General features: G+C 40.0%; 1 long non-coding RNA gene across 2 annotated transcripts; it reads left to right on the top strand.

Annotated features, from left to right (window-relative positions):
• Window positions 1–1,964: 1,964 nt before the first annotated feature.
• Window positions 1,965–66,124, top strand: LOC141570395 (uncharacterized). Of its 2 annotated transcripts, XR_012494396.1 has the most exons (5): window positions 1,965–2,438; window positions 2,946–3,107; window positions 61,792–61,868; window positions 65,345–65,508; window positions 65,761–66,124. It is a non-coding gene; the product is annotated as an uncharacterized LOC141570395 (long non-coding RNA). The 2 variants fall into 2 exon arrangements; XR_012494397.1 differs by lacking the exons at window positions 1,965–2,438; window positions 2,946–3,107 and adding an exon at window positions 39,826–39,910.
• Window positions 66,125–121,896: the final 55,772 nt, after the last annotated feature.

Below are 121,896 nucleotides of genomic sequence, written 5' to 3'. Positions count from 1 at the left end.
GATGTACCACTTCATTGGGGTGTGGGGGGGGGGTGTATCATTTTGGGCTGTGGATTCTGGCTGCTGTACAACACCTTGGGAGGCTCCCCACCACACACGAATGGAGGAATTTCTACTTGTTAAGTAAGCCTTCCAGTTTGCCAAGGTAGTTATTACCTTATTTCTGTGGTAATAGATGTTTATTCAATCATGAGTCTTATGGTTGAGCCTTTGATCTCATCTCCCCAAGTTAGTTGTAAAACTTTTGTATAATTGCCTGTATTCCTGGATTACAAAACAGCATCATCAGGCAATTCTTATTGTCATGGATAATTGCCATAGAGAGGGGAAATAGGATAGAGGGCTAGAATTAAAGAATGAAAGTAAACACTTATGGGGAACATTATGCCTTAGAAGAAGGCACTGCAATGTGATAGCATAATGATTCCAATCCCAGATTTATAGTGATTTAATGAAATAAGCAGCATGCATTGGCTCGAAACATATGTTGACAGAGGCAGATTGAATACCAGATATTTCTATTGTAAAGTAGTGATTTTTGTGTCCAAAATGTCATTATCTTTAAAAGATATACAGTCCTTTGAGGTCTGAAAATACCCATAGTTTCCTTTTAATGCTTTTTGAGCTTAGTACTTATTGTTTTATCTTGGAAAACACTTGCTATTTTCATGTGCAGGCATCGTAATAGGATTTACATTTCAGCAGTCAGCAGTCCCCAGACTGTTGGAAAGGCTGGGGCAGCATGAGAAGACTTCTTACTCTGGCTGTCATAGATGATGATTGGGTGTACAAAGGACTTCAGATATAATGACAGGGAGAATTCATAACCCCTAGCTTTCAAGTCAATTTCATGTTCTGCTTTTAATTAGAACTAGCCCCCTTCTCTCTTTTTCATTTGCCAAGTACCATACCTTTCTTTAATTTCTGGGGGGAGAAAACTCTGCCAAAACTGGATGAAAAACTGTTGAAGTGGAATCATGTCATAAAATAGAAGCAAAGAAAAGAGTTGAATTGGCTGCGTCAGCCTGAAACAGCTCGCCAGCATTTGTCCCATTGATTGTATTGTGGATGGCAGAGAAAGGCAAAGCAAACACAAAATCGTGTCAATATGCTAACTAACGTAGCCTACCTGTGAATATCTGCCAAAGCTGGGATTCTTTTTTTAAATTAATATTCTTAAATATGTATCCACCTAATTTTTTCCCCCTCTGACACATTTTTAAATTTAGGGCCATTTCCACACTGGACTAGGAATCTTTTGGTTTGGTTTTCAATATAATGATCATCGTATATCAATCTACTGCTTCCTTTTACCCCTCATCTTTGGTCCATAGCCTTCCTTTGCAGGGCCTTGCATTATGGGGTATTTAGTGTTTTTAAATTTTACCCGTAGTTCTTACATGTCTTTGAGAGTGTAGACCCAGGAAATTGTTACCGAATGAACAGATTCAGCAGCTCCAATTTAATATTTTCCTGTCCATAGGTTTTGAATTCTGCTTACTCCAGTCTTCATTTTCCCTGGCACCAGGATGCAAGGTTTCAGACGCCACGTTTTCCGATGAAATTCTCCCTGTTTTTTGACTTAAAGAAAAACTCTTCATTTTTCATTAAAGAATCCATCCAAATTTGAAGAAGGGGATTAGAAAGTTCAGATGTGATTCCAAAAGGATGTTAAAAAAAAAAAATGGCACACTGTCAGAAATGAAAGTAAATGTAGAACAGAATAAGAAGAAACATGCTTCCAATTTGAATAAACAAAATTCGCTAGATTTTGTTTTCCCTTGGATATCAGCCTTTTCAGGATTTAGAGTGCCTAGTTATTGAAAAGCTTTGCTCATATTCTATCATGGTAACATATATAGATATTGTGGTAGCTAATTGCAGTTATTCACCCAAACAAAGACCGAAAAAAAAGTCTTTCTTTTTCCAATTTCTTAGTTTGTGTGCAAAGTTGCTTTTCCAGATGGGGCCCATTATGTGATGTTGTATTTCAAAAGGAAACATTTCTTAAAGTTGCGGAAAAAAATGTCTATTAAGGAAATAAGAGCTGCTAAAGGAAAGGCGTGTGTTATCTATTTCTTCAATTAGTGGCAAAATCCTGGTAGTATTCCTAAAGAGCTGTGGGGGTTCTAACTGAAATATTTGAATGTCTCTCCTCCCCAACCCACCCAGTGCTATTGCAAAAAGAGAGAAAGAATCATAGGATTCAATTCTGGGGAAAAACAATTTCTGATTTTGTAGTTATGAGAACAGAGTTGCACTATTTTGCTTAATGTATTGTTTATTAAAAGTTTTTCTCAGTAGGACAGCAAGCAATTATTTGAAACAGTTGGGTTACAAGAAGGACTGATCACGTTATTACACGCAGAGGAATTATGGATGATGCAAAGATGAACAATGTAATTATGCTCACGGAGTGTCACTTATTAATTTTTCAGGTGAGACTTGTAATAATACCGTAATAACTATAAAAATAAGAGCAAATGTCTGGATTTCTCAATGTCTCCAAGGCTTAAAATTGGTACGTGGCTTTAATTTTGTTAAAATGTGGTACAATGCCTGACAGTTTTCAATGTTTCAAGGGGAATGAAATTGTACAAATGCTGAAGACAAAAATCTAAAAGGTTGAACCTAAAATTCTCATTTCATCAACTTTCATTTATCACAACCCCATTCCCTTCCTGGGTTACCATAGAGATGGACTCAGAATATGGTAGCCCGCAACTATCTTGCATTTCCTCTGAGTAATTACACAAAAGTGAAAAGATGCCAACATCTTGGAAATAATTGACTTCCGTGTTAATTAACACCTTTTCTGGCTCCACCACAGTAATTATCTGAGAAGCATCACCTTTGAGAAGCCCCACAATCACTCAAAAATCAGAGCCATCTTTACCTTTCTAGAGGCTCTTCCCTAAACTGTTTTAAATAATTTCTGTCTACAGGCATACCTCATTTTATTGCGCTTGGCTTTATGGCGCTTCACAGATGTGGTGTTTTTGACAAATTGGAGACAAGACTCGCCACCAGCAAAAAGATTACAACTCACTTCTAGTGCGATACTTGCTTCATTTGTGGTGGCCTGGAACGGAACACACATCTCTGAGGTATGCCTGCACTTTTGTTTCCATTGCCTCTTCCACTGTCTTTCTTCTAGTGTCTTGTTAACATTATGACTAATTAGGCGGCTGTTTTAAACAGGGTGAGGACAGTCTCTTTTGCAGGGTAAGTCAGTGAGTGGTATTTGCAGGAAGCAATCAAAATGCGCTTCAGTGAATTAAAAAAGAAAAGACTAATAATAATAATAATAGTAAAACAACAACAACAAATGAGGGTGAAAAACTGAAGTGACCTAGAAATTAAGCTGTGAAGTGGCCCGAAAATCGTGCAGGTGTAGGTAAGCTAGTGGCCTGCTCAGTGGCTCTGACCAGCTCATGTAAAATGAAAAATAGAAGAATACAGATCATCATCATCCTAAGTCTGATATATTTTAAAAATTCCCAGTTGCTATACAGTCATAGAGCTATAATTTTTACCTTTTGAGTATTTTTTTCCCAAATGATGAAACCTTTATATTTTTTTAAGCCTCTAAATGCAATGGATGCTCACTGTTAAAAATTCAAGTAGAGTAAAAATCCCCAGTGAAAAACTCTGCTAATATTTAGTGTCTATCCTCCCAGCAGTTTTTATATGACGCTAAATATAAATAAAAGACACGAATATATGTAAATACATTTTAAATAAAAACTCCTTTATTCAACATTATTTATTGAGCACCTATTATGTTTGAGGCAATGGGATACCAGGGTGAGAAAAATAGACACGGTCCCTCCCCTTGTGGAGTATAACAGTCTACTGCAGAAGAGAGAGATTAATTAAAGAATCATATAACTGAATATAATATTTATTACAAATGTGGCAAGTGCAGTAAAGAAGAGGCACATAAATTAAGACCTTATATTAGGGGACAAGGGCTCAATCCAGGATATCAAGGAAGATTTTCCTGAGGGAGAGATAGCACCGAGTTTAGATTTCAAGGAAAAGGCAGGGTATAGATGGTACCTAGAAAAAGATGGGGGAGAAGGGAAAGGAGGGATCCAGAGCAGTTGAGTTTTCAAGGTGGCTTGTTTCAAGGTTTTGCAATAGGAAGGAGAAAATAAGCAAGGCTAATCCAGAGAATAAGTTTGTCACAGTGGGAAACAAGCCCAGCATGGTGCATAGGGAGCCAAACTTTGTGGGGTCTTGTAGACCCTTGAAGGATTGGGGGCTTTGTTCTCAGCCCTAAGAATAATGAAAACAGCGATTGAGCCATGGAGGTGACATGTGTTTCGTCAAGCTCAGCGTGGCTTCAGTGTGGCGGACTGGTTAAGAGGGGCAAATTAGGTGCAAGGAGATGAAATGGGAGGCTCTCCTGGGAGAAGGGAGAGAAACGGTGGTAGCGTGAACTAGAGTAGTAGTGGGGGAACTGCAGAGGAAAGAACTTGGTGATGAACTGTGTGTGAGGCTGAGTAAGAGCGGAGTCAAGGGAGATGCCTAGTTTCATCTGTGGTTGCCTTTCAAACCCTTTGTCCATTTGACTATCATGCTCTCTCTTCAAGTTGATTTGTAGGATCTTTTTATATGTTGTGGAGATTATTTCTTTTTCTGTTACATATTCCAGATCTTTTCTTCTGGTCTATTTCTTGTGTTCTAATTTTGTTTTCTAGTATTTTTGACAATCAAGAGTTTGTTTTGCATAGTTATATTTGTCAGCCTGTTCTTCTTTTCCATCTAGGTTTTGTGTATCTGGTTCTAATGCTTTAAGGATAATGTTTAGTTACTTTTTTATTCATTTAGAATTTATTTGGGATATGTTATAAGGTAGAGATTGACCTTTTATGTTTTTGATGGATAAAAATTATGTAGATACCATTTATTCTCCTTTCCCCACTAATTTGAAATTAATTCTCATACACACATACGCAAAATGTATATACATACATACATACATACATACATGTGTACATACATAAATTTATGGCAGATATGTAGTATATTATTCTAGTCTGTTGTTCTAGTTGAGTTTTCTGGTGCTAATCATGCAGTTTCAATTAGTATAGCTTCATTTAATTGATCAATTAATTTTTTAAAATATTGTTTATTCTTTTGGTACATGTTCTTTTCCACAGACAACTAGAGAATCATCTTGTCAGTTCCATGAGAGGAACTGTTGGGATTTTACTCGAGATTGCTTGTATTTATAGAATAATTTGGAAAGACTTGACATTTCTAAAATATTTGAGTCTTCCTGTCTAGCAGTGTGGTGTGTCTCTCCATTTATTCAAGTTTTATGTCCTACCGTAAAGTTTTGTGATTTTATTCATATAGATATCAGGGCAAAATTATTGTGTTTAACTTGAGTTATCTTATAGTTTCCTACTTCTTGACTTCAGTTAAGTGTGTATTGACAGACCCATCTTCTCTGTTGAAAACATCTAGCCTGCTACTAGTATGAAGTTTGTATGCATCAGATAATGTGTCCACTCTCTCTAAAGGGTTTGACATTTGTTCCACGCAGGAGGCTGTGTGGAAGGTAAATTGTCCTTTTCTTGGAATAAGTATCTTTATGAAGAATTTCAAATCAATCTATCTCTGCAAGTGTTGGCCTGCCTTCTCTAGTGCAAGTTTTGATGTGGGCAGAATATCTGTATCTATGGCTGTATATCTACATCTTTAGAAATACACTCTATAATAATTTGGAAATATTCCAGTTACCCTGTCGGTACATGTTCAGGACCCAGCTGAAGAATCACTTACCCTTATCCCTGTATGTTTATCTGCTTGCTGATCTTATCTTGCCTGCTACGTCTTAGATTCATTAAAGGGTCGAGGGAATCTAGCCATAAGCCCTAAAGACTGACCCTGAAGTTCATCTTCTATGTTTTTGAAAGACATTCTCTTCTTGGCCCCCCTGTTCAGGCAAAGGAAGAGTTATGATTAGATGTTGTGGTTGATAACGCACACAGGGGCATGCACAGAAAGAGATCAAAGACGCTACACATATTTATCTGTTTGATCTATCCAGCATCCTTTGTTCATTCAGCTTTGTTCAGAACTGTTCTTTCAGTGTCCAAGCAAAGCTTGTGTCTGGTAGCACAGACTTGGTGTCACTCCACGGGAGAGCCCGCAAGGACAAAACTGCGTTTCCTCAACCTCTCCATCTCTTCTCTTTTGCCCTTAGCCTCTCCCAATTTGCTCGCTTGTGAAACTCCATCAATGATACTTGTGTATTCATTTTGTAGCCATAGCCTGGGCTCTGCAGTGATAATGCCTTGCACTTACTATCGGTTTCATTTCGATCTAACACTTTCCTATTATACCCGTTGTCTGGCCCTCACTCTCCTGCCTGGTACTGTAATGTACTGCTTTCAATATTCGCATGAGATCGCATGGGGTTGCCATCACTAGCTTGATTTTTAACAGGAAGCTAGAACAATAAAGGCCTTGAGAAAGCAAATGTGAGAGATGCATGATTCTGTCTAGGGACATTAGTGCAAACTGAAAACAGTACTGTCTTTTTTGCTTGCTTTTGCCACCCCATTTTCACCAGTGAAGAACTATAGCCCTTCTCCGCACCACAGGCATGAACAAAGAAAAATGGCGTTAGCACTTTGAGATATAAGATACCAGTTTCCTTGTAAACATGCAATTGGCACCTGTTGTCTACTTTCTTTCCTTCCACTTAATACTCAACTCTAGGCAAATTCTTTCTGGGTTCAAAGAGCATACCTTGATTAACAGTAAAAATAACAATAATACATGGCATTTTAATGGAAAAATTCAGAAAGCCTAGTGGCAGGTAACTATTAATATTTCCTTCATGTGTTAATTGAACCTAGGAGATAACAGTACAACTTCGTGGGGACCAGCTCCATGAAGAGGTAGCCTTTGAAAAAGGGACCGCTGGTTCTTTCCAGACCCCGTTAAGAATGCTCTCTTGAATCATGACAAGTTGGGGTGGCTGGTTAGCTCAGCTGGTTAGAGCATGGTGCTGATAACACCAAAGTTGCTGGTTCGATCCCCGCGTGGGCTGGTTCAATCCCTGCATGGGCCTCTGTGAACTGTGCCCTCCTTAAAAAAACGAAACAAAACAAAAATACAAAAAAAAGTATCATGACAATTTAATGAGATGTTAAACAGGATTTGGGGACTCCTAGGGAAGAACATTCAAAAAAGGATCATAAATTTTCACTATTTTAAAGAGAAAATACTGAGAGTCAGAAATTGTCTCTATTTTAGCTGTTTGACAATGTCAGAGGTCTAGTTTCTAGCTTTCTTCACAGGGTCCTTCTTGTGCACCTTCTCTGCAGTTACCAGTTGTTCTTGCTAACTCTCCTTCTTCTGGGTCTGCCTTCATATTCCTTCTCTCCCCATTTTGTACTAGAAGGGAGAGGCATTTAGTTGTTTCCGATATCTCATTCTCTTCTTTCATAATAATGGGGTTTGGGCTTAACATGTGGTTGCCTACGTAGAAACTCATTTCCCAGGCTCCCTTGAAGCTAAGAATCTGGCTATAACTTAGTTTGCACCAATAGAAGCTCTCACAGGAGATTTAGAAGAAGAGAGACTGGGCCTTCTTTTAGATTCTGGCTGTCTTCATTCACTAGCAAGATTGTAGGTTTCCTGCCTTGGCTTCCAGTCTTCTCTAGTTTCCTGGTTGTCAAGAAGCAGTGGTGGTAGTGGCCACCTCTTGGTCTGGTCTCTAATCTCTGAGCACAACTTCTCACGTCCATGCAGCAGCAGGGGCCTCACACTAGTGCCTCTGAATTAGCAGCTCCTCTACTGGGCTGATTCTGGGTTGTTCCAGGAGTCATTCCAAGAAGCTCATCACTCACCCTTTCCAGTGATTTTTGTAAGCCCCTCAATCCCTGAATTAAATCCATTTTACTTAAAATACCTGTGGTAAATTCCGACTCCTGTACTGTTCCCTACTTCCAATGACATTAATTATGTCCAGTGCCATGGGATTTGAGGGCAGGGACTGTCCTCATACAGTAGGCCCTCACAGTTCCATGTGCAAGGCTTCATGGGAGCTACTATATACACATTCTTTCACTAATTCATGCCAACCACCCTGCAAGGTAGGTTTCACTGCCATGTTATTGAGTTCCCTACCTAGAAAGTGAAGGTTAAGGAGATCAGTAGCTTGTCTAAGGCCGCAGAGCTGGGAATTAAAATCCCATTCTTCCTTTAAGCCTTCTCTGTCACCCCAGCTGTGAGCAAAACATGGTTGGCATGTCAGAAATAAATATTGCCTGCTAAGATTTCAAGATAATTTTCTTCATTTTCAAATGGGAAAACTGAGACTGATAGAGAGATATGACCTCATTTCTGTGACTCTTCATCTTGTGAATTATATGCTCCTGCAATGCTGAATTAGACTAGTCTCCTGAATACACTGTGGAATTTTATGCCTCTGTGCAATGTGGGGAAGAAGAGACCCATTTGCTCATCACAGTCTCCCCCTCACCACCCTCCCTCTGCCCCAAGGAGGAGTAGGTGCTATGAATCAGTCCCTCATAAGGACTGCCAGTGGCTGAAGATTTCATTACACTCCATTTGAAAAACACATGAATAACAGCAGCAGGGCATGTGTTGTGAGAATTTCAAAGGATCCCACAGGCGGGAGTGGAAATGAGGACGGAGGCCTCTCCTCTCAAGCATCCTGATTCTCTCTTGTTCTTTGGCTTCCATTTATTTGGCTGTTGTTTAAGGCCTGAGGCGTCTTCCCTCAGGCGAGCCCTAGGCTCCTTCTTCATTGGCTGGCTCCCCGTCACTGCACCCTCACTCTCTAACTGGCCTCTTACCCTAGCACCATGCTCTGGATTAGCTTTTCCTCACATCAGAGTGGTGAGATGTAGACTTTAGGTTTGGGTTTTGGGTAAAATAGAGCATGCTTTCTATGCTGTTGGGATTCTAGGGCATTTCAACCATCTTAGCTTAGAGAACGGCATTTTTCATGGGTCTAGCTTAGCTTCTCAGAATTCACTCTAGAGTTTTCTGGGGGGAGGCAGGGAACCTAAAAAGAAAATGGTAGCTGACCTTGCTTGGTCTTTTTTTGTGCACGTATACCCCTTACTAGCTCTCTACATAACCATCCCTTGGAAAGCTTTCTCCCATCCACTGTCCTCCTCTCCCAACTCCTGAGTGCAACCTGTCTTCTGCCAAGACTCAGCTCAGTGGTTACCACCTCTGTGAAGCCTCTTCAAACCTGGCTGGCAGAATTAATCCCTTTGTCTTTAGCAGCCCACGAGCTTTGTTGACACAATAGAAAAAGTACCAAAGCACTTAGCCCAGTGCACTGTAATGAGCTGTTTACTTACCTGTGTTTCCCACTACCTATTGACCTCCTTGAGGAGAGTGACTGCATCTTATTCATCTCTTAATCCTCCACAGCTAAATAAATATTTGTTAAATTGTATTGAATTCCCACCCCCAATTCAATGCAGTCTGTCAGGTACAGAGATACCATACAGGGTTTCTTGCTTTTTAAGGATCCCTTGATTGTAAGGTGCACCCTTGATTTCATAGCTGTTTGGGGTAGAATATACTGAATGTACATGCGTGCTTGTTGTCTTAAATGTACTGCCGATGAACGTGGGTTCTGGAACCCAGTTTTCTAGTGTGAATGCTGGTTCCCCACTGACAAATTCTTTGGCCCTAAGTAAGTGCCTTCACTACTCTGCCTCAGTTTCCTCATCTGTAAAAAATGGCTGATGATAGTACTTACCTCAAAGAGTTGTAGTGAAGATTAACTAAATTAACATTTGTAGAGCATTAAGAATGTATCCTGGCATACAGTAAGTGCTTTAAGTATTTGTTGTTGTTATTGTCCTGATACCCAATACACCTTAAACTTATAAAAAATTTAATATTCTTAAAAGCTGACTCGATCATCTCTTAGTTCAGACCATTTTCTGCAACACTAGCTGCCTCCAGAACTGGCTTTTCTTTCTCTGGACATTAAAGCATTACTTCTTGTCCCACCCAAAGGGACCGTGCCTACTTTTCCTGCATTTTCCTTTTTCTTCCTTTTCATCAATCTTGTTTTCGCCTGAAAGGCCAGCCCGACATCTTGTATGCTTTAACATCAGCTGGCAGGGAATCTAACAAATAATAAGTATCTCATAAAATAGTGTATGAAGAAATGAATCACCCACAGAACCCACACATAGCACCTGGAATCAATGAATAGATACTGTATATTCAGATACTTGGACTTAGAATCAACAAATTAACAACAACCCCCACCTTCCTTCTCTGATCTGACAAGCGCATGCTCATATTTGGGGGGCAGATCTAAATGGGCACATGGTTAGATATACATTTTGTGCCTGTTTCCTCTATTTACTTGCCTTTACCCTTTCTGTCATCCAAGCTGGGGTGGAGACAATTTTCTCCATGTTTTTCTTGATTATTAGTCCAATGGCACTTCTTGCTCTCTGCCTGCCATCTCACTGCCCTAAAACCCACTCTCCTACATGAGCCCTTAGTCTGTACATGACAACTGTCTTATCTTTTATGTATCCAGAATTGTTCACTAAACTATTTATACTCGTGATGCTGTCTTTCTTACGCATGTGCAGTGCTCCGTGAAGGCATGAGTTTGCCTCCATTATTATCTTGCAGGACTCCTCCGGGTACTACAACTGGAAACCATTTAATAAATCTTTTGGTTTTTAAAGCTTTGGTACTGCTTTAGGTGACGTGTTATATTAGAGAAAAATAATATAGATGATATGGCCAGTATAATCATTCATTCTTTTATTTATTGAAAACCTATAAAGTCCATATGACAGGTATAGTGTCAGGTGTTGACAGTCTAACTCAGAGATAAGATTAAAAGATACCAAAATACATCATTACTTGCAAAACTATTTGACACAGCACTCTAGATATTCAATGAAGGGACCATCAACTGAGGAGGCCAGAGTGGTCACAGCCGATTTTCATGATGACAGTGGAACTTGACTGATTTTGAAGGACTGAAAAATTCAAGCTAGTGTTGGGAAGGTATCAAAAGTATTCAAGAAGAGGACCATGGCAGAGGGCCAGGAATGAGCCTGCCACTGTGTGGGAGCGAGACCTGTTTGACTGGAAGCTTTGAACGGTACGTCCAGTTATTTGATAGTTTCTGAGAGGGCACTGATGTGATGGATTCAGTTAGGAGAAGACGATCTCATTAAATTTTGAAAATAGTATTGAAAGACAGGGAGCGTAGCCTTGGGGGGGCCAATTCAGAGCCCCACTTGAATGACCCAAGATGGCAGCATGGGAAGGGAGAGAAAATGTGGACATGAAGACATTTGGAAAGAAAAGCAGAACCTGACAGGTCATCATTCTGGTTATGTGGTCAGGCTTCTAGCACATTTTTTTCTTCTGACTGTGGGAGTCCTGTATTTACTTTTAATTCACATTTCTCTAATTACTCTGCCCCTATCTCACATTACCCCTCCTTTTGAACTATCCACATAGAGTACAACTATCATAGTGTGATAGATGGTGTTATGGTTCATTTTACATATTGACTTGCCTGTGACATAGGATGCCCAGGTAGCAGGTTAAATATTATTTCCGGGTGTGTCTATCATGGTGATTCTGGATGAGATTCGCATGTAAGTCAACGGACTCAATAAAGAAGATTGCCCTCCCTAGTGTGGTTGGCTATCATCCAGTCTTTTGAGAAGCTGAATAGAACAAAAGGTGGAGGAAGGAGAAATTTGTCACTTTTTTTTTTTTTGCCTCACTGCTTGAGATCAGATGTCTCATTGTTTCTCAGGCCTTCCAACTCAGAGTGAATTATGCCACCTGCTTTCCTGGGTCTCTAGCTTACAGATGGCAGATCATGGGGACTTCTAAGCCTCTATGGTCATTTGAGCTAATTCCTTATAATAAGTCAATCTCTGTATCTAGCTATCACAGCAAAATTGATATGTCTGTATCTATCTATATCGATAGATGGATGGATGGATGGATGGATGGATGGATGGATGGATGGATGGATAGATAGATAGATGCAATCAATTTTTGGGTTTTTTTGGGGGGGGAGAACTCTGAGTACCACAATGGGTAAACATTCAATCAGGTTTCTGTTACTGAGTTTTGCGATCATGGTGATGGTGACTGGTGTTAGGGAAATGACCAGAAAGACTGCACAGCCGGCCAGCTGGCCCAGGACTGTAGTGAATAGTCCTTATTACAGCTGCAGTTTGGCATAATGAATGACAGCTGTCTGACACCCTTACCTTCTCTGCCACACGCCAACCTACTTTTAGCAAGAAAATAAGAACTGGGGCTAAATAGAGGATAGGAGCCAACCAATCATCAATCCTCTCTCCCCCCACCCCCAATCCCTTTACGCTCATTATTACTATATATCTTTGTGACATTGTTAATTCCCCAAAAGACAGCTTAATGAAGCTGCTCCGGTAAGGACTCAGCTTTCTCAGCTACATTTAGGAACTTGACGAACACCATCACTGTATTTTTCCCTATTTCTCTGAACTTTAGAAAGTATTTTAGCTTGCCATAATGGTTGGCCCTCATAGAAGCTTCTAGTATTCTCTGCTGTTCTTCCTGGTAATCAATTTTCTCTTGCCAATGAGGTTCAGCTTCCTTTGAGGACCTGCTATGTCTTGCGCTTTTCTTTATGCCTGGCAGAGGTGCTCATTAAACAATGGTTGAAAGACAGAAGAAATAAATGAATTCCCTGGAGTGCTAGTAGCAGTGAAGAACTCATAAAAGCAACATAACCTTTCTGATTTATTGTGATTTTTGAAGAACTGAAAATAAGTGTACCCATAAGTATGCAGATAAAGTAATTTGTAATGTGAGGTTAAGCATCAAGTATGGTTATACTGACTTCCAGTTACAATAAATGGAGGAAAGGCAAAGCTGGTCTGTGTCCTGGTCTCAGAACTGGAGACTGTAGGGATTGTCTATGCAAATCCTCCCACTTTTAAACTGAGGATTAGAGGGAAGAAGTGACTTGTCCAAGACACTATATATCATGGTAGTGCCTGAAATAAAATGCAGGATGGGCTATCCCTACGCCTGCCCTCGGGCTGCTGTGTTTGGAGCCACACCCATCAGAGAACTCTCTGGGAGAGGTACACATGCCACTAGAGCGTTCAAGGCCAACTCTACTCTTGCTCCAAAGTCTTTGACCAACACCTCTTCCAGAGTTCTTGCCGGTTGATGAAGCAGAGAAACAGAAGTGCAACACGAGAAGAAAGATCGGGGATGGAAGAAAGAGAGGGCCAGGAAATGTGGAACCTATAGAGCCCATATGACACTGGGACACTGGTGGTGGGGGGGAGGGGAGTGGGCCTGAGAACCAAGGCAGTGGTGATTCTAGTTGTTATGGACTGAATGTGTGTGTCCTCCTCAAATTCATACGTTGATATCCTAACCCCCAATGTGATGGTATTTGGAGTAGGGGATTTTGGGAGTGAGCCCCCATGATGGAATTAGTGCCCTTAAAAGAGAATAAAGAGACCATCGTTGTCTCCTCCATATGAAGACACATAAGAAGGCAACTGTTTATAAGCAAAAAGAGAGCAGTCACCAGGAAACAAATACACCGTCACCTTGATCTTGGACTTCCCAGCCTTAGAACTGTGAGAAATAAATGTCTGTTGTCTAAGCCACCCAGCCTACAGTGTTTTGTTATAGCAGCCTGAACTGCCTAAGACAGCCTATGCTCTGAGAGTTTGGGCAGCTCCTTTCTGCTGCTGGAGCAGAAAAGAGATATAAGTTTCCAGTGAACCCAATATTCCAAAGAATATTTGCCAGCCTGTTCAGAGATTGTTTTTTTTCAGGGATGTGTTTGAAGTGGGACAGTCTTGGCAGAGAAAACATTGAAAGGCAGAGATTATCTTCGGAGAGAAGAAAGAAGCAACCTCACAGAGCAGAGCAAAAGCAAGAAGTGAACCCTCAGAGCTAGAGGGTGGAATATCCGTTCCTGTCAGCTTTCCAGGCTAAGCCTCAGTCCCCACGCTTCACCTACTTTACTTACACTAATTTAAATGAGCTTTGTTTCTTGTGATCAGATAGTCCCCGGCTAAAATCTGGAGTCACGACTTCAATTCTTCACCTTCCTTCTTCCACAAATCCAAGCACCTAATCCAAGAATAAAGAGAAAAACAATTATGCAACAGCAATTAAGCACTTTTATGAAATTCTGGTTTCCATCCTCATCTGCAAACTAGTCCACACATCTGTCATTTATAATGTTATCTCGATATCAAAATGCACTTTGATTTCTTAACACCCAAGTTAATTTTTTAAACTTGTTTAAAAGTTAACTTCTGTGTATTTGTGTGAACTAACTTGGTCCATTTGTACATTAATGGTATAGTGCAAAGAGCATGGATGGGTTTTGGTCTCTGGTGTCCGAAATCACTAGTAGGTGTAGGACTCTGGACAAGTCATTTAAGTTCTTTGGACATCGGTTTCTTTCATCATTCCTAACATGGGGACAATAATACTCTCACCATTGGATGGTTGTGAGGAGTAAGTGGCTTAGTCTACACAAATGACTACTGTTTGACACATAATATGCTCTCAATGAATGGCACTATCTTCTCCTTTTTTGTTTTATTTTTTATGTTTAAAGCGTGGCCCGATGAGCTCTACCCATAGACGTAAATGACATCCTCTTGTTATGCAAGAGCTTCAAATACATCACTTACTCGGTTTATTTTTGCTGAGTTCAAAATAGAGGAAAGTTAACTTTTGCATTACTGATAACCCTCTTTTGAAGTATATTGTCTATATAATTGCAAAAAAAAAACCCTGGATTGTTTATTCCCTGACCTTAAAAAGAGAAGAAAGTTTTTTTCCCCCCAGTAAATAATTTCTGTATGTTATTGAATGATGACTGTAGCATGGAAGAGTAAGATCCTTAGGAAAGCAACAGGGATGGTACCCTGTTAGCTAAAGGGATGCTGATTTGATTTAGGTGCGATTTAATTTGTAATTGGATGAAATTTTGCACTCCATTAAAAACCAATCAGCTGACTGGCCCTAAAGGAAGAAGACTTTTGCTTTTATGAAGACTTCATTTCAGAGTCCTACTCTCCCCTCCCCCCACTCTTTTTTTTCTTCTGGATGAGGTTTTTTTTTTTTTTTTTTTCAGCTTACAGCTTTCCTGGGTTTCCCTTATTGGTGTCTGCATCTTTTAATTTGAATAAGGACATGAGTAAATTATAGAATCCCTGTTGGCTATGGTTTTGTTCGTTGGAGTGGAGATGAATTTCTCAAAGTTATTTTCATCACTTATCCTGTGAATTCTATCACCGAAGAAGTTGAGAATTACTATGCAGAGTGTAAGAGCCTGGGTTTAAGAAGAGATTGGAATATGTTTTAATAGCGGATGTAAAATAATCATCATGCAGAATATTAGGAGAAAGAGCTTAGTGACTCAAATGGGACATGATGGATTCTGAGGGTATCGAGCCATACCCTATTTCTTCTGTACCTATCATAGACCTTTACACATGGATGCTTTTTAATAACAAATATGCTTTTTAATAACATTACCTCTAAATGTGTGAACAATAGTCAAACTTTTAATTACATATGATTATGCCACTGGGCATTCATTCTAGCAAGTCAGATCTCATTGTTTTGCAATAATAATAATAATATCAATAACAGAAATGAGACTACGAAACGATGATAAAAATAATGAGGACCAACAAACACTTCCTGAGCATTTCCTGTGTGCCCGGCACTGTGGCAAGCATGTGATGTGCTCACCGCCTGTTTTTTAACACTCCGAGCCACCTTATGAAATAGGGTTTTTTATCTCCTCTTTACCATTGCTGAAATCAGATTAAATTACTTGCCCAGGGAGACGTAGCTAGCCTTGGTATAGTGAGGTTTAGACCCAGGCTGTTCATTCTCTTGGCTAATATGTACTTGGTCTCCAATTCGACAGAAGAGTATTAGTTTAGCAAAGTCAGATTGAACTTATTAGCGATGTGGGAACTATTTAGCAGATAGGGAATTTAGAGCAGTTGGAAATATCTCAGTTAGTGACAGATGTTGTTGAATACAAAAGTTCTCATAGACTGCTTGCTTCACTGGTCAAGCTCAATTTTATAAAGGTACTGATTCACCAGCACAGTTGTTTTGCATTATGGCCAGATGCTTATTGAATACTTGAGAATGTTTCCTCTTGATTCAGTGTAATGGGAAATTAACAAGAGACTTTTGGGGAAAGCAAAAAATATGAAAGGGCTGGGGTAGGGCACAGATAATAATCTTGTTCATAAAGGAACTGCCACCCTCCACCCCCACCCCCAGCTGCCCCATTCCTCTGCTGAAGGCGTCCCAGCCATCATCAGTTGCTTTGTCTGGGTTGACACAAAACTCTGTTGTTTGTCCAACTGTTGCCAAGTGATACTTTGACATTTGCATAGCCAGGAAGTGCTGGAAAATAGGACTCCAACATTTCCCTGTATTTTTTTTATAGTAATTAGGAGTAAAAGTTATTTTTAGATTTCTGGCAGTAATTATTTATTGCGGCTTCTATTTTAACTCTGTAAATAGAGTTCTATTTCCTGGTTGCCTGGAATGAGAGGTTTATGACATATACTATCTCATGGAAGACTAAGTAATTTCTTGGATTTTGTGAGGCAAATTCCAGGATTGAGTAGCAATTAATTCTTCATGGCAAAACATTTTCAGTGGGAACATATATGGAAAGAATTACTATTACCCATTATTAATACATACATACAAAAGTATAACACTTTTCTTGTTTTAATTGTTTAAAATGTATGAAGATTAGTCATTTCTATGGAATCAGAAAAATTACTACTTTGTTCTGGTGGATTAATCAAGTGAGAGAGAATATATGTTGCTTTGGCTCTAGAGCTTTCTTGGTTTCAAATTAGTTCTTGCTCTACTTTAGTATACTGAGTATATTTCATCTTTGAATCAAGCAAGAGTTCTTTAGGAGTGTGTGACAATGTGTGTATGTATTACTTTTGTGTTGGAATGTAACTAACTTTTTATTTCACTGTCTATAGTTCTGTTTCATAGGATCTCATTAGGTTTTGCCTGGGAAGAAAGGGCTTGGTGAAAATCAAACCATTTGATATGTCTAGTGGACACTTGCATTGTGATCAACACTGTGAGAGGGATTCAGAAATGAATTAGATGTAGTCTGTTCCCTCCAGAATATGGTAGCAGAAAAGTCACCAATGAGAGTCCTACATGGGAAAGAGAAGAAAGAATGAAAAAGAAAAGGGCAGCCTAAAATACGCATAGTCACTTGGAAATCCACTCTGCTTCTTTCCAAAGTTTGGGGTTAGAAATGACTTTTTGTTGATAGAATCAGCACCAGAAATATCAGTGAATTAGCAGCTATTGACCTCCACCTTGGGAACTTTCAGAATTGAATGTTTCATATTTTATTCCCTTGGTAGGTTAAAAGATGCTTTTCTTACTTGACATATTGCATAAGTTAACAGTTTCTGAAAACCACTAATAGACTTATCAGAAACAATCTCTAAATGCACAGCAAGTGCAAAGTCATATTCAAAGAAATCTACTGTAGAAAATTCAGTACAGTGTGATGTAAACATGCCTCTAAAATGTGGATCTTGAGTTTATAGATTTCTTCTGGGTTAGGAAGACATGATGAAGGTGAAGCTGAAATAGAATAGAAACATTGATAGTTTTGTTTATACTCTACCTCATTCTCATGGCCTCTAAGTGAACTTGTTGTATTTTGGTTGAACAAGGGAGATGATTATTTCTTCAGCATGTGACCCTCTCAGTTTCAAATATATACACAGGCTTTTCTCATATCTATGAGGTCATAGAGACATGCCCTCTACCAATAGGTTACTGAAATTTAGACTTGGTCTTGGGGGTAGGGAGGATCTACCAGTCAGCTCTCCGCCTCCTCAGGTGGATGTTGGCAGGTCCCCGTTCCTTACTGGCTGCTTTAGTGTTCCCACCACATGCACCTCTCCATAGGTCTACTCCCAACATGGCAGTTTGCTTCCCTTAGAGGACGCGAGGGGGCTGGGGAGGGGGTGGTGGAGGGAGGTGGGGAAAAGAGCGATTGAATGAACAAGAAAATGTGTAAAGAAGCCACAGCCTTTTATAACCTAATCTCAAAAGTAATATATCATCACTTCTACCATATTCTATTGGCCACACTAACCAAACCTGATCACCAAGGTAGAAGGAGACTAGACAGGTGTGAATCCCAGGAGGCAGGGATTGTTGGTGCTGTTGGCTGTTTGGGCAACTCTCTGGTAAAACTACCATTTATGTTGTGTTGGTAAAGGATAGGTTAGAATAGTATGTTCAGTGGTGTTCACATTTAGTGTTGTCTTTATTTGTGGATATTTGAAATAATGGAACTATGTTTTTAGAAACACTGAGCAGTTTCTAAAGCATCAGACCACAAGCATAAATTTATTGTGTTTGTGGTCTGATGCTTTTGAACACAAGATTAAATTTTACTCAAGGAATCGCTGACAACACATCTGAGAACATGGGTTTATAACTGGTTGCCGACATGTGTAACATCAATGGCATGAAGTACCCATATAATGCATGTACACTTAAAAGTATCATTGTATACCCGGAAACTTTTTGTCAGTTTTAATATGTGGGATTTAAACTTGCCTATTCTTCACTCTTTCAAAGTGATTAGAATTTTTTCTTTTGAATTGTCTCCAGTTTGCTATAAGTCTGTGTAAGAGTGATATGCAAATAGCCTGCCTATACTGAAAATACTTTACTTTAACCCATTTGATGGACTTAAACTGCTTGAGACCTCAGTGTCCAAACTATGCTTTGTACAGGGGAAGGAAATTATGTGATAATAGATCCTAATACCACACTGCATTCTATCAGCTATTTTCTTTTATTGATTCACAGCCTTGGGAGTATTGTTTATAGATGGACTGCAAAAGAAGTAGAGAGGTTGAGAAAGAATAAAATCATGTTAGGACACTAACCAAAGCCTTGTGTTTGTGCAAGAGAATACTCAAGAGCTTTAAGGAATGAAAGAATGTTCTAGTGAAGTAAATCATATGGAGCTTGGTTTTCATTTCATATTTTATCTTGGAATGTCTGAGGAGCTTGCCATCCTAGAAGAGCACAAACATGGATTTGAGGTGCTAAGGAGGGCTTCTAGATTTGACCCTCGATACCTTGAAGTTCAGTGATAGTAGGAGTTTAACCAAGTGTATGTGGTAGATTGTCACAGTTTCTTCAATGGACTGCTCTGTCCAGCCCTAGAAGGATGACAGCGGTGGGGGAAGGAACATGTGACATGTTTTCCGAACCTAGCAGGAAGTTAGCTCTTCTTTAAGGGTACTCTGTCCTTCCTTTGAAGAAGTGCTTAGGGGGAACAATCTTGTTTAGAATCCAGCGATGAGCTGATCAGGGAGGGGTGGTCGGAGCACGTGTCTCTGGAGGCTCCATCAGAATCTCTAGCAGTGTTTATCACATACCTCTTTCAGCTTCTGGAATCTCAGGTTCCAGGAAGTTTTAGTACACTAACCCTTTGCCTGTAATCTCTGAATCTATCTGGTTAACTTCTTAGATACCGCTGTGAATCATTGGCAGGGATGAATCCAGGCTTTTAGGGCTCTTTAGGAAAAACAGTACACAACTACAAATATAAGAATGAGAAAAGAAATCACAATAAATTATACATTTAAAAAAGCTATCAGATACCACAAATAATCACAAATCCATGGGGAAAAAAAGCCAGAATAACTTCTGATTCCAGGCATTGCAAAACTTTTTTCTCTTTTACCACCCACAAACTTTGGGACAAAGTGACCCGTTCAGGATCTGTGCAGAGTGAGGGGTCCTGAAGCTAAGTGTTAGCATCACTGGAAATCCACCTATGATGCTCAGACTTAAAAGCCTCATTCTGAAACGTGTTGACTGGCGCAGATGGACCGATCACGTTTTCCCTGACCTCGGGTCCTATCCCTTTGTGACCTGATTGACAACCTTAGAGCTGTGAGTACTTTAGCTGCCCTGTCCTTGGTCAGCTGACCCAAATTCAATGTACTTTTCTCTGTTGAATTCAGTCTTTAGGCCTTGTGTTTTGGAAAATGAAATGATGGTATTGAAAGAACACAGCTAGGATTGGCTATAACATCATTTTCTTTCTTTCTGCCTCTTCTCCAAGGGAACATTACCCCCTGAAAGGGGGTGAGGAATGCTAATTTAGGGGTTGCTGGCTATCATTTTACACCCAGGAAGATGACTTAATGGCATTTTCATTCTCTGGAGACAGGATTGAAACAACTGTCTTCTTTCTAATGTAGATAGGAACTAAGCATGATCAGAAAGTAAAATCATTAGCTCTCTAGACCTTGGGTAACACAAGCATTAACCTTATGAATTTTAAAAAGCAGGCTCGATTAATCTCTGCCTCCCATCATAAATATTTTCTACCCGGTCCGCATGTATTAAGCATGCATCTTGCAACGCAATGGATATCCCACATTAGATTTCCGTTTAATCCATCAAACAAGTCCATAAGCATAAGGAATTTTGTGTTGCACCCACTCTGGGGAAAATTGTGCAAGGATCAGCCAGTCATGACAGGACAAGTAGAGCTCTGGGAAGTCTGAATTTTCAGGCCGTCACATTCCTGTCTTGCTTTCCATTTTCCTAATTTTAACTAATTATCATCCTTACTAATGTAACACATAGCACAAAAGCTTAGCCATCCCTTCAGATCTGTGGTTCAGATTTCCTCCTGGTTTTTATTTCAGTTCCCTCCTCCTTTTTTTTATTAATCAATTTTGAGGTGAACAGAAATCTAATCTTTCTGGTCCAGTTCTGAATTTTCACTCTGTGTTGGCAAGATTTTCTTATCTATCCTGGTGGGAGACTTGGACAAAAGTCAAACCTCCCGCTGTATAAAACACCTGGCTGAACTTGGAAGGTAAAGTAGGTAACACGTGACCAATTTAACCAGTAGGCTAGGTGATGTTTTTGTTTTCCTTTCCTCTTATCTTCTTTCAAGCTCTCATGTACTATATAACCCAAAATAACATCATGCACAACTTATGTATGTGTTTAATTCAAAAGCATTCTGTGTAAAGATAAAACTGAAATTTCATTTAAATAGATCTATTCACTCAGTGCTTTGGAAGCCAGCCAGGAATGAACTCCAAATGTGAGACGCTGCAACAGCAACCAAAGGCACATGCTCCATGTGACTTAAACCTATATTTTCAAATGGCCAATGGAATAAGCTTCATATGCTCTCAAGCTGCAATGAGGCTCGTATGGAGAGATAAACAGGGGCCCCAAACTGTGCACTGAATATATGTCATCAAAGCGATTTTAAAATCAATTCAACCTTGACAAGGAGCCAGTACAGTTCCCTTGTGATTACAATGACATGCGCGGGCTACTACTACGGGTAAGAGTCGAACAGCAGTGTTTTGTACATGCTGGCACCTATGTAGGACCACCCCTCCTTTACTCCCCCCTCCAAGGAAAACCATAATGAAGCATAACAATGATGTCTCTGTGAGATCACGAACACATGGGTGCCATTTGACTGTGTGAGGGCATTGATGAAATTCTAGTGACCGGGCCGAAGAGCGCAAGACCCATGTGTATGATACGGCCCCAACCACATTTATAACAAGCGAAAGGAATGATCATGTCTGAATCTAGAGATAATTGAAAACAGGCGTCTTCAAGGATGGGGAATTTATTTTTTGTTTTGGGGGAGAGGGTCAGGACAGAGGGAGAATGGCAGTAACGAAAACACCATTGCAGGCCCTCGTATTTTTAATCTCTATAAGAGAAAACAGAACTTGCTAACCAGGGGACCATTTGCCATTGATATTTTTCCTCTTTATGTGAGTTCCACTTCTAAGTTTCTTTTGTCTTAAGCTAAAAAGTTCTCTTGGCTTTTCAAAGTATTGAGAAGACCTGGTGTGAAAATGGGGTGGAGGAAAATGGAGGGGTTCTCCTTACATCTAGCTTCTTTTCATAGGTTAAGGTCTTGCTTTGGTTACTTCACTTTTTGGAACTTCAAAACTAATGGCCTCCGTTTCTTCATGGGGAAACCAGAAAAGACAAGTGCCCCACATCTGTGATTTGGATGCTGAACTACTGTCTCATCCTAAGAGGCTCAAAGCTAAATTTTCTCCTCGGCCTTCATTTCCCCTTTCAACCTCAAACTCATCAATGGTTGCTTTTGCTCTCTTGCCACCATCTGACGTCGCCAGTGCACCAGCCGCCTTCTCTCCCCTTCCATCTCCAGACAGTGCTCCAGTCGTAACAAACCTGTTGGCTGTGTCCTGGGCCACCACCATGTGCCCTGTCCTCATGCCCCAAGGAGAGACAGGTAACAGAGGTAAAGGCTGAATACACAGCCCACACACAATAGAAACTTTGTTCCTTGTTGGTCCCAGCCTCTTCCCTAACTCCATGTGCCCGGTTGGACCCAGTGTTGTGCACATTCCTGTACTTGGATAAATAACACATACTATTGCTAAAGATGTTGGAGCCAAGCCCAGGTGAAATTTTACTCAATGAAGGTTACAAATGTGAATTGACTGGCTCCCGATGGATCTTTCCCAGGGAAGGCGCAGTCATGGAAAACTGCTCTGCTTTTCTCTAAGGATACGATGAACTGGCTTGTAACAACCTCTAAGGGGTTGGAAAATATATATATATCTTCATGCCACTATCCTGCTAAACATCCAAACTCTTTTTCAGGACCTCATGAATGTCCCACCTTTCTGAGCTCATCACCGGGCACTTTCTTCTCCTCCCTTTTAAGTCCCAGACACCCAAGCTATCAGTATTTTGTTCTTCCCTCTGCCTATAATACTCTTCTCACATATCTTTGCTGCCTTCTTGTCATCCAGTTTGTAGCTTAATTATTACTTCCTTGGTTGGTTGTTTTTACTTCTTACTCCATTTTTTCCCTTTGCAATTACACCTATGTGAATTGGCATTTTAATTGTATTGGTTTACTTATTTTTGTCCGCTTCTGATAGAATAAGCTCTGTGAAGGCAGGAAGCTTATTGCCTTGTTTGCCTCTCTATCCTCAACACCTAAAACAATGCCTGGCATGTGAGAGACACCTAGTAAATAGTAGTGGAATGAAAAATGGATGGGTGAACATGGAATGACCCAACTGTAGGCCTTTCTCAAAGTGATCTTACCATATTTGTATTCCTTTGGGGGGAAAAAAATGTGCCCTGTTTGACATTATCATAAATTAAACTTCCCTACCAAAAATTAGGTGTTTGGACAAGTTTAGCATAAGCTTATTTAGACCCTACTTGTGCAAGACACTATTGAAAGCAACACTGGAGGACCACGCTGTTGGAGAGACTGTACCTGTTTTCCGGGACTTCAAGTTTTGTTAAGGGCAGTGCTACCTTTTTGGAGGTATTTTGTACAAAACAAGACAAAGTAAAGTAAAACCTAATAGAGATCGAGCATTTATCCTTCTTTCTCTCTGTTCACATTCGAGTTCACTGACGCTCCTACTTTCTTAGTGTTTTTGAGTCTGTTCACCAATCTTTAGACCCACTGCATATCCATAGTTTTGCTGTAGCCTCATAACAAGTCTCCCAGTCTCTACGCCAAACTGGCTTTCATCTGTTCTCCTCACTACCACTGAAATGGTATTTCTAAGCTCACAATCGCAGCAGTTCACTTCCCTGCTTAAACTCTTCAAGGACTCCCCTCACTCCAAAGCACAGCCTTCAAGGTCTTGTCTGAACTGTCCTTGGCCTGTCTTTCAGCTTGGTCTCTGTCATGCCACATTCTCATGCTACAAAGCAGCCACAAAGTTACATATTTATTTCTCTAAATGGCCTATGATCTCACTTGTCATATGGCTTTTTCACAGATAATGGCCTCTGCCTAGAGCTCCCACTCACGTCAGGACTCGGTTTTAATGTCTTGGGCTCCATGAAATATTTCTTGACCCCAAAGTCTGTCTGTTTAGACACACCATCTCTCTTTGGAGCACTCATGATTCTGTTTGCTCTGCTTATTTATTTCTCTCATTAGATTGGAACCTCCTTGAATATAGGGCAGGGACCTTGTCTTGTTGAAAGGGGGAGAGAGAGAGAGAGAGAGAGAGAGAGAGAGAGAGAGAGAGAGAGAGATAAATGAATGATTCAATGATTCAACACGGAAATACAACTAATATGCCATAAGATTTCCAAGGGTGCCTTCATTGCCTTCGTGGAGAAAATACATTTATTCTGGGCTTAGAAGGATGATCAAAAAGCTTTTTATAACCAGGGAGGAAGTGTGAAATATTTGAGGCTGAGGGACATGACAGGGGGTCTGGCTTACTGGAAGGGTGTAGAGGACAATGGGGCCAAGAAAATAGCTTAAATCAGGATCACTGAGAGCTTCAGATTCTATAGCACGGAGTTAAGACTTATTCTGAAGGGAGTTGTGACTTGTTTCTGTATAAGGGTGTGATGTCAATTGATTTATGGAGTAGAAGGAATCATCTGGCGATGGGGTGAAAGATGGACTGCAGAGGTGAGAAGCTAGAGGTAGATAAACCATTGAAGACTATTTCAGTAATCCTAGGCTGAGGCAGGGGTGGGGCGGGGGCAGGTGGGGGAAGTTATGGCAGATGCTGCGGAGGGAGAACGGACAGTATTTACTGTGGGAGAAGAGGAGGGAGCGTTGGTCAGCTGGGAGAACGGTAAGGCAGACGTGCAATAGAGCTGCCAAGCTGTGTCTCCCAAACAATAGTCCAGTGTACTGCACACTGCTCAGTGCGTGTTGGGAGGAGGGGTGTTCCATGCTGTGCATTGCAATTTAAAAGGACATTAAAAAATGTAGCAGATTCCAGGCAGGACAAGGAAGGGGCCTGGAAACCTTGACTAATGAGAAGTAGACTGAAGAAACGAAAGTTATTGGTTTGGCGCGCACACACACACACACACACACACACACACACACACACACACAAGCAAGAGGAGATGTAAGGGCTGCTTTTGCGTATTTGAAGACTGGCCTGTAGAAGAGATATTATGCATGTCTACAGGGCAAAACTCTGGCCAAGAGTGAGCTGGAACTTAAAGCGAAAGCACATCTGGCTCCATACAGGGGGGAGATTTCTCACATGTAGACTTGTATGCTACCTTGTCACCTAAGGAGCTTACTTAGACAAATGGCCAAGCAGAGAGTAAAAGAGCCTGTTGGGAAATATAAGAAAAGTGTTTTGGGGGTTAGGTAAGAGATTGAACTAAGGTCCTTCAACCTCAGAGACTTTGTTTCCCTTCATTGATGTCCTAATTCACACTTTGTTTTTATCACATAATTTTGAGAACAGGTACTGTGACTAGGAAATCTTGACAGGGAAGAGGGAAACGTAATATGAGGACCCCTCTGCTGTCCAGGGACAAGAGGAGCTTGGGTTATACGTACTTGCAGACCCTCTGCTCTTCTTGCTCACTTCCTTCTTTCGCTTCTCCATATACGGAATTGTACTCTGAGCTAACGGGTCCAGAAGGGGCTCTGGTTGTTTTGGTCCCTATGTACCAGCGATATGGCAGTCAGGAAATGTCCCCACTTATTAAACCCTGAATTCATCCATTTTTCAGTGTTTTCAAACATAGAACAGGACAAATCCAATGTCTGGGCCTCTGTCTGCAGGGAATCCCTGTTTCCTTATGCTGGAGTTCTAGTTCCCATTTACACTTCATCTGTCCCGACTCAACTAACTAACTAACTAACTAACTAACTAACTCTCTCTCTCTCTCTCTCTCTCTCTCTCTCTCTCTCTCTTTCTGTCTCATGATAGCGCTTTGTCAGCCATTGAGAAATTAGAAATCATCCTTTTCAGGGATCTGAAGATGAGAGAATATGCCAAATTCTTAGTAAAAATGTCAGTGATAAATATTTCATAATTTGTACAATTATGGCTAATATTTCTCTATGCTTTTGAGGGCCAGACCTCAAAACAGCCCCATGAGATCAACAAACTGAAGCTTGGAGAAGTTAAGTAAATTGTCCAGACTCACGCTGCTAGTAAGGGGTAGAGCGGAGGTCTGACTTCACAGCCTTGACCTCTAATCACTAAAATACCACCTCTTTTTTTTTTTTCTGGAACAAGCCTTCAGATAACTCTAACTCACAGGCAGATGGTCTTCAGACTTCCACTGTCCCTTCAGACTGAAACAACTCCCTGGGAACAAGGAATCCTCTCTCCACCAGGCTAAGAGCTTCAATAACTGCATTGTCCGATACGTAATATGGACAAAATTAATGAATTTGAATATTGTGAATACATTGACATGATGCTATTTTGGATATATGGGATAAGATGTTACATTTAATTTCACCTCGTTCTTTTTACTGTTTAAAATTGGGTTATTAGAAAACTTAAAATTGCATTCTGTGGCTCTTATTGGTTTCTTTTGGGCAGCGCTGCTTTAGAAGATGGAGCCCCTGACTTTTCTCTGAGACCAACTCAAGGGTTGTGTGGAGGAGCTTAGAAAGGGAGGGAAACAGAGAGCAAACTAAATCCTTGTAAATTCTATGAATGACATTCCATATGACTGAAGCTGGCTCTCCACCTTCTCAGTCCCTTTCATCCCTAGACTCTTAAAATGTTTGTTTTAGAAAATGGCCTCATGCTGACAGGACAAGTCTCTCAGGCCTGCCCTCCTTACCAGAAGTCCTGCCCCGAGGCTGAGGCCACAGCTGTCCTCCCAGCCCTCTGCTCTGTCTTTCCACCTGGTTCCCATTCTGCACTATTTAGGGCTGCATTACTGTCTGGGGCATTGATGTAAAAAAAGGCACAAAAACATCCCTGGAAATGTAATGAGATGGGGAAATTCATATCGACCAGCATTCCTTTCTGGATGAGAATTGTTTTGGTTGAATCTGAATCGTTGGAATAGTTTGGTGTAGTGCTCTGAGTGGAGGAGGGGTATAGAACCTAAGGACCTTAAGTGGGTCCTCAAGTTACTAAATTGCCTCCTAAAGAGCTTATATTTGGTTAATTGCTGGGCTTTTGTTCTGCTGAGGTAGGTGTGCAAGTCTGAGGCAAGAGGTGAATTGCTGGGGCAGCAGAGAGGTGGAAAGCTGCCATGGGGATTCTGTTCCCCTATTAATTCATCCCGCAGGTGTTCTTTGGTCAATATTTTAATGAATATCCATTGGCTGAGAAAGCAAGTTATTAGTGTCTGGGGCCCCTACATATCTTAGCCTGGCCCTGGCATACTGTGATCAGAAGTATTTTCCTTGGAGCTGCTTTTACTGTCTCACCTGGTTTGGTTAGGATTCCATGTGTCTGCTCATGGTCAAAGAAATGACAGAGCTGTGTGTGTGTGCACGATGCAGCCCCACACGTTCAGAGACCATCTCCAGGAAAGCAAGGCAGAGGCCACATCTTCAGCTAGACTATTGATTTCTAGGATTTAGTAAATAGACCTGCTGCATTAGTGAGACACGCAAACAAATGCACCCTCAAATGAGGCTGTGAGGCCACAGTAACAATGCAAGAGGGAGGGGGAACACAAGTAAGTATTTGCTCAAACTGTAATCCATCCAGTCAATATGAAAGGAGGGGGGGAAAAAAGAACCTTTTATCAGTCTGCTCTCTCTATCCACTTCCACCCCAAGAACCATAAGCAGATCCTATCCATTTCTGTAACCCAAGAGCCACACCATCTTTAACTCCTTTCTAATAGTCCCTCCTCACCCTCCCCACACACTTCAGCTGGCATTCTGCATCTGGTAGATACCGGCTACAGAAAGATAAGGGACCGAAAAGAGACTTCTTGGCAGGGCCTTCACGGTGAGGGTGACTTCACAGTCATTCCTCGTCAGCCTGGACCCCCAGGACTGATTAGGAGATGCTCTCTGTCTAGAAGCCAAGGATGACAGTAACAGGCCTATGGCCATCTGCCATTTGCAGAGCCTACGACTGCAGCACCTGGTCTCCCATGTGACCCAGGCAGCAGCAGGGGGTCTGAGCAGTGGGGCCTGGCTCTTTGGGTTGTGCCTGAAGAGTGTGTGAGACACAGCAGCTCTGCCCCTGCGGGCCGCTGGATTCCCAAAGCAGATGTGGGCAGATGGGTTTGCAGAGCCACAGAGACTTGCTCTAGACTTTCTTAAGAGATCTGAAGGACACAGAGTCACACTTCTCCCGAGGGCACCTGGGCACCAGCCCTGTAGTCTGACAGTGACTCGTCATCTCCACACCCTTTGTGTGGTCTGCTCCGCAGAGTTGCCTTTCCCATAATCTCCATGTAGGAAGTGAGAAGAGTGCCAAGAGAGATGCACTCCTTCCAAAAAGAGGGTCGCAGATTGGTGTGTTCTTCTAAGCATGGTAGTGACAATTGCTAGTGATATTAGCAGATACTTATATGGGGCTTGTGTGTGCCAGGTACCATGCTAGACACTTTACAGATGCCAAGTTATTTAATCTCCATAATGATTCTCAGAATTAGGTACTATTGTTATCATCCCCCTTTTATAGATATGGAAACTGAGGTACAGAGAGGTGAAGTCATTTGGTTCAAATTACATATTCGATAAATAGAAGAATCTGAATTCAACCAGAGTCTGGGCTCTTAATCACTGTACTGGATTGTCGTTTACTATGCATTTACTCACAGATACATTCGTTTGTTTGCTCCTATCACCGTGGGAGAACTATGTGGCAGTATTTAGCAGTCACAGGCAAATTTATCTTGCAGAACAAAGAGAGGTTCAGCCCAAGGCACAAGCATCCATACCTCTGCACAGAGCTTGCTAATGCTCTGTAGACATTGTCTCTGAAAGGCTGACGATGTGAAGTGCGTACGCCCGCCTTGGTGGTATGTATGTGATGGTAAATTGAGCGGATTACATTTCCGCAGTCTGTTCGGCTTGGCCCTGGTGTGTACTTGTGGCCTCTGACACAGGGTCTGTGTAACTCCATCTAAATGCAAATTCCAAAGTTTGAATTTTGAGAAAAGAAAGGAGCCTTAAAACATACTGAACTTGAAATCCCATGATAGTCCTACGTAGACTGTACAGGCTCAACAGGGCCGGCCCGAAAAGGCCAGCGGAGGGAGAAGGAAAGAGGCAAAGAGGTGAACAGAAGTAACAAAGGGTTGCCCAAGCAAGAAGCAGCAGTTCCTTAGCAGGCAATCCCAATCTCCTTTCTAAAAGAGAGAGAAAATAAATTCAGGGAAGTGCTTTTTGGTAGAAAAATTATTAAGAAAGTTTGCCCATTCCAAGTATGTTACAGAAATAATGTGGTTTATCATTTGTGAGAGTGAGCAATGCAGACCTAATACTTTATTTAGATTTAGCATTAAAATACGGATGATGTGTGTGTGTGTATTTGTGTGTCTGTGAGTGTGGATGTATATGTGTGCGCGCGTGTGTGTGTGTGTGTGTGTGTGTGTGTGTGAGAGAGAGAGAGAGAGAGAGAGAGAGAGAGAGAGAGAGATTAAAAAAATGTTTGCAAGGTTGGGAATTAGGCCAAAGGGATGAATTCACTTCTTTCCTTCCCACCCTCTTTATCCCCTCAAGTCCTTAGAATGAACAAAACAGAATTTTAAATATACGTAAAGAGAAGGGATGAAGGGATGGCATGATTAGATCAGAATTTATGAGGAATCTCTGAAAATTAGAGTTTAGATGAGATTAGATTGCAGGAGGCATCCATAGCCCAAAGCAGATGCAGGAGGGGTTGAAGATGGCCCCAGGGAGTGCTGGGCTGAGAGGCCGTGGGGAGGGACAGGATGGGCCTGGATGGGAGCTGCTGTGAAAGCATCCTCGATGTGGGCTGCTTCCTTCCGTCTTCTAGGTAATGGCTGCAAGTTTAGGAGGCAGGGCAGTGTCCCGGTTGAGTGCTGAAGCCCGCAAGGAGTGAGGGGCCCTGGGCCCAGGACTCCACTTTAGTCATTGGAGTCAAGCTGTAGTCACAGACAGGCTGAAAGGAAAGGGCTAGTACGTGACGCCCTCACAACCCCAAATCAGGATGTTAGAGGACAACAGCCATCATGAAAGGCAGGCATTACATTTTACAAAAATAGAAATATCTGAAGATACATAATTAATAGAGCAACCAAGAATAGACTTCAGAATGTGTATAATTAGTATTTGCAGAAAGCCGTGAGACAATGGCATTCTGTCAACAATATCAACCTGTCGTTCAAGTATTAAGGTAAAATAGGAGATTTTAAACAACAAAAGTCTCAAAAGTATATTACTTGTGAACTTTACATGGGATAATTAATAGAGAACACACTTCAGGACTATTGAGTGAACTCAAAAGGAAGATAGGGAAGCAATACTGAGCAAAAAATATAAGCATAGTTTATAGTTGAGTATTAATTAAAGTATTTATTTTTTGATATATAAAATTTAGAACTAAAATCCCACATAATTTCAACATCGTGAGAGCTCAGGGAAATGGAGAGAGGTCAAGATGTTACAAGTATTGATTAAAGCTAGGCTTCAATAGATACACATACGTTTTATACAAATTTCACATATGTTTAAATCTATGTGTTAAAAATTTGAGTAAAACTGCTAGAGTAGCAGAACAGGAGGTAAGCTTCCAACGCATTAAAGGAAAAACAGAGAATAAAACAACATGTAAAACATATATAATCAATTCAATAAACGTATCAAAGAAAAAATAAAGCACAGTAGATATAATCCACACAAAACATGATGATTGGGATAAATACAAAGTATAAGAAATAAATGTAAATGGTCCAAAAACACAGAGCACTACAACTTGGAAAAATTATTATCTAGCTATGTTTTTTATGAGAGATATAAGATGAAATGACCCAGGAAAGATGAAAATATATGGCTGAGGGAAGATATTCTAAGCAAATGCTAATAACAACTATCCTGATAATAAAGACTGCTGTAACATACTAATATTAGACAAAACAGAATTCAAGACTAAAACTATTTAAAAGGAAAAAGCAATATATATATATCATGTTGATAAAAGGTTCAAACCAACAAGAAATTTACCCGTCAGGAGTTTTTATGACCACCAGTGTCAAATTACATAAGGCAGAAGTCACTAAAAATATGAGAAAAACGCACATTAACATTGTTTTAGAGACTGATAAAGTAAGCAGAATTTAAAATAACTATAGAGAATTTGACTGACAAGGATCAAACTTGATGGCGTTGAACTATCAGGATCATGAGTTGATTACTTGGGGCTATCCAAGTATACAGCATTAAATATATTTAATCCTGTATCATAATTTATACCATCACAGGGTCCCTTCCTTTCTCCCTTCTTCCTCCTGTTTCCTCTATCCCTTTTCCTCCCTTCCTTCTCTTCTTTCCTTCCTTCATTCCTCCCTCCCTCCCTCCTTCTTTCCATCCCTTCCTTTCTTCTTTGTTTCCTTCCTTCCTTCTTTCTTTCCTTCTTATCTATCCATCTGCCACCTTTCCCTATTTTAATTTACAGTAATTGATTCAGCAGTACAAAAGAGAGTAGAGGATAAAGTCTCTCTTCCCCCATCCCTCAGTCTTTCAGTTCACCAATCCAGATGCAACTTCTATTTTCAATTTATGTATCACATAGGATAACCTCTGCAAATACAAGTTTACACTCGTGTGTACGTATATCTCTATATTTAGGTATATATTTCTGCTTTTTAAAAATGCATGCATTTCCTTATGTTAATAAATATTTTTCCACAGCATCATTTTAAAGTTCTAAATAATTTTCTATTGTGCAAGTATGATTTATTGTAACTATTATGAATAATGTCACTATGATCATTCTTATATATATTTTGGTGACCAATTTCTAAAAGTGGAATCAAAAGGAGACCAATGAAAAGAAACATTCTTAAGACTTTTGAATATGTGTTGCCAAGTTGTTTTCTAGAATGTTTTTTTAATTTTTGTTATAATTCAATATAGGTTACCCAGTTATTAGTGCAAGTTTATATTTAACAAGTCAGTAAAATCTTAGCTAAGAAATTTGTTAGTGATGAACTGAGGGGTTGAGGGTTGCTAGACTGCTTTCAAGTTAAAGACCGAAGCCTGTTTCATCTATTCAAATCTATCAAACCAAATTTGGTCTGGCCCAGCTCAAACTTTATTCATGCGTATTTTTCACTCTGAACTTGAGGGTAGAAAGTAGGTGGGACATGAATGAAAGAAGCATACCTTGGCTTCTCTGAAGTTTAGCCTTCAATGTGTTCTGTAACTTTCTAATAGTATGAAGAAAGAGAAATATTCATTAGACGGAGTGACAACATGGCAAAGTTTTGTTTTAGAGCATTATACAACTCTCTTAAATGAATAAAGCAAGAAGCAACTAAACTTGTTTCATAGCATAAAGCACCAAATATAGATTTGAACACAGGGCTCTGTCAGTGGTTCCATAAGAACAGCTGTCCTTTAATATACCCTAATATATCACCACCAAACAGATTTCCTAGAAAAACAGATTTCCTTGGAAATACTACTTATTATATCAATATCTTGAAGATTCATAATTTACATTAGCATATTAATGGCTCTGAGAAGTCCAATTAAAAAACTTCCCTAACTTCATTTCCTCAACATTTTTGAAGCTTATTTAATCAATAACCTATACCTCTTTTAGAAACATGTGACACCTGTTAAATGCCCTCTGAATTAGTGTTCTGGAGAGCACATTTTTAATAATGCTGGTCCGCAATATGGTGGATTCATTGAGATAATACCAAAATTTTTGATACAATTTCCTAGTAGCTGTCTTAAAACTACTGAATGGCAAAACTGATATTTTGGGATCTGTCAGTCAGCTGAGTCATAGAAATGAATCATGTTGAATTAGATGGCTTTAATTTCTTATGTCTCTGCTGCCTACATCTTAATATAATTACCTAGTCCCTCCAATTATAACAGTTATTAAAGAAGTTTTATCCTTTTCTTCATACACCTGTGCACAGGTATAGGATACCTGTGGACTTGTCATGTCTACATCTACTCTGATCAAAGGTTTTCTGTATCCACTTATTCTCGGAAAGATAAGTTCAAGCAGGTGGGAAGATGAAGCCATTACAGAATAAAGCCCACCGCCTGCGGATGATGTATTAGTCTGACATCAGGTTTTATTACCTATCAATAATGGTTGACAGAGATCCCTGAATTCTGCCTGCCAGTAATTAACAGGCAATACCTTAGTATACACCACTATTTAAAAAATTATAAACAGCATAGCCTAATCTTCTTTTCACTTCACTTACTACTTATGTGTAGACGAAAAAGGGGCCACATACTGAACCTGACAAACTCAGGGGAGGCCCTCATGGTCGACCTGACAAACCCAGAGACCGAAGTGACCACACAGGGGGGTCTGAATGTCAAAATTCCTAACTAAAACCAGGTCATGGAGGGCACTCAGGTCCTAGGCTATATCTTCCTTGAAAAAGGTGAGTCGTTACCTTTGAAATTGTCTGTTGTCTTTGTGCATCTAAGATAACATGCCTTTAAATATCAGAGTGATTTTCCTTTCTAGACCCCTTGAAGGCACAACCGCAGGTACAAGAGAGTGTGAGACACGTTGTTATCTTGTTGCCCACATACCATCTCTATGTGCTGTAACTATTTACTACCCTGTACCCACCAATGTAAAAGAAGTATGTGCCTCTATGTTTTACTTTTTATCAGAGGTTTCCCCACTTTGCTTTCTCCCATCTCCCTAATCTGCCATGGGTGAATTTCATGTAACTCGCCTTACGTCTCCTTCTTTGGTTCTAAGGTATAAAATAAAGCTGCAAAACCGCCATTCTCTGGAGCATTTTCTCAATCCATTGAGATTTTGCTTCCTGACCATTGTTGTCAGTTTGGCTCAAATAAACTCTTACAAGACTTTTTCTAAGGCTGGACCTTCTTTTGCTGATATATTTGTTTCTTCAATTCTTTACCATGCTACAAATTACTTTTGTTATATAGATTTAAAGGTAAGCTTGTATTTTATTTTATGAATTTTACATTTTTATTGCTTGCCTTTGATTGCAAGTTGACAGATTTTATGACTGCTTAGTAATCCAGTATATGTATATATCAAATTTTATTTTACCAACCCCCCAATATATGGATAATTATATTATTGTACGTTTTTTCTTTACAAACAATGCAGAGTGAACATCATTTAACTTGCATCTTCTTATAAGTCAACATGCAAGGCAATCATTCCTAGAAATGAAATTAAGTTGTAAATTTATTAAATAACAGTACTAGGTTTACCATGTGTGATATTGGGATTTACAATAAATATAATATATATTTGGTCTTCATCCTGTTTCTGGCACAGCGCTTCTAAAACCCTTGGAATTTCATAAGTGAAGAGCGCAATAATTTTTTTTTTTTATGTGAATCAGATGACTTTTGGAAGCACCTATGGGTGGGGGCTGATTGCCAGGAGAACCAACCTTGTGCTAAGATGGTTGGAATTTTCCATCCTATCTCCCAACCTCCAGGGGTGGGACAGGAGCTGGAGACTGAGATCACTTACCGATAGGCAATGATTTAATCAGTTGTGCCTATGTAATGAAACCTCCATAAAAATGGGGGGGAAAAAGGAGAAGGTTCAGAGAGTTTTCAGGTTGGTAAACACGTGAAGATTTGAGGAGAGTGGTGTGCTGGGACAGAAGGTCCACACTCTTCTCCATCCTTTGCCCTATGCATTTCTGCCATTTGGCTGTTCCTGAATTAAATCCTTTTATAATGAATGGGTAATCTAGTAAGGAACACGTTTCTCTGAGTTCTGTGAACTGTTCTAGCAAATTAATTAAACTTGAGGAAGGGGTCATGGAAACTTCCAGGCCTTAACTGTTCAGTCAGAAGCACAGATGACAACCTGGGCTTGCGGCTGGTGTCTGAAGTTGCGGGGGAGGGGTGAGCAGTCTTGTAGGACTGAACCCTTCATCTGTGGAATCTGATGCTATCTCCAGGTAGATAGTGTCACAATTGAGTTGGACTCTTGGACATGCTGCTGGTGTCCACGAATTGCTTGTTGAAGGTGTGAGAGGAACACCCCCCAACAGTGGAATTGGGTACAGAATAGCTTTATTCTAGGTGTAGTACAAGCCTGCACAGCCATACACATGCAGAAATGTATAATACGTACAGAAATGTATAGTAGGTAATATATTCATATGCAATATATAATGTACAGTGTTTTAATTATATAAATAAGACAATGTGTGGTTGAATTCCTCCAAGTGTGGAGATTTTATCATACATGTGTCTTTGTATACCTGTACAAGAACTCAAGATTGCCTACACAATTTTCCAGTCAGAATAATTTTTATTAAGATGTAACTTTAATTATGTCACTTCCCTGCCTAAAACTCTTCGATGGCAAAAATGAACTTAGACAATATCCCCAATCTCTAACACGGTCCACATGGCTCTGCTGTATTCACCCCTGCAGACTTCTCCAGTCTCATCTGTGACACTCTCCCCATCACTGCCGCGTCTGGGGCCACCCTGTCACATTCAGTTTATTGAACGTGCCTAGCTTCTAAATATGCAGTTCTTCTTCACTTTGCCTGGAAGATTCTTCTTCCCACTGGTCCTTGGATACTCCTCCATGACTGCCAACCACTAATGTACAGTTGGTACTGTGCGGAGAGGATCAAACTTTCCTCCACCCTCAAGGTTCTCCTGGCTGGTCTAATAATCAAGTAGACACAAGACAGATTAGCAAGAGAAAATAACCACATTTAACATGTGCATGTGTATGGGAACTCTGTATACATGAGAGAGTCAGAGACCCCACATGCATGAGAGGTTCAGGGATAGAAAGGGAACATGGGCATATAAGACATTCTGAGCTAGGGGAGAAGTGAGGGCCTTGAGGGCTTCGAAAGGTCATTGCAGGATGAGAAGAGGGGCAGACCTTTAGTAAATAGACGTTTGTCCTGCCCTATAGACAGGTCAGAAGAAGTTATCTCTGATAATCCCTTATGGGCTAGGTCTCTAAATCATATTCTTCTTGGTAGTTAAGAGAAGAGGGGCAGCAATTTCTCTTGAGCCTGCATCTAAAGTTGCCCTTAGCTCAAAACAATCCCCAGACACAGTGGCACGTATTGGGGTAACTTGTTCAGGACCGCCAAAGTACCTCCTTTATTAGTTTTCATATCAACCACAGTTTTTCTATTAGGATATTTATCATAATTTTAAGAATGTATGTATTTGTTGATTTAATCAACCTATATAATTTCTTCCATTAGAATCTAAGATTCATGCAGTTTTCACCACTACATCCTCAGCCCCTAGCCCATAATCGGTGCTCAAAAGATAGTGATACTAATAATAAAACAAATTCTTGGAAAGCACTTCACAAGTATTGCTCTAAGTGTGCTACCTGTGAATACATTTCATCCTCACTACATTCCTAAATTGGTAATACTGACATCCCCCATTTTACAGATAAGAAAACTGAAGCATAGGAATGGTTAAGCTACCTGCCCAAAGTCATACAGCGGGTAAGTGGCAGAACTTGAACTTGAATATAAGTAATCTGGCTCCAGCATCTGTGCTCTTAACCACTACGAGCGATGTCTTAGTATTTTTAGTATGAGGGTTTTAATACACGTTAATAAAAAAACACCCCAGAACAAAACACAGCAACTGCCAATAAGTTACTTACTAGTGTAAGACGTGTTTGCTCTATTTAGGCTTATTTTTTAAAACGTTTTATCACTGATCATTAACTTCATGTTTGAAAATGTGTAACAGTAAAAATGTTAAAAAGTAATATGGGTCTATTTATTATGGGAAAAAGTTAGAGTTAAAAAAAATTAAAAGATCTAAGAAAATGATGATTATTTGTAGAATCAGTTTGGACTGCCAAATTTCCCTCCAAAGAGATTATATTGATTTTTTCATTCTTCATAGTGTATGAAAATGCCCTTTTCTATGCTCACCCAATCTGGTAAGTAACATGTGCATTTTTGTCTTTTGCATTTTTGCAAAATGCATTTCTGTGTTTTGCATTTTAATCACCCTGATGTGTGTTGCAAATGGAGATGATAGTCTGTGGTTAAATAAAAATTGAGCACATGTGTGCACTTGGTAAGTGCTCTTTTACTAAGAGCTTATTATTTCACAAACTTTGCATAAATCATCTCATTCAGCCTTTACAGTCTTTTGTGTGTATGTGTGGGTGGGTGAGTGGGTGGCATGTTGAGCAATTCTAGGATTCTCTTCACCCACTACTTACTATGTTCTTAGTTATGTGTTAGCTGCAGTGTTTGATATAAAAAAGTATACCACTTGGTTTCTGCCTTTAAGGAACATGTAATTCAGTTAAATATGCCAGAATAGCACTTATGACTTAAAGGTGAACAGTGTAAAACAACAAATAATTCAGTACGAAGTTGTACTACGGACCACAAATGACACTTCATCAACAATACGGCCATTATATGCAGGCCACTAAGAAAGGCCTTGAGGGGAACCTAGAGAGGAGAGGTAAGATGTATGTAATCAGGAAAGCCATAGGCAGATAGAGGGCAGTGATGGCTGCAGATGCAAAATCTGATTAGACTTTGCAGAATGATTAGAATTTAAGTAGATTGAGGTGTGGTTCTTCCAACAAGGGTCATAACAAGAGTGAAAGCATAAGGTTAAGAATGAATGGGACCTATTTTGAGACTGACATGTTCTTTCATTATGAAAAATGATCCCACAAATAAAATCACCTTGCTCTATCAGAAAATTTAATAGATAGATGGAAGTAATTAATGAAACACCTTGTAATCGCTATGTGGTAGAGCAATCAGGACTCATATAGCAATATTCACTAATAAGGTAATTTAAACTCATTTTCAAGGATGAGAAGAACTGAATGCTGAAGGTCTTCTTGTTATGATTCCACTTGGCCTTGACAACATCCTGAGTGTTCTGCTACCCCAAGGCACGTGGTGTGTACTTATACAGCTCCGTACGAGTGCTTACATAAATTAAGCCTATACATTTGCCTTTAAGAAAGTAAAATAAGCAATTTACTCTGAAAACCAAAGTTTTCTAAACCCTACCTCTGTGTGTCTAGTTAGCTACCACAAACACGGTATCCTGAAAGATGAATTCTGTAAACAGAAAAGAGCTAACAAGTCTTGAACAAGTTGATTTTTTCAGGACTTGAGTAAAACACACAGCGCACAGTTTAGAACCCACAATCTTCAGTCTTGCATATTTATTACAATATGTCAGAAGACATCTCTGGATATTCCCTTTTGGCCAGTTTGGGAGATGAGGTGATCCTCCTTTTAAAAACTTGCTATCTAAATGGTGGCCCAATTTTCTTAACCTCTTATGTAAAATGAGGATAATAATACAATCTACCCCATAGAGTTGTACAAATTAGAGAGTATGTAATGTACAGTGATTTCCACACTGATCACATATACTAGACACCAACTGAAAGATATTTATTGTTGTTACTATTTTTCTTTTCAGACTGGATTAAATAAATTTGAGAGAACAAGGTGAAACTACACCAAAAAAGGAAGACAACTAACATTCTTTGGGCGCCTATTATGTGCTCAGTGTCTTAAGTGGTTAACAGCCTCTCACTTTTTGGATGAAAAGTAGGGCTTTCACCATATGTCAAGGCTGAGCCTATGTATTCCTTATAAAAGCTAAAGGATTTTTAATAAGATAGGATATCTCGTTAATGTTAAAATATACACCTCGATTTCTGCTTTCATTTCAACCCTAATTTGAAATAATAGGCTTTGACATGGTATTACAGATTGAAGAGAGTAATAGAAAACTGCAGTTTTTTTCAAATCTCGTAGGCTGGTGACAAACTCTAAGATCAAGTTGTTATCGTGACCTTCGCTTGGGTAAATATAGACAAGTTATTTGGGAAGTCTCTAAAATGGTGTTAATTAAGCAAATCTTTAGGCTGTTGTCCTTGAGGGAGGGATTTGTTTTTCACTTCTATTAGAAATTATAGTTCTCTGATGGTTTTCTGTGATTAGCACTTGTTAGACACATTGGATCTCCTGCATTTTGTGTCTTCAAATGAATGGCCACCTGAGAAAGCACTTAGCAGAAACACTTGGTAACGAATTGTTTTCTTATCCTAGGTTTACTTCTAATGCAACAATAATCACATATATTTCCAAAGTGCTTTTTATCCCCAAATACAACAGAGCTCTTTACAAAGTAAATGTAATCACTTGCCGCATCTCAACTATGCAGCCCTCTGTGCTGTAGAACAGCATGGAAAGGTAGGAATTCTGAGAGGGCTCCCGGAAGAGGCAAGGCCGGGAGGGCCAAGGAATTGTTTCCTGTTGGAAATGCTAACTGCTTGGCCTTCAGGCTCGATGCAAATAAGTACTCCAGGAGTAAACCATTCTGCTCTGGGCCACAGTTCCTACTTTACTGTCGCTCTCTTTTGTTTCACATTCCTGGAGACACTTTTGCAATCAAGTCAGGAGACAGTTTTAGTTATGGAGAGAAGTGTTAAAATTGAAATGAGGAAAAATCAGTGGAATTAGTTGCTTAGATATAGAAACATAAATATTACTTCGTTGTTTTCCTCTTCTCCTGATTTCCAAGACCATAAATTAATTTTGCCTGTTTTTAAAGGTTGTAAAAATGGAATCGCATGCTATGCACTATTTTGCGCCAGCTTCTTTTGCTTATAATTATGTTTAAGAGTCACCCAGGTTATGGATATAGCGGTAATTCATTCATTCACACTTGTTAATAAGATTATATTGTGTGAGTATTTATTTATTTTACACACACACAATAAACATACACCTTTCTGTTTACCTAAGGGTGTTATCGGAGAGTGGGCCCTCCTTGGCACCGTGTCCAGGTTCTTGGCGTCTCAAGCGAAGAATTGAACGAGATACTAAGGTAAAGTAGTGGAAAAGCAGTTTATTAGAAGAGATACTACACTCAAAGGAAATACGAGTGGGCCCGAGCAGTAGAGAATGGCTCGAGGGCCCAAGGTGGCATTCTTAGGAGAAAAAGTACTCTCTCCAAAGCGTTTGGAGTGGGCCCAAGCAAAGGCAAGGCTCAAAGGCTCAAAAGGACTGACTGGTGAGGACTTGGAGTTTTTATCCTTTTTTTCCCTAGAATGGGCTGTTCCTTTCTGGGCGTGGGACCACTTGATTGACACCTATGATTGACAAGAGGCTATTACCTCATCTTTTTAGACTGTGCATGTTCCTTCCCAGAATTCAGTCTGTTGGAATGATATTAATGAACTTCTGAGCATATATATGATATTATAATGATGGTATAATGAAGCCCAGGTGAAATGAAGGTGGTTGTGGCCTTTACTGCGCAGGTGTAAGTGACTGGTTTAATTTAGTCGGGTATTTTGTACCCATTTGTTTCCTCATAGGATTAGATAATTACAGTGAGAAGGGGAAGTTTTGGGCACAGAGGGGAGGTCTTTTGGGCAGTCGCATTCTGTGGGTTGTGTTGGACATGTAGGAATGCAGAGACCTTATGCCTGTCTCTAACTGTCTGCCTTCTTTTCACCTTTGAGAGACATGATCCCCATAAAATCTCTATGGGAAGTTGAGGGACAGGAGGTCTTTTCTTCTGTATCTGCTTCCTGCTGGGCAAGGGTATAGAGTAGCCCCTACCTATTGGAGGATTCATGGAACTCTTGCCCTATCTGAGATGAAGGGGTCTTGAGATCCACCTGGAAGACCGAGTTGGCTTCTTTGGTTGTGACTGGCAAATTGTTGGGGTATCCTCTGTATCCCCGAGGCACCTCAATGAGGAAAAACAGATTTTAATTAATTAATCTGTTAGCTCTGTAGAGTCTGTGGCCATTCAACCAGTCATTCAGGTGGCATCAGTTGTCCAGGAGCTGGGCCCAGAATGGGGTGGAAAGATCACTAGGCTTCAATGATTACAATGAACAAATATACTGGCCAGGGGGGAATGTTAAAACTTATTTGGGCTCTGGTGCCGATGGCTTAGTCGGTTAGAGCGTGAGCTCTCAACAACAAGGTTGCCGCTTTAATTCCCGCATGGGGTGGTGGGCTGTGACCCCTGCAACTAAAGACTAAAAACGGCGACTGGACTTGGAGCTGAGTTGCGCCCTCCACAACTAGATTGAAGGACAACAACTTGGGCCCTGGAGAAACACACTGTTCCCCAATACTCCCCAATAAAATTTAAAAACAAAACAAAACAGAAAACCTATTTGGTCTCTGGGATGGAATTATCTAAGAGTTAGGTCCAGAATGGCTTGGGGGATGTTGGGAGGTCACAGGCTTTTAAGTAGTTATCTGAAGTAGGGGTGAGAGACATCCTGTGATTCAGGCTGGGAGCAATCTTTAGTCTAGGATTCAGAAACTGATTAGAAAAGTAATCAAAGCCAGGGGCTAAGGAGCTAAGAAACTAGGGAAAAGGAGACTTACAATTTCTGTAGTGAGGGGCCTCTCCCATCTCAAGGGTGTGTGTAAACTACAATAGCATTTAACTTAAAACAATTTTCATGTTAACCAAAAGATGCTAAAGTTAACTCTAATTTTTAAAATGCATGTCATAGATTGCAGAATATCTGCAAACTTGAGTACTTAATAATCAGATTGGGCAGAGGATTCTATCAGAAAGGATTTTTCTTTCCATGTTAGATTTTATGGTGTAGAAGAAAAGATACAGAGGAGTTAGGTTGCCAACAGGTGAAAATCCAACAGTGCATCTGTTTCTTATATATAACTACTTCACATAAGCTGTCCCTCATTTTTCCTATACAGCTCACTTGTATACTCATATGCAAAGTATGTGAGATGTCTAATATATGTTAAAAATAGCAAAAACACAGAAATAGCAAAATAATATCCCAAGCAACTACTTGTCTTAGGAAAAAAAGCAGTAAACAAGCTACTAATTTATCACTGATATGCTTCAAAAAACATTGAAAATACTAAATAGCAACATCATTTGCCTAAGAAATGTCAGCAAAACTACAACAACAACAACAGAACTACCAAGCGTATCTTGAGTAGTTAAGGTATAGTTTTCATTTAGAAACATATTTTTCATATTCAATGTGACTTTCCATGATTTAGTTTAAAGAAGCTTTATTTTATTTTCCACACTGCTAAACTACTGTCATTTGTCCATTTTGCTTCTATAGTTATCTTCTGAATGTTCATTTGAATTTGGCCAATGCTCATTCAGTCAGGAAAATGGGTACGCTGAGCTTTATACAGGCTAATAAAATGAAAGGATGAACTAGGTATACAGCTATTTTTGAACAAAATTTCTAATGTAAATAAACACGCATATTAAAAATGTGTATCATAAGTGTACAAGTCAGTAGGTTATCACTATGAACACATCTGTGTAACTACAAATGCAGTCAAGAAGTAGAATATTACTAGCCCCCCAAAAGCCTCTCTCATGCCCTCTCCCCCAAGTCATTCCCTTTCCTGTTCCTCTCCTGATTGCCAACTATATAAGTTAATTTTGCCTGTTTTTAAATTTTTATAAAAATTGAGTCTTGTACTACGCATTATTTTGAATCAGCTTCCAGGTTTTGGGAAGAGTTGTAGTTTATTCGGTTACACTGGTGAATAGCTTACATGATATGAATATATCTGTTTATTTACCTCTCCTACTACTGATAGATATTTGGTTTGTTTCCACTTTTTGCTATTACAAATATTGTTAGTACAAACATTTCTGGTACCCATCTTTTGATATACATATAGCTGTACTTCTCTTGGTTATATAACTTACAACAGAGTTCTTGGACTTTAGAGGTTTCTTTTCTTTTCATTCTTTCTTTTCTTTCTTTTTTTTTTTTTTTTTTTTTTACCAATTTTAGCTTTAATAGATACTGCTAAGTAGTTTCCCATATTAATTACACCAATTTACACTTCACCAGTAGTGTGTGAGGCTTCCCATTGTTCTCCATAATGACAAACACATGGTATTGTGAGGTGTTTTTTTTAAATTCGAGTTATTTCAGGGGAATAATGTTTCTTATTATAGTTTTATTTACATTTCCCATTTACTAATGAGGTTGCATCTTTTCATATACTTATGGGTCATACGGATATTGAGAATGATACATTTTCACTTATTTATCTTTTGGTTGTTGCAGTCAATTTTCTTGCATGCATTGCTGAACTCTCTGCTATGCTTTCGTCCCTGCACACATAGACACATGGGACATTTGCTAATTCTTACTCTTCTGTACCCATCTTACAGGTGTATGATTAGGAAGTGGCTATGTTACTGGACCAAAGCAGGGCTAATTATTCAGTAGTTGCCAGCCAAAAGACAACTCCAAGATGATTTTAAGAGAAGGAAGGAACTTTATTGTGAACTGGCAAGCAAGTTCACAGCACGGGCTGGAGGGGGTGGGTCAGTTCCCAAAGAGCTATCTCCCTGAACAAAGGCTCAGATTTGTCTTTATTCGGCGAAATTATGCATAAACATCAACGTGAGCTTTGTCATTGAATGTACACGTGGGGACATATCTGCACATGTGTAGTTAGAAAACATGCCTTTGCCTACACTGCATGTTCAAAAATGGTGGAAAATCTACACCTACTGGGAGGAGATTTTAGCATTATAATGAGCATATTATGAGAGTAGTTCATGAAGAGGTCATTATGGAGTCCTCCAGGCTGCTTCAGTCAGTCCCAGGTGGTTTGAACTGGGTCAGCCCCCTGGTGCAGCAAATCATCCTGGGCTTGTTTCTGAAAAAAAGAATAGCTCTGGCAATCGTCAATGTCAGGAAATGGCATAGGTATGGAAGAAAGTTTAACTAATTCTCAGTCCTTCTGTTAAACTCTTAGCAAATTACAGGATATGGTAACACAAACCTTACAATATGTAGGGTGATCTAAATGGGTTTACAGGCTAATCTAAATATAGTTATGGATTCTATATAAAAGTTAGTCTAGTCTACGCTACCTGCAAGGCTCTGTGTGTGTGTGCGTATGTGTGTGTGTGTGTGTGTATTTACAGCTACACCACAAGCCACGTTGTCAAAGTACTACTTACCTAATTAGTCGCTCCTCTTCTGATAAGTGCTATAAAGAAAAATAAGTTTGCTGTTTAAAAAAATAGAGATGGAGTGACTATTTTAGATGGGTTTGCTAGGAAAAGCCTCTTTGAGAGGGTATCATTTGAACAACAGATTTGCTATTGTGAGGGAATTCACCAAATGAAAATGGATAGTTTGGATTATATTCTGAGTGTGATAGGATGACATTGGAGCATTATCATTAGGAAAGTAATGTGATGAGACTTACGTTTTTAAAATATGACTCTGGTTGCTGGATTAAGAACAGACCTTAGGAGATGAAAGTGAAAGAGCAGGGACATCACTTAGGAAAGAATGACAGGTCAATGATGATGGTGGCTTGACAGGGTGGTATTGCAGACGCTGAAACGGGGCCAAGTTCTAGATACACCTGAAGATAGACTCCAAGTACTTACCGAGGGACGGGATGGAGGGTTTGAAGGAAAGGGAAGAGCCAAGAATGACTTTTATGTTTTCAGCCTGGGCAAGTGGGTGACTAGGACTCTGATTTCCTGACATGGGGAAAAACGGGGAAAATAAATTCTGGAGTGGGAAGGTGAAGAGTTTTCTTTTGAAAATATTAGGTTTAAGGTACCTGTTAGACATCAAAGTGGAAATGTTGAGTAGGCAGATATATATATATATATATATATATATATATATATATATATATATATATATATATATATATATATATATATATATATATATATATATATATATATATATATATATATATCAAGAGCTCAGGTCTAAGATGTAAATGTGGGAATCATTTAAAATTTGATTAAAGTTATGGAATTTAATAAAAATATGTATGGATGAGTAAACAAAAAAGAAGACTGAGACTAAGGATTGACCCCTGGGACACTCCCATATTTAGATGTTGGGAGGAAGGGGAAACATCAGAACAGGAAATTAAAATACTATAGTGGCCCATCAAATTGGAAGTGAAGTGAAGACAACATTTGTAAGAGAAGGGAGCGAGCAGCTGTGTTAGATGTTGATGAAGGGTTGAGTAAAATGAGGCTGAAAATTGAACATGGTGTTTGGAGAGACGCAGGTTCTTGGTGGCATGACAAGAGTGGTTTCAGAGCAGCAGGGAGGATCCAATCCATGTTGGAATGGATTGATACAAAGAGGCAGAAAGATGAAGTCATAGCTAGAAGGGTTCATGTCTATGTACTTTTGTTTTAAGGGAAGAAACAACAGAATGTTTTTATGCTGATGGAAATGTTACAGCAGAGGAGGAGAAGACGATGATTCCAGGAAAGATAATGAAAAGAAACAAAATACGGATTCTTAAGAGAAACAGAATTAAGAAAGTTTGCTATAACGGACATTAGCCAAAAGGAAATGATACATAAAACTTTTACTATTTGAAATCAGGAAAATACATTCCCGCCCCCCCCAACCTTATTTTCCAAAGCATGAATCATGCTTTGTTTTCTTAATGCCCATGTTTGTCCATATTTATATAAAAGTACAAAACATTTAGACATTCATGATCAAGTGCCCCCGCCTAAACATTTATTCGCATGGTCAATGGCTTATTTTCTCAATAATTTCCCATAAAACCACAGATTTTCTAAGTAGCAGGATCACTGTAAAGAATATTCCATCAAAAAAAACCAGTGAAAAAAAGCAGTTTACAAAGCGTTTGTGTCACTGGCTCTCTCAGCAGTTTAAACAACAGTGGAAATTTGCTAATATTCGTTCCTAGTTGCTTTGTCAGAGACCTGCTAGAAGGAATTTGTGTATTATGTGTATGTCCTCCTCTTTTTCTTTCTCTTCTGCAGTCTTTTATGTTTGTGCATAGAATAGCAGGAGATGTGTTTTTCTCAGATTCTTAAATTCTTCCATCAGTGTATTTTGTACATTTCTAGGCTCTGTTGATAAGATAGGAAAGGAACAATGTAAGCAGCGGAACTATTTCTTGTTCTATAAATAAAGACAATTAATAAGTTTGATTTTGTACAAAAATGAAGAGGAAAGCGTATACAAAATAAAATGGCCTTTTCCAGTGAGTTCAGCATATACTTGTATGATGAGATGTTCTTTTCAAATATCAAACAATGATCTTCAGCTTTTGGATTTTTTTCTTTTAAGAAAATAGTTTTGCTGAATGGTTATGTTTCTTGCAGGTTTTCGTTTATGACTCATCCTTTTCCTTATGTGCTTGGTATAATGAATATAGTTCTTCTACTTTACATTTTTAAACACTCATTTGTATTGTGCAGTACTTCCTAGATTTCAAAGCCTTTCAATCGTTTCTTTCATTTGAACATTTTTGTGATATAGGCAGAGAGCAACTGCTGCTTTACGAACCAGGAAGTTGAGGCTTAGAGTAAGTGACCTGCCCAGCAGCTACACTGGGTCTGAAACCCATGTTTTGACTCCCAATCTTGTGGGCTTTCCGTTGTGCTACACTGCCTCTCAAGGCATGTTTGCTTCCATTTTAAGCTTATTACAATTTCTGAAAATCAGGCTTGATGTTTCCCTTTGTGACTGCTACACTGACTTTGGCAGAATGATATTAAAATTGTATTTCTTTATAAACTTTGAAGAATTAAAAAAGTATTTTCTTTAATTTCACTATCAATATCTTTTTTAATAATATGTTTAAAATATGTATTGGTAATTGATGCTAACTAGACTTATTGCAGTGATCATTTCACAGTATATATAAACATCGTATCGTTATGTTGTACCTCTGAAACTAATACAATGTTATTTGTCAATTATATCGCCATAAAAATGTATTGTATATTTAATATGAGCCAAGCATTATTCTAGCTTCTGGATACAACATGGAAAAGAAAGACAGGCTGTCATGGAAACTGCAGTCAGCTGCAGAGCTTTTTCAGTATAGGGTGAGTTATCAAATGTCATCCTTGTTGGGTCAGTTAGAGTGAGATTTTTGGTGAGCAGCCTTATTAGGGAGAATCATTTATACAATGTGCTTGAGGTCATTGAGTTGACTTGGTCAGTGCTTCAAAGGCAAAGCCCTTTCATCAATTTTCTGGAATGGTAGACAATTGCAATAATTGGAACATAGCACCATTGACCTTCTTCCAAATTGACTTGGGTTGTTCATTGGTACAAGCCATGGATAGTGTGGTTCTTGAAGAGACAACCATGTTGTTTAAGTGCTTTAAAGAAACCATGTGAAAACCATTTCTATTGATAGATTTTGCTAAAGTCAAGATATCCTTATAAAATACTACTAACAATATGTAATATTATTGAGTGTCAGCTTTGTAGTGAATGCTTTGTAAGAACCATCTCCTATAATTCTTGAAGAGAGACATCATCATCGTCATCTCTATTTTAAAATTGAGGAACCAAGCCTTAGGGAGAGAGATTACGTAATTTATCTAGGAAGTGTCAGAGCTAGAATTTGAACCCAGGAGGTATGATTTTTTAGCTTTTGCTCTTACCACTGTGTTATTATAATCCTCATAGTGAAAGAGACCTGAAACCTCACACTGTCAGATAGATGAAGGCTAGTGATGCGTGGTAGCTTTGGTTTCCCTAAGAAACTTAGAAAAGTTCAGAGAGCACAACCACATCTATGTATGGCAAAGAGTCCCTTCCTCCTTGTGTTTTTACAATTGTAATAGCGGTCTGTGGCCCAGGTATTTCAGGAAGTATTCCAAAAGATAGGTGCAACCCATTGAAAAGCTCAGAACACTGAAAACAACTCCATGTTTTGAAATACCAGTCTATTTCACAAAAGTCTGTGATTGATGTATCTGAAAACAACTCCATTTGGAAGTTTTCATAATTACATATACATGTGGTTCTAACTCTTCCTTTCATTTTGTGGTTGACTAGTTAGCATTGGTCAAATCCAACCTCTCTCTAGTTTTTTGTTTGTTTTTTCCCCCCAACTTGTTAGGGGAGGGTAAATTCTGATTTTGCCTTTCCAGGCTTTTACTCTGGAGGCTTAAAATCGTATAGAAATAGCTTTGAGCCTTCTCTATATGCCCTCCAAGCAATTCATTGATGAAAACAATGACTATCATGCTTTTCATGTGGAAGATTGAGAAAGTGTGGCTTTGGTGAATTGTATAAGGCACTTTGTCTACATAATCTCATTCCTGTTTTGGCTTTTACTCTATCTTCTGAACAAGAGGCTAATTGGCTTTCAATGACACATTCTATAATAAATTCCTGTAAAAAGATGTTTTTTCATAAGAAGTCAGCCGTATTTAAAAATGCTTCATAAATCATGGAGAGCGAAGCTTGTTGCATTTGCAGGTCTTGAACAAAAAAAGAAAGTTCAGTGTAGTTTGTATTTGTTATAATCTTGTTCAAGGTGAACTGGACAAAAACAAACACAATTTGAAGGATTTAAATAATGTAATTAACCAACTTTGTTATATTTCACTATTCAAAATTGTTAAAGAGGAAATATATATATTTTCCAATATGCTTATGAAGTATGTACAAAATTTGATTATATACTTGGTCTGCAAAAAGTTTTAACATTTTTTTTCCCAAACTAGAACACTTGTGGAACACATTCTGACAACAAAATCAAAATATTATATTTTAATGGTCAAACAAAATAATAAAAAACCACTTAGAATTTGAGAAAAAGACTTTTCTAAATGACTCTTGAATCAAGAGGAAATACGAAACTGAGATGACAAATGCTTTAGCAATTAATGCAAATGAGCCCTCTTCATTGAGAAAGCTCCATGACTGAACAGAGCTGCACTCAGCAAAATTCAAGACTTCACACTTTTTTATTATTTTAATACAAATGAATGAAACACTTAACTTAGGAAACTGGAAAAAGAATAACAATACCTATAAACCACAAGTGAAAGCCAGAGAGCAAGAAATTAATAAATATAAGGCAGAAATTGCTATTTTTTATAAAACTTATTCCCCAAATCTACAAAAACACTGGACTTAATCAATAAAACCAAAACTTTTTTTTTTCAAACAAAGATGCTTAAAGGGTAGGCTTGCCACATAAAATATCATACAGAGTTAAATTTGAATTTCAGATAAACAACAATCACTCTTCAAGTATATACTAGTATTTCTAGTATATAGATACTAAAAGTACATTCCAAATATGGGATATACTTATACCTTATACAGAAGTTATTATTTATTGTTTATCTAAAATTCAAGTTTAACTGTGTGTCCTACATTGTTATTTGCTAAATCTGGCAGTACTATCAATGGAAAGAATAATTATTTAAATTTGAGGATCTAGATGAATTAGACCATTTTGTAAAGAAATTAAAATTATGCAAATTGCTTCAAGAGAAGATAACAAAAACAGAACAAAGAATTAAGTACTGAAGAAATGAAACAGAGTTTCAAATATCTATCATCAAAAAGGCACTAGGAATTCTGCTTTCATCCTTGGAGAAGTAACAATGACCAGATTTAAGCTAGTGCAGTTAAACTGGACAAAATATACAGAACAACTATTTTTAGATATTGGACAACGGACAGCACACACCCCTAGAGAAGGGAACAGATGAGCTAAGGCCTAAGATCTTCTTGGCTTAATGCTTGGAGGCAATTATCAGACAAAGGCACAGGCAGAAGAAACCCACATAAAGCCTTGCTGAATTGAAGAGATGGAGATTGGAGTTTGGGGAGTCAGAAACAACCAGAAGTTGTAATGCAGAGTTTCAGAAATGAAGGGCATGCAGAGAAACGAAAGCTCCAAAACCGACGTGAGGCTCCCTTAAGGCTTTGCTGAACGTGCGTGCATTGAAAAATCAACCAAAGGACAAAGAATGGGGTGTTCTATGCTGAACAATTCCCACAGCTCAGGTAGGATGAGAGACTTCTATAATAATATAATTAAAACATTGTGTCATTGGCACATAATGGACAAATAAATCAATGAAACAGTAAAGAGGGTCTGTTAAGACATGAAAAAAAGACTGCATCTGAAATCTATGGAGAAGGAATGTATTTTATAATATATGATGTTAGGACAATTGGATTTCTTTTTGCAAATATGAAGTTAAATATCTACTTTGTATCAAATACAATTTTCATTGAATTAAAGATCTAAATGTAAAAAATCGAACAATTACAATACTAAAGGCAATACTTGATTATCTTCAGGTAACTAAGGCCTTTAAGTATGACACAAAACTCTGAAGTCATGAAGATAAAGATTAATGTATATTACTACATAAAAATGTATAACCTTGCTATGGTAAAAAAACACTAAATAACATTTAAAAATAAATGACGGATAACTTGTGAGATTATCTATCTATCTATCTATCTATCTATCTATCTATCTATCTATCTATCTATCTATCTATGTATCTATCATTTATCTCCATATATAGTAAATATATATAGTTACATACATATAGTATCATACCAATGATATGTAAAGAGTTTTTACAAATCAATGAAGACAATACCTGTATAAAACCTATGAACAGGTGATTTGGAAGAGTAAATGCAGATGACCACAAACAAATGAGAATGTGCTAAACCTTGCTAGTGTTAAAATTTGAATTAAAGTGAGATATGATTTTTTTTTATGTTTCATCTATTATATTTAAAGTTACTATCATTTAATAACTGATAATTCCCAGAGTTCGTGGAGTCATGGGAAAATAAGAATTTTCATGTACTTTTATACTTATAAACGATTACATTTTGGAAGGTAATTTGATAGTATTTTTCACAGTTTGAACTATTTCTACCATGTGATGGAACAATACTACTTCTGGGATTTATTATATTGAAGCATCTCTGCAAACAGGCTGGATTAGTACAAAGACCACCTGGATGCTTTGGTCAGCTGCTTCTTCGAGGCCCTGGATTCTACATGCCCTAAAATCAATCTACTGGTTGACTCCCCTTCCAGGCTTTGGCTTCTCCAGGTTAGATCACTACCCCAAATCCCTTTAGATGAACCCATGCTCCATGGTTCCTAAAATATTAGTAAAATTTGTTTTACTACTATTTTCCCCCTACTATTATCCCCTTGTATATGATTTGTCAGAACAAAACCCTCTGCTGTTTACTTCTAAAGATGATGTTTCATAAATCTGAGACCCTGGACTGTGACATCTTCATTAGTGTGCAGGAGGTTCTCTATTCATCTAAAAATCCTATTTAGAACAGGTGACCGTGATACTTGAGGTTGATATGCCTTCTTAGCACCTTCAGTTATTACTGCATTTGCCCGAAAATAAGACCTAGCCGGACAATCAGCTCTAATGCATCTTTTGAAGCAAAAATTAATATAAGACCCGGTCTTGTAGTAAAATAAGACCAGGTCTTATGTAATATAATATAATATCTGGTGTTATATAGTATAATACAAGACAGGTTCTATAATATAATATAATATAATATAATATAATATAATATAATATAATATAATATAATATAATATAATATAATATATAATACTGGGTCTTATGTTAATTTTTGCTCCAAAAGACACATTACAGCTGATTGTCCGGCTAGGTCTTATTTTCGGGGAAACATGATATTAAACCCCAATATCATATATTTAACCACTATATTTCATATATTTTTAAATGCAGAGTTTTTTCCTCCATTTAGCATTTCTAGACTCATGACATATCTTAAAAGCAACGGCATGTTGCTGTTTAATGAGCAGTGCCTTTTCTTTCTTAGTAGGACGTAAGGTAAAAGTGCATCTTATAATCAGTGGTATTTTAGTTTGAATAAAATTCAGTTGTTATACATAGTTTAATGAAAGCATTAGTCCAGTGTTATTTTATTTTGATAATCAGTCACATGGTGCTACATGAGATCTCGTTATTATGCTTAATTTATTATTATTAGCCTCTCCTTAATCTATTCTCTCATCAGTGTTTTAGGAGATTTTTCTTAGTTCGAAGACTGTTTACCAAGAGTAGGTATTTGCAAGTTGATAACCTGCTTGGAATTATTCATGACCCTGAAATGAAACGAAATTCTGGTTTTTAGGTACCATTTTATTTAGCATTATTTTATTTAGATTGTGGCTTCATTTTCTTCCTTTCTCCTACCCCTCCAAACTGTTGTTCCCTTACTTTGGAAAGATTCAGATAAGGTATTTCTGAGGGGGTAATTTCTGAGGATGGTTAAACCCAGATTATGCCACTGAGTAACTAACTATATAGACGGGGCAGGTTATTACAATTTTCTCAGCCTCAGCGTCCTCATTTGTAAAAGCCTTGTTCACCTCAGTGTTCTTGGGAAGAGCTGCTAAGGTAATGCACATGGACTTACTTTCTAAACTCTAAAACTATGAAACTTCTGGGCATTATCAATAGTCTCAGAGGGCACTTTCAACAATTGCTAGTTTTAACTAATTTCCTGAGCAAGGATGTAAGGCACCCTCACATATTGAGTTAATCTAGGATGAATTCTTTTATTTCTGTTATAGCTCATCATCGTGTCTTCTCATTCCTCTTGGTGCCTGCTCTAGTATTCAGATAGCCTTAAGAAAAATAGAGTATAGCAAGGATAGATCAAGAGCCTATGAGAAAGTGGGAGGAAAATTCTCCTCTCATAAGCCGGGTTGCTCTATTAAAGATCGATTGCATCCCATGCATACGGTGTTCATTCTATGCATATTTCTCCTGTGAACATTCTGTGTCTATAATCTTGTAATCAGTTTACAACCATAGGATCAAGTCCAAATTTCTAACCAATGGAGACCTCTATTCACTCCAATATTCCATGAACAATGGAATTGTATAAACTGAAAGTGACTTGGAGTTGGTCCCCTTGCCCTAACAGGTAATCACATCTGAAGCATCTAAGACAAATTATAATTTTATAATCTATTCTTAAAGACCTGTTGAGTGAGTTTCCAACCTCTCAGGAACTCATCCCAACATTGAGCAAATGTTACTGTCAGTAAATATCACTTCAGTGATATTTCTCATGCCATAGAGTAACCAACGTTTTGTTGCTGTTGCTTCTGCCTCAGTGAGATGAGGAAACACTGACAACATGTCATCTCTTTGAGCTTATCACTGACTTGCTTCAAACCCTTTAATAAAGAGCTTCCTACAAGGCAAATTTCTCAGCAGGCCATATAAGGCCCATCAGAATCTGCCTCTGGCTATATTTATAGTGTCTATTCCTGATATGCCCTATGCATTTGGTGTTTAGCTTCGCTAAAGTACTTTCTGAACCCCAAGAAGATCATGTTCTTTCATAATGTCTTGTTTTCACACACAGCAAAATGTCTTGGAATGTCTTTTCCTCTTATCGTCTCAATTGACACTTACCTTTATTTCAACATTCAGCTCAAATATCACCTCTTTTGGGAAGAATGCCCTCAGCCTCCTAAGCAGTTTGTCACATTGTACTCTTTTAATACTTCTATTATAGTATTTGATTATTTAGAATACTACTGCTTTTTAATTGTTTGTATGCCTTTCCTCACTCCTCACTAGCCTGAGGATTGAAGGCTGACATGAGTCTTCTTCATGTACTTACTCTGTGTACAATAGCTCTCATATAGCAGGGGATCAATAAATGAGTTGAAGGGAAGGAGGCAGCGATATCACAATACTCTCCTATTATTCAGAGACCCAAAAGGCTTTCTTTGCCATAAATTAGGAGGAATGTGAATAGAAAATCATGAAAGACCTGCCAAAAACATCAACAGGCTAAGTATAAAGGTACCTAATTTATGTTACCATTATCAAAAAATTGTAAAAGGACAATCACAAGTATGTATACCTCTTTGAAAGACATCATGGTAGGTCCCATTTGCCATCCCTAATGGGAAAACAAAAAACAAAATCAGAAAACAAACAAACAAAACCAAACTTTGCTAAGCCAGAAAGTCAAGCATTGATGTTTTATTATCAAAGAATGATTTTTCCATTAGCTTTTCAGAACCCGTCAGCAGAGCATTTTGCAAAAGCGTATGGACATTGGCAACCAGGGATGTATCAGAGGCATGCCATTAAGGATACTCAGGCAGTTTCCCAATGCCATTAGAGATTCTGATGGCCAGAGATGAAAAACTGGAGATCTGCTTATACAAAATGCACTGACACTGGCATAGAATTGTGATATAAATAACCTGTATGACATCATGAAGTTTTTCTGATTTTATTAACACATAAAAAAATATAACTTCCCAGTAAGCATGTCCTAGGGAAGATAAAGTGAATCAGAACTGGGAAGGGACCCGAGATTGTGTAGACATTTTTGTTGCCAATATAGGGGAAAATTCCTTAAACTGCCCTTTATAAGCACTTGCAATTTTGTTTTCTCACTATAATCTCTTCTTCGTAATATAGTGGTTGCTACTATTTCTAGATGGGTTTTAAAGCTGTTTGTATTCTACCTGCTGCCAAAAAGGAAATCTTTTTGATGTTGTTTTGATGTTGTTTAGATGAAGTTAGTGGGAGCAAGCGAGAAAAAACAAAGGGCTTATGTAATTTACACACCGGAAAAATCTACCCTCTCTTTCCACCCCCATTACATGGCTATTGATGTACTAGAAGGCCCATACATCTGCATTGGGGACATCTTTTAGGACTTAATGGAGGACATGTAAGTTTCTTGTATGGAAGCTTTTAAAATAAATGGGCAATAGTTCCCTTTCCCTTCCTTCCTTCCTTTCTTCTTCTTTTCTTTCTTTCTTTTTCTTTCAAAATCTTTTAAAATCGGCTTCTGAGGGGTTAAAGACTGTTTCCAGCTCTCTATGATACCATTTTTATTTTTAGGAATGCTGTTTCCAGTGCTCATTTTTCCTTTGTAATCAGTGTCATTCTATCCAATTCTCTAAAAATGTTCTTAGTAAAGTTCGATTACTGAATTCATGCATCATTGATCATGACACCAGCTATCAAATCTGTGTTTGGAGTGGTTAAGAATCTTGGGTTTGGAGTCCTGGATTTGCCCTATTGTATGACCTTGAGCAAAGTGTTCAAACTCTTTAAACTTTATATTTCAAATCTGTAATAAGAGACATAGCAATTGTAACTACTTACACACTGGAAAAATCTACTCTCTCTTTCCACCCCCATTGCATGGCTATTGATGACATGTACTAGAAGTCCCATGCATCCGCATTTGGGACAGTAGTACCTACTCGTACTCTTTAGGGTTATTATGAAAATTTCATGAGATAATGGCAAAAATAAGGAATATACGTGAGTGTGCGTGTGTGTGTGTGTGTGTGTGTGTGAGAGAGAGAGAGAGAGAGAGAGAGAGAGAGAGATCTCCATATATCTCCAAATCTCCATGCTAACATTCAGCACTGTTTTTACATTTTGGGGAGAGAAGGCAGATTGTAAGTCAGACAGCATAGGATAGGACCTGACTCCACTTCTTTCAGCTTGGCTATCCTGGCAGAAAACTGTATATGTGCATATTATCTCTCCAGATGGTTCTTATGTGCAAACGTATTTGAGAACCATTTATCTAGAACATTTTCTTGCTTTATAACAGAGCTGGTTGTAACACGTAAGGAGTCCCATCCTACATTTACAGGGTTTCGGAGAACTTGAGTCTGGAACATTTCCCAGTAATTTATGCCAAATACTTCTTATTGTCACTAAATTTAAAAAAAAAATTGTCTAGTTAAATCATTTATGCTACAGGTGTACATAAAACCCTTTATAATAGCCTGTGTGAAGATGAGGCTATTTGAGATTAAATGCTGTTATATGTGGATATTTGTGTATGTCTATGAACTGCTTTCTTGACTATGTGGACTTCAGTTTGAGTCACAGAGGATGCTTTATTATGTATATTTATCCACATTAAAGTAAAATGAATGTACAAGCACCTTATTGAAATTTACAGGGAGGAAAAGCCAGAAAAATTTCTAGTGGGGGATTATAAATGAAAATTAAGAGCAGTTTACCCCTTATTGTTAAATTAGATTCTATAAAACACCGATAAAACACCGATATTCTTGGGCTTAGTATGTCATCTTGATTGATTGATGTGGGGACATATTTATGAGGTGTTTCACTGATTCACTGATTTACAGAGTTTCCAGTTCTCCCACTGTGTTAGGACTCCATTGGTTGTAACTGATAGAAGCCCTATTCAAACTAAAAATTTAAAAGGGTGGATGAGGTGTGTTTTTTTGGTTCTGACCACAGTACAGGAATGAATCTGTTGACCTATTCTTGGCATAGTGAGGTTCTCCCAGCTGTGACATCCCAGCAGAGAGAACGCTTCTCTTTCCCAATACCTCCAGTAAACTCTCAGAGCTAGGTCTCATTGAATGTGACTTGGATCACATACCCATTTCTGACCTAACCCCTACAGCTAAGGAACGGAAATCAGTGATTTATTTGGCCTAAATCACATACCAGTCCCTTTAGGGTGGGGTGAGGCCCATCCCCAGATCCAGAAACTGGAGACACAGGTGACTCCCTCAAGGATGCTGAGGGGCTATTATCAGAAGAAAAGGAAACATGCTGAGCATCCAAAAGTCAACAAATGTCCACTACTTCTCATAAGGTCCAGAGTCCCTTAATTAGGAAACCTCCTACCTTGGAGGTTTTCACTAGAGCCTTGGAAGGGAAGACTAAACTGAGACCTGTTCTTTGGGGGAAACCTAGTAATTTCAGAAAATATTAAATAATGATTTTCCCTCAGCCTTTTTCTCTACCAGTTTGTACAATTCTTGTCTATCTGCCTGCCGGTGTGAAGAGAAAGGGGGTTGAATCCGTCAGAAGGCTTTTGCATTATGCTGAAGTACCGTATTTAATTATATTGTAATTTTTTTTTTTAATTTGAGTAGAATAAGTTGAACTTACATATAAGTTCATGGGGAACAGATCACAGGAGAAAGAATTGTTTTCTGACAGTCTCTCTGTGCCAGTAGGTTTATATTTAATTATATTTAATAATATTCCATACATTATAAGTCTCCTATTATGCAAAAGTAGACATCCTATTTAGGTGTTAAGCATGCTTTCAGCAGGGAGTGGTCTCTCTCTTTCCTTTCCCTACTTTTCCTAGGATTCCAGCTTTCAGGAATCAGTACAGTTCCCTGAATTTCCTATTTAGAGCGTTCTGGACTTTCTGGAGTAGCCCCAATCTCACACACACATATCACTTCAATAAAAGGAGATTTGTGATATGCAATTAAAAGGTTATTTTACTATTATGCTTTGAAGATCTTTATGTATAAATAAATTAACAAATCTAAAAATAATTAGACCATGATTCCTAACCTGTGTTTCAAAAAATGTGGTCTCAGATGCCCAACTTGCTGTGGATGTGGTGCAAGCAGAGACGTGACATGTCCATCCCTTCTTGGTCCGAAATAATTCCCAACATAAAAGAAAATCCCACTGGCTGTGCTTATGTGTATAGTACTTGTGCTTGGTACCACGACTTTAGATGCATAGAAGACACAGCCTTTGCTCTCAAGGATGTTAAAATTTATGGAGAGATGGGGAATTCATAAGAGATAAGTGAGAGACATTTCAAAGAATAAACATACAGTGTCCCTGGAGTGTAGGCTGATATAATCTCTTTGCAGGACAATTTATCAATATCTATAAAAATTTAAAATATAAAATCTATAAAAATTTCAGTGAGTACTCAAGAAAGATATGAAAAAATAAAACAATAATCTCCAAGTGTGGAAGGCATTTCTAAGTATGACATAAGCCCGTTAATATCAGAGACTGATAATTAGACGATACAAAAATTTCTGCATGACAAAAAATAGACAAATAGCCAATTGTAATTTGTAATTCACACAAAGAGCTAGTTTTATTAGTATATAAAAATCTCCTACAGATCAGTAAGAAAGAGAACACTAAACCAATAGAAAGAATAAAGTATATGAATACTCAGATCAAAGAAAATGAAGTATAAGTGACTTTTAAACATATTAAAAGGTGCTTATTCATAAGAAGAGGTACTCACATTAATACCATAATAAAATACCACTTAATCTTCAGTTTGGCAAAGATCAAAAAGTTTCTTTACACATTATGTCTTTTCTGGTAAGGTGAGAAAGTATGGGGAAACAGTCCGTCCTATAAAGTTCTGTTGGGAATATAAGTTGGTACAACCTCTGTAGAGGGCAATAGTTTTAGCATAGTTATCATGTTTTAAAATGCAGCTGTTCTTTGACCCAGTACATTTCTAGAAACGTATGTTCCTTTGGAAATATTTGTCTTTTTGCCAACTGATCTGTGTGGAAGGTTATTTACTGCAGCATTGTTTGAACAAGCGAAAAACTGAAAATAACCTACAAATCCATCAGAAGGGGACTGGCTAAATTAAATTATGGCATATCCTTCTATATTGTACTGCTCAGTTGTAAAAACGAATGAGAGCCTTTTTACATGCTGATATATAGTCATCTAGCCGAGATATATGGCTCGGTGAGAAAAATGGAGATGTAGAACATTGTGTTTCTCGGCATATATAAGAGGAGCTGGGAGCAGAAGTCGCTTCAGGAATGGGAACTGAATGGCTTTCAAGCATTCATATTCCAGAAGCTTACTTTTTCCTAAATATACTTTATATTTTTTATTGTTGTATCATGTGGATGTACTCAATCTTCAGAATTAATATACTTTAAAAATACAATAAAATGCACATATGAATTTATGAAGCAATTCTACTACCAGAAATGACTCTAACAGCATAGTTTATAATAGCAAAATGCAGTTCATTGGTAGCAGCTGTAGAAAAGAATCCCATGTGTGGGGTGTGGAATGCTTTCCAAGGCATAGTATTCAATTAAAAAAAAAATAAAAAGCTAAAGCAAGTTATAGAAAAATATATACTACGTGCCCTTTATGGGAAGATATATATATATATATATATATATATATATATATATATATATATATATATATATATATATGCTCTTTGTACAGTCATGGGACATCATGTGTGTGAAAAGACACACAAGGTATTTACCAGTGACAGACTGGGGGCAGGAGGCCTGGTGGCACTTGCTTTGCAGTGGATTCCTTTATATACCCTATGAATTTTAAATTTTGATATCCAGATAATAATTAGTCAAACAAAGATAAAGATAAGGACAAACATGTAGCTTTATTGGTTTGCGAACGACTGAGTTGACCTTCTGGATGAAGAGAACCATGCTGAGTTAAAATCAGTGTTAACGGAAGAGACACACTCATCACGTGCTGAGCTGAAGCCCTAGAGATCCATTTGGGTTCCCTACAATTCCAAAATGACCGCACAGACAGAAAAGGCGGTCTCAGAAGACGGATGACTTTACATTTTGGGCAATAGTAGGCTTAGTTTTTAAAAGATACTCAGCTATAACCATTTCCTTTTCATAGAAAATGTTGCACTTTTTAAATCACCCATGGAATTTGGCAGACAGTGGGAAATGCTGACTTTTCCACGTTGCCCATTATGCAAAGCTGAAATATTCAGAACACAAGAGACACATGCCGCTAGCACAGTGACCTTAAAAAATGTTCAGGCAGATGTATCAGAATCCGTTTCCCATTGCTAATGTCCTCGGCCAGCAGGCGAGCATGCAGCTGGCCCAATGCCGCCTCCACAGCAGCTGGTCGGTTGAGGGTGTGCATTAGCTTTCAATTTAAAGAGAAGCGAGGGAGCATGATGGTGGAGAGTGGGACGCGTTATTCAGGGTCAGGTGGCAAACAGAGGAGGGCCTAGGAAAACTTGGATGATGTCTGCAACCCCAGCTCTCACAGTGGGAGAAACACAGAGATGGGATTGCCTCCAAGTGTGAAAGCAAAGTTCAACTAACCATTAGCCGCACATCTTGAGTCATTTGTTCACTTGGGTAAAATTTCTGTCAGTCAATAGTGGTTCTTCCTGCCTTTTGTGTAAGAGGACTGTCCAGTTCTGGAGTTCCAAAGCTGTATGATGTAGGGACTCATGTGCTTTTCACCATTTCCTCATGTGACCTGCTATTTTCAGTTAGGAGTCTCTGTAGTTGTGTCTCTCTCATCCTTATTTGGAGGCACTCTCCATCTTTGCTCATCTGCTTACTTCCTATTCGAAGCCTGGGTCTAACCACGAACTCCTTGACTTCTGAGTGGACGTGTGTGGTTATCCTGTCTGACTTCCATTCTCCACTCTTCTCAGTCCCGTGGGGAGCTACTCCCTCCTTCCTCAGTCTACGCTGTTCAGATGGTGAGGATGCTGGTGCCCCTGAATCCAGGACCAGAAGCTGGAATCAGCATGAGTGAGCACCCCAGGTCTCCTCAGCCACAGTGATTGGTTTGTGGGTGCACACGTGACCCAATTGGTCAAAGCGGAACGAGTCCTGGGATTGGAGTGAGAGCTTCTGGGACATGCTCTTTCCTACTGAATTTGAACTGGGGAGGATATGAGCTGAAGCAGTCATGTATCGCTGCATGGGGCCTGAGAGTGAAGGGCACACAGCACACAGCAGAGCCCAGAGATGCAGAGACAGAACCTAAGAACATGCTTGGTGTAACCCTTGAATGTGGCCTGGCCCAAAGCTGCAGCTACCCTACACATTTTCGCTGTGAGTCCCCAAAACGGAATTCCCTTCTTTCCTTGATCTCCTTAGGCTGGGTTGGTTTTTCACTCATCTGTAAAAGAGAGAACTCTGGCCTCCTATGAAGATACTAACAGAAACAAACCTGGACAGGTCTTTACTCTTTTCAAACATTTTCATCCATATTAGCTACTTTGTTCTTCCAACAACCCTGTGCAATAGTCAGGACAATTTATATTAATTTCCATTTATAGTTGGGAGAATTGAGACTCATGGAGGTTAAATGACTTACTTGGGGTACTAGCTGGTAAGAAAGAGCCTGTTCTGGAATTCAGGACTCTGGATTTCATGCTCTTTTCAGGGCCTGCTGTGGCATGACTTTGGGTCCTTTGAATGGCCTGCTCTCTGGTGTACTGCTGGCCTGTAAGCTTGGAAGACTGCTCACTCCTCCTCTGAAGACGCCACGGGGTGCCCTGCAGACTCAGGCAGGAGAGTGTCTTGGGCCTGGTTAGCTGATTTAACGGGAAATAACGAGTCCCCATCCCCAAGGAGTGCCAGAGTAGAGTTTGGTTCACTGGGCGAGGCGGGCACCAAGGGGTAAAGTCAAGGAAAGGGAGGCTGAGGGGAAATGATCTTCCTTGGCCATAGAGTGGCTTTGGGGGGACAAATGGGTGGCAGCATTTCTATTTTGGCATTGCTGCATTTGCTGTCAGCATCTTAGCAGCCTGGACCCCGGGCCTGTGGGCTCCTGCCCCGAATCTTCCCTGCCCCGGCTCTTGCCTCACGTATCTCATTCAATACTAGCAACAACTCTGTGATGCTGGTGTGATCACTCCCATGGCACAGAGAGAACGCGGACAGTCAAAGTCAGTAACGTACCCCTTGTCTCACACTAGTAAGCGGTCAGGTGGTCACACTGGAGTTCAGTTCCTTCCGACGCTTAAGTCTCGTGCCCTCTTTCCTCATCTTTTGCCGTAGCCACTTGTGCTCAAGAATGATATATTAACGTGCTTGTTGGTTATACAAGAATAGAATATAAAGCATTTCTATTTTTTCTTTTGTAAATCAGAGGATGGAAGCCATTTTGTGCACTACAGAAAGAATAAAATTCCTGGATGAGGATTGAAGTGTTCTCTGTACATTTATCACTGTCTTTGAGGCATGGGGATGCACGAGCTCAGACACTAGCCTAATTAAAAGAGCTAGGTTAGAGAGTAACAAGGAAGCAGCCCCAGTTAGCATGTACTGTAATTAAACCTTTTTTTTTTTCTTTTAAAGGATCACCCCCGCTGACTGCAAAAGTGATTGCCATTGGTTCATAATATCATGGGTTCCTGGAGAGTGGCAAGATCATGGTGAGCTCACACTCTCTCTCCCCTCCTGCACCTCACCTCTGCTAACCCCTCCACCAGCTCACGGTTTTCCTTCTTTAGGCTTTGGCAGGTACTTTGTCACACTAATCTTAATCAGATCACTGTGTAATTACAGAGGGACTGTCAGGATATTTTTGGTTGTCATCTAACAAAATGCAGATTGTGTGGCACATATACATAGAATTACTCTGTAATTCAAAGTAAATTGACATTTAATTTCAATCTAAGTACACAGGAATTACAGACACGACAGATACAGTCTAATTAGGAAGCACAGTATAAGAATCTGTTTATGGAAGGAAAATCCATATCATGTCCCACGTTTAATGGAATCAAAATAATTGCTCTGCATTTTTGTAGAGCGTGTGTAATAACAACAGTAATAATTTAAGATGCACTTCTGGCCCATCTACCATGCACGTATTTTGTCTCATTGAATATTAGCAATAACTCTGGGAAATTGGTATGTTCACTCCTATATTGCAGAGAGAGAGTACTGACAGTTGGAGCAGTTAGCAACGTGCCCATGTCACACACTAGTAAGTGGTCAAGGTGAAATTGAAATGCACTTCCTTTGGACACCAAGGCCCAGGCTCAGGAACACTTGTATTGCCATTGCTGTCACTTCTTGGGAGAGGGGTAGGGGGTATGGGATACAATGCTTGGCCTTGGCCTCTGTGGCCCAGAAAACCGAGCTTTTTCTCCTTCTTTCCTCTCCTTCCCTCTGTCTCCCTTCCTCTTTCCCTTTCTATTTCCTTTCACTAACTCAGATGCTGCCTGGGCACTCCCCTCTATCAGGCACTGTTCTGGGCAGTGGGTGTTAAGCACCAAGGAAAGCTGACAGCATCGTAGCCTCGTGGGGTTTACTCTGCCATTTCTTGTCCCCTTCCATCTCGGATGCTTCGAACAGCCCACTTGGCAGCTGAATGTGTAAGAGCCCCACACTGCCTAGCGGCATGTGTGGGAATCTCTCAGGATGCAGCCCCGTGTGAACGGACAGGAGCGGGGAGAGGGACAGGCACAGAGCCCATCTGTGATGACTTTTCTCTGCAGAGTCACACCCAGACTCGGGGTCTGCAGAGCTTCCTCTTTCCTCCTGGTGGGTCCTCCCATGGAAGCAGGTATTTTTGTTTGTTTGATTTTGATATTTTTGCTCCTCTGATCCCTACTCTTATACAAAACAAATCACAATTAGGGTCCCTTCCTGCTTTTCCAAGAACCAGGCCCATGTACCCACAGTGACAACAGAATTTTCTTTCTAGCTAATTAACTAGTTTCCTTCAACTTAACTTCCTTCTATCCTCCCCTACCCCTCCCTCATCACTCATTTATTGTCATCCCCTCCATGGGTATAATACTTCACAATTTCCCTTACAATAGCTCATTTGATCCTTAGCCACAAATCTGTGAAAAAGTCGAGTTACTCTTTTTATTATATTCAGCATATAGGTGGGGAAACCAGTAACCAGACATTCATTACCTCCTGCGGCTTCTCAGTAGGAGCTTTGTTCTCAGACTCAGCCCTTCTGGGGTCGATGCCAACTTTTTTACCTCAGGACACCGGTTTCTTGTGTTTCACTGAAGGCTTTTTGCCTGTTCCCCCCGTCACCCCAACTGCCATCATTTAAGTGTCATCTACATCATTATTTCATTTTTTCTTTAAATTGATTTTTAAAAGTGCTTGAATATACTTATTTTATAAGATGACTGTGTAGCACTCCCTCAAATGGACATCACTTGATAGGAAGAGAAGGGAAACATAAATTCAAGCACCACAAAACCGAAACATCACCACTAAATTGCAGCTTGCTCGCTCAGGGTTCTTACCCTGATGCCAGCTCTTTGTTGACAACTGAGCTTAGCAGGAGGGAGAAGGGTGTTAAATGTCTGCTAAACACCAAGCCAGACTTCTTCCTCAATGTCACTGGAAGTACTGAAAGCAAATTGAAAATGAAAATGACAGCAGAGAACAATTTTCCCATGATGCCTTCAAAATTTCTGACGTTGTCTGTGTCCTACTAACCTCTCCTCAGATACAGGGGTCTGGCCTAGCCAGGGTCTTTCACATGGAAGTGACTCTGCTTGTACTGGCAAGGAGTGCCCAGCCTGATTGCGAGGCTTAACAGGACACCCGTGGGCACAGCTTTCTTCACCAGGTGCAAAATGGGCCCTGTGCCTGGGGCCTGAGGCTTTCTGGGCATTTTCTTAGCCCACTGGGGGTAGGTGTTTTAGAAATTGTGTAGATCTATGTGTCTTATAGAGAAATGTACCTTATAGAAGAAACATAGACATAGAAAAAGTGGGCTCCTCCAGTGTGTGAAACGTTGGTGAGGTTACTTAACATCCCCACACTTAGATTTCAGCTTCCTGTCAGTCAGACTTCCAAGGTTCAGATTTTGTTTGCTTATGGAAAATAAAAGATCCCCATGCTGAGAAATGGAGCATATTGAGTAGGACCCCAAGTGTTTCCTGAAAACACTTGATGAAATGTAAATGATGATGTGAATGAATCAAACCCAATGGATTAATCGATCATTAACATATCAATGATTAACAAATGGATTTGATTTTTAAAAAATCAAACTGAACTGTTCCCGAGCATAGATCTGAAATTCATATATTATGCTGCCTTAAATCTTTTCTAGAGCAAAACAGCTACAAATAAACAAAGTTAACAATAAAATAATAACAATCTTTTTTCTAGTTGTAATTTCAGATTGGAAAGTGAATAAAAGAAGTACCTAGGAAAAGATACGTCTGTTCATTTGATGCACGCAATCAACACAAGCAGAGAGTTGCACGTATCTAATACATGGCCACATTTATAGTTTCTGGAGTCCTCACTCCGTGTTCATTTGCTTTCTTAGCCTCATGAAAATGAAGTTTAGGAGGCAGCAAGTCACTTTTAAAAGCACACTTAGAATTCGTCTTCAATCTGCAGGAGGTGAAAATCAAAGAATACATAGCTTTACCTTTGCCTTTTTATCAATTTAAAAAGAGGATATACAAACAACAAATCTGCACATGCTAAGGGGTTAGCTCATCAAAAAGAGATCAAAAGCAATAAGAGACTCCATGTGGTACAGGGTTGCACTGGAGGAGGGATTCTATAAAGAGACAGTTTGTCATGAGGCAAGCCAGACTGGAGAGCAAGCAAAGGAGAGAGCATTTCCACAACGTAGGAAGCTATTCACCAGGTCACACACTCACTGCATTCGGGATTAGGAGAGAATTGTAACCTCTGGGCCTGTGCTGCAGCCCACCTTTGTACAAGGCCTGGGTTTGGGGGTAGAGAGGGTGGTGGACCTCCTCTTTCTGATGCTGTTTGATGCTGAAGGGTCAGCTCGTCTGCACGTTGCCGTGGTGGGAACTCAAAAAGCTCACTGTGGTGGTTCAACTATAAGCAAACCTGTCAGGTGTATTTTGATTGTATCTTAATAACCCCTCTCACTTTGCAGCTCCCCTTTTCTATCTCATTCTATTGCTTGGTTACCCCGAAGCGAAGATGCCCCACTGTGTCTGGAACTGAGCTTCTTACCTTCCTGGGTCCCAACCTTCATTAGAAAATACCCTGCACCTATGAGACAAAAATTCAGGGGGACAACCTCACACGCCTGCACAGGTAGGTCGGTAAGCAGTGGGTGTCGTGTGGGAAGGAGATACAGGGGACCTATAGTGCACAGAGAAGCAAATGCTCTGTCTAGAACAGTCCTGGGAGTTACACTGATCAGTTGGGATTGGCGGGGGAGATCAAGACTAGACAGTTCTGTGTACTCAGAGCAGGTGCTGTTTGAGGCTGGGTGAGGGAGAGCTGGGAGGTACTCTCCACACCACCATAAAAGTCCTTGGTTAAGAAATCTCTTTACTTACACAGGACACCATGTTGCCAATGGCCACCAGACACCACTGGAAAATTGCATCCAAATAGTAAGTGGGGTGAAAAAGGACTGATCTAGGAGTCAGAAAGTCTGAATTCTAGTTCCAGTTCCTCCATTTATTAATTCTGAAACCTCGGTCTAGTGGCTTAACTTCTCTAGACCTTGTTTCCCTTCTGTTAAATGACATTTCTAACTCCATCATTGCGGTAGGGTCAGAAAAGAAAAGTAATTTCACCCATCACAGGGTTGTGTGAGGCTCAAAATGAGTTGCTCTATTTTTCTGATGATTAGTGACGTTGAGCATCTTTTCATATGTCTGTTGGCCATCTGTATGTTCCCTCTGGAGAAATATCTTTTCAGGTCCTCTGCCTATTTTTTAATTGGGTTATTTGTTATGTGGTATATAGATGATGTATTACAGAATTGTACAATTGCAACCTATGTAATTTTACTAACCATCATCACCCCAATAAATTTTAATTAAAAAAAAATGAGTTGCTCTATGTAAACGTCTTTGGCAAACCCAACAGCACTTCCCATACAATTATTCTTCTCTGGCTATTTCCAGATGTAAGCAAAGCCATGGAACATTGGAGAAGCCTATTCTTGTAAATTCCTAGTATCCTCTTGAATCCAATGGAAAAATATCAGGCCAATTGTAAACCTGTATATCTCATATAGTGAAGGTATTTTTAATGCCAACATAAAATTTTACTTACTCCAGAACTTGATGGAAATAAAAGGAAGGCTGCAAGAACATCAAACGTTTAACCTATCATGTTCTGCTCTTGGAAAATATTTAAAAATAAACCAACAAAAAAAACCCAATGCATTGTGTTCTGTTGTCCTATGTCTATATAGAATTAAAGATCTCTTTTATCATCCAAGGTAATTTCAAGTTCAATAGGAATAAATAGCACCACTTTTGCAAATGTGCTAAATTCTTGTTTTAATAAACTGAATTTACGCTGCCTGGTTTCTTGCAAAATTAGGAATTATAAACATATGCTTTCCAGGAAAAGTAGTCGTTTGCCTTGCTTTCATCTGGGCTAAAATATGACCGTTCTCCCAGCAAAGAGAAAAACGAAAACGACTGGCCTATATTTAGCATTGCTTGATGACCCTGGGGCCAGCTGCTGCAAAGAAAGACAAAAGGATTTGGGTGTTGGGTGCAGAAGTAGTCTCAAGACTGCACCTCCGAGGGAAGGACTGCAGGGGCTGCCCCACTTTTGGACATCTGCACACTGCATCTATTTTCCCTTCTTTAGTTTGCCTTTAGAATTTCTGAATATCTTCTGAAGGACCTTTCCTTTTCCTTTTTTTAAGCCGTTAACTCCACTCAACACATTTTAACTTTTGATTTCAAATCAAGAGTTTCTCTTCTCATAGTTTTTGTTTATTCAGAAGAACCTTAACTTCTAATTATCTGTGAGTCTAGTAGTGATTGTCCTCCAGACCTTTATGTGATCAGGGTGATCCTGAAAAGCCAAGTGTATCATTAAATTGTATCAGTGGAGTCATGTTTTGTACACACTAAAAGACTTCTTTCAAAGCTTTCAAAGCATGGTGAATCCTTTATAAAGGAAATCCTCACTTCCCAAGAATCATTATTCTTTAAAAAAAAAAAGAAAAAAAAAGTATTCTTTAGCTCCCAAAAGGTCAAACATTTCTTTTTTAGAATGATTAGTAAAGGACACTGCTGATTTTTTTTTTTTTTTAATTATTTTTCAAATGCCCATCCTCACCATCACCTCCCCTTTGGCAACCATCAGCTATATCTATGAATATATTTCTGTTTTGTTTTGCTTATTCATTTATTTTGGTTTTAGACCCCACATATAAGTGTGATCTTACGGCCTTTGTCTTTCTCTGTCTGTCTTGTTTCACTCAGCATGATACCCTCTAGGTCCATCCATGTTGTTCCAAATGGCAAGATTTCATTCTTTTTTATTGCTGAATAATATTCCATTATATATATATATAAACATTGTTTATATTTATATAAAATATATAAAAATATATTTTATATGTAATGTATAAATATATTATATATGTATATGTATTTATATAAATATATGTATTTATATATAATATATAAATATATTATATATTACATATATATATATATATTTCACACCTTTATCCATTCATCTATTGATGGGCATTTAGGTTGCCTCCATATCTTAGCTATTACTAAGAATGCTTGCAATGAACTTAGGGATGCATATTTTTTTTCAAATTAGTGTTTTTTTGTTTTCTTTGGATAAATACCCAGAAGAGGAATTGCTGGATTGTATGGCAGCTCCATTTTAATTTTTTTGAGGAGCTTCTGTACCATTTTCTTTAATAGCTGCACTAATTTACAATCCCACCAACAATTTACAGCAGTTCCCTTTTCTCCACATCTTCACCAGAACTTGTTATTTGTTGATTTATTGATGATAGCCATTCTGATAGGTGTGAGGTGATATCTGATTGTGGTTTTAATTTGTGTTTGACTGATGATTAGTGATGTTGAGCATGTTTTTATATGTCCGTTGGCTATCTGTGTGTCCTTTTTGGAGAGATATCTATTCAGAGATACCTATTCTCTGATTTTTATTTTTTATTTTTTTGGTTTTAAGTTGTATGGGTTGATTTTATATATATATATATATATATATATATATATATACACACACACATATGTACATACATATATATGTGTGTGTGTGTGTGTGTGTGTGTGTGTGTCTAGGATATCAACCTTTATTGGCTGTATCATTTACAAATATCTACTCCCATTCAGTAGGTTGCATTTTGTTGTTGTTGTTGATGTTTTCCTTTGCTGTGCAAAAACTTTTTAGTTTGATATCCCATTTATTTTTTCTATTGTTTTCCTTGTCTTAGGAGATATATCAAAAAAGATATTGTAAGAGTGATGTCAAAGAGTTTAGTGCTTATGTTTTCTTCTAGGAGTTTTATGGTTTCTGGTTTAACATTTAAGTCTGTAGTCCATTTTGAGTTTACTTTTGTATATGATGTAAGAAAGTGGTCCAATTTCAGTTTTTGCATGTATCTGTCCAGTTTTGCTGACACCACTTATTGAAGAAACTGCCTTTACCTTGTATATCCTTGCCTCCTTTGTCATAGGTTAATTGGCAGTATAAGCGAGGATTTACTTCTGGGCTCTCTATTCTATTCCATTGAACTATATATCTGTTTTTATGCCAGTACCATACTGTTTTGATTATTGTAGCTTTGTAGTATAGTTTGATATCAGGGAGTGTGATACTTCTCCCTTTGTTCTGTCCCAGTATTTCTTTGGCTATTTGGAATCTTTTGTGGTTTTATATAAATTTTAGGATTAGTAGTTCTAATTCTGAGAAGAATGCCATTGGTATTTTACCGTGTTTCCCCGAAAATGAGACCTAACTGGAAAATAAGCCCTAGCAGATTTTTCAGGATGACATCCCCTGAACATAAGCCCTAATGCATCTTTTGGAGCACAACTTAATATACGACTCAGTCCTATTTTCGGGGAAACATGGTAATAAGGGTTGCACTGAATGTGTATATTACCCTGGGTAATAAGGACATCCTTCTAATCCATGAGAATGGTATATCCTTCCATGTATTTGTATCTTGTTCAGTTTTTGTCTTCAATGTCTTAGTTTTCAGAATACAGATCTTTCACTTCTTTGGTTAAAATTATTCCTAGGTATTTTATACTTTTTGATGCAATTGTAAATGGGATTCTTTTCTTAATTTCTTTTCTGATCATTTGTTATTGGTTTATAGAAATGCAACAGATTTCTGGATATTGATTCTGTATCCTGAAACTTTACTGAAGTCATTTATTAGTTTTAATAGTTTTTTTTGGTGGAGTCTTTTGGGTTTTCTATATATAGTACCCTGATATCTGCAAATAATGAGAGTTTTACTTCTTCCTTTCCAATTTGGGTGGCTGTTATTTCTTTGTCTTATCTGATTGCTGTGGCTAGGGCTTCTAATACTATATTTGACAGAAGTGATAATGGGCATCCTTTTCTTGTTCCTGATTTTAGAGGAAAGGCCTTTAGCTTTTCTCCATTGAGTGTGGAATTAGCTGAGTGTTTTTCATATATGGTCTTTATTATGTTTAGGTATCTTCCTTCTATACCCATTTTATTGAGTGTTTTAATCATAAATGGATGTTGTATCTTGTCAAATGCTGTTTCTGCATCTGTTGAGATGATCATATGGTTTTTATCCTTTATTTTGTTAATGTGATGTATCACATTGATTTATTTACGAATGTTGTACCATCCTTGCATCGCTGGAATGAATCCCACTTGGTCATGGTGTATCATCCTTTTAATGTATTATTAAATTCAGTTTGCTGAGGTTTTGTTGAGAATTTTTGCATCTGTGTTCATCAAAGATATTCGCCTGTAATTTTCTTTCTTTTTTTTTTTTTTTTTTGTAATGTCTTTACCTGGTTTGGGTATCAGTGTAATGCTGGCTTTATAAAATAAGTTTGGAAGCATTCCTTCCTTTTCAATTTTTTGAAATAGTTTAAGAAGGATAGATATTAATTGTTCTTGAAAGTTTGGTAGAATTCACCTGTGAAGGCATCTGGTCTTGGACTTTTATTTGTTGAGAATTTTTTCATTACTGCTTCAGTGTCATTGCTAGTAATTGATCTATTTAGATTTTGATTCCTTCTTGGTTCAGTCTTGGAAGGTTATATATTTTCAAAAATTTATAAATTTCTTTCAGATTTTTGAATTTGTGACATGTAATTGTTCACAGTATTGTTTAATAATTATTTGTATTTCTGTGGTACCAACTATGACTTCTCTTTTATTTATGGTTTTATTAATTTGGGCTCTCTTACTTTTTTTTCTTGATGAGTTTGGATGTAGGTTGGTCTATTTTATTTATCAACCAACTTGCTGCAGTTATCTTGCAGGCAGGCCAGAGCACCTAGATGGAGCCCCTGCTTACCCTATGGAGGTGAAGTGAACCATAAACAATGGTGCCCACCAGCCCCTCTGACCATTGGAAAATTCCCATAGTTCCCGGAGAGCTCCCATGGCTCTTCAGTCTTCTCTGTATAATTTCTCTCTTGTTTGTTATACTGAAAGTGGTTCCATGTAGAAGAGACCTCTCTGTGGGCTGTATGTACTGAGTAGTTTGGGTAAGCCCCTAGGACTCTCAGGTGCTTACTGGAGCAGCTCTCCACAGGGAGGCCACGTGGCTGTGGTGATGACCTATTGTTCCTGCTTGCTCCATTTGTTTGGAGGCAAAAGGCTCCAGGCAATGAAGCTGTGAATTCCCTGTGGTGATCACGCAGGTAGGCCAAAGCACCCCAATGGAGCTCCTACCCACCCTGTCAAATTAAACAATGGCGTTCACTGGCTCCTCTGGCCTGGAGAGTTGCCACAGTTCCTAGCAGGCTCCCTTGGCTTCCCAGCCTTCTCTGTTCTGTCTCTTTCTCTTGTTTGTTGTCAGAAGCTGTTCATTCAGTGCCCAAATGTTTTGCAGGAGTAATTGTTACCTATACGCATGAATATTTGATTTTGCTCATGGTGAGTGCATTTGGCACCTTCCAATGCTGCCGCCATCTTGGACCTGAGGGCTAGTAATAATTATTCTTGATTTTCATAATTATATCTAGGTTAAAGCTAGAAACATGTTTGAAAAAAGTTGTCAATGGATAGAAAAGTGTTGGTCAACAAATAAAAATTCTGTTTACAATGTGGAATCACATAGCTGTCATTGTTGGAAAGTGACAGTAACCTTTAATAAAATATATCAAGTAAGTCCCTAAGGTTGGCTTCTAACAAAGAGGAGTTCTGTCTAATAGGAGAGGGCAGAGGCAATTTCTCAGAGCAGAACACTGAGTACCTGAACGACCTGCTTTCTAAGAACCTCTACACCCAGTCAGAGAGTCCTAAGGAACCAGCAAATCTGTGTGTGTGCGTGTGTGTGCACATATGTATGTGTTTGTATATGAGGGCCTGCGTGTGCATGCATGTGTGAGCATACATGTGTGTATGTGCATGTGTATGCAGGTATGTGTACTTTGTGGACTTGCCTGTGTGATTGGGTCCATGTGTATGAGTGTGTGTGAGTGCATGTGTGTGTGTACATTCATAGGTGTTTACATGTATATGATGGTGGTGAGTGGATCGAGGGAGGGAGGAACACTCTTTTTTTTATGCTTTCCTTCAGTTCAGAGTAACCTCTACAGATGCCAAGTTAATGACATCTGGTCTGATGCTTTTTCTAAAGTATAACTCAGTTCTTACCCTCACAGAATTAGAGGGAAGAAAAGAAAAAGAAGATTAGTAGGTTTGGTAGAAGGTAAGTTGCTATTACTGTATTCTGTAAACATGAAATTGTCGCATCAAAATGATTCTGAATTAGTATGATAGAGTCCTAAGGAAGAAGGTTTGTGAAGAACCTCTTCAGTGGTGAAAAAAACCTCAATGATTAGCTAGTATTGATTAGGAATCCATGGCCTGGAGGGTTGGAGACTACAGGTGACCTTGGGACAAGATAAGATGCTAAACAGCTGCACGTGAGAAGGTGGGCTGGTGCTGGGCTTCATTACACAGTATTTGGAGAGGTTACATGGCTCGTGGTTGAGACCCCGGGTTTTACTGTAGCAGTCTGAAATTTGAATCCTTAACTTGTTTATTGGTGGTGTGACTTTTGGGCAAGTTATTAAACTTCTCTGAACCCCTGCTTCTCCATCTGGGATGGAGATAATGTTACTTCTCTCTCAGGGATGCAGGGAGACATTAAATGAGATTTGTCAGGATTCACGAAATGTCTTCTCCATTGACTTATGAATTCTATTCTTTGGTGAGTAGTTTTACAAGAATCACTATCAAGAACTAGGTTTCCTCAGACTACCTAGTTCTCACTCACTCATGAGTACAGTAAGGAAATTGAGGAAGTTTAGATTCTTGAGTTTGGACATCTCTAATCTAATCAGGATCAATAAAGTATCATTTAGTCCCTGGTGCTGGCTGTGCCGGGTCCTGAGGGGTGTCCTGAGGAGTCTCAATCCCAGTGAATGCACATTCAGTGTCATGTAAAAGTGGGGAGGTCAGAGAGAAAGGGGCGTTCCGGTTTCAGGATCAGCAGGCCCCACTGCCCTGCTCTTCATTATTAATTTCCCTACATTTCTGCCCTAGAACAGTGCCTTTGACAGAGGCCAAGCAACTTTCAAGTAGTGTAGGGTTTAAGAACATTTTGTTTTGTTTTGTTTTGGTTTGTTTTTGCCCTAGACTGCCTTGATTCAAAACCTGGCTCTGAGAGTTACCAGCTAAGTGACCTTACCAAATTACTTCGTCTCTCGGGGCCTCCGTTTCTTCGTCTGTGAAAGTACAATGAAAAATACCTTATTCGGTTGTTGTGAGGATGAAATAAATTTACATGCGTAAACTGGCTGGCTCATCACAATGAATAAACATTGGCTTTGATTATTAGATGACGATGGTTATTATCACAGACAATTCCCTGATGCTGGATTCTGGGCATACCCTTGGTCTGCTGAATGCATTTGAGAAGACACAGAGCTGTAAGGCCTGGAATCCATTTTGGGGTATTGAATCCTATGGTCCTAGAGCCAAAATGCTCCCAGCTCTCTATGCTAACAGCCTTAGAAGTAATGCCCAGACCAAAGTGAACAGGAAAAAATTACAGCAGATTCTTGTTTCTTTATGGCACTCTGGCAGTATCAGTTTATATTCTCCCATGCACTCGGTGGGGAAAAAACAAAGGGTTTTCTATTATTCTTTTCCTTCCAACCAGTCTTCATCTCCAAACTCACAATCAATCAACACATCAATCATGAATCTTACTGCCAATGAAATGAAGAACATATTTTCCTTTTATAATCAAGCTGTATGGTCTAGTGGTTAAAACTACATGTTTTGGAGTTAACTGCATCTGAGTTTGATTTGAGGCAAATTACTTGAATTCTCTGAGAGTCCATTTCCTCATCTTTAAAATGGGGTAATGAGGGTGATTGCCTCACCATGCTGTTGTGAGGATTACATGATAAAATGCAGAAAAGTGCTCAGAACAGGGTCTGGAATTTGGTAATCATTCAGTAAGTATTAATTTCTACAGTGTTTCAAAAATATTGGCAAGGGGGTCTTGGCAATAAAGAAATGTATCACTGGGAAGTTGTGAGAACCTGGCCAGCCCCCAGATTGGAAACCCTGCATGCAGCCTAATGTCAAAAACAAACAAACAAAAAAACAACAACAACACACAGAAAAAGAAACCCAGGAGGTGTTTCAGCAGAGGTTGTCCTTCCCAGCATATCTTCCTCTGAGTCAAGATCCATAACGCCAGGAGCAGGACTGGCTACATAATTTGCAGGGCCCAGTGCAAGATGAAAATGAAGGGTTTCTTGTTCAAGAAGTATTCAGCATTTCACAATGGCAGCGGCAAAGCATGAAACCAAGTGTGGAGTCCTGCTGAGCCCAGGACCCTGTGCAACAGCTCAGGTTGCATGGCCTGAAGCTGGTCCTGGCAAGGAGTGAGGAGGTGTGCTGAGAAGGGCGGACTTGGCCCTAGGAAAGCAGTGCTGGTTTTGTAGCCCAAGAGCCCCACTCACGTATACCCTCATGGTATCCCACACCGCGACACCCATTCTATAAACCTGCTTCACACTGTGTGGAGGCGGGGCAAGCAAGTGGCCGCTCATCTGTTTAGTTTTATGGCTGCCAAAAGCAAGGCCAGCATTTTAAGGCCACGGTGCAAGATAAAATTTACAGGCTCTTTCCTGTGCAGTGTGCTTTACTGAGGGTTAATCTCGGTTTATTAGAGGAGTAGCAAGGACATGTGAAAGACGCCTTGGAAGGGCTCCATGTCATCGCAGCCTTGACTCCTAATAAAACGGGCTGTCCCCACCAGTCCCTGGCACACCTTCCCACAATACATCAGCCCAAGGAGGCAGCAGCAGGCTCCCTGCCAGTCCCTCAGCACTCACTTCATTTCTGTGGCTTAAACACCAGTACAGCCTCCCCCTAGAGCTTCCAGGCCTTGCATCAGATTCCTGGCCTGGAATTGAAGGGAGCAAGGGCTTTGTGGGAAAATGTGCTGGGAGAAGGGGGAGAGGCTGCAAGGAAGAGAGGATGAGAGAATGAGACTGGGCAGAGCAAGTTATTAATCAACACACAGCTAAGCAAATCTCCTTGCCAAGAACACGCACTCACTCCTAAGCTGCCAAAAGCCCTGATGGAGGAGTTGCTATCTGAACTCCAAGCAAGTGTTCTCTCATGCAGTTAGTTAGAGCAATTAAAAACAATATGCATGTTTCAGCAATCATGCATCACATGATCCAAAGTCCTTTCAAATGCCAGTGATTGATGATGCATTGGTTCATTTGTGTAACATGAGGGATGATGGCTTTTCGGTTCTCTAAAGCATGAGGTTCTCTCCTCCATCTTATCTCAAGACCTGTACAAATAAAGAAATGTTCCTGGGCCTTCTCATGTCATTTTGACACCTGAAATGAACGGACACGGTCCAGCGCAATTCATCTCTTCTTCAAATCCTTTGTTGCAACATCCAAGGGATTCAACTGTGCAGCTGAGTCAGTGAGCGGTGTGTGCTAATCCAGGTTTACAGGGGTCTGGGACCTAGGTGTGTGATCCTGCGTTTATGTGCCTTGGAAATTTTTCTCCAGTGTGCTGTGCAGTCTGTGTGACACAGACTTGGGAAAAGGTTCGTGTGTCAATGACACTTGCTATGAAATAGGTCTCCAAGGCCTCTGTGTGGGAAGGACAGCAGGAACTAGTGGATGGGCAATGGAGAGTGGTCACTGGAACTGTGCTTGCTGCTGCTTCCACCTTGCCATTTTGTCTCTGAAGAACATGCAGGGGCTTTTTACAAATTTTCATTCCCGCCAAGATGAGGAAGGTGAACATTTATGAGTCTTTAGGGTTTACAAGTTCTGGTTTGTTTCTCTGTTCATTTGATAGAAATTCCTATCTTGAAAAATATTTTAAGAGAGTTTTGCTCCAAAGAGTCTTACTTCCTTAACACAAACATTTGTGGTTAACGTAGATTCCGTAACCCCCTTAGAACTCTTCCGAATAAAGATGCTCAAGACCATGGATAGGATGAACATAGGAAAGATTTTACTTTTAAATAATTCTGTGACTGAAAGCTCTTTAATAACCCCCCGGATGGGACAGTACTGGGAAAACAACTTCTGTGGATTGATTTGAACATCCAACAATTAAATCCTGTAATTTATAGTTACACTAGAAATATTTTTTTCCTCCAAGCGAGAGACTAATGTCAAAACCACTAACCCCATAATCTGTTAAAATATAAATGGTGATAAAAATTTATCATAAGGAACACAGTGAGTAGCAAAGGTTGTTCAATCCAGCTACCCAGAGTGATGGTAAAGTTGACCAATCCCAGGAAAGAAGATGGGTGCTTGGGGAGGGGCTGGGCTGGGCTGGGCCTCATGGGCGCCCTGTACAGTCAGCTTTTTTGATCTTGAGGTTGGTTGGCCCCTGGAACCAATCATTTGCAGGGTGAGCAGGGCAGAGCCAGGCTGAAGGGTATTTTATTGATGGGTTTACTATACATTTATTTACTCTAGCATGTAATGATGAACGTTTTGATGATGTATGGTCTTTTGATACTATAAGCATTGTTAAAATGAATTTACACTATATGGATACCTTTGCACACTTTTTGAATTTATAAATCCTTTAAAGAGCCAAATTCTTGAGGAGTCAATGGAAATGCGCATTTAAAACTGCCAATTAGCCTTCCAAAGGGTGGTACCAATTTATACACTTGCCAGAATTTTACGAGAATACCTATTACTTCACACACCTGCCAACACAGCATGCTATTCAACTTTTTGATTGTGATTCATCTGGTAGGTGAAAATGACATCTCAGGTTAGTAATAATTTGCATTTATTTTCTTATGAGTAAGGTGGAGTATCTTTTTTATAAGTGAAAAGGCCGTTTTGTAATTTGGTTGTTTTCGCAAACTCAGTTCATCCTCTTTGCCCTTTTTATTGTTTGGTTGCTGGTCTTTTTTTTACAAATTTTCAAGAGTTCTTTATATATGAAGAAAATTATCCTTTTGTCTATCATATGTGTTGCAAATACTTTCCCCAATTTCTCACTCGTTTTGTTCCCTTCTTGTTTTTTCTTTTTTTATGTACTAGTTAGTTATTTTGCAGTGCAGAAATTTAAGAATTTTATGTGCCAACATTTTCAAGCGTACTGAATGTGCTGATTTTTCAGAAGGCTGTGAGAACACTGTGGGATAATATACTGGGAAATGCCAGGCATCCAATGCCTGCATACACAACCTTGGTGTGTCTTTCTGCCCTTAGCGTGTTTTCCTCAAGATAGTACTTCCCAGAAACACCTGGACAGGGCTTCAGTGCATCTGCCATTTCATATACCATCCATGGCATTCAGCTGCCTTAGATTGGGTTTCCCGAGAAACAGACTCCAAGGAGACACTTTATGTGCAGGAAATTCATTGGGGATGCTCTCAGCATTCACGAGAAAGAGGGAAGCAGGGCAGAGGAAGAGCTGAATTGTGCTGCAGTTACAACCAAAGCCCCAGCCACAGGGAGCTCTGGAGCTGGGATGGTTTTTCAGAGATGTCCCAAATAAGGCAAGGAGGAAGGGGCTTGGAAGTCACACAGACCTGTTAGTGGGGGGGGGGGGGAGGTTGGGGGAACTACTCCCAGGGAGGGGAGGGACCCTTGGGCACGGCAACTCACTTCAGCTAAGAATAATTCCCTAAGACAGACCAGGCTATGAACCATCTGCCAGTAACCCTCCCAGCAACCGGACAAGAAGTCCTTAGTCTGAAGGGAGGAGCTGGTGACACACCCACTGCTCCCTCCACAAGCTACTTAGCTGCCCACCTTCAACGCAAATCTGGTCTGAGAGGCCCTCAGGCCTCAGTGCTTTGCCAACTTGTGCTCCCTTCAGTTCTGAGTGGTTAAAATACCTTTTTCATGACATGAAGGAAGGGGCAGTAGCATGGTCACTGGCCCGAGTGACCGTGTTTTCCTCCCGTCTCCCCCTGGGTCTTTATGATTCTTTGACACCTTGCACAGAGATGTGAAACTGCAATGAAAAGCTCCCATGCTTGCAAATAAAGTGAACCAGACACAGCAATTAAAGAGATGAATATGGCTGCAAATTTAGGGCTTTTAGGAGATTTGGGCTTATGTGTTTCAGCAGTGAAAGGAGGAGAAACAGGATTGCATTCAATTAGCCCGAGGTCCCAGGAGGCCTCCGCCTTTCCACGCCTGTTACCCGCTGAACGCCATCGCCCCGCTGAGCTGGAAGCGCCTTTCTGGACAGTTTGATAGGCATTGCGAATCCTCTCAGAGGACCCTTTTCAGAGCCCACAATAGCATGCCTAGCAAAACATCAGCACATGTTCGTAGTACCATTTCCTTCTTTAGGGCTGCTGGCTCTTCCTGGAATTGGGTTTTCCTGGTGCTTGCTTTGGCTCCAGGCCACCAGCTGCTCCTGTGCCTGGAACAGGATGTAGAACAAAGAGGGGGTTTGTAGCAGATGCGGCCAGTGCCCTCCCTGTCTCACCTCTGCAGGCACTCCTGTGGGTTCCCATGGCCTGGCTCCGTCCTCAGAGTTAATGACCCTGGAAGAAGCTCCCATTCAGGAACTGGGGGTAAATACCCAGTTTCCTTGCCCCTGGAGTGGGGACAACTCTGAAAGGCTGTATGCAGTCACCCAGGGGCCCCATTGGGATCCAGTCCCACTTGCTCACAGTGAAAAGCTGAGCATTAACACACTCTGTTCTGGCTTGCTTCCTTCCTTTACCCACTTCACTCCCACTTTGCTGTTTCCTGGGATCACTTCCCAACTCAACTACTAGCGCTCAAATCCTTATCTGCCAGAACCAGGCAAGCTTCAAGGTGTTAAAATTGCCAGGAGAGGGGTTCCATCTGCGAAAAATCATGTTCAGAAGTGTGTGTCCGTCTTCTCCTCCATCTTGTCCATCCAAAGGGAAAACAAATCACCAACCCAAAACAAGAAAACAAGAACAATGGCAGCAATAAAAAACCAGCGACACCTGTTATGTTGTCACAGAGGGCTTGTCCTAATTGTGTGGATTGGTCTTTGCACATGTATTAGTTCTGACATGGCTGGCTTCCAAAGCTACTTTGCAGGCAGGATTCCAGCCATCCTGCCTACTGATTCTTAACTTGCAGTTTGCATGATCTTCCTGATTCTTGACATTACATCAGCACATTGTCTGCCCAAAACCCACTGGGATTGGAGGGCAAGGGCGCCTTTGATGAGGGGGTCCAGAATTATTTCCAGCCATGGGAGCTGGGTTCTGAGGAACTGCATCTAATTTTGAATGTGCAGTTATTTTCTCTATGTCCATATCAATACTCGGAGCTGATAAAGATTAAAATGGGGGAAACAGGGCTTGAGAGCTTTACAACTCCTACTGGAGTTGCAGCGTATTTTCCTATCTGTCCTTTTGATTGGAAATTTAAGTCATCTCACATTTCAGGAAATTGGTAGCCTCATAAGATAGGGAATCTGACAGTTTATAGCTCAATCTGTGTCTTGCTGTCTTTAAAGGAAAGGTAGTAAAAATTGAAATTAAGGAAAACAGATAAATACCACAGTCCTCTGATGGTGCATTTTGTAATTATCACATCTGCTGCAAAGCGCCTGAAAAATGGCTCTGGAAGGCTGCCTGAGCTGCAGAATGGCTCATCCGGTGAAGAGGGGCTGGGCAGGAAAGGATGCAGAATAATGAGCTTTTTACACTAGAGTTTAACCTTGCATACAAGAGTACTACTGGTCCTTTCTCCTTTTTGTTTTTGCTGCAGTTGCTCTGCATGGGTCAAAGCAGGTGAGAGTCCCTTCCCTCCACGCCCTCATCCTGGATTGCCATGTCACAGCCCAGGAAGGAAACGGACAGGAACAACAGTTCATAGCCTGTTGTGTGCACGCTGGTGAGAGAGAGGGGAGGGAGAAGACAGAGAAAGAGAGCTGCAGGTCTGACTTTTTAAAGTTACCATTTGCTTTGGTCTTGGATCCTTGGCGGGTCAGGAGGATCAATAAAAAATTCAAGGTTTAATTATAGTAGTAGACATTGTAAAGATAATCATGAGAGGATATTAATTAATTATAAAATAATGGTTAAATTGATTATGTGCCAGGCACTGTGCTTAGCACTTTATGTGGAATATTTCTTCCCTACTAACAACTTTCAGAGGTAGGTATTATTATTATTATTATTCCCATTTTAAAGATGAGTAAATCAAGGTTTAGTGAGAGCACAGAACTTCCTAGTAAAATCAAGGTGATTGGCTTCACCTGCTGTGTTCTGATTACGTTAGAGCGTGTCCTCTAGCACAGCTTTTCCCGACCAATGGAGAGAATGGAGAATGAGCCCCTTCCTTCCTCCTTCCTGGCTGCGCTTTCCTCCACCATCCAGACTCTTAGCATCCTCTCCTTCACTCCCATCTATCCCACTTGTGGACAAGTCCTTTCTGTTCATTACGATATCCGTAGCTCACGATGTTTGACAAGCGGCTTTTCTCAGGGTCTGTGTTTTCACCTGGACGACGACATACTTAAACCAAGGAGCTCCAGGGACCAACCCAAGGTACTAGGGGAGGACTGCGTGTTGCGGGGGAGGGGGATGGTTGGAAGACTGCAGCTTTGTATTGGTTGGGTTCCTCCATAAGCGAACTCAGAGTCAGCAAGGAAGGCGGTGAAGGAGGCTCTGACAGTGGATTGGGGGGAAAAAAGCAGGGATGGGGAGGCAGACACTGAAGCTGACTTTAGCAAGCTGCTACCTGTGTGGGCTACTGGGGCCTCCTCCCCACTGTGGAAACCTGGCGGACATTTGTTCTAAGGGAAGTGCATACGCCTCAGAATTGTCCTGTTAGAGGGACAAGGAAACTGACGTGTGTTTATACACTACTCCCTCTGTCATTGGTTGAGGGCGGCTGGCTTGGGGAGTGTTAATTCTCTGTGTTTTCTGGTCTTCCAAATAGGCAAGAGAGCAGGCTTCCATGGTTAGAGAAAACCTTGCAGGCAGAGAAATGCAGGTGCTGGCACTTGGAAATGAGGCTGGAAGTTTCTGGCATGAAAAGGGCAAGGGAATGTGGGCTGGCACTTGGGTACAGCCTGACCTACAACAAGCGTTCTTGGATTCCTTGAAACCATAGTCTCTAAAGATGAGAATTTCATCCTGAATGACATCCCACTTAGGCTCATGTTCACCAGCATGTTTTCCCTTTCAAGGTGCAGATAGTTAAAAGAACAAAGTGATACTGGATCTAAGTTGGGCGCTGCTCAGAGTGAGTGAGTGAGTGAGTGAATGTGTATGTCTGTGTCAGGGTGGTGACGGTGCTTACATAACTGTCTATTTAAACACGAGGAAATAATGAACAATTATATCAGTTTTGTGTGGGTTAGGTATTTTCTATAGCTTCCCTTTTCTTCTTAAGAAGCTTTGATTTAAAGGCTAAGATCCTATTACTGCTTCTGAGTCTTTATATAATACATTTGAAATTGTCTACTGCTCTGCATGACAGTAGCCAGTTCTAGGTCTTCTACTTTTTAAAGCACATAGTTATTCAAGTGCCAGTGATACAGGGTCTTTGTGTGTCACCCTAGATGATGACTTTAAATGATAGTTACAGCACTTTCCCCTACTCATTCTAATGATTCCTGTGTGAGATAAATGGGTAGCAAGCATTCTGTACAGAGAACTTTGCAGCCTCCATGTGCAATCCAAATGATTTTTTAAAGAAATAAAATAACTAATTCATTCACTAAACAGTTGGTTCTGGAAAGAATAATTATTTGGCTGAATTTAAAGGTTCCCTGCAAATTAATGTATGTGGGGTGTGTATGTGTGTATGTGTGTGTCGGTGTGTATGGATATCAGCCATCATTATCAATTAATAAAAAACAGGCATCGGGACAGTTTCTAAATAGTATGTTTTTACTGGATATCTGTGGGGCATCTGTGGGGCATGGGGAGAATTGGTCTCTCCAAAACCCATCTTCTTTTGTGTGAATTTCCCCAAGTGAGTGTACTTGTAGCCTGGTCTTCCCTCCCCTACCATCTAAGAGCCAATGTTGTCACATGAGCCAAGCTGGGCCAATAAGAAGCTCCAGCTCATTTCAGCCTCGAGCCCATAATGCAAAGAGAAAGCCTGGTGCACATGTCCCCTGGGAGTTTGGGGGCCAAGGGTGATGGTGTGTAAACAGTGGCAACAGTCACAGCAGTAGCATCCAGTTACGATGGAGTTCTGGCAGATTTTGTGTTTCCTGTTTCTTGGCCCTCTGGAGTTACCTCTATTTATTCATTTAAAAAGTATGTATCGAGAGCCTGCTCTGAGCCAGCCACTGTTTTAGATGCTAGAGCTACAGTAGTGTATAAAACAGATAGAGTCCCTGGGATAGTTTGTAAAAATATCTGCGAATTCCTCTCCCTGCATCTAGGACCTTGCAAATTGATATTATAGTTCCTTCCCACAGAATCTATTTTTCTTTCCCTTGGATCTGGGTTGGCTAGTGGGACTGTCACAGATGTGATTCACTTACAGGCATGAATAGCAGTTGCACATTGGAAGCCTGACCACCATATGAGCAAGCCCAAGCTAGCCAGCTAGAGGTCACATGGGAAAAAAACAAGGCAGTCCAACCAAGAGGCAGTCCGCATTCTGCTCACCCAGTTAATGAATGCAGATGTTTTGGGTAAGCTGCAGCCAAGATCAACTGAGCCTGCCCCGGACCAGAGGACCTCCCAGCTGAGCCCAGCCCAAATAGCCAAATTGTAGAGTTACAAGCTAAAGAAATGGCTGCTGTTCTTAACCACTCAGTATTGAAGAGGTTTACTACTCAGCACGAGTCAACTGACATGGTCTCTGTCCTTGGGGTGTTTAAATTCTACTGGGGAGAGATAATCTATAAGAATATATACCATAATCTCAACTTGTGAAAACTGCTATAAAATTTTAAAAAGAGAAAGGGGGTAGAGCTCACAGGGAAGAGTATTCTGAGAAACATACTTGAAGTGACAGAGTGAACTTTGTGCAAACCTGGAGAGCAGGTGTTTCAGAGACGGGGCAATAAGGGCAGGCGGTCTGAGGCAGGAGTGTGTGGTGCGTTCGAGGGAGAGTGAGAAGCCAGTTGTGAATCTGGAGAAAGAAGGTAAGAAATGAAGTACGGGAGACAGCCAGGAGACAGCAATCACTGCAGAAGACGGAGTGATGAACCCATATTTTCAGAGTAAAAGGATCTGCCAAGACATTGGGTGTCTGAGCACCACCTATGCGTGGCCAGCTCAAAGGGAAATGACCAGGGAGGCACAATGGGCAGGTTAAGCCAATTGGATGAGTGTGGAAGTGGCATTTGAAAGGGAGGAGGAGGAGGTAGTGAAGTAATTATAAAAAGGAGAATGTAAAAAAAAACACCAGGGGTGCCAAAAAAAGACATACATGTGACTTGTATTTATCTTTTGTTATTGGTATATATTGAATATTACAATTTTAATACAATTTTTCCTTTTCTTAAAATGTGTATACATTTTTTTGGCACCCTCTGTATAATGGACAAATAAGTTTATTTCTATACCATTAACTCTTTTTTCCCCATATACAAATCATTAACTTGGTGAATTGTTTTCCCCCCACAAAACTTTAAAACCCCAGACTCGCTGTCCCTTGCTGACGTGCTTTTACATTCTTCCCCTGTGTCCTCTTATGCAGTGATAGGTGTCTACCAAGGGACACTGTTTGTCATTTTAGCCCAGGCATAAACTAATTAGGAAGATAAATCTGTTACACGAGAGAATTCTTTTACTCATTCTAAATCAAACTGAAAGTTTTTGGTTTTTTTAAAAAAATTATCCAAGTTATTGCATTCTCCCACTTTGAGAGATTGTACTGAGTCTTCTGCATTGTTTTCAAGTTAAAATTATAAACAGAAACAATTAGTACAGTATACACATCAAGTAGTACAGTATACACAATAGTGAGTTCACATGTGTCAGAAGTTCAGGTTTGCATGGGTAGCCTCATTTGTCCAAGAATACTTCAAGCCTGAATCCCAATATCATGTAGTTTTGTGACATAGTAATGTACTAAAGAATACCCTGGTTTTCTAAAGTGGTTGATCCACTTTGACCATTCCCTGGTGATGTACGATACTTGGCACCACGTGGCATTTGAGGGCCACGGGATATATGCAGAGTGGTTTGTGAGAGAGCATGCCAAGGGTCAGAGCTGGTGGCCTGTGTCTAAGCACAGTACAAGGCAAGCGACCCAGAGTGGTTATCTGAAATTAAACGTGAGAGCCACAAGATTGGGCTCCATGGAAGACAAGAAAAGGGGGACAAAACAGTGGGTTGAAGGGCAGCCTGAAGAGAATGGGGGTCAGTAAATAGGTCCTCGGTAGATAAGGTGTAATGAAGGAGTTGGAGGGGCTAGAGGGGACCAGGGAGGCTTTTCCAGGGGAGAAAATGTGAATGTGAGTATAGATGAGCTGGGTCTCTCCTACTGCCTGAGGATTGTTCAGGAGAAGCTACGGTAGGAGGGGGCAGAGAATTTCCAGCCTCACTGTCCTCAATGGAGAACACATTTGGGACAGTTCTGTCACACTAGATGGCTGTGGACACACTGTGGTCATGCCCCAGATGCTGTAGGTCAGTGGCCAGGTACATCGTTTCAGCTCAAAAGCTTCTATAGACAGATTGTCCAATAGAACTTTCTGCAATGGTGGAGATGTTCTGTACCTCTGTGGTCTGTCAGTGTAGCCACCTGTGGCTGTTGAGCACTTGAAATGTGGCTAATGCCACTGAGGAGCTGAATTATAAATTTTATTTAATTTTAATTAATTGAAATGAGAGTTTGAATAGCCCCCCCATGTAGCTAGTGGCTACCAACCCTGTTAGACAGCACTATTCTAGAACATTTGCTTTCAGAGCCTCTGCCCCTGATCTGGTGATGGGAATACATATTATGGGAAGTTAGGGGTGCCCTGAAAGCAGAGATTTCATCTGTTTTATTCTAAGATCTAGAACAAAGCCTGGCACAGGGTAGGTGCTCAATACAGACTTGCTGAATAAATTAATAAGAGAGAAGGACAACCAATCACGCTTAATGCTCTTAGATCAATATTTATTTCCAAAGTTTTTCTAAATTGCTACCATCTTGATTCCCGTTATGGGGATGGCTCCCTGATCTAGCATGATCTGCATTGCAATTTCTCTTTGAAAGCCCCTTGCTAAGGACAGGACCAAGACAGAGAGTGGCCATCCTTTCTTCAGGTGATTCTCCTGCTTCAGGCTTAGTTGTTACATACTTTAAAATGGTGTATTATTCTTTGCAAAGTTTATAGAAAATAATATAATTGAAAAACTAAGCTGATACATTGCAAATTCTCTCCCCCTTCAGAGGATCATGGTATAGTTTTTTACCATGTGAAATTAGCCACAACAATGACCGTTGATTAAGTACCTACTAAGTACCTACTATGTACCTATGTATCTAGGTATAAAACTAGATACTTCATAAATAGTATTTCTAATTCTTACAACAATCCTGCAAATAGAAATTTCTGACTCCGTGTTGCAAATAAGGCAGCTAAGACTCAGTGATATTTAATTTACTTGTCCAAGGTCACACAACTTCAAGTAGTTGAACTGTATGTTCCCCAAAACCCATGCATTTTCTCTGTACCACATTGACTCAAAATGCTGTCATTGCATCCTTCGAGGTGCCCAAGAGAATAGGGATGTAGAGAAGAAATAAAGTTTACTGCAAATTGCTTGTTTCGTGAATATGTAACTCTGAAGAAGGCAACCCATTATCTTAACAGGTTTCTTCTTCTCCTAGCCCAAATTTAATTATGCACACCGTACAGAAATGACAGCTACCTGAAGCGTGGACCTGCCCAGTGGAAGAAAATAGTATTTATCCTAGATGATGAATTGCCCCACATAAGTAATAAATCTGAGAGAGCTTTGTGATGGATAACTACTGAGAAGAAAGATATGAGTTTCCATTGGGAAGCTGGAGGAGGGGGTGGATAATTATTGTGGTAAAGTTTATTTATATTGCCACTTTGGGCTTTTATGTAAATCCTAAAAGCCACATCTCTGGAGCTGGAAACCTGGAAGGAAAACAAAAGAAAATGTTGTCCTATTTCTAGCTAAGTGGTTACTAACGTGACGGCCACCCGAGTCATTCTCTTTTCAGAAACACTGAACATAGTGAGTTGCAATCAGAAGTGGGGGATGAGCGTAGAGTCAAGACACTGTCTTGTGCCCTCCTTTCTGCTACCTTGCTGGGAAGTGGTGGTGAGTTTGTCTGAGGAGAGCTGAGCAAGGACAGTGCTTTGCCTCACTTTCATTAAGACTTAGTCCACAGAGACCAAGACGCTATGCAAAGTCAGACTCCAATGGCCCTTGATGGAGAAGAATTAAAGATGGTTAAGAAAGAGGAGACCTTAAGGTCACAGGTCCAGTTCTTTCTTTCATATGAATTAGAAAGCATGTCAGAGGGGCGGAATGAGTTGTCAGAGGACAGCAGGCCAGTCTCCAGAATCCAAGTGCAGCCCTTTTTGAACAACATCACTCTTAGTAACCAATCTGCCCATGGCTCTGCTCCCATTGCCTCATTCCCTTCACCCCGGCCATAATTTTTGTCATGCTCTTTATTTTTCTCAACACTTTCCTGGAGGCATAATTATCCATGGGTTTATGTCCTAAAGAAATGCTTCTGTGCCATTTGTCATCATCACTATCTTCCTAATCGCTGACAGCCCCCAGCCCCTAGCTGATCTGTCATTTAGAGACTACAACTGTGTGATGTGCCTGCTGAGATGTGTTGATTGCAACATTTTATGTGGAGGTAGCTTGTGCCATAGAACTCTGGGAGGCTTCTGGAAGAGGGGTAGGAACCCCGGTCACAGTGGTCATTGTATCTAACATTGAGCACTTAGCATGTTAAACATTTTAAGTGCATTGTCTCCTTTAATTCCCAAATTATACCTATGAAATGGCTATTGGTACTACCTGCCTTTTCTGAAAAGGAAACTGAAACTGACTCAGTTTCAGTTGGAAGCTGGTGCTAGAGTGAGGAGTGAAAGTCCATGTTTCTGCCTGGGCCTGTTGGCGTCACACGCTGGACCTCTCCTCCCTCCCAGGGCCCCTTCTGACTCATTGTCCCCTGCTCCCAAGGGAGCGTGGTAATTCAGGAAGTCTCCACGGGCAAATGATCAGCGCGTCTGTAGCTGTGCCTTAGACTCTACCATGAATTTCTCACCTCAAGTTAAGCTTTGCTCTGTCTATACACCCTCTTTAAAATGCCAAGATATGTTCCCAGATCAGAAACAAGTAAGGTCTTGGAAGTTCATTGCTATTTGGCATTTGAAGTACACTTTCCCGTCAAATCATGGTATAAACACTGGTCAGATTCCCATACTGGCCTACCAAGCCTTCATCTTTTAGCCCTAATGTAACTCTCCTTTAGTACTAGTACTATTGTGATGCTATTTCAACTCCATTTAACCACTGTCTAAACATTGTGTCAGTGGAAAATTGGGTGAGTTTCAATATAGCATGCCAGACACACATCCTTATCCTTTCAACAGTGGGGCTGGGGACTGACGACCCGGTCTTCCCCGAGAGTGACAATGGGTACCCCTGGCCCTGGCCCCGATAATGGGAATTCATGGCACAGAGCCCTGGCTGCACTGGGGTTTCCAGCCTTGGTGGAGGTACCGAGGAGAACTTGCTGCAGGCTGCTGTGAATGGAAACATTTAGGGAGGGAGGGTCTTGGGAAAATCAATCGAAAGCCAAGTGCCGAGTCCCAACTCTATAATCTGGCAAAATTTAATAAAAATTAAGCAATACGTCCTTTTGACCCAATAGTCTCTGCAGGAATCTAGCCTCAGAAATAAAAGAATAAAATAAGAACACACACACACACACACACACACACACACACACACACACACGCAGTTTCTTGGTAGTACAATCTAGAAAACAATGTAAATGTATATCAACAGGCAATTAAATCATGGTACATGTTTGATATGGAATATTATGCACCAATTTATATTCCAGTTAGATTTGGGGGTATGCCTATGAGGTATTGTTAAAAGGGGGGGGGGGAACACCTGTAGGATAATATGTATCTTCAATGTCAAATTTTATAAAATGACACCAACAACAACCAAAAGCAAACAGAAAGACTCTGCCCTCTCTGCATATATGATGTAGAATTTGTGTGAGAGGCGAGAATCAGGTGGTGTGACTCAAACCAGGGGTCAACATCGGTGGCCTCAAGGAAGAAGTGGCAGAGAGGATTATAGGTTTTATTTTCTTTGTGCCTCTTCGGCTTATTTCACATGTTTTGGAAGTACATGTTGCTTTTTTTAAAAAAAACATTTTTATTAAAAAGATATTTAGCATACAATATTATATCAGTTTCAGGTATACACAATAGTTACTCAACCTTTATATACCTAAGGAAGTGATCACCTTAAGTCCAGCGTCCATCTGACACTATACCGTGCTATCCTAATATTATTGACTATATTCCCTATGCTGGACATCCTCATGGTTGATTTGTTTTATACGTAGGAATTTGGACCACTTATTGCCCTTCACCTTTCCCCCCTTTTTAATTGTTCAGTTACAGTTCAGTATTATTCAATATTATTTTATATTAATTTCAGATGTATAGGATATGGTTAGACATTTATATAATTTAAGAAATGATCCCCCTGACTAGTCTAGTACCCACCTGGCACTATACATAGTTACTAACATATTATTGACTATATTTCCTATGCTTTACTTTACATCCCCATGACTGTTTTGTAGCTACCAATTTGGACTTCTTAATCCCTTCACCTTTTTCACCTTGCCCCCCAAACCCTCTCCCATCTATTACCCTGATAAATTAGTACCCATCTGACACCATACATAGTTATTACAGTATTACTGACTATAATCCTTATGCTATACCCTACCTCCACATGACTACTGTGTGACAACCAATTTGTACTTCTTAATCCCTTCCCCTTTTTCACCCATCCCCAAACCCCCTCTCATCTGGCAACCAACAAAATGTTCTCTATATCTATGAATCTGTTTCTGTTTTGTTAATTTATTTTGTTCTTTAGATTCCACATTTAAGTGAAATCACATTGCATCTGTCTTTCTCTGTCTGACACTCCACTCAGCACACTACTTTCCAGGTCCATCCATGTCACCGCAGATGGCAAGAACCCATTCCTTTCCTGGTTGAACAATATTCCATTGTATGTATGTACCCCCTCTTCTCTATTCATTCTCCTATCGATGAACATCATGGCCGCTTCCACATCTTGGCCATTGTAAACAATGCTGCAATGAACATATGGATGCACATGTCCCCTTGATGTAATGTTTTGGGTTTCTTTGGATAAATACCAGAAAATGGGATTACTGGGTCCTTCTTGATCTCTTGTTATAGCCTTTGCTTTAAAGTCTGTTTTGTCTGGTATAAGTATTACTACCCAGCTTGTTTGTTTATTTCCATTTTCATGAAATAACTTTCTCCACCCCTTTACTTTTAATCTGTGTGTGTCTTTTGATCTGAAGTGAGGCTCTTATAGGCAGAATATGTAAAGGTTTTATTTTCTTATCCATTCATCCTCCCCCTATGTTTTTGATTGGAGCATTTAATCCAGTTACATTGAAAGCAATTATTGATAGAAATGTAGTTATTGCTATTTTATTATTCATATCTTTTATCTGTGACTGGCCAGGGAGTACCTGGTAGGAGCTACAAAGTGATCCACAATTGGCTGCTGCCTGTGCTGTGTTTGGAGGCACGTGGGAGAGGTCACGCTGCAAACCAAGGATGGCTGCCACCAATACTGGGTCTGGGATAGCTCCACAAAAAGCCAGGACACTTTGAGGCCTGCTACCACCTGCCGGCTCCCAGAAGGTTCAGGGCTGATAAAGCCTCCTGCAGTACGCAAGTTAGCTGAGTCAGCAGGATTCAGCAGTGGAGCTCACCAGGCCACTCAGATTCAGATTTGGCCTGTGAAGGCAGGCTCAATACTGGAAATGAGGTGCCTGCCTGCTGGCTGCATGGGAGAAGGGTCCCACACAGGGAAAATGGGGACTGTCCTTCTAGTCCTCACCCCAAAGTTACACAACTCAGTTTCTCACCATGTCTCCAATGCCCCCAGAGTCACTGTCCCTCCCCCAGAGCCCTGGGTGAGTGCTGGCGTGTGCCTGTTGTGTCCCTCGCAACAAGATCTGTGGGGAGCAAGAAGGGCGGCGCAGGGTTAAAAAATACAGTAGCCAAGAATAGAGTGCAAGCAGGGACTCCAGCCTCAAGGGCTGAGCCCTGAATCGGGCAACACATAGCTTTTATTAGTTAGGTGAGGAAGTAAAAGAAGTAATGCTTGTCAATCTCAAGATCTGTGAATCCCATACATTACAATGGAAACTAATTTAAGCCAGTCACCGTTGTCTGCAGGCAGCTGAACCGTAAGTTCCAGGATAAGTACTTCCCCAAGGGATAAAACCTTTATGCATATGAATAGATGGAAAGCACATCACTGAGTCACTTCTCCTGCAGGTTGTGGGAAGGAATGCAGCCACAGAGGCAGAGGCTCTCCTTAGCTCAGGGAAGGTGGGGGGTTGTGCCCACCTCTTTCAACCCCGCGAGTTCCCCAGATGGTCCCCACATGGCTGTGTCTGGCTTGGGTTGTCCCCTCTCCCCCATGGGGAATCTTACCCGTCATTGACTAACCAGCCTACTTTTGGGGCCAAACAGGGAGACATAAGGTGTAAGTACAAATGTGAAGCAGTGTCCCTGAAAGGATCCGTCTCACAGACTCCTTTCTTTAGGGGCAGGTACTAGGAGACAGACGGGTAGGCTGCTGCGTGGCAACATGGGCCCTTTAAGAGGATGTCTGTGTTCCCCGCAGCTTTCCATCCCTCCCAGGTGTCTGAATCCTCACTGTTTTTCACAGCCAGAAGTTGAGAGGGCTTCTCTTTCCCACACCAGTACTCCAGGCTGGGGAGCCTGTGGTGGGGGGCTGGGGTCCCTCTTTTGTTGGGAAACTCTGTGACTGATACATCTCTCAGGATTTTCAACTGCCAGACATGGGTGTGGGACCAGCCTGTTTCACATGAAAGCCCCTCCTACCAGTCTCCATGTGGCTTCTTCTTTATATCCTCAGTTATAAAACTTCTGTTCAGTTAGACTTCAGGTGGTTCTCCAGGTCAGTTGTTCTATAATTTAGTTGTAATTTTGATATGTTCACGGCATGAGGCAAGCACAATGTTTATCTACTTCACCATCTTGGATCTCCTGTTCCAAACTATGCATGTTGCTTTTATGAGTATAAAGATGGAGATAATAGTAGTTCTTAGAAAAGCTGCAGCTCCAAAGATACCTCTAAAAGCAGAGGAAGTAGGACTGAAATGGAGGGAGTGAAGACATTTCTGAGGAACAGCAACTTCTCTGCAGTATATATTCCTATAGACAGAAAAACAATCTTCTTTTGTACCCAGAGCTTCTAGCACCATATCTAGACCAAATATTGCCAGGGTGTTCTGATTTGGAGAGCAAAGATAAGTTAAGCTCCAATTCCTTCCCCTTCTCTCATCCCAACACACATTCACTGGATGATATGACAGACAGACAGGAGTCTGAGAGCTGTTGAGGATATTATTTTTATATATAAGGCATTGATAAGATGGAATGAGATCTTTAACTACAGATGACTCTTGCAAGGGGGCATCCAGTAAGCCATTTGCACCTTAAATGAAACCTAGCTTATCAGGACATTCTCTTATATTCCTCATCTATGATTTGGCAGAGTGACCCAAGAGACATGCCAAAGAGAGACTGAATAATATTTCTGTTAGATGCTGTATATCTTCTTGAACAAACATTTCCCAGCTCTGTTAGAGTATCTAAGATTCATCTGTTATTTTTGATATTTTGAAAACATAATGTCATCATCATCATCATCATCACCATCATCACTAATGTGCATTGAGTGCTTATGTTCCAGGCACTCTCTAAAAGCTTTATATCCATTATCTCATTTTATCTGCATGACAACCCTATGGACTAGGCTCTATTATTGTCCTTATTTTACAGATAGGGAAATGGAGCCAGAATTCAAACACATGATATCTGACTCCACAACCTACACTCTTAATAAAATTGGGAGGTTAGTTGTTACCACAGATTTGGCAGGGCTCAAACCAACCATCTGAAATCAAATAGTGATGAATGTAAAGTAACAGAGTTGGGTTCCCCCCAAATCAATTCATTTGTCTATGAGGAAGTATGCCCAGATTGGAAACAGCCCCTCTTAAAAGCTGCTGAGGATTTTAGTTGATCACGAGCTTAACCTGAGCCAGCAGTGTGACACAGATATTAAAACAACAGTCTCACGCTACTTTAATAGAAGTCCAGGTTATAGTGTTTTTTAAGTTAACTCCGTTGTTCAAAACCCATCAGGAATAGTTTTTCCTTTGGACAATGCATTTTAATAATAAGCATGTACAAACAAGAGTGTGTCAAGAGAAGCGTGACAAGAAATTTCCAAGCCACTCTTAGTTTTTACCTACTCTAGGCCAGGCACTCTGCTAAGCAGATCACATGTATTGTGTAATTTATTTCTCACAAGGGCTCTGGCTGGGGATGGGGTGGGGTGGGGAGGGGGTGAGGGAGTTGGGTGGGGGAGTACTATCTTTCACAGAAGAGAAAAACAGGCTTAGTGTGCTCCAGAATCTTACCCTGGGTCACACAACTGATAAACAGAGAGCTGGGATTGCATACCAGGCTTGTACAAAACCCAAACCTAGGCCACTGCCTCCCACCAGGACCCAGGAGACTGTGGCCTGCAAGCAGCAGTAAAGGAAGTTCAGGATGAGCCCAAGGAAAATGAGACTTTGGGGAAAAACCCAATAATTGTCTTCTGGCATCTGGATAGATGTCTTACAAAGACGTTTTGTTTGGTCCACATAGTTGTTGCTATTGTTGTTTGTTTTCTTTTTAAGGAGAATTTCATATGATGATCCTATTTCCTACTTTTCTTAAAAAATTACAAGTAACACTTGACTTGGATGTTTGGCTTCTGTAGCTGCAGAGCCTTTCCCCCAATTAAAAGGCAAGTTCACTACAGTGTCCACAATGCTTTATTGAATCCCCACCTATGTACTTGATTCCTTTAAGTTATCCAGCTGGCTACGGGGTAGAAGGAAGGAACAGTTATGTTCTGTCCTGTTCCGAAAAGCTGTAAGTAGAGGGAGGCCATTCCCTCAGCAAAAGCCCCTTCCATCAAGTAGAGCTAGTTGCACATTTGAACCGAGAACCTCATGAGGCGGTGAGGTTCTCGTCTGCAAGAGCAATCAAATGAAGTTTGAATCTTTCTGAGATTCTCTGTAAGGTTAAGGTACTGAAGCGGATGGATGACCTCTGTAACTCCACCGTCCTGGCCCTTAATGTCTGTTTTTAGGTTTTAAGTCCCAGTTAGAACATTTTCTTGCAGGGCTATTTTCTTTTAGAAAAATAATACCTATTAAATGGAAAAGAAAATTGGTCTTTTGTTTGCATGTTCCCCACCAAGCAGGTATTATCTTAATGATAAAATATAAACTAGAAAAAGCAGATGACTGTAGCCAGGTATTTTGTTCAGTCAGGATTTTCTTTACCTTCATAGAGCTGGCATTTTCGAAGGATTTAAAGAGAATGCTTACTAGGTAGGTTCATCAGATAGGAAAGACTAATTGTGGGGACAATTGATGGATTTCCTTGTTTATAAAGTTTCAATGAATAAGTGGTATTATGGTGGTTTGAAAATAGTGACATGTAATATCTTTTAATTTATGTAACTAAGTTTAAAATTTATAGTTGTCTGAAGTTATAGTTACATGTGTGGACATATATGACAGTGTGGGTAATATGTCTATAATAAATATAATATTTTAGTTTTTATTGTCCTTTTCAAAGCCCCATCACACCATTGGATTCAATTTGCATAACAATTTTGTGTGATATTTGCTCAGTTAATATACATGACATTACAATGTTCTGTCTCGTGATAGAGTGATTTGTGTTCACATGATGTCCCCCTAACAAGGATGGCAGTTTTTTCATAGAAAAGAGATGTCTGTTTCACTTTTCTCTCCTACAGCCCTTAATTGAGTATTTTAAGCCTGCTATATTTTGTTGAATTGAATATGTAAGATGACCATTAAAACCTGAAGTACTCACAACCTTTACAACTAGCATGTATAGAATACCTTCTAAATTGTGCCACAATCCTTAAGTTGGTGTAGAAATGGAATGTAAATGAGGAAAGCAGGGGCATATGTAGGAAAAGTGCAAGCACAGTGATCAAATGACAGGTCACATTTGTCCTCAGCATTGCGGAGAGCAAGTGTGATGATGGATCTATCTGAGCTTCATATGGTCACTTGGTACTCAGCATGCTTCTCCATATTATTTGGTGCACATTTCAGGATTGCAGGTAGGGGCCTATAGGTGAATTAAGCTCTGCCAGTTAGATGCACTTGTGTGAGATTTCGAAGGCAGGATTGGGGGCATCTTTCTCTTCCTGTTTCACTTGGCAAATACGGTTGCAGGTGGTGGAACCACAGCTTTAGCAGGGTACTCGCTTTCTGACCTTTGCATCGCTGATGTAACATTGCATTCTTGAAGAGCTAGGAGTCGAGATTTTAATGTGAAGTAAATTGGTTTTTAAAATATACCTTTGATTTTGGAATACTTTTAGATTTACAGAAAAGTTATAAAGATAGTACAGAGAGTTCCTATACATCCCACACCCAATGTCCTCTATTATTAATACCTTACACTGTTATGGTACATTTGTTAAAATTATTGAACTAATATTGGTACATTATCATTAACAAGCATCCATTCTTCATTCAGGTTTCCTTGATTTTTCACATTCTACCCTTATTCTGACTCAGGATCCCATTTAGGATACCACATTACATTTAGTGATCCTGTCTCCTCTTGGCTGTGTTTCTCAGACTTTCTTTGTTTTTGAGACCTTGACAGTTTTAAGGATACTGGTCAGGTATTGTGTAGCAAGCCTGCCAATGGGATGTATGTAATGTTTTTCTCCTAATTAGACTGGGGTTATGGATTTCGGGGGAGGAAGACTACACAGGTAAAGCACTGTTCTCATTGCACATCTCCATGACTTGTCACGGATGGTATTCACCTGAATCATCTGGTGTTTGTCAGGTGTCTCCACTGTGAAGTTGCTCTGTCCCCTCTCCATACTGTACTCTTTGGAAGGAAGTTATTCTGCACTGCCCACATTGGAAGAGAGGGGAAGTTATATTTCTTCACCTTCATGAAGGTGGAGAATCTACATAATTTATGTGAAAGTCAGGACTTTGGGAGATTTTTCTTTTTACCCCATTTATTTATTTATTCAATAATTTATTTAAACCATTATGGCTCATAGATGTTTATTTTATATTTTGAGTTTTAATTCAATACTATGTTATTTATTTTGTTACTCAAATTATTCTGAATGGTCATTGAGAGCTCTTTCCGTTGGCTCTGTGTCCCTTTGTGTAACATTCTGGTTTGTTTTGTTTTGTTTTAGTGCTTTCTTATTTTCTGGCATTACAAGGTACTCCAGGCTTATCATGTATGGTCCCTGCCTCAAGCCTAGAATCAGCCATGGATCAATTGATTTTTAAATCTTGCTTCTAACACACACACACACACACACACACAATTTCTTTTCTACTAAAAGAAATTTTGTGTGTGTGTGTGTGTGTGTGTGTGTGTGTGTGTGTGTGTTAGAAATAATGGGCAGAATGGACAGAACATGTCTGTGGGCAAATCAAAGCTGGATCCACTCTGCTGGCTGAGACCCTTTCCAGACTCTTGTATGTCCATCTTTACCTTCCTTGCTCTCTCTCTTCACCTCTAAAGCCAATCTGTTCTCATCCTCTTCATTTACATTAAAATAGAGATGAGTGTCCGGGGTTCTTTTCTTTAAAAGCAGTCAGATATTAAGATAAATCTATCACTTAGAAGGTATGGTAATAGGTTCAAGAGAAATCTATTGATCCTGCACCCCCTCTCCTCCTTGAAAACAGAAGATACAGATAAAACAAGATTCGACTTGTAATAAAACCAAAATGTAGTAAGTGCCCAAGCAGGCAATGTACATCTGTGAAGGGGAGACGGCACCAGACAAGAGCAAGCAGTGGAGACTGGCGACCAGAGGGGCACTGATGGCCTCTGTGAGGAATGACAGAGCGCTGGCCTCATCTATGCAGGCTGGCCACCCGTCAGCCATATGTGATTGTTGCCCTACAGGAAAGAGGGCTCAGTATAGCAGCTCTTCTGATTTTGAACAGAAATTCAGACATTCAAAAAAAAAAACCTAAAACATTTTGAGATTCAAAAATCTTTGCACCAGCAGTTTGTGATCTTGGCAGGGGAGGATATTGCTGACGTACTTGCAGTAGAGTTTCAGGCATCAGGCAGTTTCTGGAGCTCTTTCCTAGATCCAAAGTCCCAGTGGCAGCTGCCACTCACCTAATGGAAGGCTGAGTCTGGCCCCTCCTCATAATACTTTGTCACTACCACCACTGAGTAAGCTGGAACTATAGAACTTAAACAACAACTTGGCAGCAGATGTTGTGCTGCCTTGCTCTGTTTCCTGCATTTTTTTCTTTCTTTTTTTTTTTTTTAATTTGCTGAAAACATTCTCAAGCATCACAGCCTGGCTGAGGGGTGATGGGACTCAGGGTTGCAGTAAAACAACCATCATTACTTACGTAGACGGGCGCTTAGAGAATAGTCGACTTTGTACATTCTGTGAGTAGAGCCTTGCGGCACAGAACCAAATTCTCCCCTGCCCATCCAGTGCCAGGGGGCCAGCACCCCCAAGACTTGCCTTCTGGGGCCCTCAGCCACCATCCCTCCTAAAGCTGAGTTAGGCCTGTAAAGTTTTCTCTTGGCACAAAGAAAGCCATGTTGAGAGGCTCAGCTGCTGGGTGATCGTTCATCCCTCTTAAACCCAGGCTCCCAAAGCCTAATGAGCAGGCAGGCTGGGGTGGGGGGGATCCCCTAGAAACCACCTGCCCTGCTGTTTCAGGATTAATAGAATCAAGTGATGCAGCAAAAATACCATGACAGAACCTTATGCTTCCAGTCCTCTCTGTGTCATTTAGCTAAAGAAACTGTAAACAAAAAGGAAGAAGAAGAAAACAGCTGGTGGTATAATCCCGCTCTGTTCTTCAGAAAAAAGCCCAGGGAGAGGGAGTCCTTGTTTTCACATCTTAGTGGGCTCCATCGGTGGAAACTTCTAGGGAAACTTCGGTGTGTGTGTAGCCATAACTCCAACTTCATTGTGAGCTGTTAGAGCCCGGATTTAGCCGTGGCCCCTCCCTCTCCAAGGCAGCCCTTTGTGACCTCCAGAGAACTTCAAACAACTTCATTTCAGGGATTTCATAGCTTTTTATAAACCCAGCCGTTAGGAGCACATTCTACTTCCCCTGCTTTAAGAGAAGAGAAACCAAGGCACTGAATAAACACAGGCTGTCTGGTGTGGTTGGGGACTAAGAGCACAAAAGCAGAACCTGACATTTGAATCACATCTACTGACAAACAATACACACTGTTTCTGGACAGATTTCAAATGTTGCTCTCAAGGGAGGAGCTATGGTTGCAACTTTGTTTGTTCAAAGATACAGAGTCAGGCGCATGAAATGTGTCTTCAGTCATGCTGGGGTCTGCGGAAGATGACAGCCAGTAGGAAAAGACGAGGTGTCAATGGCTAAGACAGATGAGCAGGTTCCTCACTGTCGTTCTGAACGCTGTTCCTTTCTACCTTTGGGGGATTATAGTCCCCCTCCAGAGAAAGCAAATTGGCTACAGTTTAGAGCCCAGAAGCTGGCTGGGGCCTCATTGGAGGCGTCTGTCCCACTGTCACTTAGCTTTAGCATTGTTTAAAAAAAGGATCATTTGAAGCTGGTGTTCATTCAGGAGCTAACCGGACCTGGAAGGGTGAAGAAAACTGGAGCAATGGGGGCTGAGCCCAGGGTGAGATTCTTACAACGTCAAATATCCCTTTTAAGAAAGTTTCAAATACTGAAAGTCCAGTTTCGGCGTTTTGGAATTACAGATCCATGATAAATATCACGGCTGAGTCATGATGTGGGATGTTAGTATCTAGCTTTTCCCAGGAAACATTATCTAGGTCTTCTTTCATATAAAAAGAAAAGAAAAGAAAATCAGAAGTAATACTAACTCACCATAAAATCATTTCGATCCAAATCCCAGAACTCTCGTGGCTGAATACCAACAAAGTACTTTATTTAGGTTAATACAAGTGAACATTTATTGAAGGTTTACTATGTGCCAGGTACTGCATTGAATTAACACTTCACATCAGCAATTGAATTGAATTTTTACAATCCTATGAAAACAAGATTATTGTGCCTCTTTTACAGATGGATAAACTAAAGCATGAAGACCAGTCATGTGCCTATTACGGTGCAGCATACATGCCACAGCTGGGACTGCAACCCAGGGTCTGGACCAGAGGCTCAGACACTGACCACTTCGTCCCTTATGGCCCACTGATTCGAGTCTGGACTTTTCTGTGTGTTTCCAGTAGTTTATACCGCGCCCTTTATCTGGGATCCCCCTCGACTTCTGGGTAGAATTTTAGGTTTCCTATTTGGGAGGACTTAAAAGGTCAGGCAACTTGAATCTGAACTTGTCCTCTTTCCTGTGATAACACCCAAGTGACCACACACCGGGACCACAAGCTTGACTCTGCACTTGCTGTGCTTTCTACAGATTTTTGTTTCAGTGCGGTCCAACACCAGTTAACTGAGTTAATTAAGTTTAACACAAACCAGACAAGCCAAAGCCCAGAGTAAGTTAATGAAGGGTCTATTCTATCAATCTATGTGAATAGTGGAAAAGTACTTAGGTCACTGTTCTCTCAAATGAGGAGTGAGACTGGGCGCTAAAACAAAGGCCACGTCCCATAAAATCCCAAAGTGTAACTTTTTCCATTAGTATCCTCACTGATTTAGAGTGGCTGTTATCCTAGCCTCACTTCTTTCCACTTCCCAATCCTCAGCAGTTTGTTTTCCCTTTAAAGATTTTCTTTTTACAGTCTCCCTTTGTAAATGCACACGTTGTCTCCACATTGGCTTTCAGAAACAAATAGGAGAAGAATCCTTTCTGCGAACTTTCTTTGTTGCTTTTTCAAAATAGGACTTTGGAATTTTACCACTCTAATCTTATGTTTCTGGTATGGTAATTAGTATATTAATTAATTGTGGCCAGGTGCCTAGATTGAGAAGAATACTAAGAAAAACACTCACCTGATAGGTAAGATTTCAAGCAAGCCCATCAGTAGAGGAATGACAAAACAAACTTTAGTATATTTATACTATAAATGTGACAGCATAGTGAAAAATGAGAGACAAAGTAAATTCTAACGTGGAAGAGCAAAAACACACAGTGCCAAATGTATAAAAGTGTTTTTCATTTCATTTATGTAAAAAGCAACCACCAGGCAATACTCTGTCTTTTCCCGTCAGTACACATACATGGATGCAAATGAGTGCAACAAGGTCTGAAAGATGCGCTACGTACCATGGCAGGAAGGAGAGAACAGAGGGCACCTGGAATGAGCAATGTTAAAGGGCATCTGAGCATTATCTATATTGTTTTAATGTGAAAAGAAAAATGTACTCATAGATTTCTTGTATAATTAAAAATCAATTTAAAAAATGAAAAATATTATCAGCTTAAGGAAAAGTCACGGTAGCCCCCAGATAAGATACTTCTACTTACTTCTTGTTGCATACAATCCCTTACTGCCTTTTATTCACAACTAGAATTAGAAAATGTGACGTCCCCTGGCCTAGGTCACAAGGAGAGCTCGCCTCCCAGTGGAGCGTAAGTAAGTGAGAGTTTCTAGGAGGTCAGGTTGTATTTGGGAGATGGCAGGGTGGCAGGCTCAGAGCTGAGGAAGGCTCAGTTGTGCTTGGGGAGTGATACTCTCAGCCAGCTTTACAATTTCATCTGAAGGGTGTCCTGGCAGAGAGTTCAGTCACTAAGGAGAGTCTTCCCAGTTTTAAAACTTTTATTGTTTTTTGTTGGAGTCAATACCCAGAGTCCTGTCCAAGCATCTTACCTCTCTGGTAAATTTTTAGAGTCCAGATACTTCTTGAGCAGTCAAAGCAAAATAAAACATCAAGCCAAGAAATAATGCCACTGCAGTTGTGACAGTATGTCTCATGATTATTTTTCGTTTTAAAAACTTTTATTTATTTTAAGTGTGTTTTTCTAGAACTCATCAGCTCTAAGTCATGTAGTTGTTTCAATCTAGTTGTAGAGGGCGCAGCTCACACTGGCCCATGCACAAGTCATCTTAGTTGAAATGCAATCCAGAAAATCAAAACTTGTATGCAAATAGAATGGGTATTACAGAATGGGTATTCTGCCAGGAGAGCACACTTTCTGGGACTTGGAAATGACATGCCATAAATTAGTGGCTCCACATACTCTGTGTGCTTAAGTATGTGTGGACTGACCCATTGTGGTCATGCTGAGTTAAGGGAAATGGAGGGGTTGGGGAATGGGTAAAAACCTGGGCTGGGTGGTCTAAGGAAAAGCAAGGCTAGGATAAGGCAGGAAAGTAAGCTGAGATGACGCAAGGATGAAGGGTGAGTGGCAGAGCCAGTGAAGGGAGCCCTGGAAGCTGCAGGGGTTCTGGAAAGAAAAGCCATGGTGAAGGGGGTAGAGCAAAACCCATCCCCACAGTGTGTCCTATAGACTTGTTAGACAGGTTATTGCGATGGGGGCCTCGCTGTATCCCTCAGGTTATTTTCAGTTTAACTTCAGCCCTGTCCTTTACCACACTGACCACCATACCCCATAGCTACATACATAAACAAATACTCTGTGTGGACATTAGGTACTTTCTGTGCCAGTTGAGTTGCGAGACTAGCGCCCTAGCTCCACCGTCAACCAGATCACTATCTACAGCACTTCCTGTGTAGACATACAGAGCTGTCTCAAACAGACACATGTTCTGACTTTTGTGGGTCCTAGAGGCTTTGTCTTGGGGGACGCCTTCTCCTAGGACAATGTTAAAAATTAAATTTTATGACTGTATTGTTATAAAGGCAAATAAGTAATATTGCCTATGAAAAAATCTTTTTTTGACCTTAAAGTTCTTTTTCTTTCTACTGATTTTTAAAGAAATTAGAACATTTTTGTGGATTCCCCCTCTCCCAAAGTATTGTGGGCCCTAGGTACTATGCTGCTATGCCTAATACAGAAGGTAGCCCTGCCCCCAAATGAGTGACACTTTGTTTTCTCCTATAAATAAATGTAACCCTGATTTACAAGCTTTGTAGGAACTCATAATCTGGCTCTTCTGTGATTTTAAGTTCCCTGCTGTTCTTTTATACATGCCCTCGCTCAAAGAAACAAACAAACAAAAATAACAACAACAACATCAACAAAATCAAGGCATAAGCAAATTTTAAAATCAGTGTTTAGTGAATCGAAAAGAGCTTATTAAGATAGGAAATCGACTACCTTCTAATGAGTAATTACAACTATGTGCCATTCTCATTTAATTCCTGTAAGTCCCTGTTAGTTAGCTACTGTGACCCTTTTAAAGGATGCCCTTTAGCAAACGGCCTAGATGTGTTGAGCAACATGCTTGAGATCCCACAACCGGACAGGGTTGGGGCTGAGATTTAAGCTCTGCCTGTCTGGTCCTTCTGCTGCACTTGCTGCTCCCTCTGCCTGGGATGCGCTTCCCCTGGACTCTGACTCTGGCTGGCTCCTTATTTCTTATAAGACTCAGTTCATGAGTAGCCTGCTCAGAGGACAAACCAGTAGGTCATTCTTGATCATATCACTCAATGGTTGGTAGTGCCCACCATTGTATCTATGATTACCTGGCATTCTTTCTCATTCTCTTTCTCTCTTGCATATGTATTTATATTGTGTATTAGTCTGTCTGTTTCTCCCTGCCTTTAAGCCCCATCCAAGTATAAGAAGTACATGACAGCAAGGGTCTTTTCTCTCTTGCTTACTGTCTACGTGGCACATAGCATGTGGTCAAGAGTTGCGGATTGAATGACTCAGAATCCAAGGCCTGTATGCACATAACCAGCACTTTACACTGCCCCTGTGGAAGTCTTTCTTTTTCCTTTACCTAAATTTGATATAATTCAGCAAGTTTTAGTTGAGCTAAATGTTATCTCAATGACTAGGAAGCACAGGCTCAAATTTCACAAGCTGTGTGAATTTTGAGACATTGTTTGACCTTCTTATGGCTTGGTTTCTTTTTTTAAAAGATTTTTATTAAAATGTAGTTAATGTTCAATATTATATCAGTTTCAGGTATGCATACATTTATATACCTCAGTTATTCAACATTTATATACCTAAAGAAGTGGTCACCATGATAAATCCAGCAACCATCTGATCAGGCTGTCACAATATTATTGATTATATTCCTTGTGCTGTACATTGCATCCCCATGGCTTACTTGTTTTATACCTGGAAATTTGGACTTCTTGTTCCCCTTCACCTTTCACCCCCCTTTTCAAAATGTTCAATTACAGTTGATATTCAATATTATTTTATATTAATTTCAGGTGTACAGCATAGTGGTTAGACATTTATATAATTTAAGAAGTGATCCCCCGACTAGTCTAGTACTCACCTGGCACTATACATAGTTATTACCATGTTAATGACTATATTCCCTATGCTTTATTTTACGTCCCTGTGACGGTTTTATGACTACAAATGTGAATTCTTAATGTATGCCTTGATTTCTTAAAAACAAAGAAACAACAACAACAACAACAAACAACAAGGATGACAGAACAGTATCTTCCACTCTAAATATAAGAAATAATGGAAAAACAAAATGTATCTTTATGGTATACAAATGATAATATTAATGAAGTTTAAAGTAGCACAATAAGTATTGTTTTTATGGAATCCTATCAAGACATTGCTCACCACTAGTGTTATTAAAAAAAAAATTTACAGTAAGCAGTGAGGTCTGAAATGGTCTATTATGAGGTGCTTTCTGGAGAGAACTGTGAAAAGCTGGCAAGAAACAATGACTCAGCCAGTATTACTCATTTCTGATGCAAAGAACTGTGAGCTCTGGGCATTGATTTCACATCCAATGTTGATGTCATTTGGTGCTACAGGAGGACTCCTGAGAGTCCTGTGCATTTGCGAGACAAGACTCTCCAAAGAATTGGATGAAATTAAAACTTTAGGAGATTTGAGGGGCTTCTCTAGATCTGCTACATAATTTAAACAAGTTTGAGAGGCAGACACCAGAACTTCTACTCCAGAGATGCCTTCTGTGTTCAAAGGGTAGGATAAAAGTCCAAGCCTAGGTGGGCACTTCTGGCAAAAGCCTTTGGGGTCCAGGTGGGAATTCTGCACAGCTGGACAGCATCCTGGTGTCCTGGCAACTATCCTCTCAAGGTAGAAACTATCTCTAGGGCCCCAGGCTGTGCTGACACTGACCGCCTAATGGATGCTGAGTTTTTACTTGCATAGTCATTGTTCTCTCAAGGTCCAACTCATTACTTTGCAGAGCACTTTGGAACAAATAGGGTCTAATTCTGTTCCAGGAAAACAGTGACTGATAAATATTTTAGGCTGTAATTTTATCTTGGTTCATGGGGATTTGCATGTATAATTCTTTTGAATCATATAAGAAGGAGTATATTCAGAGCAGGTATTTTCCAGTTAAACACGTGTATCTATGTATATTTGACTCTCCAAAAATATCCTTTTGTAATGTATATTTGACTCTCCAAAAATATCTCTATCTTTAAAGAAGTCAGCCAACATTAACCAGACAGTGATGCTGGCCGATGCTTTTAATAGTCTAAAGAATATAAGTGAGGATTCGTTATGGTTCCTCTTCAATGTTACCCTGTTTTCCCGAAAATAAGACCTAGCCGGACCATCAGCTCTAATGCGTCTTTTGGAGCAAAAATTAATATGAGACTTGGTATATTATATTTATTATATTATATTATATTATATGACCCGGTATTTATATTATATTATATTATATTATATTATATTATATTATATTATATTATATTATATTATATTATATCATATTATATTAAAAACCTGGTCTTATATTACAGTAAAATAGAAACAGGTCTTATATTAATTTTTGCTCCAAAAGATGCATTAGAGCTGATGGACTGGCTAGGTCTTGTTTTTGGGGAAACAGAGTAGATTGGAAATCCTGCCCTGGCAGTGGTATGGCTGTGCTCTGCTTGCCTTGTTTACAGTGTAGCACACATTTCTTATTCTATAAGAGAAAGTTTGAGAGATTGTCTCCATCAGCATGAATCCCAGTTCTCATTACTGCATCATCCTCAAACCTCAGCTTTTTAAATCTGAGTGGTTAGGGCATCAACACACTTGGGAACCATCGGTATGTATTTTGCATAAAGAACCTCGTATTTTATTAATTATTGCACCAGAAAAAATAAATGTCTTTTGGTGACTGATTCTTTAGGAGGAAATTCAACATCTCATTAGGGTTCATTATACATAGTAGTTTAAGAGAATTATGTTTGTTAGACTGAATGACATTTGATTTTATGGCGTGAGAGGTTCTTTCTAAATGGGACATTACTTAGGAAGATAATAAACCCAGGACTGTCTTAGTTTTATTTTATTTTTTTCCTTCTAACAGAAATGTAGGTCGACGAGAAAAGTGAAAGATAAGAAACCTTAAGGCTTATTGGTATCTCCTTAGTAGTTGACCCACGTGCACAGTTCACTAAGTTCTGGTTCAAAGCTTTGACTTAGTGGTTAAACAAAAAAGTTGCTTAGAAAGTAGGTTGCCCTCTATTTAGATGTCTAAGCGTACTAGGAAAATAAATATCTCAAGCAAAGCTATATGGCACAAAAAGCTGGACCTAAAAATCTGTCCATTCTCGGTTGACAGGCTAAAACAAACAAACAAACAAACTGGCTTGTATAAGCATGTCCATGCTGAGGAAGTGACCTGATTCCATTAAAAGCATTTCATTATTTAAAAGTTGCCCATGCATTCAAAACAGGCCTCACAAATTATTTCATTCTTCCGTTGAATTTTTGCTAGTCTACCCTGTTCACTAACACCTTCATTTCACCTCTTATCAGACATGTAGGCCTCTCCTCTTTCACTGTTTCTTATGTTTAAGACACAGGTCTAAAGTTTGGCTGTGCTAATGGCTGACCAAAGACCAAAGCAAAGAAGAATGATGAGAAAGTTCCAGAAGAGTTTGAGAGGTGTTGTGGTGCAGTGACTTTGATTTAAAGTCAGACTGTAATTGACTTGTATCATAATCTTGGGAAAAATTATTTAAACTTCGTATCTTCAGTATTACCTTTGATCTGTCATCATACCTACTCAGATGACCGTGGGTTCCTCCCTTACAGAGACTATAATTACACTTTCTCCCTCTCCCAATGCTGCCTGACATGGGGCCCTGCTGATGGGAGGGATCCAGTAACATATGACTGTGTAGTAATTCTTAAAAGTAAGTATTATCCTGTGCTCCAGGCATTTGCTTAGCTTCATTTCTTAGCATTAATAAGCATAAAAATATTTGCCTAAGTAGGTAGATCTAGCTTAGGACACTAGATAGATTTGGAAAAAATTTTAGCAATTTTGGTTAATCTAATCAAAATTTAAATATAATGAGAAAACTTGCATCTTCAGGACTTGTATTATAAATACTGGGGTGAAGATCCATTTGCAAATGAATTCACACCATTTTTCATGTCCTTATGTATTCTCATAAACTTTGTTTGCGTGAAGTAAGGTATACCCATGTGAACCACCATTTTACTTATATTCACTTATTTAGAATTCACCTAGAGATGTCGATTAAAGATAGAAGGGGAAAGATCAAGATGTGTCTGCTACAGAAGTTCATCTCCTTGCATACCAGGAAATAGACCCATCTACTTGCTAAGACTTTCTAATTTGCATCTCCTTTGTTTCACAGTAGACCAGACTGTCTGAAATAAGAAAGGGAGACATGAGTGTGTTACATTTGCCTTGGAAGGGAGCTCTGGACGGTAGCAGAGCAGAGGCAGAGCTGTTCCTGATGAGTAGCTGAAGTTCCAGATACTCTGTTGCTGTGAATGAGTCTTTGAAATCTGTGCACTAGTTCTCCAGGGACATTATTAGTTATCCCTGAGAAAGTCAGTGACCAGTAGCTGTTAAGGTAAATCTCTGCTCTACCTTAAAGCCAACTTCCCTCTACAGGTCTAAAGGGGCTGTAAACAATGGCTTCGCTGAAAGCACATCTTAGACCTGTAGGTTGTTATCTCTTAAGGGGTAGATTCTCTTACCGAGTTCTCTGGAACAAGCTGTAAGGTTCTTTTGCTTCAGGACACCATGCTTTCAACAAGAATAACATTAGGGTTTGCCTAGACGGAAGACGTTTGTGGAAAGCTAGCTTTTAAGTAAATACCATAAAACATTTTTTTAATGCCACTTTAGCGTGAGAGAGGGTCCTCTTCAATGTGTGTGGCCAAACCACGCGCAAGGACGTTTCCTCCTAGCTCTGAAATGGGGCATGTGGAAATGATTGTCAGGAGAAGGGAGCAGCTGCAGCCACAGGGTGAAGGTTCCGTAGCAACACCCAAAACCAGTTCTGGAAGCCACGGAACAATGGAAGTCCTGTTGTCGGGGAATGTATTCTCAACGCAGTGATTTCCTGAATACCCCAAGAGACCAAGGCAGTAAAAGGCCAGACTACAGGGATAACTTTGCTGTTCTGTGCAGACAAATTCATTGCTCCTTAGTGGTGTTTTAAGTGAATGTGCAGTATTCATTCATGAGCAGTGTCTAGTTAGATAATGTTTGTGTGAGGGGTAAGTTCTGTATGTGAAGGGATAGGACATAACTGAATAATCAACATCCCGACCTTAGAAAATATGTTTGAACTGTAAAAACAAAACGAAAACAAATTGGGTGAAGTTGTGATTCAGTGATTCTGAAACCCTGAAATTTTTACTGCAAATGCTCAATGCAGCTCTATTATGAGAAACAAACGAGATTGAGCAACTCCTAGGTTAAAATCACTCCGAGCATTTGCAGTTGGAATAACTAGTAATAGGAAAACTATGGCCAACTGGACTCTGAGTTAAATGACAAAGTTACCAACTCACCCTAGGGTTCTTTCTTTTTTCACTCTTAGAGTGATTCCAGTGCTGGGCAGACAATCCGAGCTGAGGTTTTCCATTCATTCATGTTAATGTGTATGTTTGTCTTTCTTCAAATCATCCCTCCAGTCAAAACTGCACTGGGTCTAAGACAGGGAAAAATGGCTGCTCCTCGGATCCCTTTGCAGAGCTGCATTTGCGCTTGGGACCTATTAGAAGCATTTCAATGCTTGAGAGATCATCTTCCCTTTACCTTGAAGGAAAAACTTTTCTCATTAATAATCCACAGAGTAAATTTCTTATCTGCAATTTAGATTGCTGAGGCCATCTGGGGACATTTGGAAAGGCTGCTGTGTTGTTTTGGAAATAGGTGTCTGGCTATATACATCTAAATACTTCTCCTCTTTTCCCCACTTGATGGGATGCTGTTTTCCAAGTCCAATTTCCAAACATGCAATACGTTAACCCCAGCATAAATCAGAGACAGACAATTGCTAAAAAGATGATTTTGTTCAGCCACTGATTTTAGTGTGAAACTTAAAATGGGAAGGTCTTTAGAAGTGTTTTCAGTTGAAGAATAAAAACAGACACACCAAAGGGAGGTTTGCCAACCACATAAATACATAGGCGTTAAGCCTCCTCTGCATAAACCAAATATAAATAAAAAGACAATGAAAAAACTGCATGTATAAACAGACAAAACCCCGCTGGATAAGTCATAAAGATCGGATGGCAAGGACCATATGTCTTTAAAGCTCTCAGCTTTTCTGCTCAAGTGATGTGTTGCTTGTCCCAGGCTCGCAGTTCACTCCTTCCACTCAGCGTCCTCCTTGGCACTGTTCAGTCTGTCTGCTGTCTACACATTTGGGCTTTTGGCAAATGGAGACGCTCTCAACAAGAGCAGCTTTGAGTGTTATTCAAACCCCTGACGGGGCTCAGATTGTATAAAACAAGGATTTGTAGCTCTTTAGGGATGTAGCTCTTTTTGAAGCAAAATATCTTCTCATTTCTTTCCAGCCCTTCCATGTGGGGAGCTAATCCCAGAGCAGGGAGAAGAGGTAAGCACACAAGTCATTTTCCCAGAGGCTTGGGGAGGAGGTGAGCAAACATTCGAAAGCTGATTGATGGTCTCTGATCATCTCCTTAAACTAATTCTGAGCTGCGTTTTCCAATGTAAGGTAGTCCCAACTAAATACAAGTTACAAACTTTTTCTTTTCAGTATCAAATAAAATGACATATGTGAAAGTATTGTAAAACTGTAACTCACTATGCAAGATTATGATGGTCAGAGGGAAGAGGGAAGCCACTACTTCAGGGTGATGGCAAGTTAGAAACCACTCAGGTTCTTCGAAGATATGTTTCCATAGCACTGAGCAAATCTTTATTCTTCATGTAACGGCCTAGTCACAAAATGCCCAAATTGATTCAATTTTTGTCAACACATAGTATTAAAATACCATTTCATTCATGGCATGATCTCTGGAGTTTTCAAGTTCCCTGTCCTGTCTTGGAAGGTGATACTACTTTGAATAGTGCTCACACCTTGAGCTCCCCGCTTTCTTTGACTTCTATGGTGTGCAAGGACCCACGCTGTGACAAGTGTGTTTAGTTAGCAGGGAAAGGCTGGGAGCCCAGCAGGGGAGTGTGAACAGAAAGGCCAGGAAATGTTACCGCAACGCCCCGTACAGCTGGCCATCCGGTGGCCTTGCTGTGAGTGATTGCCAGACAAGCCTTCTAAAGTGGTAGCTAATTACAAGAAGAAGGTGAAATATTCGGCCATAGCAAGGACATGCATAGGGCCGCACAATCCCTAACAAAAGGATCTGGAGGCAGGGCACTTTACCTTGCTTGGAATTATTCAAGAAGCTCAATAGCTTTGCATAGCAACGGAAGGCTTATTGACTGGAGTTAAAGGCATTGGGAAGAGGGGCACCATTCTCTGGGAAAGCCACAAACAAAGTCATTAACCCCCTGAGGGAAAGTGTGAAATTATCCTGTATTGGGGGCTGGGTTAACTTGTGTGGCCCTATTGAGGCCATTTTCCCCCTGGCCCATAGAGAACCAATCTCCCCCTTCTTTCCATATAATTAGTGAGCTTGGGGCCCCACACATCACCAAAACAGTTGAGATCCTTCCATTTTCTTCATTACTCAGTGGGATTTTCACTCCCCTCCTGGCATAGTTGCATCCTTAGCTGCTGTGAGAACCACAGTCTCTACACCCTCCTGGGAAGTGTAGGCTCACAAATCCTCTCACCTTGCATTAAGGTTTAAGAGGAAATGCTTGTCCCTCCCATTCTTACCACTCTTCCTCTTCCCAGGTGGAGGAGCAGAAGTCTTATTTCTCTTCCTCCAAAGAGGAACTCTTGTATTTGGGAGGGTCAATTTTTATTTAGTATGGAAAAAAAGAGGGGAGTCTTCCCTAAATAACTTGTTCATGACCACGTGGGCTGTTCTAACAGTATAACTTTGTGGGCAAGCCACTTAGCCTCTGAGTCACTTTCTATGGACTCAGTAGAAAGAAAAGAAAAAAAGAATTTCTAGGGGAACTTGTCGATGGAACTGGTTGGCAGACCTCATGCCTTGGGTTAGGGTAAATATCCAGGATAAAGGAAAAAAAAAAAAACAAGGAGTTAGAAATTATATGTATGTGGATTTAGATACTAGCTCTGGTGCGTTTTTAGTAGAACGATCTCAAGCAATTGGCTTGTTTATCCTTTTTGAGCCCACCTCATAGGAAAACCTGGAAACAACCTACAAACAGGGTAGCAGTTAAATACATTGTGGTGTATGTACAGAATGGTGTACTATACAAAATTTAAAAATAGAAACGTGTGCTGATGTGGAGAGATGTCTAAAAATACTGAGTGGATAAAAGCAAGATATAGAATGATGTTATATTACAGTTGCTTTTGTGTAAATAAATTTTAAAAATTACATAGGGAGATAACGCATCCTGGTATTTGTATAACAAGGAAGGGTGGTAATGATATAAATGAGGTAGGATCTGCTAGCTGTTTCTGGGTGTGGCCGGGTCCTGCCTCATGAAGACGAAGAATGGAAACACGGACCAGGGAGAGGCAAAACGTTGTAAAGGAAGATAGTTTATTAGAGGCAGGAGAAGAGGTTGCAGCTCCCGAGCGGGAAGGGGTACCTGAAACTGGGAAGCCCAGTGACTGAGGCAAAAGCTCTTAGTTTTATACCTTCCCTTGCCTGTTTGGGGAAGGGGACTGGAGCCTTCTAATGGAATTCATCTGTCAGGTTTGTCCTGTTTGCCCATCCTGAAGAGATTAACGAAATAACCCATGCTTATGTATCAGTTCTGCTCCTTTGTCCAGCCAAAAGGAATTTGAGATAATTTATTAACCTCAAGGCGGGTTCTCATATCTTTGTCCTGGAGGGAAGGAGACATTCCAGGACCTGGAGTTTCAGGATATGGCTGCTTTTTGTTTATTCCACCAGGGATCCCCCGCCCCCCTGTGTACCTAACAACTTGCTAACTAACTTGTCTCAATAGGAATCATAAGAAACACTTAAAAGTTAGCTTTGGGGAAAAGAATGGAAAGTTAGGTGTCAGGAGGAAGGTTTACACTTTTTACTTTTTCTTTATTGTTTCAGTTTTCTAGTCAGGTCCATATATTACTCTTTTTTTTTTTTTTAAACTTCAACAGGGTTTCTATGTATAGTAAGATTATGGACCTTTCTTCCTTTTCATTTTCTTCTGTGTTAAAAAATAAAAGCCTTTGAAATTGGTGTGGGAATTAAAAATTCACTACGTTTCAAGTGCTTGAGGCGTAGATGGGGATTGGTTAACGTTAGTGCAAATAAAACAGAAAGACCTGAATTATCAACCTTCTTCAAATAGATACTATTTTTTTTTAGATAATAATGATCACTATCTACAAGATACTATTTATTATTTTATTACTATTTCTTAGAGAGTGTTTACCCTCTGTTTCTCTGTAATTTGGGGCCATGGATGTGACTGTCCTGGAAGTGGTGAAAGATCACTGAATTAGTGGTTGGACCAGTTTTGCCAGCAAGTATTGTGACTTGTGGCAGGCTGGTCATTTAATCTTTCTGAGTTGCATGTTCTCAACTGTTAGCCATGTAGCTCAACAGCAGATGTTAAGTGGTAGACTACTAGGAAGTTCAAATTCAAGACTGAAAAGAAATGTCATAAGCTTGAGGTTAGGAAGCTGTTTCCTAAAACAGATCCAATCTGTTACAATAACACAACTACTAACTCACTCATTCTGCTTCTCCATCAGGAATTTTAAGCTATATCTGCCAATCAATCCATAAATGCAGAGCTCTATCACTATTATAAAAGGCTGCAAATGTTAAGTTTTATCTTTCCTTGTGTCGAATTTTGTTGGCAGTTTTCTTCTCAATGATTTATTTTAAATCTAAAAGGCATGCATATTTATTTACTGCATTTTCCATTTGTTGGAGTTGTGGGAGCTAAAAAAATTGATACTTTTCCTTCTACCTTCTAAGTTCTTCTAGGTGGGCTAGTAATCAAATTAGCAGGCAGATTAGCAGGAGAAAATTAAAAATTCTAATACACGTGTATGGTGAATTCACATAAGCATAAAAATTTCAAAGATAATGAGGCAGTATTAAGTCTATATGACACTTTGGACATAAGAAAAAAGGGAGGGGTGGGGTATTAGATTATTAGATTTCAGAAGTGAGAATAGGCAATTTACAGGTAGTTGAGGAAGAGCAGAACACCCATGGCAGGAAAATTCTTGCTGGGCAACTCAGAAACAACGGGACATGCACTAACAGGCCCCTGCCTGAAGACCCCCTATTTACCATACTTAATTCAAATTAGGCTATTCAGGCTAAGGCCAACATTTTAAGATTGCCTCCTGAAGCAGATTTTTCTGTCTGAATTTCTTGGGCAGGAGAAAGGTGAGGGTCAATACTTCTTTCTGAGTCTTTTGTTTCTTAGTAAGCAGCTTGAAATTCATATCCCAAAAGGCAGCTTCCGAGTGGCAAAATTTTGGTCCCTCCAGAGTATATAAAGTCCATTCTCCTACCTGGAGCAGGTCTGTACAACGGAGGCCTACTCTATTACACATGAGGGGTGTGTTAGTATCTTATCTATTTAAAATAAAATAAGCAAATGGTACAGAGCAATGTGAGGCGCCCCCTTCCTTTCCCCCAAGAGCAGGGTACAGGACAACTGTCCAAGGGAATGGCCAATCCCCATCCTTCTCTTTAGCAGCTGAGCAAACAGTTTATCAACTGATCTGCTTTTATCAAGCTCCTGATGTGTGTAGGGATTGTGTTCTTCTTTCAATCTTGACATTGTTCTGGCAGATATTGTTCAGGTGAGCGTGTGTGTGTGGCTGCTGCAAGCTGGGGAAAACCTTATTCCCCTCCCTGGGGCTGGCTTCTCTCAGAGTGGAGGTGTGTAACAGGAAGAAGTAGGCCGGGGAGGATGCATGTGCTGTTGCCATAGCCACTTCCCAGCACGCCCAAGGACAAGTCCCTACATCCACTGTGAGACTTTATTAGAGACACAGCAACGTGTGACAGCAGCCTGGAATCAGTTCAGCAATCCTGAATCAATCAGGATTGGGGCCTGATGTGCTCTTTTATGTAGTGTTGCCCATTGGTGGAATGGAGCTGATCTGGGGCCAATGTATTCTTAACCCTGAGAAATAAACACACTAACAAAACGCTGTTGACAAGACCAACAAGCAAAATTATAACATCGTGAAGGGAGACAATGATAATACTGTTTTACAACAAAAACAATAATATAAACAAATCACTGACATGATTTTACATACTTGTAATCATGTTATGGCCAGACTCTTTGTATTTTTTTTCACAAATTATGACTTTGTGAACATTTTTCCATGTTACTTGGTGGCCTTTGTAATTAGTTACAGTATTATTTAAAGGAAAATAAAATGGCTGTCTTTAGGCCTCCCAGGAACTAGCCTCCAGGACATATGACATGATGGTCAAAGGTAACTGGATCATATAAAACGACTCTAATTTTGATTACAGATTGTAGTTTAGTTACGGGAGTTTGCTACTGCTTATGATGAAGTTCCAGACTTTATTTTTTTTCCCCTTCAAGGCACTTTCATGGATTTCTTTGCTGGTTTCTGTGAAATGTGTGCTTGAGGTGGGCAATTGCTTGTCTCTTTTCTTGTCAGCAGGGGACTTGTTTCTCATTAGTAGGAAGTAGTATCCCACCATCTGTCTCACCAAGCACCTGACCAGGGGCATCAGGTAGGATTTCTCAACCTCCCAACCTCTTCCCACAAAGTCATTCTAAGAACTCCCATTAGAAAAAATGAGACTGCTTATTTTTAATTTAAGGGATCCTCATAAGTATACAGAAGTCAGAAAATGTGCCCAGAATTCAGGCAGATTAGCCACTTGGTTCCCAAAAGTAGGACATTTCAATGACATTGGTTCTCATTCCCTTCCGAGTGGGTCAGGAGGAAAGGGAGTTACTGGCTGTGGAATGGACACAGGGAAATCTCCATTTTCACGAGCAGAGCTGTGATTCTCTTCAGAGGTTGCCTGGGCTTTAGCAGTGTGAGGTCTCAGGTCCTCGGGGAAGAGAAGCACACCTGGGTGGAAGCTGTGTTGCGAGGGCAGAACTCCCACAGCCAGCCTGGGCCCTCGTCCCTCCAGGGACATTCCCACCAGCTTGCCTAATGTCAGAGACACTGACTGCCAGAGTAAGAACCCTCCTCAGTGCCCCAAGGGCACAGCAGCACAATCTGTCTGTGTGGCACCCGTTAGCCACAGTCAGCAGGGCTGTCTGTCACTGCTTGGAGCCCACCTGCTGCCAAGAAAGGGAGAGTCTGAGAATAAAGTAGCCTGTGTGAAACCTTCGACAGGTGGAGAGCATAGATTGCCGATGGGGGTCCTACACACCCAGGGAGAAGCAGTCCCTGGAACCCTAGGCACAGAGCAAAGGGAAGGAAACTATTGTGAGACGAATCACACCTAATGAAACTGGGAGCCCCACGTGACTAAGAAACGACCATTGTCAGACAGCGAAGGGAAGCAAGGATTGTTAAAAACACTGACAAAACTTGCACGTTCAATGGCCCTGAATCACATCCAAAGAGCAAATGGTAATGACAACAGCAGTGCTAATTAAGAGTTTATAATTTTGAGTTAGCTGGGTGAGAAGGAGCAGGGCTTTCTTGATTTTTCTTGGTTTGATAGTTTTCAGCTTATAAAACAAATTCTATTTTTTCCATAATTATGTTAAATTACTGTCTCCAAAGAAACATTTGGCATACGGGTGCCCTCTGATCTGGCTTCCCCTAGCATGCATATCTTTCATGCAGCCTGGGAGGGTCATTTGCAGTACAGCAGGGGTGGTGTGGCAGGAGGTTGGCCCAGGCAGACCAACAGCACGGCAGTTTGAAGAGTATAACCTGACTATAGTCTGTAAGTAGTTACTTTGATCTCTTATACCGATAATCATGCTTGTCAGAAAATGGGAGGGGGGAGGATGGAAATCACTGCAAGTCAAAACTTTTGCTGAAAGATAAGATGTTATGATTATGTTAATTATGTTACTGTAATTAAGAAGTTGGGGCTGATCGCTCAAAGCTTCCAATACATAAAAATCAACAGCCATTTTAGTTGAACAGCTACATCCTGTGACCTGTTTTTAATTGACTTCCCTCCTCCCGACTCTTCAAAGCAGGGCTCTGCCAAAGCCACCAGCTTCCGACTTTGAAGCTCTCTGGAAAAAGAGAGAAAAAAACAAAGGCCAAAAGTCAAGGGCTTTCAACTACATATGTTTTAGTCCAAATTTACAATGTCTTTTTTTTTTCAGTTTCTCAAAGGTTACTTTTCATGAATTCTTTGATCTGGAAAAACAAAAACAAACTAAGACACCCCATATTGATCATGTTTTTAAGAAATCTTATTTAACAATTGGCCTAGTCACACATGTCCGCTTTTGAAATTTTTTTCTGAAGATGGAAGTTTAACATTTCAGATATATACAGAATAGCAGTTCAACTCTTTTTTCTTTAAATTCTTTCTCCTCTAATGGAATTAGCACATAATGGCCAATGACGGTTCTATGGGACAGGACCTTTGCTGAACCCTCCCGACAGTCAGCTGTGCCTCAATTATAGCTCCGTGAAGTACTGTTCATGGGTTCACATCATCATCTACAACCACCTTTCATTGGAATATTTATATTACGGAAATAAAAATCCCAATAGTTTGACATTAAATCGATTATTTACCAAGGTCAGATGCACATGAAGAACGTTTGCAAATTTATGGACGAAAACAAGGTGTCCAAGCCCATTTCGTGAAGAATAGTTTGAAAACGGATTCCAATAAGTGCTCAAAACTTAAAAAAGGTGGTGGGGGGGCGGAGCTCCTTGGAAACACCAACAAGTCTTGCAAAGTCTTAGGTTCTTCAGGTCTAGAAAATACTGCGTTCTATTTAGTTTTGGTGCCCGTTCATGGATCTCCAAGTCAAAACTAACATGTATTTTTATATTGGCATCATCTTCTCATTTTGACAATGTAGAATGTCCTGGGTTCTGAATAGAGCAATAACTCACATTTGGATAATGCTTTTCTATTTAGACACCCCCCCCCCGCCCTTCCCCCCATTGTAAAATCATTCAAGCCTCACTCTAATCCTGTGAGGTCAGTAGTATTATTTTCTCTATTTTATAGATGTAGATGCTGAGATTCAGAAAATTCAGTAAGTAGGTGAGCCCAGACGAGATCTTTTGGCTCCACACTTTGTACACACCATGTGCATCTCTTCTCAGTGCATCCAGGCTTAATGTGCGAAGGAGTAGAGTGGAGTAATGTTTGTCCTCTGTCCCTGTGCTGACACTCTGGAGAAAACTCTTCATTCTCTGTATTCTGGGAAACTTGCAAGTCCCATATCACCATAAAAGACACCTTGGCGTTCAAATTCATTCATTCCACATTTTTGAGCACCACTATGTACCAGACGTGAGGATGCAGCAGTGAACAGGATAGAAAAGGTCAGTCCCTTCTCTTGGGTGGGGGAAAGAGAAAATAGATGTATAAAAACAAAAATACTTTCCGATAATTATATGTGTCATGGAGAATGTAGAGAAATGGAATATGTTAGGGAGTAGTGGTGGGGATGAGTTGGGGGTGGTGGTTTAGGTGGTATGTGAGATCGTGTTTTCAGTAGGGCATTCAGTTTACCTAAAAAACATTCAAATGCAAATGTTTTATAAGTTCTTTGCTGGCCAACAGATGGATTCAGCCTAGGTATTGCATGACATCTTTCATAGGAAACAGTTTTCATTTTGCAGATGAAAAACAAAACAAAATTAAGATAGGGAGAAGCTGGGTCACACAGATGATTTGTGCAAGGTTAGGGCCAGGATCTAGGTTTCCTGCTTCCCACCACTGAGCTCTTTCCATCACACCGCACGGTGTTTATCGTAAGAGCCATGTACCCTTGTCGCAGCAGCCTGGCCAGTCCTTCCTGACTTATGCCAAAGGCCACGGAACCCAAGCAGGGAGACAAATACCATGTTCTTGATCATTCACAGCCACATTCCCTGACAGCACGCTCACCCTGAGTATACGTGTAGTTTATCACAGGCTGCCAGATTATTGGTTAAAAAAGAGGGGATCAAGCAGATTTTAGCCATGGCTATAAAAACTGCACATGTGTGTAGCAATTGTGCATGGATTTTCCAGACTGAGGACCTCTCTGCTGCTGTGCTGATACTTTGTGGAGAATTATAGACAAAGGGTTTGGCAAGGCCACTGGTTCTCAAGCCCCATGTGCCATGGAAACCCAGCCAGGTCAGCTTAGACCAAAACAGTCATTTGGTCCAATTCCCAACAGTTCATCTCTCCATCTCTGTGTCAGAGACCTGGAAACAAACTGGACTCAAACAAAGCCATTCGGCCATGTGTGCTAGAGCTGGGCCACTCTCACAGCCTGTTGTTTTAGCTCATTTCATCATTTTTGGCTCTACCCTGGGAAAAGTAGTTTTATATAATTGAAACAGTAAAACATTTTACTTTCTTGCCATAGAAAGAATGCATGTTCATTGCAGACCACTGAGAAATTATTGAAGTACACAAAGAAGAAATTTATATCACTCACTGTAAATGGGTCACCTGACAATAATCATTAGTAAATGGAGATTAAAGCCCCAGTCTATTTTTTTATGACTTAAAATATGTTTTAAAAGTTAAAAAAAAAAAGAGGATCTACTGTAAATTGCTTTGAACTGGCTAATTTTTATTTGTCTTAATATGATAATAATAATAATATAATTTGAATTTTTATTGACTACCTACTACATCTCAGCTACAAAAGTTCTATGAAAACAGCTGCTACGATTCCCGTTTTACAACTTAAGAAACAAGAGTTCTGAGATTGTTTATTCTTCTCCATTGTCTCATTAGATAACCTCATTCCTGGCCAGTCTCACTGTTCATTTGTAAGCTGTGGTTCAAAATTTTATTATCGGCCCCACCTTTCCCTTTCCTCTCAGCTTTAGACTTTTCTATCCAGTTGCCTACTTGGTATCTCAGTTTGGATCTCAAAGATGCCTAGAATTCAACCCATCCATGATTGTGCAGAAGTATACTTCACATTGGACGGCATGAAGGCCTGCACCTCTGTCATTGAAGCTTTGGTCAGAGCTGCCATCTTAGCTGGTCTCCAGCAGTACACCCATGACCATCTTGAATTTATTTTCACAGCAGCCAAAGGATCTTTTCAAAATGTAAATACAATTATGCCAACACCGACTTACAGCACTTGAGTGGCTATCATCTGCTCTTCACCTAAAGATCAGAATCCTCAGCATGGCCCCCAAAGCCAGCATGATCTGTCTCCCTAGCCTCCATTCACATCATGTTCCCCATGCTCTGCACCCCAATCACACAGGCATTCTTTTAGTTCATTTAGTTAAAACGTCAAAGGATTTTTACACTTGCTTTTCCTTCTGACCGAAATGCTCTTCCCATCCCCCTGTTTATTCTTTGCTTGGATAATTCCTACTTTCTCTTCAGATGGCAGATCCATTACTACATCTTTACATATGGCTTCCTTGATCCTCTAAGACCACGCCAGTTTCCTATATCCTTCACTCTCATAACACTGTGCTTCTCTTCTTTCATAGTTTTGACTTATACCTAATTTTATGATTCTTTGATTAAAGACTGCAATGCCTTTAGACTATAAGCTTCCTGAGGGCAGGAACCATAATGTTTTTGTCTATCATTATATCTTAATTGCCTAGAGCCCTGCATGGCACATATTAGTTAATAAGTATGTGTTGGACGAATAAACAGTGTGACTTGTTCAGATTTACCCAGCTAAAATGGCTGAGCCAAAATGAACCCAGTGTTCTTCCTATTACATCATAATATCAGGAAGGCATAAAGCATTAAACACATTTATATAAAATGTTTAATGACATCCTTCAACATTCCTGACCACTTCCAAAATCTCTGGACCTACCTCCATACACTCTGACAACCCTACCTAAGAGCATAAAGGGAAGAGAATTTAGTAGGTATAACATTGCTGAAGAGAATTTAGTAGTTATAACATTGTTTTGATCCATACATCTTGAAGTAAACATATCCTTTGATTAATATCTAAGCTTTGGGTTAGGCACTGAGGTGAAAAATGAAGAGGAAAACATGGATCCAGGACAAAATATGGTGAGGCATGAGGGCAGAAGCAAAGTGACAATGGCAACACAAGCAAGTTTCACAGGGCTGGTGGTGGTCGATAGGAAACACAGCATATTTTAACCAGGAGAGATTCTCGAGATCCTCTGATTCTGTCTTCTCATTTTATAGATTTCTACAATGTGGCCATACTCATATATTTAGCTCCAGGACTAGACCCTACACACTTCCCAAATACTTTTATGTTTGTCCATCTACAAGTACTAGCTGAATGTCTACTATAAACTCCCATATATTTATTGTGGGGAATGTAGGAAAAGGAATTTAAAAGTTAGTGAATTGATAATAATAATAATAATAATAATAATAATTTATAACAGTAATGATAACATTACTTTATGTTTATACAATGCATTAATGTTTGCATGTTACTTTTGTGTACTTCCTGTCATGCAATCTTCCCAAAGTCATTGAGGTAGATGAGGCACGATTCTCATATGCTATATAGGAGGGAAGATTGCATCACTTGTCCAAAGCCACAGGATTATTAAATGGCAGATCTTAACCTCAATTTCAAATTCCCAGACTCCGAGTTCGGTGATATTTGCGTAACCTCTTGTCACTGTGTTAAGTATAAAAACTTATGCTGCAGTTCTCCAATATCTCAATGAAGGTAGAGGCTCACCTTCCAATTTTAATAATATACTAGAAATAATGCAGAACCTGACCTGTCCTAGGCTCAGCCCGTTTCTCTTTCAGCATCAGACTGGTTGCCAGATCTCATGGAGCAGTGATTCTGTGCCCAGTTCAGCAGGGAGCATTGGATTAAGATTCTCATATTGACAGCAATTTTGTCTTGTGAAGATGCACCAAGTCTGCCTTATGCATTCCTTTCACACCTGGGAGGATTGGAATAGATTTCTATTTGCAAACATAGTATATACCTTGACACATGTATTATAAAAAAAAGAAATGTGTTTTTTTTGAAAATAATTCACTGTTACCCTTCCATTTCAATCATTTGGTGAGTTTTGGATGTATTTTTCTTCCCAGAGTCCATGAAAAGTTGTTTGTTTTCCACTCTCTTTTAACCAGCGTGGTGCCAACCTTTTCTTTCTTTCTCTTGATCTGACGTAAGTTCAATGTTTTGCTTCTGTCTGCTATTCCAGCTGGTAACCTGCAGGTAGTTGGATGAAAGAATCTTTCTCTCATCTCAGACAATGCACCAAGTCCCACCCCAAACACAGATACACACACACACACAAACACTGTGGAGTACAATAGTTTGACGTACAGGATGCTCTGTATAAAGAGGGCAGTTCACTTCCCCCACAGTCCTCTGTTGGCCGGTTCAGGGTAGTGAAATTGGCTGCTATCCAAGCAAAAGGAAGGTCTGGGTCAAGAGGAAGGAATATCCCATCCTGAGGAAGAAAGATTAGGTTTGTTCTGTATGATTTCTTGGGAATAGCTTCCAAATTTACAATGCACTGCAGCTCAATTTAGCTTGCTATCAGTCTAAGATTGCTAAACTGTGTTTAGAAGAAAGACACATTCATTATTGTTATTAAGTGATCTAATTTTAGAGGTATTACCAGAATAAAACTCAGGAATATGATAATATTGAACTGGAAATGTGGCTAATAAAGCTCCTCATGTTTCCACATTTAGGTAGTAAAGACTGTGATTAAAAGTAAATAATGCAACTGGGAAACTTCTTTTGGGTGATATGATAAAGAATGGACTGCTTTTAGCAAGCATTGTTTGGTTGAATGAGCTACTCAAATGACAGATTGCCTTTTCAGATTTGGTCACATTTCATTTAGATTGGAGACTGAATACATAGCATTTTTTTTTCTTTTTCTTTTTTTTTTTTTTTAGGTTGGGTGGTGACCAGGGGCACTCCTAGTTATCACAGGACAGGCATGACTACTTTAGTATAGATCAACTAGGAACCATCTCAGACCCTGCAAATGTGGGATCAGATGCACAAAGGAGAAGTTGAGATCCCGTGGCCTCAGGTGATTTGAGCCTTCACTGAAGTCCAGTACATACCGTGTTTCCCCGAAAATAGACCTAACCAGAAAATAAGCCCTAGCATGATTTTTCAGAATGACCTCCCCTGAACATAAGCCCTAATGTGTCTTTTGGAGCAAAAATTAATATAAGACCCGGTCTTATTTTTGGGGAAACATGGTAATACAGTTTGTTAACCTGATAAATTTCCCTTCCCCTTTCTTGTATGTGTATCTGTTTTGTTGTTGTTGTTATTTTGTTTTCTTGCCTAATTGCTTCGGCTAAGATTTCCACAACAATGTTAATTAAGGATGATGATTAAATTATTTTGTTTTCTTTTTGACTTTGATGAAAAAACTACTGGCTTGCTTTTAGTCATGATGCTGGCTGACTGTTTTAAGTTTGTATTCTCTCTCTATCTCTGAAAGTTGCTGCATTAATTGGTAGCCCTGAAGAGAGACTTTTGGGACAAAGCATTTTATTACCTTTATGATTTAAGACCTGTATCATTGTCAGTCACTGGAGCCTAACCATCATCAATGTCTAATTAGCCTTGTCTGAGTCTCTAGGATCAGTCCCCAGCCTGGGTCAGTAGAAACTTTTGGAAGTCTAGCCAATCATGCTGCGATGCAGCATTAAGTTGTCTTTAATGATAGCCCATCACTGGACTTAGGCTCTGACTCTGACATGTGCATTTCTGTCTTATTCCCAAGACTTGGCCTTCACTACCATGTTCTAGTAAGTACTTGAGTTTCTGTCTCTATAAGTTGCCTATGACAGATACTGATTAGTATAGTGGATCTGGACTAGAGGGATTGGGTTCAAATCCGGTTTCTTCTACTTACTAACTGGTTAATCTTAGGCAAGTTATTTAAGATTTTTGTGCTTTCTCAATTGTCAAATTAGGGTAATGGTACTTGTCTCACAAGGTTCTTGTGAGCTTTAAATTAAATAATGCATGTAAAGACCTTAGGAGTATGCTTGTCACATAATGTATCACTCTCTAAAGGCTTGTAGTTATTATTGATAGTAAAAAACGTAGTAGTACTGTTATCCATTTTGAATTGCACCTGACTTTCTTTTATCAACCCCCTTCTTAGGGTTGGATGTCCACTATTCGATTCTCATCTTGGTGGTTGAGGATCTACCACCTGC

The sequence above is a fragment of the Rhinolophus sinicus genome, linkage group LG03 (assembly GCF_036562045.2).
Source record: "Rhinolophus sinicus isolate RSC01 linkage group LG03, ASM3656204v1, whole genome shotgun sequence".
In the NCBI taxonomy this organism is placed as follows: Eukaryota; Metazoa; Chordata; class Mammalia; order Chiroptera; family Rhinolophidae; genus Rhinolophus; species Rhinolophus sinicus.
The sequence above is the reverse complement of the archived record's forward strand: the minus strand, read 5'-3'. Positions and strand labels throughout refer to the sequence as shown.